The sequence below is a fragment of the Prosopis cineraria genome, unplaced genomic scaffold (genome assembly GCF_029017545.1).
Source record: "Prosopis cineraria cultivar Desert tree isolate PC_DT_omini unplaced genomic scaffold, ASM2901754v1 PC6, whole genome shotgun sequence".
Lineage (NCBI taxonomy): Eukaryota > Viridiplantae > Streptophyta > Magnoliopsida > Fabales > Fabaceae > Prosopis > Prosopis cineraria.
This window is the reverse complement of record NW_026555337.1, coordinates 8582506-8726684: the sequence shown is the minus strand read 5'-3', so window position 1 is coordinate 8726684 and position 144179 is coordinate 8582506. Positions and strand designations below refer to the sequence as shown.

At 31.2% G+C, this 144179-nt stretch overlaps 11 protein-coding genes across 19 annotated transcripts in view; 7 read left to right on the top strand and 4 right to left on the bottom strand.

The window, feature by feature from the left end:
- LOC129313687 (uncharacterized) overlaps positions 1 to 1163 on the top strand; it is a 2556-nt gene extending 1393 nt beyond the window's left edge. Inside the window, 4 exon segments of the mRNA XM_054956996.1 lie at positions 757 to 818; positions 820 to 847; positions 850 to 896; positions 898 to 1163. Coding sequence (XP_054812971.1) covers positions 757 to 818; positions 820 to 847; positions 850 to 896; positions 898 to 1071 — 311 coding nt within the window. The 3' untranslated portion in view covers positions 1072 to 1163.
- Positions 1164 to 9648: 8485 nt separating this feature from the next.
- Positions 9649 to 11974, top strand: LOC129313683 (E3 ubiquitin-protein ligase RMA3). Its single transcript, XM_054956990.1, has 2 exons — positions 9649 to 9789; positions 10755 to 11974. Exon 2 carries the CDS (start codon positions 10786 to 10788, stop codon positions 11557 to 11559), a length of 774 nt encoding a protein of 257 aa, XP_054812965.1. The 5' UTR covers positions 9649 to 9789; positions 10755 to 10785; the 3' UTR covers positions 11560 to 11974.
- Positions 11975 to 37411: 25437 nt separating this feature from the next.
- On the bottom strand, positions 37412 to 39433 carry LOC129313682 (uncharacterized). 3 transcript variants are annotated; one of them, XM_054956987.1, is made up of 2 exons: positions 39192 to 39433; positions 37412 to 38433 (listed from the first exon to the last, which is right to left on the bottom strand). In XM_054956987.1, exons 1-2 carry the CDS (start codon positions 39202 to 39204, stop codon positions 37505 to 37507), a joined length of 942 nt encoding a protein of 313 aa, XP_054812962.1. In that variant the 5' UTR covers positions 39205 to 39433; the 3' UTR covers positions 37412 to 37504. The 3 variants fall into 3 exon arrangements, with proteins under 3 accessions (XP_054812962.1, XP_054812963.1, XP_054812964.1); XM_054956988.1 differs by having other exon boundaries at positions 39235 to 39433; XM_054956989.1 differs by lacking the exon at positions 39192 to 39433 and adding an exon at positions 39031 to 39167.
- Positions 39434 to 47001: 7568 nt separating this feature from the next.
- LOC129313681 (choline transporter protein 1) lies at positions 47002 to 53690 on the top strand. The gene is given in 12 exon segments (XM_054956985.1): positions 47002 to 47053; positions 47056 to 47185; positions 47713 to 48071; positions 48244 to 48389; positions 48791 to 48974; positions 49764 to 49837; positions 49941 to 50054; positions 50678 to 50849; positions 50852 to 51033; positions 51564 to 51824; positions 52528 to 52755; positions 53158 to 53690. Coding segments are annotated over 12 exon segments (2097 nt in total). The 3' UTR covers positions 53353 to 53690.
- A 6736-nt stretch (positions 53691 to 60426) lies between these two features.
- LOC129313177 (uncharacterized) lies at positions 60427 to 65093 on the top strand. 5 transcript variants are annotated; one of them, XR_008593881.1, is made up of 7 exons: positions 60427 to 60586; positions 61525 to 61619; positions 62449 to 62560; positions 63985 to 64133; positions 64234 to 64278; positions 64371 to 64459; positions 64574 to 65093. XR_008593881.1 is itself a non-coding variant. In XM_054956144.1 (4 exons), exons 2-3 carry the CDS (start codon positions 61544 to 61546, stop codon positions 62553 to 62555), a joined length of 183 nt encoding a protein of 60 aa, XP_054812119.1. In that variant the 5' UTR covers positions 60427 to 60586; positions 61525 to 61543; the 3' UTR covers positions 62556 to 62560; positions 63396 to 63745. The 5 variants fall into 5 exon arrangements, 3 of the variants coding, with proteins under 3 accessions (XP_054812119.1, XP_054812120.1, XP_054812118.1); XR_008593880.1 differs by lacking the exons at positions 63985 to 64133; positions 64234 to 64278; XM_054956144.1 differs by lacking the exons at positions 63985 to 64133; positions 64234 to 64278; positions 64371 to 64459; positions 64574 to 65093 and adding an exon at positions 63396 to 63745.
- On the bottom strand, positions 64375 to 71335 carry LOC129313176 (MLO-like protein 14). 2 transcript variants are annotated; one of them, XM_054956141.1, is made up of 16 exons: positions 70660 to 71335; positions 70401 to 70583; positions 69545 to 69602; positions 69212 to 69447; positions 69001 to 69117; positions 68521 to 68581; positions 68354 to 68448; positions 67742 to 67816; positions 67224 to 67309; positions 66854 to 66903; positions 66682 to 66722; positions 66075 to 66245; positions 65937 to 65972; positions 65361 to 65428; positions 65224 to 65284; positions 64375 to 64991 (listed from the first exon to the last, which is right to left on the bottom strand). In XM_054956141.1, exons 2-16 carry the CDS (start codon positions 70521 to 70523, stop codon positions 64566 to 64568), a joined length of 1704 nt encoding a protein of 567 aa, XP_054812116.1. In that variant the 5' UTR covers positions 70524 to 70583; positions 70660 to 71335; the 3' UTR covers positions 64375 to 64565. The 2 variants fall into 2 exon arrangements, with proteins under 2 accessions (XP_054812116.1, XP_054812117.1); XM_054956142.1 differs by having other exon boundaries at positions 70401 to 70595; positions 70786 to 71335.
- Positions 71336 to 74523: 3188 nt separating this feature from the next.
- Positions 74524 to 82241, top strand: LOC129313372 (uncharacterized). Its single transcript, XM_054956400.1, has 7 exons — positions 74524 to 74613; positions 74909 to 75009; positions 75107 to 75230; positions 79665 to 79721; positions 79799 to 79849; positions 81209 to 81260; positions 81904 to 82241. The coding sequence occupies exons 3-7, from the start codon at positions 75114 to 75116 to the stop codon at positions 82089 to 82091; spliced, it is 465 nt and encodes a 154-aa protein (XP_054812375.1). The 5' UTR covers positions 74524 to 74613; positions 74909 to 75009; positions 75107 to 75113; the 3' UTR covers positions 82092 to 82241.
- On the bottom strand, positions 75955 to 77061 carry LOC129313371 (uncharacterized). The gene is made up of 2 exons (XM_054956399.1): positions 76507 to 77061; positions 75955 to 76411 (listed from the first exon to the last, which is right to left on the bottom strand). Exons 1-2 carry the CDS (start codon positions 77006 to 77008, stop codon positions 76194 to 76196), a joined length of 720 nt encoding a protein of 239 aa, XP_054812374.1. The 5' UTR covers positions 77009 to 77061; the 3' UTR covers positions 75955 to 76193.
- A 5645-nt stretch (positions 82242 to 87886) lies between the features above and the next one.
- On the top strand, positions 87887 to 98920 carry LOC129313370 (ultraviolet-B receptor UVR8). 2 transcript variants are annotated; one of them, XM_054956396.1, is made up of 7 exons: positions 87887 to 88314; positions 88531 to 89207; positions 89761 to 89970; positions 96729 to 96839; positions 97246 to 97614; positions 97706 to 97813; positions 98280 to 98920. In XM_054956396.1, exons 2-7 carry the CDS (start codon positions 88869 to 88871, stop codon positions 98622 to 98624), a joined length of 1482 nt encoding a protein of 493 aa, XP_054812371.1. In that variant the 5' UTR covers positions 87887 to 88314; positions 88531 to 88868; the 3' UTR covers positions 98625 to 98920. The 2 variants fall into 2 exon arrangements, with proteins under 2 accessions (XP_054812371.1, XP_054812372.1); XM_054956397.1 differs by having other exon boundaries at positions 88513 to 89207.
- A 5561-nt stretch (positions 98921 to 104481) lies between these two features.
- Positions 104482 to 106825, bottom strand: LOC129313561 (CBS domain-containing protein CBSX5). Its single transcript, XM_054956788.1, has 2 exons — positions 106372 to 106825; positions 104482 to 105575 (listed from the first exon to the last, which is right to left on the bottom strand). The coding sequence occupies exons 1-2, from the start codon at positions 106728 to 106730 to the stop codon at positions 104714 to 104716; spliced, it is 1221 nt and encodes a 406-aa protein (XP_054812763.1). The 5' UTR covers positions 106731 to 106825; the 3' UTR covers positions 104482 to 104713.
- A 35036-nt stretch (positions 106826 to 141861) lies between these two features.
- On the top strand, positions 141862 to 143692 carry LOC129314570 (stem-specific protein TSJT1-like). The gene is made up of 4 exons (XM_054958052.1): positions 141862 to 142235; positions 142439 to 142679; positions 142817 to 142937; positions 143143 to 143692. The coding sequence occupies exons 1-4, from the start codon at positions 142024 to 142026 to the stop codon at positions 143331 to 143333; spliced, it is 765 nt and encodes a 254-aa protein (XP_054814027.1). The 5' UTR covers positions 141862 to 142023; the 3' UTR covers positions 143334 to 143692.
- Positions 143693 to 144179: the final 487 nt, after the last annotated feature.

The window sequence follows — 144179 nt, the reverse complement described above, 5'->3', positions numbered from 1 at the left end:
CAGTTTTCTGCTTACATGGAATTAATGTAATTTGAGAGCTATTACAGTAGTTATCCTTTTTTTTTTTTAAAGACTAATTGGTCGACAATATTCAATGCATGATCTCTTTCTGATGAAGCATTCAGCAGATGGTAATATTTGTGGTTTAAGTTTTATGCCATTATGGGAGTGATTATAATATCAGTATAATTTATGCCTTGTTGATCCAAGCGATTCTAACTCTCCGGACCGTTGAGGACATTCTTTCTTTTGCGTGCGCAACTTCCAATCTTGTGGTGTAAGAAAGATTTAACAATTCCTCCGTTAATAAGGTTTCAGGCCAAAAAAAAAAAAAAGGGCTTCCGATGCTGTCCTAGGATCTTATTCTCATTTAGAACATTATATACTACTACTTGTAAAACTCAATTATCTCAACTACATGATTTTCCATCATGCATGTAAGCTTTAACAGATCCATTTCAATGCTGTGGGGTTTATTGATGGGAATTTGGAGATTGGCATTACCATTTTCTGTTGTTGCCAAGAGTTTGCAGTGTATTCGGACCATGCCTATGATTTATAATAAAACAACGATCTATTCAAGTATTGTACCAAGTCTCTAACCCTGCCTTGTGCTGATGCCTTGCTTTCTTCATGATTCTAGTGATGCCAGTGCACGTAATTCCTTATGATCTCTTTACGCTTCAATGGATTGTCCACTTGTTCTGAAAGAATTTACTAATTGAAGACAACCTTTTTCTATACAAAATATTGCAGTGACTTCTATTACTGATGCAAATTGGCAGTCACTCGTCCTGGAATCTGAATCTCCGGTTTGGTGTTGAATTCTGGGCCCCATGGTGTGGCCCCGCCGCATGATTCACCCTATAATTGATGAACTAGCAAAGCAATATGCTGGGGAAGATGAAGTGCTACAAGCTTAACACTGATGAGAGCCCTTCGGTCGCTACCCAATACGGGATCAGAAGTATCCCAACTGTCATTATCTTCAAAAATGGTGAGAAGAAAGAAACCATTATTGGTGCTGTGCCCAAATCAACATTGACCACTAGCATAGAAAAATTCTTGTGAGATTATTAGCTTGTAAGTTGTCTGTTGGAAGTAAAGCTATTTTACTTTTAGCTTCTTTCATCTCTGAATGCAGATGTCTTAAGTTTGGATAATTTGCTTCTTAGTTACATCAATCTGCATAAGTTTTCTGGCAAGGAAAATTTTACGGTTTATAATCACAAATTTTAAGAATTAAAATTAAATAAATTTGCAGATGAAGATGTCAAAGCTAGCCATTTTGATAGTCACACCTAAGAAAGTTAATGTCAATTATGGGTAAGTGAGGTCTGGAAAATTAAAGTGAACAAGCTGCGCTGCATCTCTTGTATGATAGTCAAAAGTAAAGTCTGCGCCTTCATGGCTTTTCAACAGTGATGCTCATCACGGCAATATGCAATGTAAATGCTCTTCGGACGGAGAAAGAGGCAATTGCACTTTTTTATTTTAAATTTTAATGATAAACTTATTATTTTTATTTTAAAATTTAAGAATTATATTTCTAAGGGAGGTTTGGTAGACAACCAAGTAATAGTAATGATAACTATTCAATAATAATTGACGATTCCAATAAAGAGTATGGAATTTTAGAGTAATTTTTTGATTTTATAATTTTTTTTATTTAAGTTCCTTGCGTGAAACTCTAAAATAATCTTTCCATTAAAATTAATTGAGTTGGTTAATATAGGTGTAAAGTCTTATGTCATAAGCTTATGGATTGAGTTATGGGGAGCTAGCCTCATCTAATGGGAGTTAGAGAAATTAAGGAGAGGTTAACTATCTTATTAGAGATGAAGAAGTCAAAAAAATTTTTCATTTAAAGATTAAAGATAGATTAAAATGTATAGAGTTTTAGATGTGTATAATTAAGTGGTTTAAATTATTTTAATAATGTAAATTATTTTTAACCATATTTAATATAAAGAGTTGATAAGGTTAGCTGAGCACTAGACTGTTGGTTTCATTTCATTTCACTGCTAGCTCTCACAAGTCTTGGAGGGCGTGATCCTAAATTGTCCTCTGCAAGCTACAACTTGGTGGAACATAGAAGAGAGGGTGCTGAAGATAATAGCAAAATTACCTGAGACAAGCCATATGATGATATTCTCCTTTGAACACAGATGTGATTGATCAATGAAATCGTCATTTGAACGACGAGTGTAAAACACTCAACACTGTCATTTTCGCATGTCTCTTTTCTTTTCTTTTCTTTTTTTTTAATGGCATTGGAACTTGACTGATCATGAAGTCACGGACCAAGCCTGTAACATGAAGTGAAACAATGGCCATAATTAAAATGATAACTCAGACTCCACAGGAAGATTCCGCTTGACTTAGTTGGATCAAATGCGAGTTGCCACCTAACTCAATTAGCTTTAATTAAAGCGCACTTTGATTGGTGGAGAAACAATGGAAAGGACTCGCGTCGTTGTAAAATTGATTGTGATTGCTTTTGATATTTCACGATAAATAAATGTCTCAACCAATATCATTAAGTTGTGTATAGTGTATAAGCATGGGATACTAAATTCCAAACTTCATTGTTCGGAACGGTGGATAATAAATTTGTTGATCACAAAAATTATTAAAATCCCTAATTATTTCTCCCTCATAATTTAAATATAAGATTAGTTGAGGAATTTATTTTGATCTTGAAAATAAGACTCTAATCTTTCTTGTCTCCCTCATTCATATTTTTTTGATTGATGTCATAGTTTTTCTCACTCTTTTTTCCCCGTTAAAAGAGGAGTATTTAAGAAAAGACAACACATAGTTCTTAAGTCACCTGTCATGAATCAAGAAAATTAGTTTATCATTAAAATTATCTAAAAAATATTTTGATTTCCATTTTCACCCATAATAAATGCCATAAATTTAAAAAATAAACCTTCTTTATCTCCTCTTTAGAAATTGAGAAATTGAAAATAATATACATTTGAAATAAAGCAATCAATATTACCCACACAAAAAAACAGTTACAAACTCTTAATCAACTAAAGTTGATGTTAGTGCTAAAGACTCAAATCCCAACCCTTGCATAGATAATCTTTGCTTGCGAAATGACTTTTATTTAGCACCACAACTTTTTTAGAATGTGACTTGTATATAAAAGATTAAAGGAAGTATTTTTTACATGAAAATAGCAAATAATCAATTTAATCAATTTTCTTAATCTCTATGGACTAATTAATTATTTAGATCTTAATATCTTATATTAAGGACGGACAGTAAGAAGTACTAGTCATTAGTGGTTGTTAATCAGAAAATCTAATTTAAAGTTTCATAAAATTTCATAATTATCCTGTCCCACACACACACACACACACACACAAAAGGGGCCATTGGGTTGAATGTTGATGGCCTCGCCGTATCTACTAGCCGCCAAACTTTTAATTGTTTCACAATCTTTAATAAATTTACTTTAAAATGCCTGTATCTTTTTTAAAGTATTGGCATACAGTACATATTAAAAAATGCAATTACCATATAAGAATATTAAGTACATTGTTAAATTGATCTCTAAAACTTGATAAACATTGTTTTAAAGATGTTGCAGTTAATAATGAGACAATAAGAAAAATTATAATAAATAGAGCTTTAAAGTTCTAAATTGGTCTATAAAATGAAAAAAAAACTCTAAAAAATACATATTTTTAAATGAAGGAGGGGTAATTTGTTGGTAAAAAAAATGAAGGGGGTAATTTATTTTAATAATTACTATGTTTCAGATTGAATATGTCGAACGAAAATGTACTTGTCATTAATGATTACCTTTGTTTCTCAATGTCATAAAAGATGAGTCCAATTAATAAGATTTGGCTTATAATTTATAAGAAACTATATTTAGAATGTGCTTGTAATTTTAAAAGAATAAAACAGGGAGAGTAAGTTATATCATATTGGGAGTCAGTCTTTATATTTTATTTTATTTTCATCAAATTGATAGGTTATATTTATTAATCCCTTAAGTTTAAAATTTTTGAATTTTTCCTTTAAAAAATATATTAAGAACTTTCATATTTTATAAAAGATCATATAACTTTGTAATTAATCTTATAATTTCGATAACTCAAAATTTATATAATTAAATTATGTCTTCTAATTAATTTTCACAGGTATAAGCTTTTATAAAAAAAATATGGTAAAAGAGTAAATTGATATATAAACTATATGTTCAGTAACATCTGAGACCCTATACTTATTTTTTATGTGATATTTTCCTTTGATTTAAAAAAAAGGTGTAATTTAACCTCTATCATTAATAAAAATTAAATTTGATCGTTAGTTGATCATAAAAATGACAAAAGAGGTTCTAAAAAATTACAAAAAATGACTAGTAAAATTTTCTTGATCATTTTTTGTAATTTTAATATCCTTGTTTGTAATTTTTGACAAAAAAAGGTTCTAAATTACAAAAAACAACTAGTAAAATTTTCTTGATATTTTTTTGTAATTTTAATATCATTTTTTGTAATTTTGGATCATTTTTTTAAATAATTTTTTAGGTTTTTCTATCATTTTCTAGTTAAATAGTGGTCAAAGTTGTAATGACTTCCATCATTAACCTTACCATACCACACTAATTTATACCAAGTACTTTGATTACGCATGATGACCACAGAAGCTAGAATCAACCATAGCTAGTTCAATCTCTAAAAATTATTTAAAAACTAAGTTTAAATAAAATGGAATCCAAAAAACATTCATATTTGAAAACAATAATTAAAAACACTTAAAATCAAAATATAAACAGGTACAAAAGCATAGAAATAAATTTGAGCACAAAACAAGTTAAGCAAGGCCAACAAGTCATTTCAATAAATTAGGCGCTCATCTGTTGTGGCTTATGGCATAGAATCTACTCGCCATTGCCAAAGGCATAATTCACTGTGGCCAAGACAAGCAACCACATCCGCCACAACTAATTGAACATTTCACCATTAACAGCACAAATTTGACAATAAAAATAATCTAACATTCAAAGTACCTAATTTTTAGCTTAGACCTTTGATTAAAGTTCAAACACAAAACAAGTTAAACAAGGGCCAAACAGTCATTTCAATAAATTATGACAAGTCTGTCATGACTAAGCACTCATTTATCTTGTCTTGTGGCATAAAGGCTACTCATCATTGCCAAAGGCATAACTCATCGCAGCCAAGACAAACAACTACATCCGCCATAGCCAATTGAATATTTCATCATGGCGTATATGAATTAACAGCATAGATTTGACAACAAAAAAAAATCTAAGATCCACAGCACTTAATTTTTAACTCAAACCTCCAATTAAAATAATCCAAATGTCCACATGTAAACAATTAAATACTCTAGCTAATTATTTTGGTTACGCCTCAATTCAATACCAATGGGGACTTTAGACACTTAGGACTCTATGCATCCACATATTACCATAACCTCAAATCAACCAAATGTCATCACCAAATTCTCATTGAGATACACAATCAGGTAAAACCACATCCATATATAAGTATGCTAAGACTCCACATGCATTAATGATTCAACCATCAACCATAAACTATACTCTGCATGATTAGCTCCCATTACAAAACCATGAAAAGCCATAATAAGAATTGCACAAGACAATATTTAGGCTTATGCAAATGAAATAGACTTTCTAATAAATACAAACCCCTAATGTTAGTAATAATAAGGATTCAAATACACTAATTAAATAACTAGAGACTTTACTTAAGAAGCTACACGTCTCTAGTCTTTATTGCTTCCCTTTAGCCTTAATGTTAGCGTTTCCTGAAAAAGTATTAACCAATGAGAGTGAGATTATGCAATCTCAATAACTAAGACACATAAATTCAAGTATATAAAAGTATGGCAAATACAAGCACGTAAAGCAAGAAATCACAATTGACAATCTTTTTCAATATTTAACATATATCATAAGACTATTAATCATGAATCACAAGGCATATAATATAATGGTGATAATTATGCATGATCACATGCATTCCATCTTTATTCCTCTTTTTCCATCTTCTAATTAAATCTATGGACTATTAAAACATATAAAACTAACTCGTGTGATTGAACTTGACCCGCTCTTCAATTGTAAGGGTTATCCGGCTGTGGTACCTACTCTCTACTCTTAGATTATGGATTCCTTCTTGAATACCAAGATGTCATAATTACCATGACCCACACCGTCCCTTGTAGCAAACAAGTGATCTTATGTAAGCATGCTTACATATGTCATCCCTGAGAGACAATGGACATAAATGTACTGTAATTAACTATGCCAACCACCATGCACAAATCTCAATAGAGGCTATATCACATGGACTTTTCTATAATGTCTTTACTCACTTGGGTGAGCTCCCACACATCCATGATCATGTAACATGTTCATGTTACTCAATAATATGTCATAATGCAAACTTAATTAATTTATCTCATAATTAAGCACATGCCATCAAGTTAACATAAAAAAACTAATATTTGATCTCATACCAAAACTTTATACTCATGCTTATCATGGCACCAAGTAACTATTTAAACACATAATACAAGTCAATCACACGCATAATTAATCAAATACTTATAGTTATGCTCATTAAAATTACAATGGTTGCAATTCCATCATTACATTATGCTTAATAACCATATTGAAATTTCATGAAATATGCCAACATCTCATGCCCTCATCATATTTTAACATGGTATAATTATACGACTCAAATCAAGTCAAACATCCTATTTCTTCAAGCTGATGACAAAATACCACATAAGTCTTAGCAATTGATACCTACATGCTTGCATATTCTTATAATCAATTTCATCAAAATCAATAACATGCAACTCGTAATTGCAAATAATAATTATTTATAAAAAATTAACTTTTTGTTACCTCCATGCTCAGTTACCACCCCGAATACACTTTTGATTTTAAATGAGCTTTCAAGCAATCAACAAGCTCCAAGAGTAGCCAAATCTACAATTAGAACCATTAAACATCATTAATGACTCATTATCATTTATTAACCATTAATCACAATTAATGCCTAATACCCTTGTTAAGTGTGATTAGCAAAATTAACACCTAAACTCATTTCTAATAACTTATTTAACCTTCATTATACTTAATACACATTGTTAGTTAATTTCATTAGCTTAAACTTAGTTACTTAGTATTATGATTAACTCTAAACCATTATCGTTAGCTTAATCTAATTGAAAACAACTCTAGAGTTTCAGATTTAAGCACCACCTTATGTAAATATAATCAAAATAACATACATAACGTTTATTTAACTTCAAACAACCCATAAAATTTGAATCCCATGGCTAGAGTTGCTTCAGATTTAAACTTTAAACTTGATCAATGCTAAAACTTGATTAGAAAGAAGATTAGAGGGTCGGAGATAAATTAGAAGCATTACCTAAATTTATGATGAGTTAAAATTTGTGCTCTGGTGCTAGAGAAGTCAAAATCCTAATAGAGCTAAAGAAAATTGCCCAAAACCTTCCAAAAACCTCCATCGCATCTGTTTCACAAATAGACCTTTAAGTATGATTTTTAGACATTCACCGTGATGAACAATACTTTTGCTGCAGTAAATGTCTCTTTCACTACAATGAATTGTACATTCAGCAAATTTTCACCAAAATCCAATACTTTGGCTCTAGATCTAGTTTGAAACCTAATTTCCTTTATACATGATTTTAGGCTTAATTTTAATTTAATCATAAATAAATGCCCAAACAATTAATTGATCTCAATCATATATGATTTTCTAATTAACACTTCCAATTCACAAAATTTCTAAATTAAATCCTCAATCAATACACATATCATCTTAATTAAGTTCTTAAACTCACTTAAATACTTAAATACTTTTATTAGCTCAATTAATTTAATTAATCCTTAAATTAAATTTTGGGATGTCACAAAAATTAACTTTTGTTAATAATAAAGGTCAAATTATATCATTTTTAAAAGTTGAAGGGGAGCATCGCACCAAAAATGAACTTAAAATTCCAAACATTCATAGACCTATAATTTAGGAGTAAATTTGCTATTTTGTCCAAAATTTTAATTAAAATAAATATTGTATTAAACCTATTTTTGCCAAAAGTATTAAATCAATTTTTTATAAACTTCAAAAATATTTTTGTCTTAAAAAATTTAATTATTTAATAACAATTTTACTTTTATAAATTAATATATTTAATGGATTAAATTATAGAGGCTTAATTAAAACAAAATAAATAGAGTAACCTGATTCAAAAGGAGCTTGAAAATCCAAAGATATCTAGCTTACATGAGCACGTGATATTGGTCAACTCAAAATTTGCAAGTGGTTTTGGATTGTTCAATGCAACGTTTTTAGCTGTGGGTGTTAAATTTTGATTATTTAACACGTGATATGATCATATTATATAAATATGTTTTAATTTTGTCACGTTCTCATAATTAAATCAAATTATTAATACTATTGATATTGATTATTGTGGCATAAAATGATAAAACCGAGCGGTGGTCCCCCCCGGGGGATGATTTTTAATCAATTTTTTTACTAATTAAAAATTTAACACACTGAATTAAATCTATATAAATAAGTAAATAATATTTTTTAAAAAAATATATAGAAAGTTTGCTTTATACACAAATGATAAATTTCCTTTAAATACAAAAATCATCACCATTCTCGGCTTCAAGTTCTAATAATTAAATCAAATTATTAATACTATTGATATTGATTATTGTGGCATAAAATGATAAAACCGAGCGGTGGTCCCCCCCGGGGGATGATTTTTAATCAATTTTTTTACTCATTAAAAATTTAACATACTGAATTAAATCTATATAAATAAGTAAATAATATTTTTTAAAAAATATATAGAAAGTTTGCTTTATACACAAATGATAAATTTCCTTTAAATACAAAAATCATTAAGCGTAGCAGAAAATCTATATTCTCGGCTTCTCGCCAATATAAATAATTATGAAGTAGTAACTTTTAATTTTAGCTGGCCGAAAAATTTAATTTTGTGACTTCTTGTTCGCGATGTCATGTGATGAGCTGGAGACAGAATATTAAGCGTGGCAAAAAGACGCATACGCCCTTGAATGTGTCGTAAGGATATTGGCCGTTCAACTGAATCGCAAAATGGGACACCAATGGATCAATCCCCATCTAAGGCGACAATATCATTAATATCAATATAAAATATTAAAAAAATAAATTTGACTGAATATGTGAATCATAATATAACTATCCCCAATTCATCACCATCTTCAACTAATTTTGATAACTAAAGAATATTTATAAGTGACTTTTAATTTATTTTATTATAATTTAAAAAAATTTTAAGCTCATTAATTTAATTTAAAAATCTAATGAGTTTTTAATTTTATTCATTAAATATGCATATTTTTTGATGCATACTCTTAAAATACATTTTTTTACCAACATCTAATATCCGAAATTTTAAAATATCAGCATAGCTTGGTAAAATTTTTACAACACACGTGATAGTGAGTAACAAGTTAACAAGATATTGCTGTTGAAGCTTCGTTTTTCCTCCTGTGAGATTAGGGTAATCTCGACCGTAACTAAAAAGGTGTCCCCACTCCTCGTTCCACTTGCATTGCTTCATCTTCCTCTCCTCCTTTCACCCTTCTCCATGCATTTATTCTCATTCCACCCATCTCTCCACCATCCTTCCTCTTTCTCTTCTGTTGTTCTCTTTCTTACATTACAGGTATCTTCTGTTTTCTCTCTCCCTTTCTCACATGCTATTGTCTTCTTTACGAATGAAAGGAGAAATTTTCCTTGTCCTCTTTTTCTGATTTTAATTTTGTCGGCTTCTTATTGGGTTTGGCTTCTGGGTATCTTGTTTTGCTCTTGATTACCGTCGCAGTTGGCTCGTGTTTCTCGGATTTTTATCTGGGCTCAAATTTTAAGCTTTGATTCTTCGTTTGTTTGCTTTAATTTAATTTGCCTTCCACTTGTTGAAGAAATTCCAAATAATTGAATCCAGCTGTATCTTCATTTATCTTTTCACTTGTGAGCCTTTTCTTTCAAACTTTTTTCATATTTTGCCCTTCATCTACACTGAGATAATGATTTCATCTGTGTTTTTCATGATAAATTGGAAATGGGGAAATTTCAAATTTGGATCTCTTTGATATATATTTGATCCAATCTGCTCTGCTGATATGTTCAAGTTTTGAACTCATCATCATTTTGCTTTACCAAAGAGAAATGTTTGGCCTAGAAATCTGGGTCAACCTAACTATTTGAACCAGTAAATGTCTTAACTGGTTTATGACCAATTTGATCATAGATTGATTACTATTTTGATCATTTACTTTTGAACTAGTGCCTTGATCTGTTCAATAATCCATCCAGTTTTCAATACCTCGATATTTGGTGGTATCTTATTAACTACATTTTCAAATGTCTAAGAAATGTTGTATTGAAATGTCATATACATGCCGCTAGAGTTTAGGTAAATAATTAGCATTGGTGACATATGCTTATTCTTTTGCTGTGCCATGCTGCAACACATAAAACTCTTTCCCCCGTTGGAGACAAATAAAGTTACATATTCTTGTTATGTGTTGATGAGGTCTCACTCTCTTGCACTCTCTCAAACCACATGCATCAAATTGGTTTTGCTTCCTTGCCAGTCTGTTTCAAGAAATGTTCAAAAATTTGTTACAGGTCGAATTGCTGTAGAACTGGGGGAAAAAAAATGGAACCGGCGTGCTTTGATTGTAACGGGAATGTCTCAAGCGAGAAAAAATTGAAATCAATTTCTTCAGAGACTAGCATGGCTGATAGTGACAATGGTTGCTTTGAGTGCAACATATGCTTGGAGTCAGCACATGATCCTGTGGTCACTCTTTGTGGTCACCTGTACTGCTGGCCTTGCATATTCAGGTGGCTTCAAACTCAGAGCTCTTCTGATGAATCAGACCATCTGCAACCTTCATGCCCGGTTTGTAAATCCGACCTCTCTCATACTTCATTAGTTCCTCTTTACGGCCGAGGTGCACATAGTTCGGATTCTGAAGTCACGAAAACCCAGATGGATACAGGAATACCTAGTAGACCACCTCCTCACAGCTCGAATGCTATGTTAAATTCTGCTACTGCATCGACTTCTCAAAGTGGTCAACTCCACCCAAGTTATTTACAGTCGCAATCGCAGCCATTTCATTATCATCAATACTGCCCTCACCTTTATGAAGGACATGCTATTATTAATAGATCACCGTATCTTGGAGTTGCAGCTCTGACTAGTTTCTCCTATCCTATTATTGATATGTTCAGAGAAACGGTCTTTGCAAGGATGCTTGGGAATTCTGATTCTAATTCATTGGCATATCGTTATGTCGGTTACTATCCTCATATTACAGGTGGCAGTCATAGAATGAGGAGGCAGGAAATGCTCATTGACAAGTCTCTAAGCAGAGTATCTTTCTTTCTCCTCTGTTGTATCATTCTGTGTCTTCTCTTGTTCTGAAGATATTTTGATGTAGACTATATAGACATATATCATGTGTAGTCCTAGATATTAAGTACTGTTTAGAGATTGGCTGTAGGTTTATGTGACAAGTAAATAGCATGTCTTGGTTTGGTTTTTCCCCCCTCACTGTCTTTAACAGCAGCAAGAAAAAGCATATATGATGCTTTATCCTTCTTTTGTCTGAATAATGTACTATATATTATTATATGTGACTATAAATTAAATTTTATATGCCTGATTTGAAGCCAATTTCTTGTGTTTTTTGAGCCCTGTGGAGAAGACTGTTCAGGGGAAGTTGAAGTTTGTGAATTTTAGATGCTAAGACGTGAGTTCATTCATAATCACGTTCTTTTTCGTCGCTTTCTGTCACTTGTCGCTAAATACATGAATGTAAAGGATCAAATTTGGAAGATTCTTCATTGGCAACACTTGCGATTTACATCCTAGTATCAACGAAGCATGTGTGGATGCAGGAAGTGTTGGACAATTTGACTGATATATTGGCAATTAGGACTTATCTGAGTTGTTCAGAAATTGTGGTTACAGGAACATTAGTTAAAGTGGAAAGCTTGATGAATATGGCAAAGAAAACCAACTCACTCTTATTGGTTGACATGCCTCCTCTGAACAATAACTATTTAAACATGTTTATACTCAGTAAGAAGTCTGAATTATGAATTGGCATGAGAAATTTTCTGCTGAAGTTGAAAACAATGTTGAAGATAAATGAAGAATCAACCAGAGGATTGTCAACTGCAGTATCTTTTTTTTTTTTTTTTGTCCCAGAAAAGTTTGAGTCTTGATTACTACCTACTTTTTTATATAATTTTTTATTGTTTGTAAAAATGACATTGTTTTTAAGTGAACTTTTTCTTTATATAAAATTATTAATAATTACGAGTTCACTAAATACATATTATAATTATTTATTATTGTTTAGTAGCTTATTTTGATTTGGATTTGACATTATGAAAAATTAAAGATTAACAAGTTTGGGTTTAAATATTAAATTGTTTTAAATTTTTTTGTAGTATTTTCTTTTATTTGCAATAATATTTATATATACCATTAGGTATTAATCTTGGTGTAAGAGGCTATATAACTATTTAAACATGAGATCTCGAGTTTTAATCAATAAGAATGCAAAAATGTCATTGGAAGAGTTTCTCTTAACTAGACCCAACAATTTTTAAACTTGGCCTAGTCAAATAACCATATCATATTTAAATATATGGTTAAAGGGTAAATTTGCTTCCAAATTTTTTTGTTAGGTGTAACTAGTACTCTTAACTTTCAATTAATGCATTAGTACTCCAAAAGTTTTAAAAATAATGTAATGTCACCTCATAATAATGTTTGACCAATATTGACCATTATTTTGAATTTTAAAAGGCAATTTTTTTCTAAAAGTTTGTCCAAAGGAATAATTAGTATTTTAGACTTTTAAATGGTGCAATGCTTTTTAGATTATCAACTTTTAAATAAAAAGAAGGATCCAACATAACTTGTTATAATTCAAAATTAGATGAATTTAGGTTGAGGTACATTAAATGCCTCTAAGTCAAAATTTAAGCTAGTCTATATTGTCTTTAAATAAGTCTAAACAAGTTTATATTTAAGCTTATACAAGTTAAGAACTACTCATGGGCATGGGTGGAACTAGAGCCTCAGGTTGGAGGATAATTTTACATGACTAATTATTTTATTTTTTATTTTAAATATTTATTATTAATATATCATTAAATTAATTCCAAGGATAATAAAATTTTTAATTCCTTAAATTTATTTAACTCTATCAATCAAGTACTTCAAATTTTATAACCACACAAAATTGGTCCTTGTGTTCTAAGGGGGGAAACAAAATAAGGAATAATTGTGTATGATTATGAAATCTTAAGTACTTAACCGGTAGAGTTTAAACTTCATGAACCAAATTGGTAACTAGGATAAACATTAAAGGATCAAAAGTTTCATTATACCATAATTTTATGATTGGAGAAATTATTCAAGATTAAAAATATCAAGAAAACACTTTTTAAATAATACATAAAAATATACGTTTTCATGATTTAGGATAATGATAATGATGAAAATTAAAAGAAATTAATAACTTATTCATATTTTTACTTGCTAATACATGTAAATAGATAAAGAGAGGTAAATATAAATAATTAATGCTTTATGCTTTATAAGTACTTATTATTCATAAACCATAAAAAGCTGAAATGTGTAAGCAGAAGAGAAAGGGAAAGAATTGGGAAAGGATCAAAGGAATGCATAGTTAATAGTGAAAAGAGGAAATGTCAAAAGTGAAAATTTGAGGGGCCAAGGTAGTAATTTCACTCTTTGATCTAATCCCTCAAGTCTCATCTCTATGTTTTTTTTTTAAATAAAAAAAGAAGTAGAGAATCCCAAATAAAGCAGGATTACATCAAAACAAGATCAAGAGAGGACTTCCTATCCTCATCCATCACCTTAATACATTAAGATGGGAGTTGATAAAAAATAGTCCAAACATGTAAGTTATCCTAGGATAACTAGCTCACAAGTGGGCACAGAAAGTAGCCTTCTTAAATATAAAACTAATAGTCACAAACTAATCTCTACATAACAGTATATTTATGTCATTTATAATATTATGAAATAGATGCTGAATACTACTACTACAATGGATGAGGTTGAGATCCTCCGCATAGTCCATGAATACTCTGAATTTACGATGCCCCTTCCCTTAACAAAGATGAAGACCAAAATATATACCAAGAAGCTCAGCTAAAATCATTGGATAACTAACAACACAAGCGTTAAAACCTCCAACCCAGTAAGCATTGATGTCTTTAATGACTCCTTCACACCTTCCTATACTGTCACAAACCAATTAGTCAACGTCTAGCATGACCTTACCTTCCTTGGGTTTGAACCAGGTCTCAAGACCTATTCTATCCTGCTCACTCATAGTGTATGACATGCATGAAAGATTAAGATTTGACCTTGCTTTGTGCAAGGAGGCAAGGCTTGATCCCATCAACTCTAAATCATTTTGATCAAAAGTTTTCTTATATCTATCACACCAAACGTCCTAGCATGCATAACCAAATAGCACATCCCATGGAACTTTTTCTGGGCTTCGTGTTTAAGATTTCACAAGATCCATGGCTCTCTATTCAAGTTCTTGAAACAGCTCCAAAATTCTGGTTTTATGAGCCATTTCCAATGATCTTCAACATAAGGATAGTCCCTGAGTAAGTGTAGCACACTTTTCACCTCAAAACATCCAAGAGGGCATCAACTTGTCTCCAATAGGCCTTTCCTAGCTTTCAAGGCAGCAGTGTGAACTCTATCATTTTCCATGAGCCAAAAGAAAACCTGAAACTTCTTAAGACCCTTCCATCTCCATATTTTACTCTACACGCCGCTTGCTAGATTATCCTTACTTGCAAAGAGGAAATTATAGGTAGAACTAATATTAAAAGTTCCATCATTAGACGGTCTCCATATAAAAATGTCATTTCCACTCTCAACTCTCAAAATAGGAGTGTAAGCAATTTTATAGATAACGTGGCTAAGGAGCCAAACTTTCATCCTTCTCACATCACATCTCCCATCTGTCATAACAAAGGCAGCAACATTTTCATTTGCATTATAAGAGCTGTCAAATGAAAAATGAGCCAATGGGTCCCCTACACAAGACTAGTTATCAATCCCATTCCTAACCTGTTTCCCAAATCTCATTATATTTAAAAATAAAATTTGGGCCTAAAAAGTAGGCTCGTGGGCTAAATAAGAGCAAGTTCAGACTTTAAAAGCAAATTTGTGGAGTGTTTGAGGTAGAGTTTTTTGTGTTAAAACACTATTAGGTAAGATCTTTTGTCAAAATCCAAAAAAAAAAAAATCCTTTTTAACAATGATAATGGGTTGTTAATTTTTTTTTATATTTGAACACTAATAACTCAAAAATATTGTGTTAATAAAAAATTTATGACACCAATTACTTCCCCTCCAAAAATTTTTTATAGCAATATTACTATTTAACCATAATCAAAATTTTCAACTGACAATCAAAGTTGGTCAAACATTCCTATAGATTGAAATTGTATCATATTTAAAATTTTTGGGGTAATGTTGCGCCAATCAAAGGTTAAGTATACTAGTTCTAACTGGCAAAAAATTTTTAGGACAAATTTCTAGTTTAACCCTTAAATGTACCAAATTAAATTATATTAATTTATTTCCAATTGGTTTTGGTAAACATCAAATCAAATTAATAAATTTTAAATCCCTGTCTTAATTGGTTTAATAACTAATGTTATATTAAGGCATTCATCCTTATCTTGCTTCAATCCAAATCAAAGGACTCTTCATCATACTACCTCCAACATAACAAGGTCACACATTGAGTTTTTGGATAATTTAAATGTTTTTTCCCCTAAAATGTCTCACTTTGAATCTGGGATTCAATAAAATATATGAGAGATAAGTTTAGGATTCACATATAGAATAGTCCACTATTAATTAAGGGTAACAAAAAAAAAGGGGGGCGATTGCTACAAATTTAATTAGTTTAAATAATTTTAACTAATTTTATTGGCATATATGTAAAGTAGATCTTTGGAGACCAATGATAGCACTCCCTCCGTCTTACCTTCCGTTAATTTATAAGATACATTTAAAAGTAATTTGATAAAATATTCTCCCTTCATTTAAAAATATAAGACATTTTTAATTAAATTTTATTTTTAATAAAATAGTTACCTACTTTCAAACTAACCCTATCTTTTTATTTTTACCTCTATTAAATACCCTATAATAAATATAAAGTCATTGTCAATAAAGATATTTTTTAAAAAAAGGTAATAATTATATTTCGAAAGATTTAAAATGTCTTACATTTTTTAACATTCAACTCTTCAAAAAATATCTTACATTTTTAAATGAAGGAAGTAAGATATTTTAATAAAAATAAGATTTCATTACTTTTGCTTGTTCCAATATTGATCTTCCCTCCTTGCTATATTTTCTCTTTTTATTTAATATTTTACAAATAAAATTATATTAAATGAATGATATTTTAAAAAATAATATTATAAAGTATATTTAATAAATTTGATTGATATATATAATTTTATAAAAAAAATTTAGAAAGTAGGATGGGAGGAGTAATAAATTAATCATGGTAAACATTACCGGTATATATTGTGACACCTAGCAAGGAGTTAATTTAAAGATAATTTCAAACAATTCTAGAAACAAGCCACGAAAACTCCACCTAAGGTAAGCTCAAATCTCAAGAACAAATGTGGGATTTGACATGGATAAAAATCAAAGACTCAAATTCTCTGAATACATCAAAAACAACTATGGAAATTGACATTAAAGTCCTTAAATACATTGCAAATGATTCCATTCATGCATTCAGATGTTGAATCCCCCCATTGATGAGCCATTATATTTTACCTACATCTACCAACATAATTTTTAAATTGCTATCAAATTTTTCAAATTTCTATTAATTTAGTTTCCCTTTTAAACCCCTGTAACACACACGAGAATTTCCCCTACAACCATCAAAATCACAAAGAAAAACAATTTGGATCGTTCTACGTATTTGCTTCTCCAACTAGAGAATGGCCAAGAATATTTCTTCAGCGCATGTTTGACTTTTTGTCCTCATCCTTTCAGGTTCAGTAGCTGACTGATACGATTGATTTCATGTTATCTACATTAGATTACGAGTCCCGTATAACATACAAAATCCGATAAATAAATTGCATTATTTATAATTAATTAGCGACTAAAAATGAAAGTTAATGGAATTTTATATTTGATGATGTTGCAGCTATGACTGTGACGAGAGGAGAGGGAAAATGAACTGTTATGACATAATTGGTGAAGGGAGTGGCAATGAGCAAGACTGTAGCAAGACTGTATGCAAAGGTGTAAACAGAAGCAGGGCAGCTCCAGCCACAGGAGATTGCGTTCCCTTTCACGACACTGTTTATTGTAATTGTGTCGACTTTAATTGTTGACCACTGTATATTCCTATATGTTAGTGCCATCCTAGTATCAACGAAACGTGTGTGGAAGCAGGAAGCTAAGTGTTGGATAATTAGACGGATATTACCTGACTTGTTCAGAAATTGTAGTTACAGGAACATAGTTAAAGTGGAATGTTGGATGACTGGAAAAGAAAACCAACTCACTCTTAATTAATTGGGTGACATACTTCCGTTGAAGAATAAGTATTCAAACATGTTTTTATTCAGTAAGAAGTCTGAAATATGATTTGGCATGACAAATTTTCTGCTGAAGTTGGGGGGAAAATGTTAAATACATGAAGAATCAATAAGATGATTGTCAACTACAAGTAGTATCATTTTTATTTTTTTTGTTATATATCCTAGAGAAGGTTAATGTTGATTACCACCAACCTAGTACTTTTATTTTTAATATAATTTTTATTGGGTTTGAAAAAATGACATTATTTTTTGAGTATTTTTTTCTTTATATAAAATTATTAATAATTGTGGGTTACGTTTGCTTAATACATACTATAATTATTTATTATTGTTAGTACCTTATTTTGATTTGGATTTGTGATTGTGATTATGAAAAATTAAAGTATTGACAATTAAGTTTTGATTTAAATATTAAATTAAGTTATAATTTTTTTTGTTACTTTCTTTTACTTGCAATATATTATTTAAATACACCAACATGTGTTAGTCTTAAAGGCTATGATGTACAAGATCTCAAATTTGAGTATATATGAATACAAAAAATGTTATCGATATAGTTATTCTTGATTGGATTCAATAATATTCTAATATGACACAGTTAGATAATCACATAAAAAATATAATATTTAACTATATCAAATTAATTTATATTAATTTAATTTCAACAGTTTTGGTAACCATCAAATCAAATTAATAAATTTAAATCCCTATCTTAATTAGTTTAATAACTAGTTTAATAATAAGCATTCGTCCTTATCTTGCCTCAATCCAAAAGGGGGAAAAAAAGACAAACCAAAGACTCTTCATCATATACTGCCTCCAATTTAATAAGGTATTTATTAGAGTATTTTGGTAACTGCAAGATATAAGTCACTCATTGATTCTTTGGATCATTACATGTCCCCCCTTTAAAATGTCTCGTGTAACACACCAAATTTTTTTTTAATAATTTAACTCAATCATAGTTGGGTTACAGCCATCCAACACATTTTATATCAATAATTTTAATATAAAATATTTTATAATTAGTTTCAACTTGCACAATACAACATTTCAACTAAATTTTTACCTCCCACATGTCATTAGGCTAAATTACATTTATCCATCCTTATACTCCCAACAAGTAAACTAAATCACATTTATCCATCCTTATACTCCCAACAAGTAAAATAAATAATTTAGTTAATTTTCAAAACAAGTCAGTTATTTGGCCTCATAATCATGCCATTTTAACCAATCCAAAGTAAACCAAATATTAAAATTACAGTCATTCAAAGTGTACCAAAAATAGAAATAGTTTGAAAGGCATGATTACATTTATATATTCATATAATTGTCAATAAACAAAAAGCCCTAATATTGGCAATATAACACATTATAAATTATAAATCAAATACCCAAAAGAGACAGCAGATTTATGCCACTAAGCCTCTGGGACTCCTCCACGTGTCACTCGTGGCTCTTCTCCTGAAAATTGTTAATCACATAATGAGAGTCAAAAGTCCCAGTAACCATAGTCAATTTATGATAGTACATACAAACAGTTAAGTGTGTGCTTATTAAGTGAGAATTAAAAATAATATAATTTCAATAAATATAAAAAATATTACAATACACACAAACAACCATCCTTATATCCCTCTATTAATCTCGAGCCGTAACCCTCACTTGGTGTTAAATTATCCGGCCAAAGGTAGATTAGCCCGAACCCTTACAAGCCACCTATTGAGTTCCAATAGGGGCGTACCACGTGGCACATAAATATAACAATAATAGCAAGTCTCCCAACACCTCCCACAATAATCAAACAAATTCATAATAATATTGCACAATTATATAATATTATAAAAATTCATAATTTTCTCAATAATCACCCAATTAACATGAAATAACACTAATCACAAATTAAAAGCATGGTTACCTCGTGGCTTTTTCAATAAATTATTCCTTACAACTTCTCTCCCACCACAATCTTCACCAATAATACAATCTACAAATAACATATTATTTATAAATATTAGTTTCAATTTTTAAAACTAATAAAATAATTCTAATAATAGAATTAAAAATATAACATAATTTTTAATTTCAAATCTTAATACAAATGTAGAGTTAATACTATTAAGTAAAATGTTTAACTCCTCTTTTACTTATCAATAAATATTAATAATCTAAAAATCAACTTCTAAACTAATTTCTATTATCAAAATTTTCTTTTTATTTCATAAATTCGCACCTAAAATATTTAAAAATTAAAAATTGAGTCTTTGGCTTAGAATCATAATCCTATAGCCATAATAATTTATTTCTCATCCTAAATAATCATTTAAACCTCAATAAATCAACATATATTTTCAGATCTAGTTTAGAATTTGATCCATAAGCCACAAATTCAAAGATCATCAATAAATTTATACTCTAGAACATTTATTATACTACTAATAACCTCAAAAGTCATATTTATTCAACTTAAATTCATCCCTCTTTCAAATTCTAAATTTTCTACCACCACAAACTCAGAAACCAAAGAAGAAGTATCACTAAGAAAAATTTTTAGAACACATACTTAATCTTAAAAAGCTTGAAATTACACCCTAAATATCTTATTAAAAACTCTTACCTTAAATCCCAGCACCGACGAACTTGCGCACCATCGCCCCCTCTGTTCACGCACAAAGAGAAATGAAAAAGGAAGGAGAAATAAAAAAATGAAGAAGGAGGGATGGATTTTTAAAAAAATATTGTGAATCCCACATTTTTTTTATTTACTCTTTCCTCTCTCTTTTTCTTTTTTTTTATTATATAAACATAATCATTGCTGGGAGAGCACCGAAAGTTCACTTCTTCTTTCCCCTTTTTTTTCCATACCTTTTCTCTTTCTTTCTTTTTAAAATAATAATAATAATTAATAATATTTATTTTTTTTATTTTTTAATTAATTAATAATTAATTTTTATTTTTTTATTTTAATTTAGAATTATATCCTAAATTAGATTTAATAATCATTTTCTACTAATTTGCTTACCTCTAAATATTTTTAAAAATTTTTATTAACCTAAATTAACTATTAAAATTTAAATTAGGATGTTACATCTCGCATTGAATTTGGCATTCAATGAAATATGAGAGAAAAATTTGGGATTCACAAATAGAAAAGTCAACTATTAATTACTCCCTCCATTTTTATATATAAGATACATTTTAAAAAAATTAATTAACAATAATAATTGTATTTAAAAATAAAAGAATCAGACTTAAATACACTTGTATTTAATCAAAATAAGGTTGCATTAATTATTTTTCATGAATAAAAATTATGAGTTTATCAAAAAGATAATTTAGAAAAATTATAATAAATACTTAGTGAAATATTCTCTCTATCTTAAATTGTAAGACACTTTTATATAAAATCTCATATATTAATAAATCTCATTAAATACACTTAATAACTTTATTTTTTAAAAAATAAAAATATAAATTTTTAAAAAATATCTTTCATTTGATAACCTTAAATTTATACTTAGTTAGTATTAAATAAAGAAAGAGTAATATAAAAATAAGTTTATTTAATTAAACCTTAATATTCTCAAAATGTCTTATATTTTAAGATTGCAAATCCCCCTCAAAAGTGTCTATAATTTAGAATGGAGGTAGTGTGTGATTTTACTTATAAATAAAAACAAAACAACAAAGGGTAGTTTGTGTGCGCGCACGCGCACGCGCGCGTGTGTGGGGAAATGGGGGGAGTATGGGCTTAAAAAATGTGCTTTGCTACAAATTTAATTAGTTTAAGTAATTTTACTGGCATATTGAAGGTAGGTATTTGTGCCTTACATTTGAGACAAATAATAACAAACTAACCATTGTGAAGTTGATCAATATAACACCTTACCAGAAATTTACAGATAATTTCAAACACCTCTAAAAACAAGCAATCTAAACTCCGTCTAAAATTAGCTCAAATCTCAAAAATGAATGTGGGATGTGATATTAACAAAAGTTTTTGGGAAAAAAAGTAAGATTTATTTTTATTTTTAAACTTTACACAAAAAGTTACAAATAACTCTGAACTTAATTATGGATCAATTTTATCTTTTAACTATAAAGATTTCATTTTTTATCATCACTTCGTTTTCTCATCATTAGTTAACCATTAGTGGACCTCATATTATATTTTTTTATTATAAAATATTTGAGTTAAAGGACAAAAATGACCTTTTGAATAAAAGTTGATGGGTAAAAATGACCCTTAAATTAATAAAAATATTTAAAAAATATTAAAATGTACTAATGACTAATAGATGTTAAGTGTTTTTAATGTTAGGATGATAATGGAAGAAATTTTTAAAGTTACAAGACATAATTGACCCATAATTAAGTTTGAGATTATTTTGTGTACAATAAAAGGATAAAATAACTATTAACTAAAAAAAAGTCAATGATTCAAATTCTTTAATTACTCTTCCTGTTTTAAATTATAAAATATTTTTAAATTTTTAAATAAAATTTTACATGACAATAAATATCATTAAATAAACTTACTAACCTTATTTTTTTTCAAGACAAAAATAGAAATTTTTAAAAATAACCTTCATTTAATAACTTTATAACTTACACTTAATTGTTAAATAGAAAGAGAAAAAAAATATTGAAATAAATTTATTTAATAAAACCTTAATCTTTTTAAAAATGTCTTATATAATTTGGGATGGGCAGAGTATATCAAAAACAGCTATAGAAACTGATATTAAAGTCCTTAAATACATTTCAGATTACTCCATTCATGCATTCAAATGTTTATTTATTTTTGAATCCTCCACTATTTATGAGCCATTAATATATTTTTACCTAAATCTACGAATAATTTTTTAAATTGCTATCTTATCAACCAATTGTTTTTTTCAAATTTCTACTATTAATTTAGTTCCCCATTTAAACGACTATATATATACACACACATACACATGAGAATTTCCCCGACAACCATCAAAATCACAAAGAAAAACAACTTGGATCGTCGTAGTTTTGCCTTCTTTAAAAGTAGAGAATGGTGAAGAATATTTCTTCAGTGCAGGTTTTACTGCTTGTCCTCGTCCTTTCAGGTTCAATAACAGACTCATACAATTGATTTGATTCTATATATTTTTTTTTTAAGATTTTAGATATGATAATGTGAAGAGTTGTATGATGTTGCAGCCATGACAGTGACGAGAGGAGAGGGAAACATCAACTGTTTTGACATAATTGGTGAAGGGAGTTGCAATGAGCAAGACTGTACGCAGAGGTGTAAACAGAAGCATGGCAGCTCAGCCACAGGAGATTGCGTTCCCGTTGACGACAATGTTTATTGTAATTGCGTCGACTTTAATTGCTGACCTCCTTATATATACCTATATATGTCAGTGACCATCTTCTTAAATAAATTGACGCCCTCGTTACGAAATATTTGGTGTGTGTATTTTATATTTTTATTCATATGTTATATATATGCTGTCTTTTTACATGTATCTAAATCCAAAAGTGCTAGCCAAAATAAATAAATAAATAAATCTAAAAGCAATGTAATTCACCTGTTAAAAAATATAAAATATTTTTTTAAGAATTTGACATTCAATTAAAATATACTCCGTCTGATTTTATTTTTAGGGCAGGAAGAGAAGTTTTTTTTTATCCTATTTATTGGTTATCTCATTAAATTTGTATCGCAAATTTTTTCATTTAACTTATATTGAATGTTAGAAAGAAAAAATATATGATTAAAGTATGTATTTTTAATAGCAGTAAAGTTAAAAAATATTAACTTTCTAAATATAGTTAATGAGTTTTAAATTTGTTTTATTTCGATGAAATATATTGAAAGTGACTTATAGATAAAATTAGAGGAGTAAGGCATTTTAAGTATTTGAAGGTGTTATTAATGTGTTTTTTTTTTTTGAGAAAAAAGTATTTATAATAAATAAATTACTTTATATTATTTTAGGATTAATGAGCATTCTAGACCCTAAATTATTGCGTAAATAATATCTTGAACTCTGAATTCTTAAAACATACGAAAACTTCTCTCAACTTCTAAATTCCAAGCACCTGAAACTCCGTCACTAAGTTGGAAAAAACAATTATTATTTTTAATGGTCAATATGAGTGTCACATTAATGTATGACTAAGCCCTAAAACTATAAAAGTAACCATCATTTTTTTTTGACTTAACAATGACGTTTTAGATGTTCAAAATTTAAAAGTTAAGAAAAGTTTTTACACATTTTAAGAGTTAAGGTTTAGGATATTCATTAATCTTTTATTTTAAAGTAAAGCACTCTATTAAATAAGGATAAATATAAAAGAATAGTGTTAGTTTAAAAATAATTAATCACTTCCCCTCTTTCTATATGTAAGAGAAAATAATTGAATCATATAATTTAAAAAAATTAATTAACTATAATAATTGTATCTGAAAATAAAAAAATAGATTAAAATACACTTGTATTTAATCAAAATAAGGTTGCATTAATTGTTTTTTGTGAATGAAAATTATGAGTTAATAAGGGGTAATTTAAGAAAATTATAATAAATATTTATTAAAATATATGATTTGTAAATAAAATAAAATAACAAGTAATAATTTCTCTTATACAGGACTTAAACAAGTGATTTATTGAGGTGAGATTCACTTAAAAAGATATTATATGTTTTAACAGAAAGAACACAAAAATAACTGTAATCTTTTTTGTTAGGGTTGACTTGTGGTGCTGGGCAGCTATATTTATTATTGATGGGGTTTGAGCCCTCCAGCCAGTTCTTCGTTGCCTCTATTTCAAAAAGAGCGGAACCATCGAGCTGGGTTCTTGAACCTTCACTCCCTCTTTCTGCTTTGCTCTTCTACGACTCAAGCTCTCATTAGAACTACTTGCTGCAACTTGCTCCAGAACATGATCATGAGGGGATTGCCTAATGAGCTTTTATTTCTTTTGTAATGCTTTGTCTCTGTCACTAGCTTATGGCTTTGAACTTTGTTATTTTGCATTTGTTTAATGATATTTTTCCCTTTCAGGTAAAGATTAAAAAAAAAAACGAAGTAGTTGGGATTCGAATTGCAACTCTGGTATATATAACAAATTAGTTGAAAGTGATCCATCGTCCACCTTTTCGAGTGAGATAATCTTTATTACCGGCAAATTTGTGCTTGACACCAAATGTTATTTTTTTAAATGGGCCAGGTGAAGGAAGCCCACTTTGGAGGGAATCATCAATTTCATAACAACCTAAATAGTGCGCACCATCCTACCAAAAAAATAAATAGTGTGCACCGTATATGTCAAGAAATACGCAATATTCTTTTCATCTTTTTTATCTACCTCTTTTATCTATGCTAAATATAGCATTAGTGACAAGAAATATTACATTAATTGGTAATTTTTGAGTATTTTTACAGCGTTCTCTGAGTTGCGAGATCTATTTTAACCTTAATAAATATCTGTGACTCATTTAGAAAACAAGTGAGGCTTAATACGCAATTCCTATCCCATACAAATAATTAATTAATTACATGTGATAAAAGAACCAGGCATGGTCGCACGTGTGCAATTTGCAATCCAGCATAGTAATTCAAGTTTATTTGGATATTGTTTAAAATACGCAAACATATAAAAAAATTCATATAGTTAATCCTAATACTTCAAGCTTTCGGGCTCATTTGAATTGATTTAAATATCTAAGTTGTTGAATATTATTTTATTTTTCAGTCAATTTCAATTTTTATCTTAAAAAATAATATTTTTAATTTTTACTTTATTTTTATTTTATTTTATTAATAATGTAAAAAGAATTTCAATCCGGCCAAGTACAATGGAGTTTGGTTGTCTCAAATAAGCTTGAAGAAATGAAAATTTGTTAAACTTTCAAGCTCAACCCTGAAATTTTTTAAGTTTGTTCAAGCTTGGCTTGTTGAGTTTGGGTCTATTTACAATTATATATTATTTCAAATCTAATAGATTCATTGAGCATTTAGATCATTTTTGTACTCTCTCTCAATATTTTTTTTTTCATATCCCATTTCAACCATTCACAATTATTGATTTGGTTTAATGGTATAATATTGCTAATTATGGCATTAAAATAAATATATCACTCATTTAATGGTTATCATTAATAAACATTATGATCTTATTTTTAAAAGTATTTAAGTGAGCATAGTGAATAATATTTTTATTTTAATATCATAATTTGTAATCTCACACCATGAAATCAAAATAATAATTAAATGAATGGTTGAGATTGGGTAAGGAGTAATAATGCATTGAAAGAAAATATGAAGAGAATCCACATCCCACGCACCTAGCTTCCTAATGCAAAATTTTAATTTAATGCTTGATTATGAAAATTAATATTGAAAATTAAAGTGATCATGTTTGTTAACGAATACATTGCACAATGCAAATTAAGAATCCAAGACAAAATTAAGAGACTAAATAAAGTCAAGGAATAAAAAATTAAAATCTGAAAAAGATGTTGAGAGGCTCAAATCAAAGATAAATAAAATTTGAGATTAAATTAATAAATTAAAAGAGTAATTTAACACTGCTATGTGAGATGCGTATGAGCACAAAAGAAATCAGGAGAATTTCAACTAAAAACTATGAATGTAATTTAATTATTAGTAGATTTTAAAAAATTTTAGAATTTTAGCTTAGTTTAAGAAGGCTAAAGTAAAAATAATTTCAATGATGAAGAAAGAAAAGTATCTTTTCTTTGTTAATTTTGTTTGCGATGTAGAATCATTAATTGTTACTTTTTTTACTCTACTTATTAAGTTATTGATATGAATTTTAGATTACATGAATTGATGTATTAATAATAATACAAAACTTGAATATTAGTTATTCAATTACAAGAAGTAACATCAATTGTTAAATAGCAAACTTTACTTATTAATTTACTAACATCAGTTGAAAATTATCGATGTGTTTTATAATTTATAACTGATATTAATAAATTAACAAATAACATTAGTAAATTAACAATTAATATTGCTACTTGTCTGATAAACTAATATAATTTACAATTTATATTAAGAAATTAACAAATGAAATAAAAAGTTAATAATTAATGATTTTGCATCTCAGATGAAATTAACAAGTAAAATGTATTTTAATTTTTTTATCATTAAAATTATTTCCACTTCAATCCTCTTAAACTAAACTAAAGTTATAAATCTTTTTAAAAACTCATTAATAATCCTTAATTGAAATTTTCTGAAAGAAAAAGTTGCAAGAAAAATGATAGTCGGAATCTGGTCATATACAAGTCAGAATGTACCCGTATCCTATGTAATCATACATGACTGCATTTTAACCATTCATTTGTTTATATAAAAAACAATAGGGTTAAACAATTTTAAGCAAAATCCATGGCATCTGAAATTGTCTACAAATATAATTAAGTAGCTAGGCGCCACCTAATACATGTATGATGCATGATGCGTGTGTTAGCCAGATGTTATTATCTTGGTAAGTCCATTCTCTTTACGATCTACTATTTCCGGATAAAGAGAAAAAAAATTTTGTCTTATTTTTAAAAGCATGTAATTGACTCTTTATCACAACTTTTTCACCTTTGTTAAACATATTTCATGTAAAAGTTTAAGGAGTTTTCAATCTTATTTATATTAAATATAAATACTTTAAAAATAAAATACTCTACCAGTTAACAACATTTTTAATATTTAATAAGAATAAAAGGATAAAAAGGGACGGACACGATAATAGTTAAAGTTCCCATAAATAAAAAGACTTCATTTATTTTGAGCAACTTGGAACTTCTTTTTAACTAAAACTTCAACAATGTGTGTGTAAAAGAATGAAGAAAATTTAAGATGCATAGTTTGTAATAATTGATTCCATACCACATAAAAGCGCGAGTTATTTTTAGATTCCATGTAAAAACTTTGTTGATAGATTTTATATTTCTAAGTGCTTTTTAAATTGTGCAATACTCTTGTTTTGTTGGCTAGGTAGGTGAACTCTTTGAAAATCACATATTGATATTATTATTGTTGGAAAAGAATAAAAATTATAACTAGAAAGAATCTAAAGCTGAGGTATTTCAGCACGTAATCTCATCAATAGATATACACATCTCCACCATCCCAAATAAATTCTGAAGAGCAACAGATATCAATACTACATGTGATTTTGGTGCATAAAGATGGGTGCTACGACTTGCTCCTTCACAAACATGGTCGTCCTTGTTCTGATTGTCTCAGGTACATTAATTTTCTTGCTATTTTGTATCTTAGTCAGTTAATAAGTAGACGACTATGGAATTGAAATTGGGTTATTATTAATTAATTAAAGTGATTGGTGGAGTGACGATGATGGCACAGTGGGGCAAAGCATACAAGTGTAAAGACGTGGATCCAGATCCAGGATGCGAAATGATAGTGTGTGAGAATGAATGCCAAGAGAAACATGGTAAAAATGCATTTGGCCTTTGCGATGAAGTCGGACCCTATTTTCACTGTGTCTGCTACTACAATTGTTTTCCTTAATCATCACCTCCATGTTCTTTTCTTTTAAATATTTGCACAAGAGAGGGTGAGGGAATTGAGAGAGACAATGCACACGCACCTCATGTGTGTGTGTAAGTGTTGTACTTCAAAAGCAACCTTTCTATCAAGAAGATTTATTATAATCATTTAGATCACTTCAATATGTATAAGTGATTCAGTGTTATAAGAATTGAAGTAGATTAGTTGGTTCGACTGGTAAAACTGGGTTCCAACCTCAATCCAAACACATAAGAAAACTATTCAATTTGAACTGATTGAAACAATTTTAAACTAGGAGAACAGGTGGGTGAATTGATCATATTAGTTTTTATTGAAAAATTTTAAACCATATTTATAATTTACAATTTATACACATCTATAATAAGTATTGAAAAATGAAAAAAAAATATATATACAATAAATATGTTTGAAATATGTATATATACATATATTTTTTAGTTATAAATTATGAAATAAGTATATATATTTAGGATAAAAATATGGAATATTGAAGGACATTATTTTTTATTATACATTATTATGTTTGAAATTTAAAAATTCAGTTTTATTTTAAATATATAATTTTTAAAATATATCAATATATCCATGACTGGTTGATCACAATTCAATTAAATTATTTGAACTGTTGTTTTGACTAGTTTAATGTTAATTTTTTGAGTATAGACATGCATATGTACCATTGGAGAAATTTTTGTAAGGACTAAGTGCACCGCCACATCATCCATATTATATTCAATAAAAAAAATAAATTTGTATCAGTTCAATTAAATAAAATTTATATGCCATTATTTTCAATAACTTTATTTTTGAAATACTGTGCCTCTTTAATTTCTTATCTTTCTCTCTCTCCATTAGCATTTGTGACCAAATTAATTAATACTTATAATAATCTAACATGCTAAGTTTTTATCAGACAAAATATGAATAATGTTGTGCACAAGATATGAATATCCGTGCAAGAATTTGTGCACCATTAGTCCATTGATCATATTTTCCCCTCGTGAAATGAACCTCAATTTTCTTCTTGCATTTTTTTAAAAAAATAAATATATTTTTTGAGTGAGAAAAAATTGGGAGCACGCAAAAAAAAATACTATTGATTTGTCTTTCTTAAATTAAATTTAATTTTTTTATAATAATTAAATTTAAATTCATTAAACTGAACTGCTGGTTTGTTCGGTCTCTTCCGCATGTTCCTGCCAGCTTTGACATAATTGGGCCTACTATGTTATAAGTTCAGCCCAAAAAAATCAAAGGTCGGCCCAAAACTTAGTTTGCTTGTCATAGTTGTCGTGCTCGTCATTATAATGCGTGTGCTGGACATTTTTTTAAAGACATGGTTAGAACGAGCCCAAGGAATACATTCATTAAAAGACCAAAATATTGAATTAAACTCAAATAAGACTTGGAAGATATGAAAATTTGAAATAACGACTAAAGCTTCTGAAGCGAATTGACTTTAAAGTTTGCTACTCTCATATTATGATTTATGACTTCAAAACAAGAATTTACAAATAAAATTTGCTAATTAGAAAAGAAAAAAACTTGTCCAATACATTATCACTTCTAGTGATTTGCTACTTTCATCTCATTTTTTTAACTTTTAAAAGATTAATTTACAAATGAAATTCGTTAATTATTTAAAATATCAAACTACTAACGTCCCATTTAAAAAAGAAGTTCCATCTTTCATGCCATTAAGCGACTAGGCTACTAGCATAACGGCATATGTTGTACCTAAAATTCAACATTTTCTTTGGCGTCTAATTAATGGAGCTGTTGCAGTAAAAGCAAATTTATTTAGAAGACATTGTGCCAGAGATGCTACCTGTCCTATCTGCGGTGAACATGAGGAGTCTGTTGAGCATATGCTCTTCTTATGTTCTTGGACTAATAAGTGTTGGTTTGGCTGTGTACTTGGTCTGCAACTTCAAGGTATTGGAATGGGTCGGGTTCAACAATGGCTAGAGGAGATGTTGATTGGTAATAACAACATTAATGAATATGGCAAAGCTGTTTTGGTTACCATGTGCTGGTGGATTTGGAAAAGCAGATACAATTGGGTGTTTGGAGGAGAAAAAGTGAGTGCTGATTTTGTTATAAGGATGGTGCAGGTGCAAGTGAAGGACTTCTAGGGTGTTAAACAGAATGATAGCAGTACTTTGAAGGGTTTATCAATTGAAGTTGGGAAAAGATTTGCTAAATGAGTACCTCCTTGGGAAGGACATGTCAAATTTAATGTAGATGGTGCTTTCAAGGCTAATCCTCCTTGTGCTGGTGTAGGCGGGATCTGTAGAGATATGCATGTCATTATGTTATTGCTGAGACTCCCTTTACTGCAGAATGTATGGCCTTGAAGGAAGCCATGGGTTTTCGTGATAAAGTGGCTGATTGGCATGTTTGTTTTGAGATGGATTGTGAGGAATTATATAAGAGAATATTATTTGATCAGGTGGCTGGTTGTGAGTGGCAGAGCAAAGATCTGTTACAGGAGCTTATCTGTCAGAAACATTCTTTGTGGAATATTTCTTTTTCTCTTGTTGCAAGACAGGGGAATGAAGCTGCTGATGCTCTAGCAGCTATGGGTTCAAGGAGGATGTTGCAGCCTGGTTGGCTGGTTGTGGTCCCATCCTCCATTGTTGGTTTGGTTGGCAAAGATGTAGATGACACTAATGCTTCTGGTTTGGTGAAGATCTTGTTTGATTAGTCTCGAATTAGTGAGCTTCATTATTCTTCTCAGATTGCAATGTCTGGTGGTATTTCTATGGCCATTCCGCATGTTCGCGCGGGTATAGGCTGATCTAGGTTAGTTGGGTAGGTTGTATTAGTTTGGTTTTTTTTTTTTCCCTGCTGTTCTTTCTCTTTGTTAGGTTGTACTTCTAGGCCTTATTGCTTTCTTTCTTTGCTTTGTTGATTAGTGTGTGTAATTCTCTTTTTTGATTTTAATAAAATGGACTTATTTTTTAGCCAAAAAAAAAACAATATACATAATAATAGTACAATACAACATAACATATGGATACTGCTGGGTTGTTTGATAAAAATGACAATAATAAATAAGAATAAACCACTTATAACAACAACAAAAATATTTTTTATAAATTTAAAGCCGATATAAAATTTTTTTAAAGAAACTAAAAAAGATTATTTATGTCACCGAGAATTTAAAAAAAGTTATATACAATTTAACAAGAAAGAAACACTAACCAAAAATAAGAATGATTCTAATTAAAGCATAGCATTAATTGCAAGTAGCGCACTGATCTCTCTCTAGTCTCAGCTGTATATATATATCCCTCTCTGATCTCTGGACAAGAAACCTAAAATCTGAGACTACGCAGTACAGGCCGGAGGGTCACACGTGTTAGTTGCTTCCTGGACATGGCTGCTAAGACTATTTCCTTCACCAACATGTTGGTGCTGCTTCTCATTGTCTCAGGTTGGATCGTGATTTTATTTTCTTCTTCATTCCTTTGAATCTCATCAGCGAACATGAATTATTAAACAATGAATGGACTGATTGAATATTAATCGCAGGGACGATAGTGTGGGGATCAAGCGAAACGAAGACAAACTGTAAAGAAGTAGACCCTAACCTGGGATGCGATATCTGGGACTGCGACGATGTTTGCAAAAAGAAACATCCTGGGTACGGCAACTACGGAAATTGCGACCTTATTGCCCAGTATTATCATTGTGTTTGCTATTACTACTGTAACACTGTTGCATAGTTTCATCCAAGGTTAAATAACACTCCCCCTGAGAATTGTTGGTGCTGTTATTAAATAAGATTTGTCACTTTCTTCAATGCCTGTGTGATCCGTCCATCATTCTTTTTTTCTTCATTTATGTGTCATCGGTTCATGCATGCCAAGTTTTCCCTGCATCATTCCAATTTTTTCAGATGTCCTTTATACGTGTAAATTGTAATATCCACACATTTTAAGGCAAACTTTCCACTACAGAAGTTGAACTGAATTACTATCATATATATCTCCCACAATGTACTATATAGTATTCTTTTTTTTTTTCATAAGCAAAATTATCCATTTTAATAAACATTTGTTATACATTTTTTAAATCTCTCCTCATAATTTACATTAACAATAAATAATTAACATATATTTATATTGATTAACATAAAATATTTTAATTTAATTTTTTTATTTTCAGATATAATTATTGTAATTAAATAATTTTTTTTAAATTACATGATATAATTTTTTATCTCTTAGGTGTAAAAATGGGGTGGTTTGTTGAGACCAGATTTTTTTTTTTTTTTGGGCCAAAGTTGAGACCAGACTCACTTTTGCGTATTTGCTGTTTTTTTTTTACTGTACTGCTACACCCCCAGCTTTTTTTCTTTTTTATAACGGAGCGACATGCTAGCTAGTTTTTTTACACGGAAAAGCATTGCTCTTATACTACATATATTCCAACGCAATTAAATGATGAGCAGATTTTATATTTTTGGCTAAACTAAGGAATACTAATAATGCCAATTAAATACAGTGTGTAATCTTAATTTTTCAAAAAAGAAGATATAAATTTTTAAAAATGCCTCTTATTTAAAAAAGGAGAAAGAAAGAAATATATCTAAGAAGTTGAACCATGAAGGGTGATTTTAAAATAGGTTCCACTTAGCATGATAAGTAATATTTTTAGTTAAACTTAAGTCTTAATTAATATTTTTAATGGTTAGCATCAAAATATTTGACATAAAAAACAAACATACTATGTGCGTTTGCATAACATCATAGTTTAAATTGAGATGACTCAAATTTAAGTTGAGATATTAAAAGTTCAAATAATCATATTTGGATGACAAAAAAATATTTAACTAAAGTTAAGATGCAAATGAACGTTTTTCATAAGGTTGGATGGGGTAGCTTTTATGACGAGCATTGACAAGATAATAGACATTGGAGAACATTTAGGCCATGTTTGATATGATGGAAGAGTTTTTAATGGAATTGAAATCGGAATTAGAATAGAATTGGATTTAAAAGTGTGTTTGGTATGATGATGGAATCCTGATATAATTTTAATAAAATATAAGTACTTAAAATAAGAAAAGACTAAAGTGTCCTTTTTAAAATTAAAAAAAATTATATTGGAGGAGAGAGAAGGGGCAAACTGGAGAAAGGGAACCATGGAATTGGATTCCATGATGCATGTGATGGAATTGGATTCTGCCAAATTTCCTTGAATCCTGATTCCAAAGAATCATAATTATTGCATACCAAACACACATGTTAATAGATTTCATGTCTAATTCCATTTCTTTCTCCATGATTCCAAGCTACCAAACGGGGCCTTAATGCTTTTACATGAGGATCCATCTACTTCCTTCCACACTCCTTCCCAATTCCACACAACTCCACCCTTAGGATAATGTAACACCCTCAAAAATACAAACTGATTTTTCGCAAATTATTAAAACCATTATCATGGTAGAAAATTTTTTTATCATGATACATCCAAGACAATATACCACAGGTCTTAAAATATCTCAAAAAAGTAATTAGAACCATGAGGGACAGACATGATCCTCATAACATGTTATTCAAATCAAGTCAAAAATTAAAAGGGACAGACATAATCCTCTTGAATATATAAATGCATTTAATAAAAAGGATTAGAGTTTATATGCTCCACAAAGAAGATATGTCCTAAGTTGGCACAAGATACATTGTATAATTCAAAATAAGAGGCAACGTAAAAGATGGTGTCTCATACATCATAGTTACACCTCTGGTGCTTTCTCGGCCAGACTCGCTTCTATAAAAATATTAACCACGGGAATGAGACTTAAAAGTCCCAGTAACCAAAAATTAATATGTAATGATGCGTGCGGATGTAACTAATCATGCGATTGCTAAGTGGGCACACAAAACATTTAACCGAACAATATTTTCAAATAAACCGAACAAGTATTTAATTTGCATGACTGCACCTTATATCCTCCTTTCGCCATGCTCGGACGCCAAATCATCCGGCCAAAGGTGAGTTGGACCAAGCGACACGCCACTCATTGGGTCCAATGAGGGCTTACCACTTGGTAATAATTAACCGAACAGAAATTCCCATTAACACCATACATTAAAATACCCTGACAAGTCATGCATCATTCAAATATCCAAACAGGAATATATCCGAACAATAATATCTCATCATGATAAACAAAAAATAAATTTTTAACCCACTTGGCAATAATTTCAAACAAGTATATACAGTATTTATTTTTAATAATTCATAATTTTTTCAAACAATAAAGCAACACATAACCATTCACAAACACACCCATCACAACACATTAATAATGTTTACCTTGTGTCTTGAATAACAAGTTCCCCTTCACAACTCCTCTTTCACCACTATCTTTGTCAAAATCTACATAGTTATTTCATAATACTATGTATTAATTTTACATTAAAATACATAACTCTAATTTAAAGAGTTAGAAAGTCTTAGATCTATAATCCATATTAACACTAATTTAAGATTTATGCCTCATTTAACTTCCCAAATTCTTTTCTAAAATTCTCGTACCCTAATAAACTATTTTTAAGCCTCAAATTACTTCTAGTATCACAATTTCATCCTTCTATATTCTAAAAATTTGCTCAAAAATAAATTAAAAATTTTAGAATTATCCTGAAGCCTCAAATCACTTTTCTATAACCTCAAAAATACCTATTCATACTTAAATAAATATTTAATAACCAGAGGTTCATCCCTACATCTCAGATTCCACATAAATTCCACCATATAGATCTAGATTTTTACTCAAAAATTCTTAAACATGAGTTTCAACCTCAAGAAAATATTCTATAATATTTATTATATCTCTAAGAGTTTTAACTTATATTTTTAATACATCATATCATCAGATTAACTATCCTATAGAAAAATTATAATCAGAATATTTACTCTATCTTACAAAATAATCATATCACTAAAAAGCTAATATTATTTAGAAAATAACTATAAAATTAATTTTGTAATTAAATAAATTTTTAAATGCTAATCTAAACAGGAAAGTTAGAACATACCTGAAGAAAAAGAAAATAATCTCCCTTGTGAGAAAACGCTGAGCAACGTGAGAGGAAGAGAGAAAAATAATATAAAAATGGGATTGTAGTCCAAAAATTATATTAAAAAAAACTATAGGTTTGAATTTAATTATTCAAACCTTTGGGCCAAAAGTTGCAATTTCCTCTAAATTGCATCTTAGCCTCTCATGCTTCCTAATGCACACACCCCCTCCTTTTTATACATGAAGGCACCTCTTCTCTTCCCTCATCTAACCAATGTGGGACTTAAAAATAACAACCTTCCACCCCTTTTTTTTTGTTTCTTCTACCTTCTCTTTTTTTTTAACACACATAAAAAAAATTATTTATGTATTATATCTTAACTAAATATTACTTATGTAATTTTAAATTTAAATTTTTAAATTTATAATTAAATACCTAACCATAATATCATTTCTAAATAACCTCAAATAATATAAATTCCTATTATTATCATTTTTTCCTCAAAACCTAAATTTCACAATTTCTTTATTATATAAAAATCAGGATGTTACAGATAACTTTTTGACTTGTACCGCCGTAACAAGTTAACCTTGATCGTGAAAACTCAAGTCTTCCTTTAATGTTAAATTTTTATTTTTAATCATGTTATGATTTTCTTTTTAAAAATTTTGGGACGATTTGATATGTTAAGATGATTATTGATTGAATGAGAGTAAAAAAAAAAAGAATAAGAAGAAAATTAGTTTGGCACTATTAGAATATGGCTTAACCCATGTATATCAATTCATAATTTTTCTTGTTCATTCATGTCAATTCTTGTAGAGCCAATAATTCAAGCAGGCGTGCTGGGCTTATTGGGATCAAGTTTAAAATATCATACATTTTTAAAAACTCATATTGACAAGTTCGGTTATAACTTTTTTTAAGTAGGTACAAGCAAGTACAGGCAAGCCCATTGGGCTTGGCCTAAATTACCAACTCTATATACATATAGAGCTGGTAATTTCAACTGCCAGGCTTAAAGTATCCTATTTTTTTAAAAAAAACTCATACAGTTAAACTTATCTTAACTTTTTTAGGGTAAATTTAAGCTAGCCTGTTGAGATTGGCCTAAATTATTGACTCTAAATTCTTCTCCCTCCAACTTATAGATTATATCAATTGAATATTTTGTAACTTATGAATTTATTTTAGCTTTTTATAATTGAATATTTAAGATTTTTTTACTTATTAATTAGTCAAAAAATATTTACAAAAAAATTTATATTTTTTATCATTAAACATCTCAATTAAATTTTAAATTAAATCATTTAAACAAATTTCAGTTTATCTAACTGACTTAAAAAAAAAAGATATCAATATATAAATCACATTACATTAATTGATTTTCCTCTTACCCTCAATTAAATCATAATCTTAGATATAAATTTTTTAATCCAAATACGCATTAAGTTTTAATTATTTTGAGAGTGAAATTATTATAATAAATAATTTCAGATAATGAATGTCCTTTGAAAAATAGTTTAAAAGTATAAATACACCTTAACCTTAATTTTCTTTTTCATATTTATTGTATTTCTTAATCTGTGTAGAATAACATTAAAAGACCTTTTTTTTGTTTTTTGCGCCAATCATTAAAAGACCTATATAATGAATATGGAGGAGTATTATTTCAGCAAATATACTATACTTAGCATGATTCTGGAGGTAAGGACGACTTCAAACTAATCTAACAAATAACTATAATTTGACTCCAATGACTAGACCAAACTGAACCAATTCAGCTTTTAGACAGAACTCAGAAATCAAACGGAACTCCGGTGTTCATCGTCCCTAATTTCTGCATTAATCATCCCATCCATATTTCTTCAGCCAACCCCAGTTAAGACAATGTATTGATCACAGAGGGTTACACGCAAAAGACAATAGAGCCCTAGGCTTTTCAAGGAATCATTCAAAACCTAATCACTGATGCAGATGAAAAGATATTTCAATTCAGCAGGCCAAAAAGAAGAAAAGGAATTTATTTTGTTAAATTTGCAGTACAATAATTTTAGTGGCATAGAAGAATCTCATAGGGAGTGCTAAAAAAAAAAAATTAACTAGCTATTCAAAGACATGTCGGCGAAGCCTTCAATGACATAATCAAGTGGCCCTTGCTCCAAAACATTCAACTGCTCTGAATTATCAGAAGAAACAAGATAACCAGCTGATCCTTGCCCCGAAACTTTCCACTGCTCTGAATCACCAAGAGATGATGGCGTCATTCGTAAGGAATTTGTTGCCAAAGCTTTGTTCAACTGTTTATCAAATTCGTCTTCCTCTGTTGGAATATTCAAATCCCAGATTTTGAAGATGTCATCAGATGATTGCTCCATGTCATGAGCTAATAAATCCAGATTAAGTGCCGAATCCATGGTTTCATTAACTCTCAGGTCTTCATTGTAAGTTGGCAGAAAAGGATTTCCCTGAAAGGCTAGAGAAGACAGGGTTTCAGTCCTTTCATTGTCCGGAATATCATCAGTATTTGCAGTTGCTACACTGATTGGTAGAGCATTATAAGTTGAAGAAGACACAGAAGAGTGCTCCATGTCAATATGTAGGTTACTTGCTTGCATGGTTCCTTCAGAAACTGGCATTAGATTTTCCTCAAAGGAAGATGATGGCTGTGTGTAATCCATATTGTCGTCCTGAACACTATCAGTACTTCTTTCAGCAGCCTTACTGACACGGGAAAAATCATTACCAATTCTTTCAAACCCTGTATTCTTGCTCTCCTTGGTTGAGGGAAGAATCTCAATATCAGCTCCTCCATCAGTGTTAAAAGATTCTGTTGAAGAACTAATAATCTCAAGTAAAGCATTTTTCAGAGGATTCCATGTACTTTCTAAAGTATCAGTATCTTCAATTAGGCAGGAATCAGCCCAGGCAACATCTTCAGGTGCAAGAACTTCTTTCTCCTGAGAATCAATGGAATTTAGGATGGGAGAAGAAACTGAAACTTCATCCTCCCCATCGTTGATATCCATGGCTGAAAGTTTGCCGGGAAATATGTTAGCAAATGAAGATGGTGCTTTGTATATAGGCAAGTTTTAAACAGCAGACAAGAAATATAGTGATAGATGGTAATGAGTGAAGATATGACCCTACACATACTCAATTCATGGACACCATATATCTATCACGTCCCTCATTTAGTCAAGCTATTAGGATGCAAATCATCAAACAAACTTCAATATTCCATTATTGCCAAACAGCTTTACTAAATGCTAACCACTAACTAGATCCACGTGACAATACTTCTCCCTTGAAATTGATTCTTGTCATAAAGTATAATCACAAATTCTGAAATTAAAATATTTATTGAAACAATTCAATCAATTTTCCACCAGAGTTCATCGGACCATTGCTCAGTTCCATAAGAAATTCTAGATTGACCTTCTCCCAGTAGCTACTAAGGCAATATGACTTGCGCCCATATGCTTGTACAGCTTAGGGAGAAGGCCAACCTAAATTAACGAATCAACAAGAAAAATCATTGAAAGTATAATCATTTAAAATGAAAACTCCAAACGGACAAAACAAAATCTATCACTGGCCGAAAATAATGAATTCAACAAATTCATACAAGAGCATTTAAACTCGGAACTTCAGGTATACACGGAAAGATAGGAAAATTCTTTATCATCAACAGATAGCGACGTCAAAGGAAAAGCGCATCAAAAGTTAGCAAATTAGAGAAACGGTGACTCCGACTTCAAACAAGTAGAAACAAAGCTTCAGCAAAACCTTGTTCAGTCATGTCTGTTCAGCTTAATCCAACAAATCTTGCCTGGATTCTACGGTATCGAATAATCTTTCAGTATGCGAAATATGAAGGAGAAGTGCCTAATTAAGGAATCGTCGAACGGAACAAGGTAAGAATCGGACTTTGGACTTCGGACTCTTTCACACTATAGCACGATTTGGACGGGGACCTCCAAGGATAAATACCCTATTAGAATAAGCCCTGAACACCATTAGCCAAACTAAATCGAAATGGAGTGAATTCCCGATTTCGTGCCAATTTAGAGTCCAAAGTGTATTCTCCTTGATTTTATAATTTTAACATTTTTATTTTACATGAAAACAACGGAGTACAAAAAAAGTCGAGGTGTTATTTTCTGTAAAATTTGATTTTTGTTTACAAAAATTTAAACGCAAAAACAAACTTACTTTTTTTTTCTGCCACATTATCAAAGCCTGAACCATAGACACCCACAGCCAAAAAAAAAAAAAAGGTTTTGAACCATAGACCTCTAATTTGGAGGCTAAATTTTAATTAGTACTGGTAGATAATTATAGTGCTTGATTTGTGTGAGAGTTAAGTAGAGGGACTTGTGGGCTGGACTCTGTTAAGTGTGTCATGTGACTATGCGATTGACTTGGGCATGACAAAGATTGGGGGGCTCAATTGTTGAAACAAATAAACTTTACATTATTGCAATATTTTGGGGTATTTTCCCACAATTTTCCCATATTACAGGAAAAATTAAAGAAAAATGCCGTTGATTATAAATTTGAAATTCGTATGGGTAATAAATTAAATAACATGTACAATACAAGATCTTCAAAATGACAATGTTATAAAAATATTTCACTAAAAAGAAATAATAAATTATCAAGGTTTGAAGGATAGGTGGAATTGATTTACAATTATAAATCATTTTTTGAATTGACATTACAATATCTCCTTAAAAAGTTAACGGGATTGATTCATCGTCAAACTAGATTGATTGATTATTTTATCGGATGACAATTCTTAACTATTGTAAAATTTTGAATTAGTCATGGGCAAGAATCTATCATAAATACAGAAATATAAGATGGATTGATCTTATTGCATTCAGTGTCCCCTTCCATAAGTAATGGGAACAATTATTTTCAAGAGGCACACACCTACTCATGATATTTGACTATTCGTTGACGTTGGACAAGGCCCACTACCGCACAGCCAAACTTGCGTAATCTTGGCTCCAAAATACTTGTGTGGCAAGTGATGAGAAATTGAGGATGATTATATATAAAAGCAATAAAAATTAAATTAATCATTAAATGATCAATATTAAATGTCGGAGCTCAACTAAAGTTGAATCGAGAGTCAAATTAAAGTTTAAAATTAATTGACATGAAAATATTCATTATCAAGTTTGGGTGTAACTTGTTTTTATTTTAATATCAACTACGATAATATTGAAAAATAATGTAAGATAGAGGATTTGATTGGTTAATCTTGCCAATTATTTTTATCCCCTTGAACATATTATCACCTAGGAGGACATGAGAGCCTTAAAGAGAGTTAATTATAGATTTAATAGTGTTAAAGTATAATTTTAAACTTGTCATGAGATATGTTCCTTTGACCTTCACTTGGATGAAGAGAAAAATGGGGAGGAGTGAAAATTAGGGAGAAAAAACTCTTAAAAATATATAATAAACAATTCACTGTTTTTTTTTATAGTTTTTCATCCCATTTTTGTTCTCTCCTTATCTTCCTTCTACTCTTTCCTTTATCCAAAAAAAAGCCTTAAAATTTGAACTACACGTCAAATAATGGAAAAGGATACATACAAGCTTCAAGCATGCAAAACATTTCATGGACCTTGGTCGGATGTGACTTGAATTTTGGAGGAAGAATGGAATTGGAAGATGAATAGATGGTGGACCATTTTGTGGACCCCTCAAGAAAATGATTTATATTCATTAATTTTGTATTATATATAATTTACGAACAGTACATCTAATCTAATATAAATTATATATCTTATATTGATGCATGCGCGAGATATACTTGCAAGTATTACTGAAAAATAAAAATTGTTCACTTATTTTTAATATTTAATTTTAATATTAAGGAAAGGTATTGAGAAATGTTGAAAAAAAAACATTTGACAGAACACAATAAAATGCGAGGACAAAATTAACACTTAAAAACATAAAAAGGAAGCAAATTTGCAATATTTATGGCCTGTTATAACTTAAATTCTTATAAATTTTATATTTTGTTTTTAAATATTAATAAAATATTATCAAATATTGATGCCATATTAAATTTATTTTTTAAAAACCAATAATTAATATAAAAATAATTATTTAAAATTAATGGGGTTAGAGTTATTTAATAGTTTTTTTTGTTTTTTTTGGTCTATGGCTAATACATGCTAGACAAGTGAGAAAGTAAAAGTGACCTTCCATGGGAGGAAATAAAAAGACGAGTACAGCTACAAAACTTGTGCGATCCACCGCCTCAGGAAAATTGCTGTCGTACATAATGCTCATTCATTGCCTCATTGGTCGCTCTCTCCCCCTATCATTTCTGACTCCTTTGACCGTCCGATATGGGGCAATCTATTGCGCTAATCACAGTGCCCAACACCATCCAACGGTCCATGTTAGGTCTTCAAAAGCAGACTGTGCAACGTACTTTATCAGCGTCCTTATCACGTAGCGGCGGAATCCCGGAGTTTAGTTTAAGTAAAATTACTGAATTAGTATTTCTTTAATCACTTTCCATCATGTCGTGTCTCGCCATTCGACTCCTTCCTCTTCGGCTCCCGGCTGGCTCCTTCGCACATTTTACGTGCAACTCGCTTTTCATTTTTTTTTTAACACTTCTGAGTTTTTCTTTTTAAAATAACATTACACTCCTATTTTTAAAATTGAAAAAAATAATAATAATTTTTTTTAATTATATAAATAATAATTTGCTTCATCTGTTAAAAAATATAAGACATTTTTAATCATATCTTTTTATATTTATCTCTATTAAATACCATATAATAAATATAAACCCATTCATTAATAGGAGTACTCAAAAAAAGTAATGATTATATCTCGAAAGATTACAAATACCTTATATTTATAATGAAGGGAATAGTTCATAGAAATGCTATAATTTCACTCAAATCTCAAGAAACTTTTATATCAATAAATTTTAAATAAAAAGATCATTTTATTCTTATTAAGAATAATAAGCTATAATCAAAATTTTTGCTTAAAACATACCCCCTCTGTTAAAAAATATAAAGTATTTTTAATTGAATCTCACTTCCCAATAAAATAGTTATCTACTTTTAAACTAATCCTATCTTTTCATATTTATTCCTATTAAATATCCTACAATAAATATAAAGTCATTATCAATAAGGGTACTTTTGAAAAAAAGGTAATAATTATACCTCAAAAGATTAAAATGTTTGTATGTTTTACATTTTTGAACACAAAACTTCTCAAAAAATGCCTTACATTTTTTAACAGAAAGAGTAACAACTTTTGTACTATGAATCATAAAATTGAAGCAAAAATCACAACTTTATTAAATGTAATTCTATCTCAAAATAACAAGTTCTAATCATATTTTTATTGAGAAATAATAATTTTTATTTTATGAATCGCAAGAGTAAAAAAAGAACTCATATTTTATTAAATTTATTTATCATTGAAATACGAGTTCTCAAATATTAAAAGCCATACATAATTATACTAATAATTTTATTTAAAAATCTTATGATTGAGCAATCAATCACCAATTATCCATAAAAGTAAAAATAAATATTTTTAGTTTAGAATTTATGACATAGAATTTTTAAAAATTTTAATGAATTTTAAGGATATTTTAATAGACTAGATTATCATTTATATAATTTTAAAAAAATTATTGTTTGTTTTCACTCAAAATTTTCTTATCATAATTATCTTAATTAACATTTTTTTACCTCCCGGTTGGCCTTCACGAGGATGACCCGCGCAAAATTATCTTCTATTTTCATAAATACCTTGTAATAAAAAAGAAATTATTTACAAATTTCACATAAAAAATTTAAATATATAAGATCTGTTGAAATTTTCACAACAAAAAATGACAGCATATTAGTTATATTTCTTTTATTCAGTTGTCAATAGCTCTATTAGTATTTAATTTTGTTGGTTGAATCTCAAAGTGTCTCCCTTTATTAAAACACTTATATATTTTGTAAATTTATTGTGTAATTAATGAAAGTGCTAATCTTATATATATATATATATATATATATAACACATAGCTTATGTCTTTTTTGGTGATTGAGTGATTCGGGTATTTTTAATTTAAAAAAAAAACTTGAATAAAACTGAATTAAATCTTATCTTATTCATTATACTTTTTTTAGATATTTGCCTAGGTTTTTTCTTTCCCAAATATAGTTACTTGCAAACCGTTAGTATAGATATGTTACAGTTTGCTAAGTGTTATCACAATTATTTGATAATTTTTTAATTTTATAATCAAGTGTTTTAAATATAATATATTGAATTTTAATAATTAAATATGCTACTTAATTGTTAAAAAATATTCTTATGTACTCAATAGATTGTTTTCATTGAAAATACTAATTAATAGTTAAAACTTATTAGTGAATAGGAGTACATGTTATACATTATGAAGAATATCTCATAACAAATGTTCAAACCTGTTATAGATTCTAAACCAAACCAAATAAAACTGCTTAAAAATTAAACTAAACTGATTAGAAAAAAAAAACAAATAAATCCCCAAAGTATAGTGAACTACTTAGCCTAGTATGGTTCAATTTTTTTCTCAAAATTGAGCTTGTGAACACCTTTAATAGGTCAAATTCTTAAAAATTCAAAAACAATATTATTGGTATAAGAGTGCTCAACTTCAATAAAATTGCAATTTATGGATACCATCTTGGCGTATAGCCAAATGTATATGACTTTTGACAATAATATCTGGATAGTCTTGCAATTTTTTATATATATCTAATGATTAACGTATACTTTTCTTTCAACTACCTTTTCAACTCCTAAAATACTTATCCTATTAAAAATATAAAAAATTTATCAAACATTGTATCTGTAATAAACTAGTTAAATGTTTTTAAATTGTGATTGGGTTATAGCGCTTTGAGGCAAAATCACTACAATATTCATATTTTATAGTGGGTCTAAAATATATTTTTAGGTCTTTTAAATTTATATAAAATTTTATTTTAATCTTTAATTTAAAAAAATATATTTTTAATCTTTTACCTCAAATACCGTTTAGTTTCAAAGAAAAAAATTTACATTAAACTTCTAAATATTGATAAAAATGTTTTTAATTCTTGGCTTATTAAGTTTATTTTTAAAAATTATAATGATCAGTATAAAACAACAATCATTTAAAACTAATAGTATTGTAGTTAAATGATTAAAAATATATTTATAAAATTAAGGAATCAACATAAAATCTTATATTAAAATTAGAGAACTAAAAATATATTTTTAAAAAGCTATGATTTTTTTAAAATAAAAAGATCATTTTACACAAAAAATTATTATGTAACCATTACAATAGATTTTTTTTTTAAGTGTTAAGAGTATTTAAAAAAAAACCTCATTAACTATCTTTTTTCACCTGAATTACTAACTATATGTTGAAAACTAAAAATACTGTATATTTTTAATATGAAAATAAGTCTTAATTTTCACATTCCTTTTTCCTCAATACAAGTCCTCTACATTACATTATTATAGGTATAATTATATTTTTTTGGCAAAAAAAAAGGTATAACTAAATTTGTTGACAAAATAATCACATTTTTTGTCTTATTTATAAGTAATTTTACTATATTTTATTATTGAAACCAAGTAAAATTTAAAACTCATACTTGTCTAAAAATTTACTAACTGTTAACTTTGCTTCTATTTTAATATAAACATTTATTTATAAAAGATCCATATTTTAATAATATAAATTTTATCATTAATATTAATGATGGTTAAACGAAAGAAACTTGTGACAAAAAAATTATAACGACATGTCTAACAAGTTAATGCACCAATTAATTCTTTTTATCTCATAAAACCAGATAGGCGCGCGTACTACAACATTCTATAGGGCATTTGTCCAAAAAAATTATCGGTAAACATAAACAGACAAAATCACTTCTTAATAATCAATAATTTTTGATACCTTATTGATTTATGTTTTTTTAAGATAAGTCTCTTATTTGGGATACATATCTTTTTTGTCCAAAGTGGTTACGTAAGATTTTATTATGGGCAAGAAGAGTAATAAGGAAAGTACTTCTCTCTTAAAAACTATTTATTTTTGTATTTTAAAATATAAAATCTGTTTTTTAACTGCCCCCTAAATAAATTCTTTTATATTTTTTGTGAGTAAAAATGCTCTATTAAATAATAATGAAATGATGCTGTTTGTCTCAAAATTGTTTGTAACTTTTTTGAGATGAGATGAAATTATATTTTACTTAAAAATTTTACTTTTTGCCAATAAATTTAAAATTTTATTTTTATTTACCCATAGTTGTATAAATTCAATAAAATAAAATTTTTTGATGTCATGAATAAAATAATTTTTTATGACCAATTCAAAGTATTTTTGAGAGAATGATAAATAAGGACACTTAAATAATATTAAAAAAATTTTATAATTGAAATTGTAAAATTTTAATACTCAAACTTCAATATTTGCAATAAAGATATCAATTGTCATTATCCTAGTGTTTTTTAAGAATAATTATTTAATATTTGATATTCCTATTACCAATTTTATAAATTTTTAAATTATTTTTTATTTAACACTCCATTTATAAAAAAATTAAAAATAAAGCACATAATAAAAAGGATAATATTAAAAAGTAAAATCTTATTTTAGCCAAAATGTTTTAAAATATCTTATCATTTTGGATTGTTCAATTGAACATGTATTGCTCCTTTAATTTGATAAATTGGCTCATTAGTCAAAAAATCTTGTGCTCATAAAAATATGATTAAATTAATATTTAGTTATTTAATTTTATACAATATTTATTTTAATCATTTAACTTTACAAAGTATATTTTTAATTTTAATACTGTCAGTTTTATCTCAACAAATCTTACATTAAACTTTTAAATATGACAAAATATTTTAAAATGTAACATATTGATTTTAATTTTTTAAAAAACAATGATTTATATAAAAAATAATCATTTAAAATTAAAAATGATAGCAGTAAAGGATTAAAAAATATTTTATAAAATTAAAGGATAAAATTAAATCTTATATAAAATTAAAGAATGAAAAATATTACTTTAATCTAACATGCATAAAATTTTTAAAATTTAAAAATGTGACCTGTTAATATTAATTATAAATATAATAAAATTAATATAATATAAAATATAATAAATATTGAGACATGCCCGCTTCTTTGATTTGGTCCCATTGTCTGTAAAGCCCCTCTTAATTTTTGACCCTGGTTGACAGCACGCTTTCCAGTTTCCACGCGAATTCCAAGCCGAGCCAGCTAAGGTGCCTTTCTCCAGCCGAAAGACATTGAGCCTTAGAAAAAACCACTTAGAATGTCTCTGTCTCAAAAAAGGAATAAAATTTATTTATTGTATTTGTCATTGTAATTCAAATCTAAGAACCCTTCTCTCACTGAGAGCTGTTGGACTTCTCTTGCTTCTACTCTCCTTTGGTTTCCCTCTACTCCCCGTTGTTTCTTCTCCCTCCGCCTTCTCCATTCCTTGGAATGTTGAATTGAAGCTTCATAGATACAGAAGAGCTTGAAATGCGGGGTCCTTTAGGCGCAGTCATTGGAAGATACCCATCAAGTGATGGAAGTACCCAAGTGGTGGAGTCATTAGGCACAACAGAAAATGCCGCGACGTCGCCGCTCTCGTGATCTTCATTGCTTTCTGGATTGCTATGATTGTGAACTCTAGCTTCGGTTTCAATAGAGGGAACCCCTTAAGGTAAAATCTTAAAGCTTGCCACTTTATCTAATTTTGCATTGCATTGATGGAGTTTCAGTATGTTTCTGGGGCATGAGATCTTTTCAGCGACCGTTCTTGTGGCAATTTTTTAATGATGTTTTAACTTTCACTGTACCATCTCTGTTTTGGCGTGACATGCTTTTCTTTCTTAGCTATCTACTATTGGTTTTAACTTCTTTTGAATTTTATGGTAGTTTAAGTCACCTCGTTTGCTTTAAATTGCACCTGTTGTTCAATCTTGTTATTTGGTAGGCTAATGAAGAACTGAAGTAAGAAATGAGAGTTGGTTTGGGGGAAAGGAAGAAAATTAGGTGGAGCGCTTCGTTGTTTGCCATCAAATTTTTCTTAGAATTGCTAGCAAACCTTCTTGATGGCGAGCATTTAAATTGCATTCGCCCAAGTAGTGTCATTTGCTTTTTAGTACTATGAAGCCCATAATTTTATTCGATTCTATTTTTCTTATTGTTGTTTGTAATCATTGGCAATTTGGCATTACTGCATTCCAGGCTCACATATGGGCTGGACTACAAAGGAAATGTATGTGGAGACAAGCATGCGGACCCTGGTCTTCGTCAATTGGAGCTCAAATATTGGTTAAATCCTAACCAAGTTTATCAGAGCGGATTGAAGGATAGCCAATTCAAACTGGCTGATGCTCGCACTATATGCCTGTTGGATTGCCCTGTGCCTTCTGAAGACTCACTTAACTGGGTGTGTGATTATCCTGAAGGAGAAATCCGTCTTTCAACGCAGGACTGGATTGATGGGAACTATGATTATTTTGAATTTCTTACTCCACAAATGAGAAACAGCTCTCTCCAACTTCAGGGTCCCTGTTATCCTGTCATATTTCCAAGTGTAAATGGTAAGCAAACTATGGATTCCATATTTTCGTACTTCTTCTTCGTGGACCTTGGTTGAAGGGTATGCTCCTTGTAAGAAATATGTATTTTTTGTTTGTGGGGGGTGAGGGGTTAGTTTGTCTTTTTAATTGCTAATTCTTTAATGCGGGAGTTCCTGTCATTCTTTTTGTCTAGTTTACTGGAGTTGCCAATTTATTGCTCGAGCATCAAATGTGTCTTTAAAGCACTGGCAGCAGATGGGTGGAGTTAACATCAATGAGGACATTGTTATAGATAAATCTGTTCACAACTCAATCAATTCTCATTCAGTTGTCTTGAAGGTTGAATTCTATTAAGTTTCAACTTTACATGCCTCTATGAATATTATGATTGTAAATTGTGTTTACACTTGGCTCTAACCTTATATACCTCGTTATTGGCTTGTTAGTTCTTCTCTTGATACCATCAGAGCTGTTTGCACTTGATACAGTTAATGATAAACTTTTAAATACTTAGAATGTACTGAGAAGGAGTGACAATGGAAGGAATGGTAGACTAAGACAAGGATATAAAGCTATGGTGCTAGTATTATAGATATGTAGTTTTGTCAAGCATTCTCACATTCTCCCACTTCTAGTTGTAATTTTCAGAGCTGCCTTGTATATATTTCCCTTGAGCATTATGCATCTTATGTGCTGCAATTGAGTAATCTTGTAGTTTCATCATTTACCTGTATTTGCAGAGATACATGGCTGACATAGGAAAGTCATGGCCTGTGCTGATAGTTTGTGGAGGGATTTTGCCTCTGTTTTTGTCAGTTATTTGGCTGCTGATGATTCGACATTTTGTTGTTGCAATGCCTTGGATAACAGTGATGCTCTTTAATATTCTCATAATATCAGTCACAATGTACTACTACCTAAAAGGTTGGAATCTCTATCTGGATTTTGATAAACCAAATATTTGTGTTTTAAAGGGGATATTACTTTATAACTGCATTATGATTTGAGTGTTTGTTTCCTTGTCAACTGCATGGTTTAATTCATTTTTCAGTTTGCATTTGTTATAAAAATTCTACTCTTTCATCCATAGTATGGTAAAATATTATTACTTGCGATATAAAGAAGGGAATATATCAATCAAGGACCGCTGGAGGAAATTTATATTAGTCAAGGATTATATGTTGTCAAAACTCAAATAGATATTTGTCAATTTGGATTTGGTCTTTTATCAACAAATATCTATTTAGGTTTTAACAACCACTTATTTTAAATTAACAATAATCTATTTGGGTTTTTTTCCATTCAAATTTTGATAACAACTAGTCCTTAACTGATATAAATTTTTTCTAGCAGTCCTTCATCTCTATTTTCCCTCTAAAGAAAGTGGTCAAATTAAAATTTAGAGATTTCAATTATGATGCATTTGTATTATGAAATCTTAGAACGCAGTAGATGCTAGTTCACATAGTTTAATTTTCAATGCCTTAGAGCTTGTATACTGATATGGGGGTTACTGGTTGTCGATTAATAAAAATTGTATTATTTTGTAGGATAAATACTTATTATTATGCTTCCTTGGTGATTCACAGTCCTACAATATTTGTTTACATAATTTGTTGCCATAAAATTGTAGAATCTATCTTTTTTTCTAAATGTTGCATGAAGATCAGTCTGACAATGATGCTGATTTTGTTTTGTTTTATTGACTTTCAGCTGGATGGATAGGAAATGATGCTATTTCTCCCATCATTGGTGAGCATGACCCGTACATTCATGTGTTTGGAAGGGTAAGTACCATAAATAAGCAAACCCTTAAGAAGCTCTTCCTGTACGTGTCTATGTATTTTGATGCTTTTATAATATATTTCACATACACGTGTTCATTTTCAGGAGCTTTATCATCTGCGTGGTGTTGCTGTCCTCATGACCTTTATTATGGCTGTTGCCATTCTTACATCAATTGCTATTGTTCGACGAATCCTTATGGCAACATCTGTCCTTAAGGCAAGCACATCCACTATATGAAATGTAGTTAAGAAACTAGGATTAAGTTTCACTTACTTTTGCTAATTGATAGAGCACAATGGCGTCTTGCAATCCATGTAGCCGACCCCACCTAATGGGATAAAGGCTTGTTGTTGTTGTTGTTGTTACTTTTGCTAATTAATTTTAATTAGAAAGAACATAAATTGTTGACTAGGGTTTGGTTTCAAAGATATTGAAGAATGTCCCTATTGTCTGTACGTGTATTTGTTAATATTAACATTGTCAAAATATTTTAGTTGTTTGGATGGCACATGAGAAAAGCACAACGCAAGTGTATTTGTGGAGTTCAAGTACCACACAGAGAGTAGCGTTACATGCAAATCATTTGCGGCATGTTACGTGTATATATCTGTGCTATGAAAAGAATGTCTTAAAACATACTAATTTTTCTAGTTATGCATCTAGCAAGTGTAGTATCCACATTCCACAGCTTAATCTAACTTAGAATCTGAACATTTCATTCCCTCATCGGTACATTTCTGCAATGGTGGGACCATTAGTAAGAGTGAAGTGATGATCCATCTTTCTATCCAATAGATGAGTCAGTCAATCTAACTAATTTGGTTTAAATCTGTCTGCAGGTTGCTGCCAAAGTGATAGGGGAAGTCCAAGCACTCATTATTTTTCCACTCTTGCCATGTGGTATCCTTGCAGTATTCTACATGTTGTGGATATCGGCTGCTCTCCATTTGTTCAGTTCTGGTGAGGTTGTTCAAAATAAATGCGACTCTAACTGCTGTGCATATGATCTCTTGGCAAACGAGTGAACTGCGACAATTGTTGTGGATATAGCATTCGATACACACCACATATTGGAGTTGCCATCCTTTTTCACCTATTTGGTTGTTATTGGGCTACTCAATTTTTCATAGCATGCTCATCAACAGTGATTGCTGGATCTGTTGCTTCCTATTACTGGGGTCGTGGGGAAACATCTGTAAGTTTGCACAGTTCCTTATGCATAATTGAATAATGCAATTTGGAGGATAAATTTGCTTTTGTTGCCAATATTTCTTAAATACCAGATGATGAGCAAAATGTAGTCTTGGTCTTTACGGGTCCACAGTTTACTATTTGGCTCATAAGTGTTTAAACTAAATGATCAATATAAGATGCAGCTTTATCAGTTGTTGAAATGAGTCTGAACTCTTATTCAATTAAATATCATGTCAGTATAATATGATGAGGGATTTGGGCGAAATGAATTGTTTACCCCAAAGTGTCGAGGCAATTTTACAGCTATTTTTCATAAGTTAAATTGTGGATCTTGTGCTTCACAAAGTTTGAGGTGAACCACACTGTTTATGATTTGCAAAAATATTGCAACTTCCTATTAATTTTATATTGATGTAATGGTTTCTTTGGTTTTGCTATTTTTGTTTAGAAGTAAATGTACTATTTGTTTTTGATAATTGCACAATTATCAGTTGTTAATAAAACTAACAACCTAATGTTTACTCAATGCAGCCTGAAATTCCTTTCCTTTCAGTCTTTTCCTCCACAAAGAGGCTTATGCGTTACAGCCTGGGTTCTGTGGCTCTTGGCTCTCTAATTGTATCATTTGTTGAATCAATCCGCTTTCTGCTTGAATCTATTCGCCGGAAGCTAAAAATCTCTAGTCACACACCTGATAGCTGCATAGGCAAGGCTGCATCCCGAACTTCTCAATTTTTTCTCAGCTGTATTGAGTGGATCATAAAATCAGTGAACCGGAATGCTTATATCATGGTAAAGTTTAATATACGAGAAATTAGAATTAGATTTGTATGCATGCAGCATTTGATAGTCATGTTGATCATTTTGATGCAGTAAATATGCAAAAGATAGCAACATATTAATGGCAAATATGGAATAAAATTTCATCCTCCTGTACCTTTTGCTTTCAATCAGCATGCTTCGAGAGACTGAGAGAGCTTGAGACTTTGATGCCATATTTAGAAAAAAAAAAAAAGAGGAGTAATGCTAAGTGGGTTTTGCTGATTTGTTAGCCTGGCACCCTGTATGTCTTTTTGTAAATGTAAATTGGGTCCTATGAGGGTTAGTATTTCCATTGGAAGCCCAAGCACTTGTGTAAACCCTGTTGTCATACTATCTGAATCAATGAATTTCTGCAGATAATAGAGGGTGAAACATTTATGCTGCTGGTGACTTGTTTCTGATAATATAGAGTTTCATGTTTAAATTCAATTCATTCTGTCTTCATTTGATTTTTTTAAAATAAAAATCCAGTTATGTCCTTTTGGGCACTTGAACACGAGAGAAGGTCCTAACCAATTGATATCCAGTTCCCAGACATGTATTAGTTGCACATAGCAAATATTGGTATCATTCAGAAGTCCAGTTCCCCGTTATATACTAGTTGAAGCTTACATACTTGATCTTCACCTATTTCTGCATTTAACTTTTCTTGAATATCTGCTTGCAACTGCAGATTGCTATAACTGGTAAAAGTTTCTTTCACGCTTCAGCGATTGCCACAGAATTGATCATGAATAACATCCTTCGAATTGGGCGTGTGAATGTGATTGGAGATGTCATTTTGTTCCTTGGAAAGCTATGTGTCAGCCTTGCAAGTGCTGTGTTTGCTTTCCTCATGCTGGACGCACACAAATACAGATCTTCTCATAACAAGATATCATCTCCCCTTTTGCCTGTCATGGTATGTTTTCTAGCGGGCAATGAAGATCAATTACCATTTATCAAAAGCATTAACGATGAATCTGGCCCAAAAAGGGGGAAATGCATCAATGATGGTGATTCATCTTTGAATTGATGAAACCTTTCTAAACAGATTGACTCTAGGGTGATGAAGAGTTGGTTTGGATTGCTATTTGTTATGTTAACTTTATAGCTTGCAGTTCCAAAAAATGGTTCATTAGTGTTCCAGAACTTCTTGCATTGATCTCAAACCTTTTTAGAAGAAAAAATTTTAACTATCACTTGCTCAAAAGCATGGCCAAACAGGCTATAAGAGTGGAAAGATACTGCAAATTATTGGAAAAACAGTCCAACAAAGTGTGAATGATAATCACTACCTTTTTTTCAATATTATGTGATGCAGGTCTGCTGGGCTCTGGGGTATATCGTTGCGACTCTTTTCTTTGCTGTCGTAGAGATGTCAATCGATACCATCATTCTGTCATTCTGCCAAGATGCTGAAGAACATGAAGGGACAGCCCAGTATGCTCCTCCTCTTCTCATTGAAACTCTCAATGACCAAAATGAGATGCAGAGGCTTACACAAGGACCTCAATAAAGATAGATCCTTGTGTAACTTTCAACAGTTTCAATATTTGGATGTTCATAAATGGCCTACTTTTGCCACCTGAGCTGTTCATGTTCTTCCCTTGTATATATATGTTTAATGTTTACAATGCTGGACCAAGGCTTCCTGTGTTGGGGAATGGGAATGCCTTTTTAACTAGTCTTTTTTATCTTATTAAACGGATGGTTTATGTAGGATGTATCATGTTTATTTTACTTGGAGCACAGTAAAACCCATTCATTAGGGATTACTCAATAGTCATTATCCTTATCTGGAGAATGTAACTTGGAATTTTTTGGTTGAAGAGAATGTATCTTGTCCTTCCTGCACTGGCATACTGGCATATGGTTTCTTTTATTGGGATAAAGAACTGGCAAACTGGCATATGGGTTTGGTTGTAGAGTTGCTTGAATAGTCAGCTTAGTAAGTGTGGCTTTAACACAATCATTTGGAGATTCCTGGGTGACATTGTTGGGTGCAATAGTTATATTCATGTTTTGGATTGTGCATACCGACGATGGACCATTATTACTGTAGTTGCTATTGAGCTATGGATTCTGAAAGAGCCAATTGTGTATATACATCTTGTTACAATATAAAGCTATGGTGCATGGCTACATGTATTGTCCAATTAAACATTGTAAAAGTCGGTCTCGTCTAATTTATTATTATTATTAATATTATTATTATTTGAAGGAATGGGAATCCGAAAAGGAATTGGAATAAAAAAAATTAATTTTAAAGTGCATTTGATATAATAAAAATGTTCAAATAAAACTCTTGTAAAAAATTTATTTACCCTGGAAGATTTTTTGTGCACTATTTAGTAGGGAACGTTCGGGCATAAAAAAGAAAAGGGTTTGAGAGTAGCCCGATTTTAAATTTGATATAATAATACTGAAGTAAAAAGACCATGATAGTATAAATAATAATACAAATTTTATTCCGTTTCTTACAAAAAAATTATGAATTTTACTATTAGGGTAATTCATTTTATTATTTGAGTAACTAATTTTCCACCAATTCTTATTATTACTTTTGAACTTGCGTTGAAAAAATTGAGTTTAGATATAACTGATTTTTAAAATTAATTTTGGTAAATAAGTAAGTAATAATTGTTTTGACACATACATATTATATACATACATACATACCTACATATATATATATATATATATGAATGTTTGGATTTTTTTTAAAAAAATAATTTTAATTTTATAATGGTTGATTTTCACAGGTACTATTTTCTTCAACAAACAAGCATTCCCTGCTCGTCGAATGCGGTTATTTGTGCTATAAATGGCAGGCATGTCACTTCAAATTACAAGATCTGGGGTTATTTATGGTTAATTGTGCTTCTAAGTGTGAGCATGTTTCTTTTCTGGTGCTTCATTTTGTATGATACTTTCCAGTTGTTTTATGATAGATTGATATTATAAATTTATATTTCTGGACCTTTAATTATTTATTTTTATTCCATCTTGGTATCTTGAAAAAATCTAGGGGTATTACCACCATCAGCTTGAAGTCCCAAATTAATCAGCGTGATACTGTTATTATTAATGGCAACTTTACATATATTTTAAGGATGTTTTTGACATTTTTATTTCACATGACTGTATATTTAAAGATATATATTTAAAATTTTAAAATAAATTGATTCAACTCTTCAACTAATTGAACAGAGCGCTCAAGTTTTAGTTGTGGATTCTACTTCGTGATATTCTTTTTTTTTTCCTTAATAAAAAAGCCATGGACACATCCATGCAACTAAAAAAAAAAACAAAATTAATTCACATCAAAAAAGCGATGGTGATGTTATTTTAGGTATTTTAAAATTAAAAGGCTTTTTGCTCACAGAAAAATAAAGGGCCTTTTTGTCTGAAATGAATTTGGGCCCTGTTTTATGATCTTAAATTCTTTCCCATGTGTTATGATGTGAATTATTCAATTTTATATTTGGGCCATGTTTGCACAAAAAAAAAAAGGCAAAATGTTCTTTTATTTTCTTCTGCTGCTGCTACTACTATTATTATTATTATTATTATTTTGTTTTGGTATCCACAAAGAGTATTCTATTCCTTGCCTATTTCAGGATATCGAGAATTAGGTCCACATTCATTGTTTATTTTTTAAAAAATAAAATTAATTATTTCATCCTTACAATCTGTAAGTCAATCCCTCTAGCTTATAAAAGTTAAAGCAATCTGCAGTTGCAAGCAGATACAAGAAAAGTTAAACGCAGAAATAGGTGAAGATCAAGTGTGTTAGCTTCAACTGGTAACGAAGGATTAATCAGAAGCAGCTCATTAACAAAGGAAGAAGAGAAATGAGAAACCCAATCGAATATTAGCAAAAAAATTTCCGGACTTGATCATCACTCTGTTATTCTTGGCTCAGAAGGTACCAACATTTGCTTCGTGCAACTAATACATGTCTGGGAACTGGACATCAACTGGCTAGGACCTTCTCTCATGTTCAAGTGCCCAAAAGGACATAACTGGATTTCTCTTAAAATCAAATGAATTGAATTTATAGACATGAAGCTCTATTTTGTCATAAACATGTCATCTTCAACGCAAATGTTATACCCTCTATTATCTGCAGAAATTCATCTATTCAGAATCTCAGATAGTGAATATGACAATAGGGATTAAGCAAGTGCCTAGGATTAGTGGGCTTGGGGCAAAACCCACATAGCATTATTCCCTTCTTTCCCAGTATGGCATCAGAGTTTTTCTTTTCTTTTCTTTTTTTTTTTCCTGGGCTTTTGCCCTTTCTCTTTACCCAAAAAAAAATAAAGTCTCAATGTTTTCCCAGTCTCTCTCAAAGCAAGCTGATTACAAGCAAAAACTACAGGAGGATGAAATTTTATTCAATTTTGCCATTAATATGTTAATATCTGTTACATATTTACTGCATCATGATGATCAACATGTCTATCAAAAGCTGCATGCATGCAAATCTAATTCCAATTTATTGTCTATTAAAAACCTTACCATGACATAAGCATTCCGGTTCACTGATTTTATGATCCACTCAATACATCTGAGAAAAAATTGAGAAGTTCGGGATGCAGCCTTGCCTACGCAGCTGTCAGGTGTGTGAGTAGAGATTTTTTAGCTTTCAGTGAATAGATTCAAGCAGAAAGCGGATTGATTCAACAAATGACACAATTAGAGAGCCAAGAGCCACAGACCCCAGGCTGTAACTCATAAGCCTCTTTGTGGAGGAAAAGACTGAAAGGAAGGGAATTTCAGGCTGCATTGAGTAACATTAGGTGCTGTTAGTTTCATTAACAACTGATAATTGCACAATTATAAAAAAAACAAATAGTACATTTGTTTCTAAACAAAGAAGTCAACATATCAATATAAAGTTTATTGGAAGTTGCATTATTTACAAATCATAAACTATGTGTTTCACCTCAGACCCACCATTTAACTAGTGAGAAATAGTTGTGTAATTCGCCTAAATCCTCTCATGACGAGAATTCAGAATCATATTTGACGAGAATTCAGAATCATATTTCAACAACTGATAATTTAGTTTAAACTGTGTCCTGTAAAAAACTAAGGCTACATTTAGTTCATCATAAGGCAAGAGTGAAAAAATAATGAGCGTTTGGACTTCCCCCATACTTTGGCAGCAACCAGCGTACGATACTTGTTTTTGGTTTTCAAAAATTGTTTTTTTTTTAAACAGAAAAATTTAAAAACTTGTTTAGATCAGCATTTTTTATTTAATTAATAATAAATTGATTTTGAGAAAAATAAATGAATTAGATCAATGCCAACTCTACAATCTATGTTATATAAAATAAAATAAAGTACAAATCGCAAAGATAAAATGGATGCATAAATAAATTAAGTTCGACGGCATAAAATAAAACAATAATAAGCCTGTACAAAAGAAAGCTTGACAATGGAAAATTCAAGTAAAGTCTAGCAAAATTAACAATTTGCTATTGCTCCTCATCTGGCTCCACCTTAATCTTCTTCCCTTTGTGCAAGTAGTACACAATATGAGACTCTTCAACATGCTAACCACCAGCTAATGGAGTAAGGGTTGAGCAACTATCTTTGGCAAATTCCTTCAATGAAAACAGCATGGATGTGATAGATCAGAAACCAAAAAAAAAACCATAATATCTATATAGGGTAAAAAGAGAACATATAATTTTCTCAACTGAGGGTGTTTGTAATACACATTTAGGTGACAGTGCTTGCAGAACCCATTTATCTAAAAAGCTCTTCATAGTGTCTTCATTGTCAGTCATTCAATTCACTATAATACCATAAGGGAGGCCCTTCGCATAACCTTTGGAATTCGAACATGGAAAAAGAATCTCACCTTCAAATACATCCGTGGCATCCATCTATAATGCACAACCATGTAAAACATGATGTGTAATGTAACTCTCTCTCTCTCTCTCTCTCTATATATATATATATATATATAAAAGCATCATAAACTAAAAAAACATGACCATTGTAGTTTAATGACTCACCCTTCCTATGCTTTCTTTCAGTTCAGCAGCAAAGCATTTTATGAAGGTAGCAAATTCCTTGTCGAAGATAAGGTCATCAATTAAACTAGATGTATCATAAACATGACACCACACACGAAACCTGAATATAACATAGAAAAAACCAATGAACACACCATCCACAAAAAACACTTTCCACACTAAAACTAATAGAGAGTAGTATAAGTTTCATACCTTGGAGACATATACTTGACAAACTCATTGCACTTGTTATAGAAAAACCATCACCATTAGGAAGAACCTTTTTGCACACTTTTGATAGTCGATATAGTACCATCCAAGCTCAATGTCAACACTAACAACCTTAGCATAGATAATGCAATTAGTATCCTATCATTGACCATAAATTAAGATTTTTAGTTAATGACTTTAAACTTAAATCACATACAACATAAAGGAGAGAAATAAATTACAAGTGGCCTCCACAAAGTTGGTATATATATCTACGATTTGGGTACTGTAAGGTCTCATCCTTAACACTTAATGTAGGTTGATTAGGAAGGTGAATTGACCTTTGCTCAATTTCTACACCAACAACTTTGAGCCTAAAGTCAAAGAAGTAGTCAATAAATTTAAATGAATATTAAATATTATAATATAAGAGATTCTATTTGGAATATTAAAATGTGTAAAATGCACCTTTTAGTAAAGGTGTTGACTTAATCTATGTTAGGATGAATGAATAAATGGGAAGTAAAAAGAGAGTGGGAAACTTTTTTAATACTTGGGAAAAAAAACCACCACAACTATGAATATCCATGATGTGACATGTCTCTAAAGCATTGGTTGAGCAATTAGATGTCAACATGGTCACATGCCTTTGAAATTTGTATCTTGCATCATTGAACAATCATGATAATAGGACAATGTGTGGGACTTCTCATATAACAAAGAACATAATTGGCAAATGCACCCCACAAAGTAACTTTAACATAAATTCTCCTATTTATTCTCACAAAAAAATAGTAAATAATGAAATTTAATTTCTAAACTTGTTGCAAAATACTAAAAACAAACAGAAGTGAGCATATTTATATCCTTATCATCATCAAATTGTATATCAAGCCTTTACTCCTATCATCCATTGATAATAGCTTTTTGAATCTCCTTAATTGCAACAAGTCTCCTGATGATATTTGCATTTATAAAGAATAAACTTTATGTTATATGAAACCGGAAATGAAGAAGAATGTATTAAAAAAGAATGACTCATCAACTAAATATTCCTCCCTCGAACCATGATAGATGATATCACCAAATGGGAGGAAGCAAAACCTGTGAGAATGGATTTTGTTGTTAACCACCACAGGTTGCACAACAGTTGAATATTAGAACATCACCTTAAAAGCATTGCATGTGGTTCTATATGATCCAGTACTATATGATCCAAAATTCTCAATAGTAATAAATTGTGTGAGAACGCAAGTATGACCTTTATGAAGAAACTAAGAATGGTGACGAATAACTCCTTTCTTGATAAAAGTTCTAATTCAATCACCCTGAAAAAAAAATACAAATAGAAAGTAGAATAATTCATTTTTATAAGGAATTAATTAGTATATTAAACAAATCATAGAATATTTAACATATTAGAATGCAATACACATCTTTGTCCTACAAAAGCATCTCAAGTTATGTAGCTAGGCTCGTTTAGAACATCATGAAGAGTAATTGACCACAACCTAAAATTCACTTGTAAAACTTTTAAAAAATACTTGTAAATACACGATAGTTATTTTAAAATTTATTAAAGTCACTTTTAAATATAAAATCAATAACTCTTATAAGTAAATCACTTGAAAAACATATAGGTAAATTACTTGCAAAATCATGAAAATACATTATTGAAATTGCTATCATAGGTTGTAACTATTGCTAATCAGTTAGGAAAATAGGATTCCAAGTATTATGAGCTGGGACTAATGAAATTATTATTATGGGTTTGATCTATTGTTAATCCCATTTCTAACTATGAATCTAGGTTTTCTCGATTGAGTTTAACAATTGTCCCAATTAATAATAATAATAATAATAATAATAATAATAATTTCAATAATGTTTTTTCTTATTTTTTTAAACGAAACTCGATCAGCTATTTTAATACCAAATAAGAATTATGATCCATTACTTGAATTTAATAATTCAAAGTCTCTAACTATAATCACTAATTTTATGGGATCCTTAATTGTCATTTTTTTCAAAAAACTAATATGGATTTTACAATTTGAATTAATTAATTTTATTATGTGAACAATCAATTTTCCATTTATTCTTATTTTTAAATTTGAGTTTCGATAAACTAATTTATAAATTCACCTGTAGATTAATTTTAAAAAATAGATAATAATTAATTTTGACATGAATATAAGTGTTTGAATATATCTAAGAATTTGCCCAAAAAAAATATGTTTAAGAAGAGAATAATTTTAGTTTTATAATTATTTTGACGTCTAATTGGTAAGTGTTATATATACTTTGATTTTGATAAAACCACTTCTAAAATTGATTGATCTGACTATGCAAACAGGGACTAATAAGTAGCGGATCCATTTTTCTCCGTCGAACGAACCGGTATTCCGCACTGCGTCGGACGCTGTCCGCCGTTGTCGGCCCTGTGTGGTTGTTCTCAGGCGAGTGGCGAAGAAGGTTCGAACTTTAGGGCTTTCCCAAAATCTGGTGAGATTGATATGTTCAATCTGGTTTTGAATCTACATTTGAATTTGTTCTCCGCATCATATCTTCCTTGGGGGGTTGTCCTTGCTTTGTTTTAAATTTTTCATTTAAATTTGGCTTTGAATCTGGTCGTGTATTCTTTTGAATATTGACGCTTTTGAATTTTTACTTAGTTTTTGATTACTCGCTGCTTGTATGCTTTGGATTGTGTAGTTTTGCAATGTTGGATTTATTGTGTATTGGCGTTCTGTTTATTAATATCTTTATATTATCGTCAATTTAGAAAATTCTCAAGGTATTTGTGATGTATGATCTTGTAAATGACTGGGCTCGAGTTGTGTCAAAGTATCTGGAACAAAATTTAAAAGGGAATTATATCAACTACGCATATTTCAAAGATTTCAGCGGGGGCAGATGCCCCCACTAAGTGCAATATAGGTCCGCCTATGGCTGCAGTGATGCCTTATTCCTCCTGCACCCTCTTCGTGTTTATTACAATGGCTTTCCATTTTGGTAGCTATTTGGAAACCTTAGAAATATTTTTTACCTGTCCTTCGCACCCCCTTAAAAGCACTATTAGACATATTGCATAGCTATAAAAATTTATAAGGTTTCACAAACTATTCCAGGGCCTGGAGGATACTTGAATCAGGTCTCAAATGCTTTCTCAGCTGTAATTATGTTGTTTGTAAATCATATTAATTGGCGTTTTCCAAAGTAAGCATGAAAATCTGATGTTATGCCTTTCTTCTTTGTCAAATTTTCTTTTATTTGTTGAATAAGCCAAGTGTCCAGTTGAGAGTTCAACAAATTCTGTCTTGCTAATGTGAGCTTGGATGTGGCATATGACCTGTATTTTAAAAGCTTAGGCAGTAACTAAATTTCTACCCTTTACAATCTGAAATGTTTTGGAATCATTTATGCTTAAAGCTGTTTTATAGTTCTCTGTTTCAGCCAGCCATGGGATCCAGAGGAGTAATCAGTGATAAATGGTCGATGAGAGTTCTCTGGGTTTGTGCCATTGGAAGTGCTGTCAGTAAGCATTCTTCACCTTTTTTATATAGGTTCTTCCCACAAATTCTTTTCCCAAATTAACCAGTAATTTATGTGCTGTAATTTCTTTGATCCCCCCCCCCCAAAAACAAAAGCTTTGTTTAGTTGTTATCATATTTTTCTTTATTATAATGATTGCCAAAATCAAAACCCTCCTTATTTAAACTTAGCGTGAAAACTTTCCTTAAAAAAAAAAAAAAATTGCGTGAAAACTGATTGATAATTTATTATAATTTCTGACTTGCTTTCTCATATGAAAGCCCTCTATTTAGATGCGAAGCATGAACAGTGCACCTGGCACTATACCTTGTGCTGAAATTTCATTTATTTATGTACTTTGATGCATGGAAGTGTTAAATGCCAAACTTCAGAGATATTGAATATGACATGATACTACAAACATATATTATTTATTGCCTTAATTGCCTGAAACTATTATTTTCGAAGAAAAGAAAATCTTTGAAATAAAAATATGCTAAACCATATTATTACTCTGATTTCCATTTTCTCGGGGCATGCTGTGTCTAGTTCATGACTGAACTTAAAATTGTAGTTTTTCACACATCCATTTGGGGGCTGGAAGTGTGCCGCAATATTTTGTAGCAGTGTCAGTATCCGATACACCGAAGCAACTGAAATAAGGAGTATTATTAGATTATGAAGAATGAATGGGGCTAAGATTGGATTGTTGATCACTTAGTCATGGAAGCTCCGGTGCCTTGTCAAAAATTGATTTAGAAACTTAGCTTTTTGGTGAACATTCATAAATAAAATTCTTTTAAATTCTAAAAATGATGGCTATACTTAACCAGGCTTATATATGGTTGCGGCGGAAAGAAAATTACAAAATAGGGAGAGGATGCTGGCAGAAGGCTTGAAGGCTATGGAATCAGGAGAAACAAATGACAATGGCACCTAACCATGGTACACTATGATTTTATGAAAAATCTGTGTTGAGCGTATAGCAGAATTTCAGAGTCATCAGAATTAGTCAATTAGGTCTCCTCATGTCGAACGTCCTCCATTTTCTGTCGAATCAATGCTATACTTATATGCTACGTTGTGCGTAGACAGTATTAGCATAGTTGCTACTGTTTCTTGCTGTTGATCACTGAAATAGATAATTGCTTTCAAATATATTGAAAAAACCTGGAATCTTATTTTGAATAGATGTCAGATTGATCTTGTGATTAGCTAATTTTTATTTAGATCCCTTTAGCGTGATAAATTTACTGTGCTGGACCAAGTCAAAGTACAATAATGAATTCAAGATAAACACTTCCTGTCTTCTTGTTTGATTTGGCGCTTCTTCATTTGCAGAACATAAATAAACGAAAAAGTAATATTTAGCAAGACTATGAATCCTCTTATTAAATCTTTATAAGAACATAGACCTGAAAACTATAAATATGCGTGTCAGCGCGTTCACACCAAATCAAAATTTTGGTAGATATGCATCTCATAGAAGTTGTCATTCTATAACTAAGGGACCAGCAGATAGTCCTCCACCTATACTCAATTCAATAGCTATACAAATAATTTGGCAAATTTCTCTTTAGGTGTATCTATGTGTAATTGTGTATTAATTTAAGATTGAGAAAAACTAAAGATATTTTATCTTGTAGACGAAGAGATGTGTACAACTATACAGCTTATTCTCCTTTCATTGACACAATTTCCTCGTCTACCCTTCTTTTGACTCTGCTTTCTACAGTAATGTTGACGAAACAGTTGTATTTAATAAAACTTGATGCACCAGATATCAACAGTGGTAGATGGAAGCTACATCAATTCAGCATATGCTGCATCGCCAGTTGAAGAACATGACCTCATTGAAGCATATGAAAAGCTTGTCCTCAAATACTATTTAGACATGCAGGAACAGTAACACTGCCGTTTCCAACATGCTGATCTGAAATTAAAGCCTTAATTTTTTATAAATACGGCTTATAATAAGCAACAGGAAGTGGCTGAGAATGTGTAAGAAGAAACACACGAGAAAGGATGTCTGTTGCTTTAATGAATTGAAGAAACACATTGATAGACTTGAACTAGTGCGTCATGCCGGCAGCTATACATGTCATTGCTTTAATGAAACGGTTTTCATAAGTTGAGGTATTTAGTAGTGAGATGAACGAATCACATGAACATGGTTGCATGCACGTGGTGGCAAAACGTCATAATTTCAAACATGTTAGAAAGTAAATAATTTGTTACAGGACAATCGTGGTCTCAAGGACTGCCTTAACTAAAAGCCTCCATGACAGTAATTTTGCAAGGAATTTGACCTAACATTCTATCACTAATGGGTGACATGAATTAGTCTTTCTATTTATCTTACGACTCAGCAACAAGCACTGCCCAGTTTGTGGCACTGTCATTATCAGCATCCCACACATTGATGCAACTAAAGACTGCATCCATTCCATGCTTCATGGATCAGGAAGAAAGAACGTGACAAGAATTGAATATTGATCTCTTCGTCATAGAAGCTTTGGTACAGTAAAAAATCACTTTAATTTAGAATCTTAAACTTTTAAGTGAACTTTGAAGTATCATTGTTGTAAACTGTAGCAATGATGGCTATATTTGTCTAGGCCTATATATGGTTGCCGAGAAAAGACAAACGCAAAACAGGGCCAGTATGCTATTGGAAGCCTTTATTTTGATCCCTTTAGCATTATAAATGGAAATTACTAATTTCCTAACCAATATTATAAATATATTTAAACAGGGCAGAGAAGAAGTGGCATGCAGCCCTACTGGTAGCCTCATTTGCAATAGCTAATGGACAGAGTAACTGAATGAATAATGTAGTTTCCTGTAAGTTGTATACAATTTGTTAATGTCTTGATTACTAACCTCCTCACCAGCACTATAACAAATCATACAAAACCCAACTTCATCATTGTGACATCCAATTTCTTTTTCACCTAGACAAAGCAGGCTTCCATCTTCTATTTCTTCCCGTGGGCAAAGAAGAGGACCTTGAAACTGCTCCTATTCTAAAACTATATGATGCTGATGTAGAAACTGAAGCAGAGGGGCGAAGGAGAGGTGTAGCTGCCCTGCTTGAAGTTTCATTTGCAATGGCTGATGGAGAAGATGTAGCTCTAGTTACCGGTAGTAATTCTAAGTCGTTACCAGCGATGGCAGATTTGGGGGCAGCTGGAAGGTCTTCAGCTGATTGGTTGTCGTCTTCCTCGATAGACAACACTGTACTTGTGTCTGTATGTATGGTGGAATCATCAGTCAAGAAACCATGTCTTCTCTTTCTCCTGGCTTGTTTCCCCCATCCATGAATAGTTTCCCTTATTCTATGTGGAATTAATGCAGCCTTATAGTTTGTTCCCATCTGAATCAAACATAGGAAAGCTGTTACCACATGAGACATGAAAGTGGCAAAACATATGAATGATCTATTCTTCAATATAAAGAGTCTCAGTTTAATCTGGTCTCCAAGTTTATCCACTATACTCAGGGTCCATTTTTGAATATGCAAAAGAGAAGGGAAAAAAGAACTTGCTTTTTATTCACCACCTATGTGCAGGAGGGGACAAATTTCAATAATTTGAATATGAAGTTACCTGTGTGGCAAGTGCATAGAGAGGCAAGGTGCTATAGCTGCAGATAAACTGCCCAGCAAACCTAGGAATTAAGAATACTTTATTTTCAGCATCTTAATTTAACGAGATTGAGATGATAAATCAAAATTTCTACATACCCCAAGATCAGCCTTAAATACACAAGCAGATGATTCCTAATAAAGCAGGAATGATATCCAAACTGCCACTGCAATCATAACATTGCAGGCATTTTAGTAGAACACAGAAATTTAAATCAGGAAAACACAAGTCAGTCTCTGTTATCTCTATTATTTCCACAAATGGATCCCCTCATATGTGCAAGGTAGATATTTGATCTTGACAATTCTAGTTTTATTAATTTGATTCTCGTTTCAATCTTTTTTTCTCTTTAGAGTTCAGGCAGTCTAAGTTTAGTTTAAACGATATAGAGTGGATATGTAGCTTCTATATCCCTAAGAATTTGCCAAGGATCCAGGTCTTTCTTTTTCTTTGGAGAGTGATTAGTTATATCTTAAGGCAACTTGAAAAAAGGTAGTAGCCACTATTATTCTTTTTATTAATTTTAAGAATAGACAGGAAGTCTATATAATTTCAGCAAACCTTACAGAAAATTGAAATTTACTCTATTTTTTTAACAATATATCTTTTCTTCAGCTGAAAATAGTGTTCTTCTCTAAGATCCAAGTAACATCTTAAGAAGGGCAAGGAATTACCCAGAACCAAAAGAATGAAGCCAACTCAAATGCATTCTACAACAAGGAACACCAAGATGCATCCATCAGAACATGTTTGAAAATAGCAAATCTCAATAAGAAAATCATTCCATGACATGTAGAGCAAAGGTTCCCAACCTGGAAAAGAATGAAATGGATTAAGGACAACAATAAATCAGGTTTATTAAACCAAAAAAGTTCATCGCGGGGCTTCAACTTTGACTTTGAAAAGAAACCAGTGATTCCTTCATTCTCCAAAGCCAGGGTTGCAATAACATGCTGCAGCTTTGCTCCGACCAACAGCACAAGCTGCATATAGAACACGCATCAATATATAAATAAACATGATAAAATATATAGTAAGTCACACTAGTCACAAACCATGAATAATGTAACTCATTCATTAGACTCCATGAAATGCAGAAAGAACAGGACAAGGGTCTAATATGCATAGCTTAAGACAAAATATGTCCTTTTAAGAAATTCAACATATACATTTCTGTGGAACATGAAAACTATCCAAGAGTTATTATGAACTTAGAAAGTCAGGCAGGTTAAAAAAAAAAAGTTACGTGCCATGTACTCCAAGTAAAGGATGTAAACGTCTTCATGTAATTTCAGTATAAGTTTAAGTAGGGGGATGAGGAGTTGATGTTATACACATGGAAGAGAAAAATGAAAGGATTTTGTGTCAATAAGCTAAAGAAGGATAAGTGCAAGAAGAAATAACAAGGCTAACACTTACAGAGATAGGAATAATAGCTATCCAGAAATAGAGATTGGATCCTGTGATAGAACAGAAAACATATGAAATGTGTAAGTTAGAAGAATATACAAAACCAAGTAATATAATAGGAAATTTTTCATGTTGTTGAAAGACCTATAAAGAGGTAGAAACCTTTCATGATAAGCCATACCTTTGACATCAAAAAGCATGAAAGCAATGACAAATCCCCAAAGTGGAACACTGCATGATTTTGCAAACAGATGTTTTAGCTATGGAATACTTCATGAGTATTAACTTTAGAAAAAAGAAGGAAAAAAAGAAGTAAGATATGCTGTTTTCTAAGAGACTAAAATTAAATTGATACAGATATTTCATCATGATTGTGTAACAGCATTGACGATTTTCATTTAACAGTATAAAAGGTGCCAAAATGCAGAGATGGATACAGCAGATCAAGCATATTTGATAAACAGAAAGTCAGAAATTAAATGCCTACAGTGCTGATCATGATGCTGCAATCATATCATGACAATTAATGAATTACGATCATTGTTACTAACCTCACACCAACTATCTTTTGGAATTCTTCTTCCATAGATCGAATCATGTAACTGTGAAAATCGTATGTTAACATGAGGTTGTGATTCTGCCAAGAATATGGAAAACAAACTGAGTAAACAATTCAAAGTGGTGCATGCCACCAAAGAATTTGAAAACATTCTGATGGGTATGATAAAAAAAGACACTTAAACCCAAGTAACAACATAACAAATAGGAGACCAAATAAATTCAGGTATCAAACAAATTTGTGAAGTTGTTCGAGTCTTGTATAAACACATTTTAAGAACCGTTTGAGGTTAGGATGAGGGGAACATTAAATTTTCTTCAGCTTTTCAAGAAAGATAGGATTGGGTCATACAATTTATTATTCTATCATATGGTGTGGCAGATATTCATATAAACAGAAAAATTATTTGAGCTTAGCAAGTATAAAGATTCACTTGATGCATTAAGAACCGTATAAAGCAGTTTTTGAACAAAAATGTTTAAAACAACCGCAAGTTAGACATTTGCATACCTCAATGAAGCCTTTGCGGAGTGTCAGATAATCAGCACAAACCACAGAACGTCCAAATTGTCGGAAAAAACATGTCTGTAATTTGACTAAACTTAACATAAGATTGATTTACAATTATTCTGGATTAACAAATCAAAGTAGCACCTGGATATATGACCCAGTTGATTCTTAAATCTCCTTGAGACATAAAAGGTGATAAGGAAATGATAAACAGAATCAAGGAGAGTGTAGGGTAACAAGAAAACTATCTTCTAAAGCAAACCTGGCCTCAATAAATACCGACAGATGTAAGTCACTCGTGCAATTAAGGCTACTATGAAGTGAATTTTAATCTCTTCCTCCATTATGAGAAAATCAGTAAGCTTTCTTATCTTATTTTACACTATAGTTGCATAATCCAGAAATGCATTTTGCAATACAACTGATCTCTAGATCATTTCAATGCGCCCCCAAGGGATAATTCCCCCCCCCCCCAAAAAAAAAAAAAAAGAAAGAAAGGACGAGCATGCTATGTATCTGATGAGGTATTAAAAGAAATGCATCATTAAAAATAAACACAAATGAAATCCAACAAGAAGAAAATGAAGAAACAAAGTGAAGTTCCGTAATTACCACCCAGACCAGAAAACTGTTTCTGGCCAACGGAGTTGATGTGTGAAATTTGACAAGTGTTGATTGCCTTCGCAATGTCAACTCTCTTGTCATCTCTGTAGAAACACAAGTGATTAATCACTCATGAATATTATTGACTAAGGCATAAAAATCAATGTTGAGCTCACCAGCTAATGAATCATGGCGTTCCATGCAAGCCTTATCCTCCCATTTTCTCCAACTGTGAATCTGGCATGCATTATCACATTGTTTCCATATCAAATAGAAACCCAAATCATAGCACCTTGATGCTTTACGATCCAAGTGGGTATTTTACCACCCGAGAGAAACTATGAATTTTCTACATGAATTTGTTTCATATTCCTGGAGTGCTGTTTATCTTGGGCCAAAAAGATTTCTGTTTAACGCAGTTAATTCAATTCAATTTGAAGCAGTGAACAGAACATTCAACCCTCATTGACACCAAACATCTCTCTCTGTTTTTTTTTTTAGCTTCACTCTCACAATATTTATCTTAAGAAAAAAACATGGCAAGGCCTTGATCAGAATGAAACAGAACATCAATCTCCCCCTCCCCCCCCCTTCATTTTTGCAATGATCAGTACATGCTAGCAGGTCATGTCTTCCTATTATAAATGATATCTCACCTTTACAATTGCCAATAACATTGTCAAGCAGCTGTAAGATATATGTGTGACCGCCATGACAAAAATGAACCGATGCAACTGTTCTAGACCTTCATATGAAACAAATGGCTCGTGACCCTGTGCGGCAGAACAAATTCCAAATTGGCCTACATTAATCTGCAGAAGGGAAAGCTAATTAATAATCAAGTTTTAAACATTAAGATATACATACCTCTTTGCAGGAGTTTTGACTCATGCCATCCAACATCCTCCTAACCAAGTGTGGATAAGTAGAAGCGATCAACAAAATACGTTCTCGGGGTTCATTCTTTTCCTTTTCTTCATCAACTTCAGATTTAGTGCATGGAGCAAAAGTACTACTATAGAACTTTGATGGAATGCAAATATTAGCTATCGTTGTTGAGGTAGCCGTTAATAGGAGTGATATAAATCCAAGCAGCATCAACTCTGAAGATAGAATCAAAAAATGATTAGAGTTAATTGATTAAGATAATACATAAATTTTGGGCAGTGCAGATTGCCGGTAGAACTTATTGCATTGTACCTTCTTTCATCTTCTCCAAGGCTGAAAGTAAGGGTTTTCGATTAGTTTTCTGCAGCCACTGCAGCCACAAAGAAATGCAACCACGTCAGAATTCATATCAAACCTTTCTTTCTTTCTTTCTTTTTGTCATCCACTTTTTTCCAATGTAGATTATTTCATTTAACAGTGAACAGTTAATATTATGAAAACATGCAACTCACTAGGGATGGCTGTGCGAAAGAAGATAAACTAATCAAGCCTGAAAATCATGACAAAGATTTCTCTTACAAGTTAAAATCCAGGGAATACATGTCATTGTTGAGCATAGTTTGGCTGAACTGCGTTAGAAGTTGGAGCTCTTTCTTTTACCTTTAGCTTGAACAAAGAGTTTAGGCAAAGATGGCACAAAAATGAAACTGACCAAGCACTAGAAGGAATCATACTAGAAAGCTATGGGCCATGAAAACTTCAGAAAACGAGCTATGTCTATGTTCCACACATTTCATACATACAAGAAACAACGCAAGACTTAAAATTACACCTGATAGGCGGGTACATCCGGTTTCACTTTGATGATTTTTAAGGAACCAGAAGGAAGACAGCCACATGACAGGAGATAGTAAAGGAAACTACTAAGGATGTTGTTCACTTCAGAATGTACAAAATATATGAACCAAGTTTCTCGGTTATTGATCCAAAACTTTCTTTTTACCCCTTCCCTTTCTCCCGCCAATCTCATTAACAAGTCTAGTTACATCTCCTTACGTGAAGTTTACTATATGCACATTTTCGATGCAAACCCAAAAATCTTTTGCTACCCTAAGGATTTAAGACTAAAAGCAATCAAAAGATCAATAAAGATTGTAACAATCCTTACCTTGCTTAAGTGGTGAATGGAGCGCTCCACAAGGAAAGAAACAAGAACAAAGACTGTCAACACGGTGGCGACAGACCAAGTTGGAGTCAAGGCAAATGACCTTATTTCTACATTTTCTGCCATTTTGAGGTGTGAAGTACCCTGATAACTCGCCAAACTTCAACCAGGCCAACTTCAATTGACCTAAAATATGGGCTTCATTGAAGACCAAATTTCAGAAATTATAAAAGCATAACTCATATTACAAAGCACAGTCTACCTCTAGTTTACAGAAATGCTGCTACACTCTACGGATGAGAAAAGAAGAATGCATTCCAAAAGGAAGTTTCTAGTCTTTCCAATGTCATTGACTCCCAAGTTTGGGTATGCTGAGTGAGAAACTGACCAGAACTACTTCTGGGGAATCACTGCATGTTTCTTCTCCAACAGAAGAAGATGCTGTTAATGGATCTTCCGAAAGAGTAAACTATCGCCCAAAGGTTTTTCCACTAGAAGGGTTCCTCCAGAAAGCTTTCAGCGAACTTGTACTCTCTGTTTTTAGCGCTTGTAGACTATCAGGGAAACTCTGAAACCAAACCTTTGTACAGATTTATCACATTCACAAAGTAAGGTACGAGCTATAAAACAACTTCAGCTCCAATCGTCATCTACATCAAAAGTGCCTAGCAGAGAGATTCACCAGACATTCTCAAATCGGACAAAAAGATGCAGCTCTTTCCCATATCACACATTGTACCCACCAGTACCCCATCACCTCAAATAGGTAAGTCCTACAGGCAGGAGATTTCAGTGCGAGTAGCTTCAGAACATTAAACCGCAGGAGCATACATTGAATGGTTCATCTAACTGCATTTAGTTTCCCAAGCAAAAGGAGAAGCGCGTCGTTTCCAGCTGCATTGCATTATAGAACTGTCTTTCTTTCCTCACGTTGGCTCTGACTTTTACAAGATTTAAGCAAAGTTTGACTTTAACTGGATTTATATGTAAGATATGCCCCACGTCCACAAACCCACTAATCTGCTTCAATAAAAATATCATAGGTAAAACTGTGAAAGTAATATTTCAACTTATAGAATTGCGAATCTACATAAATTAATGCAGGCATAGTTCATTATTCGTTGTATTTAACAAAATCAGTTTGAAATAATCCTGTGTTTCAATTTGTTTGATAAATGGTCCGATATATACTATAATACTCGTAAAACAAAGTAGTTAATTTTCGTAATTTGTTTACGATGATAGTTAATTTTAATAATCGAACATGAAATTTATAAATCACAAGTATTATAGAGTTTTTAGAAATAAGACTTGGAGGAGTTAAACTAAGGGGAAGTTTCCCATTCACACAAAACCACACCTCAGTTTATGGTCTTCGAAGATGCATCCAAAGATCCCCCCTCGAGTCTTTTTGCCTATTGTCTGATTCGGTGTTTCATATCATTTGCGGAATGCAAAATTATATAATACTCTTAATAATTTTTTTATAAATTATTTCTATCAATTTCATTAATATTGAGATTAAAAAAATAATAAAAATAAAAGTATATAAAATTTTAAATATGTTCTTATATAATAAATTCAAAAAATAATATTATATTACTTTTCTTTCTCGTGAGGAATAATTATGAAAATATTTTTTAAATATTATTTAAAAAGATGTACCATAAATTATAAATGATATCAAGTAAATATTTTAAAACTTGCCTTATAAATGAAATTGGAGGAAATACTCGATTCTGTCCTTGATAATAACATCATTCTAATATATGATTCAATTCCAATAAATTGAATAAAGACAGTTAGATTTCAACAAAGTTGTCATTAATATCAATTCAAATTATTACAAACATAAATTATTATTACTATAGTTTGAAAGTTATGTTTAATACTTAATATTTGGATCTATATTTTCAACTTATTTTTTAAAAAAATTACCAGAGACATAAATTTAACTATTATTCTCCTTTTTTTAAGCCACTACACCACATCTTTAACTACTTCATTAGACCTAGAAAAAAAGTGATTAAGTTTGTTAAAATTAAAAAGAATAATTTTTTAAAGGCATAATTACATTGAAGTCCCATGTAAGAAAATTAATTATTAAAAAATTTATTGACAAATGAATTAAATTACATTGATAACACAATAAGTTGTCAATGCAATTTAGTTTGGATGTTGTAGTTATTATTATTTTTTTTTTTGTGAGACTTGATTGTAATTCTCTCTCTTTAAAATTTTACTCATATTTAAGTAAAAATTTCAAATTTGCATTATATTTTGTTTCATAATTAATAAATTTAAATAAGAATAATATTAAAACTGTAGTTAATACTTCATGGAATGCCTTATATTGAGAATCATCAATCTCAATTCACTAGGTTTTAAGATTACTTTCTATTTAAAATCAATATATCTTAATTACTTTTAATTTCTTTCTTATATACTCTTTTTTTTTACAATATAATTAATAAGGATATCCATGAAAAACAATAATTTAATGCTATTGACTACTCCTTTCGTCTTTACGTGTAAGATATTTTTTAAAAATCTATTTTGTTCCTAAATGCAAAGGATGTTATGATATTTTTAAATGATTAAATAATTTTGTCATTTTTTTGATGAAAAAAAAAAGAGAACAAATCTTAATTGGGTGCTTCACCCACCACCACCATGATATTACTAAACATTATTAAGGGCAAATTTAAAAAATTATTATAATTTAATATAATTTTAACTAAATAATAACTTTTTATTGGTATGTAAAATTTGATTAGAAACACTTTATACAAGGATGGAGGAAGCATTGTGATTTCAAGCTTTTTATTTCATTCAAAATTTTAAGTTAATTTCTCAAATGAATATAATATAAATATAACATATAATTAATTTAACTTTTTTTTTTATAAAATTTTCAGTGTAATTAATACTTTTGTACCTGAAATGCCTTAGAATTACTTATTACTTCATGATATTGATTGGTATAAAAATATTTTTTTTTTAAAATAAAAGACATTAACTAATAATTTTTTTTTCGAGTGGTGATAGATGTTGTAAAAATGATATACTCCCTCTGTCTTTATATAAAGAAAAGTCCTTTTTTTTTATAAAGAAAAAAGTCCATATTTTGAACAGGCTACATTTTATTTTTCTTCAGATTCACTGAATGCTCATTATTACACTCAATGCAAAGGCCAAAGGGTTATGTCACTGTAGCTACCAAAGGCTAGCATTTGGTTAGCGTCCAGCTGCCTTGTAGTCTAGCTTTAAATAGGGGGGCCTACATTACACCTTATTTCTTTTAATTTTATTATAAATTATCATTCACATGTTAATTTTATTTTAATTTTCATCTTTATAATCTAATAAAAATAAAAAAATATTTTTAATAATTTTTTTAATATTTAATAAGAGCAAAAAGGTAAAAGTAAATATAAAAAATAATAAAATACCTAATACATATAATCAAAATTAATCTTCTTTCCACCATATAAGCAAAATCAGAGAAGTACTTATATTGATTCTTGAGTGAGTTCTATAATCTCCTCTTTGCACAATGGATGACCACGAACCTCAACAACCTCGCTAAAAGTCAATCCTGGAGAATCACATTTCGCCCACTCTGTTTGAAATTATGGCAAGTTAGGAGCAGAAAAGCGTTTTTTTTTTTTTTGGCTAATGCATCATCCCAATGAAGTATTAACATTAACGTTACATACTCACAGCAGTGAATGTGACTGTCTCCTTACTTTCTTTTTTCCTCTCATCAGTGATCTTTTTCTCTCTTGTTTACGTGTAATTTTTTATTAAAAATAATTATTTTTAAAATACGATCAAATATTAAATATAAATATTTAAAAATGAAGTATCTTAATTGGTCACGTTGTAAATCCAATCCTTCTTCTTGGTTGGTTGATTTTTTTTGTTCTAACTTGATGCTGCCAGCGGGATTATTTTGGTGCCACGAAATTACTTCACAATACCAAAATAAAAAACAAAGCTGATGAAAATTGGGTTGGGCTTAAAGAGCATTTTGGGCTTAGCTTTCCAGCTGCCATATGGGCCACAGGATAAAACTCGTGTTCGATTTATTTTCGGAATGTTCACTTTTAATCTGGACCTCCTTTTGGCGGGGATTAGCATCCGCGGCAGTCAGCCAGTAAACAAGTTCGCCGGCGAGGCGGCAACCCTGTCTCTCTCTCTCTCTCTCTCTCTCTCTCTCTCTCAGGTGTGAATATAAATTCTGGAATTCTTGTTTCACAGAGATGATAAGTAACAATGGCAGATGAGAAATATTCAGACCGTGATTAATGTAATGCTTAGCAGTTTCTAGGGCAAGTTGAGTTTTTCTAACCTGATTTGGGTTGAAACTCCATTTTCGGATTCAAAACTTGAAATAAAATAAATATTCGAACTTCTTCAGCTTATGAGATTTTCTTCCTTCGAGGAATCGAAATCAGCTCTTGAGCAACTTTCTTTTCTTCTTCTTCTTCTTCTTTTGATTCCGAGGAAGATTAATCAACGCTGTTGCCAGACTAGAAACGGAGTGTTGGCGGAGACTACAAAGACTTTTCTTCCAGAAGCAAGTTACGAAGAGGACTGCAGTTGGAAGGTCAATTCTGTTCTTGCTATTTAATCTCCATTCAAGAACTTTCTTCCTTCTTTATAGTTATCGTGGAATGGTATTCTTTACTTGTAAACTTGTGCAGCAGGAGTATGGACGCAAATGTTACACCTCATGATCACAAGGATCAAGAAGAATATATTTTGCTTGATCTGGATGGTGTTTCTGGGAATCTTGACATTCCTCCAAATGCTAAATATGTTCTAACTGTATGTTGTTTAACATGTTTGCTCTTAATATTTTTATTTACTTAATGATTAAAAGAAAAAATTTCTCTTAATTGAAGTATCATGTCAATATTGTCAATGTTTTAAAACCTGGACCGGACAGCGAACCGGAAATGTCAGTGGGTCACGAGTCTCATGGTTCAACCGGTCGGACCGGCGGTCGAACCGGCTACCTAATAATTAAATAAAAAATAACATATATATATATATATTTAAAATACCACCCAAGTCTTTAATACAACTGGTTAGTAAAAATATACCACCACCTAAGTCTTTCAAAACACCTAAGTCATTAATACAACAAAAACACCATAATATGTTCTGGTCAAGTCATTAACATAATGCAACAAGTTCACAAGTACAACAATCTACAATCCACAAGCCAAACATTATAAGATAAATAATAATTTCATTACTTGCCAAAGATATTGGCAGATCTTTGTCAATCCACTTAATTAATCCAGGCATGGTTAGGCTCGAAAGCATCAGCATCTGAGTTGTAACTATCATCATCTTCCTGACCAAATGATCCTAAATCAATCCCTTCACCCTCTGCCATATTCACTCTTTGTTGATCATCTTCATAAACAAATACATCAAAGTAATCAAACCAGATTAAAGCATTATTAGGAGCAATATAATAAAAGTGATAGCATGTAATAAAGCTCTCAAGAAAATTCAAATTCAAACCTTCCTCTTCCTGCTGCGAAATAATAGCTCTTGGTAGTGTTTGCTCATCATAAAGGAGATCTCCTTCTATCTCATCAGCATGAAGTAAAGAAGGATCATCTTCTTCCATTATCCAATACTCAATTTTATCAATACTTTCAAAATCAACAGGATCAGTTGCTTTTCTCTTGTTAGCAACTCTAAAATACACATGACAATAGCAAATTATAAGAATTCATTCATCCAATCTTTATGAATGCAAATAAACACAAAGCTTTAAATAATATACCTATTCTTTAAGCAAAAATTGTAATGAACATATACAAGATCATTCAACCTTTGATGCTCTAATCTATTCCTTTTCTTGGAGTGTATTCTTTCAAAGACACTCCAATTCCTTTCACAACCTGATGAAGATGCAATTTGACTTAACAATTTAATGGCTAAGTTTTTAATATTTGGACAACTACTTCCAAAATATCGCCACCATTCATCTGCCATATTAAAGATAAAGTTAGTAGAAGAGATTTTACAGATAAAGTTGCAAGATAATAAATATAAAAGATAAATATCTAAATCTTTACTTTACCAGGTCGCATTGATTTTGCAGATTCAATAGCCAATGGATGACTGAAGCTACCACTCTTTTCCTGATATTGTGTGCCTTCTTGCAAGAACTTGGTCTTATTAGAAGAGACTTTCTTATCTATAACAGTAAGATATCCTTGCATAACCTCTGGCTTTTGAGAAAAGTTTTCTTTATCATAAAGAAAGGCAGGATTAAAGATATAAGCAGCTACATGAAGATTTTGTCGGAGCTGAGAATCCCACCTTCTCTTAATAATCCTTGTGTAGGGCTTGTACAAATATTTTTTCTTTAAAAAAGTATTCTTTATAGCTTTCCTTGCCCTATACATACCATCATAGACATACCCAAGTGATGGCCTATCATCAGAATCAACAATTCTCAACAATCGGATGAGTGGTTTTACAATTTCAACAACAATTTTACAGTCATTCCAAAATTTGTTGTCCAACACAATCATTGTGACATCCTTAGCCTTTCGATCCTTAGAGTATCTAGAGTCCATAAATGCCTTACTAGTTATCAAGGCTTGTATATCATGTTTGTGCTCATAGATACTCTTCAAAGCAATGAAAGTAGTGGCAAACCGTGTGGCCCCTGGGCGAATAATTTCTACCCAACTCTCTCTTTTCCTCAACCAAGCTAGCAAAAATGCATGGTTATATATGAATTTTGAAACCACAGATGCACGTGCTGCTAAACTAGTAACAATCTCCATCTTGCCTATGTCTGCCAAAATCAAATTTAAGCAATGGGCAGCACAAGGAGACCAGAAAATAGAAGGGTACTTGTCATTTAATAATCTCCCAGCAGCTTTATAATTAGCTGCATTATCAGTTACTAGATGAACAATATTATTCGCACCAGCAAATGCAACCATGTCCATGAATAAATTGCAAAGATTTTGAGCATCCTTAACTATATCTGAGGCATCTACAGATTTAATAAAAACAATTCCTCTAGGACAATAAATAAGAAAATTAATCAACTGCCTATTTCTTTGATCTTGCCAACCATCCGCCATTATAGTACAACCAGTTTCAGCCCAAAAACTTCTGCATTCATCAACTAGTAACTGAACCTCCTTCTTCATGTCTTGCAATATTTTACTTCTCATGGCATGATAATTTAGGGCTTTATAACCAGGACCAATAGCAGCAATAGCATCTACCATAGGTTGGTAGTAAATGGAATTCACAGCATTTATTGGAATACAACAATCATATAACCACCTACCAATAGCTAAATCAGCTCTATGCAAAGCTTCTTTACCTGTAAATGCACTTCTTATTCCTGGTTGTGCACCCGGGGTTGTCCTTGGGGCAAAGAACTTCTCTAAAGATTCAGATGCCTTCCTTTTTCTTGATTGAGAAGAACTTGGAACATTTGCTTCAATCACCCTTTCTTGAGACTGTGGAGGAGCCATTTCTTCCATATTTGAATCATTCCCTCCAAATAGACTATCATCTGTTTCTGTTGGGTTATCTTGTTTTTTTGTTCTCTTTCCCTCAATCTCTTTCAAATTTTCCTCCAATCGAAAGCGAATATCATGAGGCACATTTTTACAACTAATGGCATCTCCTCTTTTCCCAGCAAGGTGCTGTTTCATTCTATTAATTCCCCCGCCAACAAATTCCTTTGCACAATACAAGCATTTTAAGCGAGGTTTGCCACCTTCCTTTTTGTTTGGTATTTGAGTGCAATGCTCCCATGTAGGATCTGATTTAGCTCTAACAGATTGAGTAGATGCAGCAGTAGATGCATGATCAGATGACGACATTTTCTACACCTAAACAAGTAAATTAACAAATTAAAAGCAGACAAACAATATGAATATAGCCTTCCTATTTTGTCAATAAACAACTCTTGAGTCTCAAATCGATTAGGACAATATGAATATAATTATAACCATATCCATAGATAAATCACAGAGCAGACAACACAGTATAAGAGTCTTGAATAATTCAAAATTCAGAAAATAAACAGCGCAGATAATAAAAAAAATGTTCATCCATCAGCATTCATACATTGCTAATTTGCTATTCAAAAACATGGCATTAGATTAAATTGGGCAGAGAGATAGATGAAGGAGCTCACCAGGACTGAGAGAGAGAAAGAGAGAGCGATCAGCGATCAATGAAGAAGATGAAGAATGAAGGATGTTGAGTGTCTGACTGTCTCGGTGTGAATGCACAGTGAGGGAAAAGTCTGACTGTGAAGAAGACGAAGAAGATGAAGACAGTGAATGCACAGAAATGGCGTGAATGCACAGAGAGGGAAGAGTCCGACTATCTCGGTGTGAATGCACAGAGAGAGAACAGAGAAGAGACCCACAGAAACGGAACCCAGACGGTCGAGATTTGAGGAGGCGATGTGCGATGAGCCGATGACTGACCAGAACGACAGAACCCACCGGCCATCGTGCGAGATAGAGAGAGAACAGAGAAGAGAAGACTGAGACCGAGACCGAGACCGTGAGACGCTGATGCCTGATTTCTTTCTGACTTCTGAGTCTAGCTGCGACGGCGAGCGGGCGAGGTGGCGTGACTGTAGGGAGTGAAATCTGAAGACCGAGACCGTGACTGTACCGGCTGAATTTGAAATCTGAACCTGAAACTCTGAAAGTGAAATCCGAGAGATAATGATCTGATAACTGATAGATAAGGGTTTTTTAAATTTTTTTTAAAATTCCAATTTTGCCCCTCCTTTGACCCCCTTCTGACCCATTCAAACCGTTTCGGGTTCCGGTTCTTTTCCGGGTTTATAAAACCCGTCCGGTTCCAGACGAGCCAACCCGGGTCAATTGCTCATACGGGTTAATTAGTTGACCCAACCCGCTTTCTTCAACGGGCGACGATCCGACCGGTCCGACCATTCGAGTCGGTCCGGGTCTTCAAACCTTGAATATTGTATATCTTTCAAAATGTTTTATAAATAAAAATATTCTACATGCATTTGACCCTTATGGTTATTAAGTTATAAATGAGATCGGTCTATTAGGTAATCTGTTAAATAAGCTTGCCATTTTTTTAAAAAAAATAAATTATTAGAATAATGGTAAGTGATTGACAATATAACGCCTGCTTCATATTATTAGCCCAGTTTTTGTTCACTTGGCCAAATAATCTCATATCCTGTTTTGACAAGTAACTTTGTTTCAGAATTCAAAGGAAATGAATCTTGTTGCTCTCATATATTTTTCTCTGCTTTTTGCAACGGTATATTTGTACTTTTTTTTCTATTGATTCATCTTACCTTAATAAAATGTTCTTATACCATGTATGCTTTTTTGTAGGGCCTAGATACATTAAACCCTGTGTTGATCATTGATGACAAATTGAAGTTGGTAAGCTAGCTGCCTTTAAAACTTAAATACCCTTCCCTATCAAACATTTGCATTGAATTTGGATGTGAATGGATAAAGACATGCTTGTGCATGACACAATACATGTTCAGTCAGTCTTTTTACTTTTCCTGAAAATCATTGCACCATTTATCCGTGAGAGTAGATACTCCATCTGTGACAAGAGAAAAAAAAAATAGGAGGAGCATTTTTGTAGAAGTTGAGAGTATCAGTAACACTCTCACCCTCCCTCTATGCACAGCCTTAATATAGTGCTAGTTACATTTAGCTAATTGCTGCTGCATCCTGGAACTAGCATGCATTGTTTGTCTGTTGTGACCTTTTTTTTTTTTTTAAATGGTTATTCTTTATCAGTCTTTCTGTTTTTCTTTGATACATTTGAATTACAATTTCATGACTGATCTCTTCCAGCTGTTATAAGCTACTTCCTGGCGGATATTTCATAGATTTTCTTTTTTTTCATTCTCATGTGATCTAGTGACACTGTCTAGATAATTTATACTCCTTCCGGTCCTTATTATAAAACACTTTTAATTGTTTCACTCAGCTTAAGAAAGATTAGTTTTTTCCTTGATATCATGGAAAGTGATATGTACTTTTATTTTTATCCTTGTTTTTAAATAATTATATAAGTATGCTATTCTATAAAGGGTAAAATTGAAAAAAGTGGTTTAATTATTACAAGGTATCCTATATTTTGAACCAAAACTTACTTCTAGAAAGTGTCTTATAAATAGGACTGGGGGGAGTACTTTATAATCATTTATTTGGAAGCAACTGTGTTAGATGTTATTTAATGATGGGCTTGTAATTAACAGGCAAGGCTGCAGGGAATGTTGTTGAGGTGGCCGGGTGCTTGTAACTGATGCATGGGTTGTGAGGTGCGTTGCGTGAGAGTAAGAGAGGGATTAAAGTGGTCAGTGGGAAAAATATATTGTGACTTGAGGTATAAGAGACACAGGATAAACCATTTGGCTTGCGTAGAGTCCTTGGTCTCTCGAATATCTTGTTGTCTGTATTTTCCTCTTACTGTAACTATATCTGCCATACGCTGCTATCCCATTGCCCATTTACTGTAATGGACTGGGAAATTGTAGCCTTGTTTCATAAATAATATCAACTTTAGTTTTGGGTTTCCATCAAATGATTAATTCTTTAAATGCTACCTGCTGCTAGAATTTCTTAAAATCAATTGTCATAAGTATAGATGGAGTTATTTGTTCAGTTGCTGCAGTAGAATTTAACTTTGGGTCTGCAACCACTTTTTTATTCATTTTTTCTGTAATCTGAATGTATGATGACTGTTTGTGAATTATGATGGTTCCTCTTTGTCTATTACAGGTTGGGGAGTATGAGGAGACAATTGGAACATGTATTGTCTTTACAGAGGAAGGTGAGTTATGTGTGCTGAAATCTTCTAGGGAAAAGGAAAATAATCTTAGTTGGAAAATTAGAATGTGTTGTCAGATGGCACTACTGGCTTGTTAGTGTTTAAATATTGCTGTAGCTGTTTCCATTTAACTGAGTTTTGAAAGCTGCTTTTTCTGCTTCTGCACGTCCTCCAAGTGAAGTGACACATATCTACTGCCTGGCTCAAAATACGACAAGAGTAGTGGACTATTATTTTTTTTTTGCTAGAATGTTAATGTTGTTCCTTAGAAGGAATTTGCTCAGTTTCAAGATGCAATTGCCAAAGTTTTCTGTTACTCCATCAAGTTTATTTATCTGTAACTGAACTAGTAATTGGTTTCTCAGAGCCTCAAGTTGACAATATATATATATATATATATAACTAGAAATATGAGGAGTGTCCGTGTGTTAGATAGGAGGACTAAACAACTAGTTGCATTGCCTAAAGTATTGCTGAGCTGTACTTAACGATGCCTTTTCTTCCTAATTAGATGAGACAACCGTAGCTATATCTGAAGACATCTTTGTTAGAGACTCTTAATGTTTTGTATATATACATACTTTGTCTTCCCGCAACCAAGAATTTCTATAGTTCAAGTTGTATGATAAAGCTGTCCACTTTGCAGATACTCCTGTTATTCATGAAGAGACAGGACCATCTGAAGTGAATCTTTTCTCTGGAACTAAGATAATTGATTCAAGTCAACCTCCAAAGAAGCAAGTAAAACCTTCGTGTCAACTTCACAAGGTTCTCAAGTTCAGAATATCACCTGATTCTGAAATGGAAGCTGTAACCACCAAGCAAGCTAAATAATTTTACTAGGATATCGTTTCCACAGCATTTTGCTATTCATAGCTATTAATGAGGATTGGTGCTATGCCTTTCCTGGAATGTCGTATCCGACGATATTGAATTGCACGTTTTTCTTGTTGGAATATTACAAATTACAATAGTTTTATGACATCCTTAAATATCCTCGGGATAACAACGGTTGAGTTTCAAAAAAAATTGAATTAACAATGATTAGATCCTGATGGAATTTTCTAAAAGAAAAAGATAAATATTGATTAAAACAATTAGTTCCAGATACAATCTTAAAGTAATACAAGATGCGCGGGAGAGGTACATTAGAGAGATAACGAAACCCACAAATGGAGGTGACAAATTTCACTCTTCAAGATTTTTTTTGGCCCTAAACCCCGGTGGAATGAAGAAAAAACGAAGCATTTTAGTTTGGAGGGAACACTTGACTTCAACAACAACAACAACAACAACAAGCCTTTATCCCACTAGGTGGGGTCGTCTATATGGATTGCAAGACGCCATTGTGCTCTATCATTTATCAAGCTTTTAGGAATATTATTAATTAAGAGATCACGTTCAACAACTTCCAAGAGTGTTCTCTTAGGCCTTCCTCTACCTCTCTTAATCGGACTCAAAGTTATATGTTCCACTCTTCTCACTGGTGTTTCCCTTGGTCTTCTTTGTACATGCCCAAACCATCTCAACCGATTTTCTACCATTTTTTCCTCAATAGGTGCCACCCTCACTTTTTCGCGTATGTGTTCATTTCGAATTTTATCTTTACGTGTATGTCCGCACATCCATCGTAACATTCTCATCTCTGCTACTCCAACTTTATGCTCTGGCTATCCCGTTAGAGCCCAGCATTCACTACTATATAACATTGCCGGTCTGATAGCAGTGCGATAAAACTTTCCTTTAAGTTTATTAGGCACCTTACAGTCACAAATAACTCATTTAGCTTTTCTCCAATTAAACCACCCAGCTTGAATTCTATGTGAAATATCTCCACTGATTTCGCCATCATTTTGAATAATGGCTCCCAAATATCTAAACTTTTCCACTTGAGGTATAATTTGATCTCCCAATTTCACTTCCAAATTATTTTCGAATAGTCCTTTACCAAATTTACAATATAAATATTCTGTCTTACTTCTACTCAGACGAAAACCTTTCAACTCCAATGTCCTCCTCCATAACTCAAGTTTGCAATTAACCTCTTCTCTTGTCTCTGCTATAAGAACTATATCATCCGCGAAGAGCATACATTTCGGGATTTCCTCTTGAATATGTTCCGTCAAAACATTTAAAATCAAGTTAAACAAATAAGGACTCAGAGATGATCCCTGATGTAGTCCAATCTTTATAGGAAAATCCTTTGTTTGACCACTAGGTGTTCTTATACTAGTTTTTACCCCCTCATACATATCTTGTATGGCTTTAATATAAGCAATCCGTACTCCCTTTTTTTCCAACGCTTTCCAAAGCACTTCTCTTGGTATACGGTCATAAGCTTTTTCCAAATCAATAAAAACCATGTGTAGATCTTTATCTTTACAATGATACTTTTCCATTAATCCCCTTAGTAGATAAATCACCTCTGTAGTTGATCTACCTGGCATAAAACCAAATTGATTTTCAGAAATACTTGTCTCCAATCTCAACCTGTACTCAATTACTTTCTCCCACAATTTCATTGTGTGGCTCATGAGTTTAATCCTTCTATAATTAGTACAATTCTGAATATCTCCTTTATTTTTATAAATAGGAATTAATGTACTTCTCCTCCACTCATCAGGCATTTTCTTGGACCGTAAAATCACATTAAATAACTTAGTTAACCATCTCACCCCTTCTTCACCTAAACATTTCCACGCTTCGATAGATATACAATCAGGTCCGTTGGCTCTACCATTTGTCATTTTCTTAAGAGCTTCCTTTACCTCCTTATCACGTATTATTCGATAGAATGACAAATTTTGTTCTCCTTCACCAGTTACTAAATCCTCCAAGTTACTAGATGAATCCTCTCCATCATTGAAAAGTTTAGAAAAATAAGTCTCCCATCTATTTTTAATTTCATCATCTGTAACTAAAATTCTTTCCTCTTCATCCTTAATACACCTTACCTGTTCTAGATCTCTTGATTTTCTTTCCCTACTCTTGGCAATCTTATAAATATTTTGCTCTCCTTCCTTCGTCTCAAGGTTCTTATAAAATTCTTCAAAAGCTTTAGAACGAGCTTCACCCACAGCTCTCTTAGTTTCCTTCTTAGCCATATGGTACCTCTCCCAATTTTCTTCATTGTTACACAAATGTATGGCTTTAAAACAATTCTTCTTATACTTGATTTTGTCCTATATACTATTATTCCACCACCAAGACTCCTTATCTCTCGGACCAGAACCTTTCGATTCTCCCAAAACTACTTTTGCAACCTCCCGTATCTTTTTAGCCATATCCTCCCATATGATGTTAGTACTTCCCTGAGAATCCCAAATTCCTTTATCCAAAAGATTTCGCTTGAAAATATCCTGCTTCTCACCTTTTAATTGCCACCACCTAATCCTTGGTGTTACTACTTGTCGACGTTTTTGGATTTTACTCATAATACACACATCAAGGACTAGGGCCCTATGTTGTGTCGTTACAGCATCTCCAGGGATCACCTTACAATTTTTACAAAGTTTTCTATCTGTGTTCCTAACCAAAAGAAAATCAATCTGTGACCTTGAGGCTCCACTTTTGTAAGTGATGAGATGCTCATCTCTCTTCTTGAAACAAGTGTTGGCAATCTTAAAATCATACGCCAATGAGAAATCAAGAAGAGTTTGTCCTTCATTGTTTAGCTATTCAAAACCAAAACCACCATGCACCCTCGCATACTGACCAGCTTCCCTCCCGATATGCCCATTAAAGTCTCCTCCAATAAAAATCTTTTCACTCTGTGGTATGTGTCGAATCAACCCCTCCAGATCCTCCCAAAATAATTTCTTAAGACTGGCTTCTGTCCCGACTTGCGGCGCATAAGCACTAACAATATTAACAGTCTCACGTCCAATTATCATTTTTAAAGAAATAATTCTGTCTCCAATTCTGCTAACTTCTACAACGTTCTTCTTCCACTCCTTATCTATAATGATGCCTACTCCATTGCGTGCACTTACTTTTCCTGTATACCAAAGTTTGAAACCTTGAATATCCTTAGCTTCTTCTCCACGCCATTTTGTTTCTTGCAAGCAAAGGATATTGATTTTCCTTTGAGTCATAACCCCTACAACCTCTACAGATTTACAATTTAATGTCCCAACATTCCAAGTACCAAATCTAATTTTGCTCTTATGGACTAACTTCTTTAGCCGCGTGCGTCCAGAATGACGCGGTAGCCCTTGCTCATTTAACACTATATCCGGGCGCCGATGCAGTGGCTCTAACTCACTTATCACTGTACTCGAGCCATGCAGCGCGTTACTTACGGGCAACGACCTAGCATAACATTATAACGTCTATTGTCCATGTTCATGATAGATTCAACAAATTTTTACATTGGCTGTTGATGGCCTAACACAACCCTCCTCCTTTACCCGGGCTTGGGACCGGCTATAAACATAGGTGGAGTTGGAGGGAACACTTGACTTCAATTAAATTTATTTTGCCTCTAAATCACTATATATATATATATATATATGAGTGTGTATGTATTCTGACACATTTCTCTTTATAACACCGTTCTTCTATATATGTTAGCAATAAGATACTACAGGAACCTAACGTTTTAGCTTTATAAAAGGGGGGATTGTTCCTTTGAAAAATTTAAAACTAAGGGATGATCTATTGCAAGCAAGTGCAACATTAGATGAAAAAAGCAGATTCCACTAGGATTAATGATGGTTTTTTATAGTACCGAACAAAAGCCTGGACTAACAAAAATCACCCGAAGATTATAGGCCAATCAATCTAGTCTTGTGAACTAGGATGAAGTAGGTTCTTGAAGATCTATTTGCTTCGAGTCACAGTGGCTTTCTGAAATGAATTCATTTCAGACAACATTATAGGGGTACAGTTTAAGATAAACTAACAGAAGTGGGGTTGGGGAGTAAAATTTTCTAATAAAGCCTTTGATAATGTGCCTTCGGAATGGCCAACGAATTTCTCATAAGAAGTCAAATGATTATGTCTCTTATTACATAGTATTAGCCAATGGATCCCTCACAAGAATGCTGCAACTAACCCATGCCATATTGTAAGAGAACCTCTATTTCCTTAGCTTCTTAACATTTGTGCTAATATCTTACATGCATCTATAAGCAATGAATAATGAAGTGGCATCATTGTGTGCAAAGACTAGGAAGGAGCTCCTTATATTTGGCATCCATTTATCAATATGGTATAGTTTACCTTAAAATTTTAATACAAAGAATAATGGGGAGATAGTTTTTATCTTTAATTTGCTCGTACTCCATTCAATCTTAATAATAGAGTAATGTTATCCGATCTTACAATTTTTAAAAAGTAATGGTTGAAACCTTAAGCATGTAAAGATATGATATTTTCAAAATTTACCCTTTACTAAAATTAATAATCATAATAAAATAATATATAGAAATTAAAACCATGCTATTGCCAACAACTGATTATAATTGAAAAGGAGTAAAGTTAGGGGGGAAAAAATTGCTACTTCTTTACCTTACACTCCTCCTATGCTCATTTATATAGTTTGTAATATTAATTTTTTTAGACTTTTAAAAATAAAATTTATTAATAAAAGAAAGGTAAAGAAATTTATTTAAAGAGTGAAATAATAATAAGATTATTAGAATAATTATCATTAATAAATTTTTTTCACCAAAAAAAAGTTTTATTTGTTTAAAATACCTTATATTTTAAAATACCAAATAGGATGCACAGATACTTATATAGATATCGAATACGATCCGTCGATACTTTTATTTTTAAAAATATAGGATGTGATACATTTTTTATACATACATACATACATACATACATATTTATATATATTTATAAAAAATTATAAAAATGTTAAAAATATAATTTTAATTCAAAAACTATTCAAACTAGCATATATATAATCCTTTATAGTAATGCTAAGAAAAATATAATTATGAATTATATTGTTATTCAATTTATATCTAATTGTCTACCACCTAATCCCTACAAGTAGATATAGTATCAATACCCTTTTTCCCTCGACCTTCATATTTAAAAATGATAGCTTTTATATTTGGTTCATCAAAAGATAAGTTTGTCATTTCTAAAATTTCAGCACCATCAAGCTCATCCGATTCATCTCCCTTAATGTCTCACATGTTAGACTTGCCTTGTTTGTATTCTTCATTTTTTTCTAGCCAAAAGTCACAAATTAATATGGGATATAAATCAATTTTTTTACTCTTTTAAAATTCAACTTGTTTCTTTTCATTGAATGAATGAGTAGGTATTTCAAATTTTTTCCAGTATGATGAAAAGCTAAGCAAGTTTTTGAAATAGAAGGGTTGAAGAATCATGTTACTCATCAAAAAATGACATCTAATATTCACCTATCTTTAATAGGGTTAAAAGAAATTGAAATTTTAAAATATTGACTTGCAATTTTAAAATATTGGATATGTAATGAAAACTAATTTTTTTAATTAAAAAATAATATTTTAATATTTTATGAATATATATAAAAGAAGTACGTAAGACAGTTTAAAGCATCGATATATCATAATCACCTGTAAAATCTTATAAAACAAGACGGGGCTGGAGACATAATTTTTGCGGACGTGGTGACATAGTTGGTGTCCACGTGGAAGATGCTCGGCGACAAAAACAGATGACAGAACCGGCAGAGGGAGAGATGCTTTTTTCCAGGCTTCGAGAAGCCATGAAATTCCACGCTCTGAGATTCATCCGTTCCTGCCCTAACCTTCTGTAGAGAGAGAAAGATTCGCAAGCAAGACTTCTTTAGAGAGAGAAAGGAAGCATGACGGCAAGGAAATGTCATGAACAGGACCTATCCAAACCCTAGCGTAGCTTTTTGTGCCTTCATTGTGGAAACTGAAGCCCCACCAAACCATCACTGTCTCGATTCGTTTCTCAGTTAATCACTTTTGTGTTTTGCTGCAAATATTCATTGAGCAGCCTGGACCTCGAATTCGGCAATTTTCGGCAGAGAAAAAGAGCCACCGATTGGCACCGTAAAGCCAGTTCGTTTCACTTTTGTTCCTCGGTAAGGTTTCGCCAATGGTTTGCTTTTCTTTAACAACTAGTTGCATTAAACTAGTGGTAACATTTTTGGCTGAAAGATCCTTCTCTGTTTCTCCTGCCCAGACTGAACTTCTATCACATTTTCCCCATCCTATCAGTATTCAATCTAATTTGCTGTTCTCCTTGTGTTCTTCCCTTTTTGTCATTTCTTCATGACAAGGGTCTTATTGATTTGCAGGGAAAGTTCCAAGTTATCTTCAATTTTACGGTAATTGTGGGGGTTGTGATTAGTTCCCTTCTGATGTTGTGTTTCCAATCACTGTTTCTATCACCCTCTAATTATCCATTCTGGTACTCAATTTCCCATCTTTTTCTTCCCTCTGATGTGTTCTTCATATGCTGCTTCAATTGCCTGAGATTTCGTCTCAAAATTTGAAACTCTGCTCCAGAATTGAGTTTGTACTTGATGTCACTGTGAAATTCAACCCCCGTGATTGTTAAGATTTCGTCTCAATCTCCAATTTGTTTCAATCGCAAAAATTTTTCTTTGGTGGGATTGAAGAGAAGCTGTTAAAGATGGGAGATCGCTTTAGACCTCTTTCCATTGAGGAATTGCCGTCACATTTGATTCTAGAGATCCTATGCTCGGGCAGGCTTAGTGCAGTCGACCTTGTTTATTTAGAGCTGACTTCGAAGACTTTTGGTGGGAAGCACAACTGGTACCCTTTCAAATTTCAGTCATTAGTGGACTTTGCAGCATATCAGCTATCTGCCTCCCATCTTATCTATTCAAGGATGAGTTTGAATTCTCAGAGAGAGTTATGCGAACGATGTGGTGGAAACTGGAAGCGAGCTCTGAGATTTTTGCAGTCATTGGAACAATCTTCTGGGATGGCTGAGACATCATCAGGCAATGTACTGTTTTCTTTTGGGAGGAATCATTATATTCATATCTGGGATTATGTATGGAGAAGTGGAACTAAATTTGTGCAATGAACTGATATATTTCTTGAAAAGCTGCAAAGCCATTTATTTTTTGTGAACAAGTTTTAATTGGGATAGCTCTATTCATTTTATCTAATACTCTTTATTGTCCTGCATGAAACGGTTATTAATTTTTCTTAAAAAGATGATCTTGGAGGGACGGATTAAATTTGCAACTTCAAGTTGTTTGAACATAAAACATGGCATAACTCCATTTATCTCAGTTTCCATCTACGTAATGTTTGTACTTTAATTAGAGGTATAGTAATACATCTGTAAATAATAGGTAAACCAAGAAAATGATGCTGGAGTTCTTTATGTTTTAGTGTTGACAAAGATGTATAAATTACTGGCCCTTTGAAAACATATTTCAATTTGGAAATTAGTTACCATTGTTGCTAACTTAATTTTCTTGTAGTTTTCTGCCTGTTCTTTCTAGAGAAATGTTAGTTATGTATTTATGTGGAAAGTATTTTATTTGCAGATGCAAGTTACAACTGGGAAGTATCACACCTTTTTTATCGCCAATTTTTCTGTCTACTCTTGTGGTTCAGGATTGTGTGGTGTACTTGGTCATGGTCCTGAAACAACACAATGTGTAGAATTTACCAGGCTTGATTTCCCACCTTTGGCACGAGTGGTTCATGTTTCAGCCTCATATAATCATGCAGCTTTTGTCATGCAATCTGGAGAGGTTTGTAACTGCTTATTCTTTATTGAGTCAACCCTGATGAAGTCACTAGTTATGTGTTTGCTCTCAGTAAAGAATAGCCTGGAGCATAACCATGCATTTTTATTGAGGGTTCAATTATGCAGCATGCTTAACTTTAACAATGTTACTTATGATTCCATTACCGGGTTTGCACCTAACATCTGAATCTGAAGCTTTTTCTTTGTTTCTTGACATTGAATGAAACCTTTTTTATCAAATTGTCGAGACCCGATTCTTCCTAGCCCTCCTACCATATTAAATTTAGCAAAGTTTGGGGTGGACCTATGCTTTGGTTCAAACTGCTTTTGCATGAAGGGGCAGGCTAGAGATATAAATAAAGACGTTTTTGGGTTTGAACCTGATAAAAACAGCCCAAACAAGAAGAATAGTGGAAAATGTTCTGTGATTCTCTATTATCAAGGGAAAATTATAGAGAATACACCCACTAATATCAGTTTACTTCCTAATGGAACAGTAACACAAATATCACCCACACTCTACCTCGTTTTCGAGAGACCAGGACCTCTCCACTCTCAAAATAAATCTTCCTTACCTATTCCTACTAGCCTCACCCTCACATACGCACTACCACTACTCTAACACTGTCAGAGTAATTGTTACCCTGTACTATGACCATTCTACCCTTTCTCAACTCGCTGGTTGTCTTGGACTTTACTTCCTCTGGACTTTCTCTTGTACACCCGACCCTATCTCCTAGCTTCAGGCCCATCATTTCCCCTATCTGCAAGTGGCACCTTGTCCTCAAGGTGAAATTGAGGAAATTGAGGAAATTGAGTGCGAAGAACATCCTCATCTTCCCAAGTATTTTCACAATCCGGTTGATCTTTCCACTTGAGTAAATATTGCAGCTTCCTATCCTCTCCTCGACGGACGGCTTGGACTAATTCTGGCTGCACTTGTGACTCTAAATCTTTAGTTAATCCTTGAGGCAGAGGCTGCGCTTCCACTGTAACTTTGATGGCCCTCTTGAGTTTGGAAACATGGAAGACATTATGGATTCTGGCTGTTGCAAGTAGTTCCAGCCGGTAGGCAACCCTTCCTATCTTCTCCAATATCTTATAAGGACCATAGTATCTTGGAGAAAGCTTTTCGTCTGGTTTCTTTGCTAATGACTGGTAGCGGTATGGCTTCAACTTAAGGTATACAGCCTCTCCTACTTCATACTGCACCTCCCTCTTGTGCTTGTCAGCTTGATTACGCATTTGTGCTTGTGCTCGCTCAAGCTGGCTCTTAAGGTCATCCAAGATCAAATTCCTTTCTTGGATCTGCTGGTCAACCTCATGTACTCTTGAAGATTGGTCTGCCCACTTCAATAGAGGTGGGGGTTCTTGCCCGTACAATGCCTTGAAAGGAGTCATACCAATGGCACTATGATAAGTGATATTATACCAATACTCAGCCCACGGCAGCATTCTAACCCACTTCTTAAGTGTATTTCCAGCACGCAAATAAGTCTCTAAAGTTTTGTTCACTACCTCTGTTTGGCCATCGGTTTCCGGGTGATAAGACGAGCTGTACTTGAGGGTGGTTCCAGCCATGCTGAAAGGTTCCTTCTAGAATTGGCTCATGAAGACCCGATCTCTATCCAAGACAATTGAGCTAGGAAACCCGGGCAACTTGATTACTTCTTTGATGAATACCTTGGCGACATCTCTAGCACTATAAGGATGAGAAAGAGGAATAAAATGCCCATATTTGGTCAATCGATCCACCATGACCAGCACTGTATCACAGCGATTGCTTTTGGGTAATCCTCCTATGAAGTCCATACTCACATCATCCCAAGAAGCAATAGGTATGGGCAGAGGTTGCAACAGCCCAGCGGGGCTCAAAGCCTCATATTTGTTCCTTTGACAAGTCTCACATTGAGCTACATACTCCTGAATATCTTTCCTCATTCCTGTCCAGTGCACAACTGCAGCTAACCGCTTGTAAGTCCTTAGGTATCTTGAGTGGCCCCCCATTGGTGAATCATGAAACTCCTTAATGAGTTCTTTTGTTTTGCTCGAGTGCTTAGGTAGGACCAATTTTCCTTCATAGAAAAGAATTCCATTCTTCAAATTATACCCTTTAGGTTCCTCCCCCTTGATTATTTTCTGTTTAAGATCCCTTAAGTATGAGTCTTGACCAATCTCTGTTTCTAACTCTTTAATCCCCTCATATTGCTACATTGAGATTGCTCTCATCTCCAATTCTGCATCACGACGCGAAAGCGCATTTGCCACCCTATTCTCCTTTCCCGGTTTATAATGGATCTGAAATTTGTAACCCATGAGCTTGGAGACCCATTTTTGTTGATTAGGTGCTATGATTCGCTGCTCCAAGAGGTATTTCAAAGCCCTCTGATATGTTTTAACAACAAATGGTTGACTGGACAAATAATGCTGCCACTTTTTGTCAGCAAGAACAATTGCCATGAGTTCCCGTTCGTATACCAAACTTTGTTGATGTTTGTCAGATAGCTTTTGGCTAAAATAGGTGATGGGCTGCCCCTTTTGCATCAAGACTGCTCCTACTCCTTTTCATGAGGCATTGGCTTCTATCTCAAAAGGTTGACTAAAATTAGGCATCGCTAATACTGGCATTGTGGTCATTGTGTGTTTGAGCTCCTTAAATGCTTTTGTGTCCCTTCATTCCATTGGAATGTATCTTTCTTAAGTAATTGGGTCAATAGTGCTGCTATCTTGCTGTACCCCTTAACAAATTTGCAGTAATACCCAGTAAGGCCAAAGAATCCTCTTAATGGCTTCAAGTAATGAGGTTGCGGCCACTGCACCATTGCAGAGATTTTGGTCGGATCAACCCTCACTCCTTCAGCTGAAATTATGTGGCCCAAGTATTCTATTTGAGCTTGGCCAAAAACACATTTCTTAGGGTTGATTATGAGCTGGTGCTGCTTCAACAATTCTAGGGTGGCTGTCGAATGATCTTTGTGTATCTCCCTGTCTTTACTATACACAAGAATATCATAAAAAAAATCAAGAATAAATTTTCTTAAATGCTCACGAAATATATCATTCATGAGAGATTGAAATGTAAAAAGAGCATTTATTAATCCAAAAGGCATAACCTTAAATTCATAGTGGCCATTATGAGTCCGAAATGCTATTTTGGCTTCATCTCCTTTGATTCGTATCTGATGGTACCCAGACTTGAGGTCCAATTTAGTGAACACAGTTGCTCCTCCCAATTCATCTAAGAGCTCATCGATCGCAAGTATTGGGTATTTGTCGAGCACTGTGATGTTAAGTGCACGGTAGTCTACGCAAAACCTCAAGCTTCTGTCCTCTTTTTGACTAGCAATATAGGACTAGAATAGGGACTAGTACTGGGTTGTATGACCCCCGCGAGCATCATGTCTTTTACTTGCCTCTCTATTTCTGTCTTTTGAGCAAAGCCATATCTATATGGACGAGTGTTCGCTAGTTGCACCCCAGGTTTGATGGTGATTGCATGATCATGGGTCCTCTTGGGTGGTAGCCTAGAAATCGGTGCACTAACCTCAAGGTATTTATTGAGTATTTTTGTGTATTCTCCTCCATCGGCCTGCTACGTGTCATCATCTTCTTACTGGGTTTCAGCCAATTCTACCAAATATCCCAGTCCTTCCTCTTTGATTGCCTTTATAATTGACCGTAAAGAGACTTGGGTGTTAGTAAGTGTCGGATCTCTACCCAGGCATACCCAGCTTTTCCCTTCTCTTACCTTCATGTATAGCTGTTGCCAGTTCATGTGAGTCTCCCCCAAGGAAGCTAGCTACTCAACTCCTAATACCACATCCACATTGCCAAGGCTGAATGGATAGAAAGGTTGCTCAATGGTCATTCCTTGTATCTCGAGTCGGACACTTGGGCACTTTCGGTTTGAGTATGTTCGTCGCCCATCACCTACCATCATCGAATACCGCCTGACCTCTTGCATCGGTAGTTGCAACTCTTCCACTAGGTCTGTCGCAATGAAATTGTGAGTTGCTCCACAATCAATAAGGGCTACTACTCCTCGGCTGTTGACCGCCCCCTTCAATTTTAGAGTCTTTTTTCCCATGATCCTGATTTTGTCGTGATTGCCAGCTCCATAGATGTCATCTCCCTGTCTTCTAGGCCTTCTTCATTTTTGGGCTCACTAATTTTCTCCTCTGGGCCGCTATCCCCTTCTTAAAGCACAATAAGCCCGTATTGCCTGTTTTTACACTTGTGATTTAGGCCAAACTTCTCCTCACACTTAAAGCAAAGGCCCAATTCTCGACGTCTGTTGATCTCTACCTTAGATAGTCTTTTCTGTGGAACTACACTGCCCAAGCTACTCACTGTGGACTGCGTCTATCCCGTCGCAGTCATAGGTGCCAAATTTAGCTTCCTCTTAGCTCTTACTCATGGGAATCCTTGTTCCAAACGTCGTGCTTCCAGCCTTAGGGGTCTCTGCGATGCTAAACTTAGGTAAGGCTGGCTTATATTCGATCCAGCATCCCCCCAATATTGCTCTGGTCGTTCGGTTCCTCTTTTCCTCGAATATCCTCTCTTTTACCCTGTTTCGATCTTCAACCTGACCTGTGAAATCCATAAGCTCCCTCAATCCCCTTGGATGCATCAATCGGACATCTGCACGAATCTCTTCCTGTAGCCCACTCAGAAATGCTCCGACTAACATCTCGTCAGGTACATCTCTTAATGGTGCAGAAAGCAACTTGAACTTCTCTCTGTATTCCATTACCGTCCTTCTTGTTTTAATGCTAGCAGTCGCTCATGTTCATCCCTAAGTTGGCGACAGTGGAAATGCTTATCATCTCCGTTTTAAATTCGAGCCATGTTCGCACAGGATGTTGGGTGTCCAACCATTGAAACTAGGCTAATGCCCTTCCCTCCAAACTCACTATGACAGCATCCAACTTCTCGTGCTCTCCAACTCCATTAACATTGAAATATTGTTCGACTCTGAAAATCCAACCCAGCGGGTCCTCCCCTTCGAAAAGAGGTAATTCTAACCGACGGTGTTTTAGCCCATCGTATTTTCTACATTGTGTGCTTCCCCTGTGTTGTGTCCCCCTAGTGGGCCCTTGGGAGGTGGGGGTGGAGGTGGCGGCGGCGGCGGCGGCGGGGGGTTAGCAACAGCAAGGGTAGCCTAAATCGCTTCAAGTTGCCGCTTGATGGTAGCTACCGTATTGTCTACCCTAGTGAGTTTTTCATTTGTTTCCCCTTGTTGTCTCTGCATTTCTTTGACTGCTTGCTCCAAATATTTGACTCTGTTCTCCATTCTAGCGCTGACCATTCCCCAGAAACCACCGCTCTGATACCAACGTGATAGAAACAGCCCAAACAAGAAGAAATGATAGTGAAAAATGTTCTGCGATTCTCTATTATCAAGGGAAAACTATAGAGAATATACCCACTAATATCAGTTTACTTCCTAATGGAACAGTAACACAAATATCACCCACACTCTACCTGGTTTTCAAGAGACCGGGACCTCTCCACTCTCAAAATAAATCTTCCTTACCTATTCCTACTAGCCTCACCCTCACATACGCACTACCACTACTCTAACACTGTCAGAGTAATTGTTACCCTGTACTATGACCATTCTACCCTTGCTCAACTCGCTGGTTGTCTTGGACTTTACTTCCTCTGGACTTTCTCTTGTACACCCAACCCCATCTCCTAACTTCAAGCCCATCAGAACCTAATAGCTTTTGCTTGTTGGACAAGTTGCTCATTGACAAAGAACAATGGAAGCATAATGCTTTTGGGGTTGAGGGAATGGAAGGTGAGAGATCAGCATCTAATCTCATTATATTTGAAGTTTGATTGTCTAAAATACTCCTCTACAGCAGATTTCATAGCACCTACCATACAGGAGCTTGTGAAAAGCCAAAGCATTTCAATTGGGATTTGAGTCCTTGGATCTTCTTTTACAAATAAACTATGGCTGGACTGCAGCTAGACTCAATATCAAATCAACCATTCTTGTGATGCATTGATTTAATTTTGACAAGTGGACAATGGAATGTGGTTTGACTTCGAAGTTCAAATGTAGCCAAAATTGTTATGAATGGAAGAGGTTTTGATGGAGATCTTAAAAGATGTAATTGACTGTTTTATTGTTATATTTTCATTATTTTTCTTTAGGATATTTGATAAAAATAAGATATCTAGGGTTATTAAATTAGATTATCTCCTCCTCAAATTAGAGTTAGGGTTAGATATTATATTTTATTTTTGTCTTATATTATTCTAAATTAGGGCTTTATTTATAGCCTTAGAGTTTTTCTTTTGTTAGACTTTTGGATGTTTTGACTTTTGAGTAATAGTTGAATATTTTCTCCCTGCTTATGTTGTTCTCCCTCCTTTATTCTTTCTCTTCCCCTTCCCTGCCCCTGTTTTGCATCAGGTTTGACATTTTAAAGTGCTGCAACGTGCCAAACCTATCAAAGTTCATGCAGAATTGAGTTGTCTTGATGGTTCAACTTATCTGCAGACTTAATATAGCGCTTGGAAAAGCTTTCTCTCTCTCTCTCTCTATATATATATATATATTGTTAGGTCTATAGACTTTTCTGTAAATTACATACTGATAAGTTCGAATCTCATGATTCAAGCAGAAAAGTTTGAATTCCATATTTGCTGTGTCTGGCCTTGAAAAAGATGGCTTTATTTAAATTGTGAATTGATTGATTACTACTTGCTTCCGTCATTAACCTGAGTTGTTATGTTTGACTGATGTAGGTATTCACATGTGGAGATAATTCTTCATCTTGCTGTGGGCACAGAGATACAAGCCGTCCGATTTTTAGGCCAAGGCTGGTTGAAGCCCTGAAGGGGATACATTGCACAGAGGTAAACTATATATAATCCATCGTCTCCATAAGATGATTACTGTTGACCGGTTTGAAAAAATAATGATAGTTAGAAGATTATATGTTCATATCAAATTTGTGGTTATAGAATATCTTTTCTTAGCTGATATTGACAGTAAAGCTTTTGGATCTGTATGATGTCTAATCATGTTTTATATAATGCATGATTTCCTCATACCAAAGATCACTTTGATTTTAATAACTATGACCTCGTCTGTCTTCCAAATCACATGCTAATATGCTACAATCTTATGGCCAGTTCTACTGATTGTCATTTCATATAGATTCCTCCTTGTCTCTTCAATCCTCAGTATTTTCTTATTCCATCAAGGCTGTTATGCTAAGGCTTTTACTATAGCTGCTAAATTAAGGTTGACTTCTCTCAGGTTGCAACAGGGCTTAACTTCACAGTCTTCCTCACTAGACAAGGTCATGTGTACACGTGTGGGACTAACACTTATGGCCAACTCGGTCATGGTGACACTCAGGATATACCAACCCCCAAACTTGTTGAAATGCTTGGCGGGGCTTGTTCTGTTGTTCAGATTGCTACTGGACCAAGCTATGTTTTAGCTGTCATGGATAATGGAACAGTATACTCCTTTGGATCAGGCTCTAATTTCTGTCTTGGCCATGGTGAGCAACATAATGAGTTTCAGCCACGTGCAATTCAGACATTTAGAAGAAAAGGTGTTCATGTGGTCCATGTTTCTGCTGGTGATGAGCATGCAGTGGCACTTGATTCAAATGGATTTGTAAGTTCGATCAATCAAGATTTTGTTTTAATTCTGCTGGTTATACTTGATTTTGTGCTGGTATTCGTAGTTGATGTTATTGCTGCTCCAGGTATATACATGGGGCAAGGGTTACTGTGGTGCTTTAGGCCATGGGGATGAAATTGACAAGACAACTCCAGAGATCTTAACCAGCCTCAAGAGTCACTTGGCTGTTCAGGTATTGTCTAAGTTTTGATAATGTGTTGTAGGGATAAAATGGTTTACACAAAAAAAAAAAAAAAGAAGCCAAATTGCAATTTGAACTTCTGGCAAATCACTGCCTCTAGTTTTAATTCTGGCAGCTTGCCCACTTATTCATGTCTGTCGTTTTCTTGACTTGTTAAGTTGAAGGAATTATTTTATCACATAAGTTCAAGTGGTTAGTTTCAAAATCAAAACCACTAGGTATCATTTGCCAAAGGATCTTTCTTTCTTTCTTTTTTATAGCCTATATTGCTGTTAGTTAAAACTGAATTTATGTAAGCCAACATCACTTGGTGGGAAGAGGTTGCTTCTTCTTCTTGTTGTATTATAGCCTATAAAAATCCAACCTTTGCGAGAGAGCTGTGAAATTCAAGCATCCTTTGACTTTGAGACTGCTTATCCATGTCAGAGTCGTGGTGACAGCTTATTGTTATCTGTAGGTCTGTGCGAGAAAGAGGAAAACTTTTGTTCTGGTTGATTCTGGTTCAGTCTTTGGCTTCGGGTGGATGGGATTTGGAAGCCTTGGATTTTTGGACAGAAGGGTCTCAGATAAAGTCATGAAGCCTCGAATTCTCGATACTCTTCGGACCCATCATGTTTCTCAAATCAGCACTGGTCTGTACCACACTGTTGTAATCACTAACCGTGGACACATCTTTGGTTTCGGAGACAACGAGAGAGCTCAACTCGGACATGACACATTAAGAGGATGTCTTGAGCCAACAGAAATTTTCATTAAAGATACAGATGACAAAGATATAGATGCTATTTCAGAAAGAGACTGACATTCCACGAGAAATCACTTCTTTTGTGGAGGTTTGTTTCATTCCATATCAGACACACACCATATTCTTTTTAGCATCTGTCTCTATTAAGATTGCTACTTTATGTTGTATTATAGTGACAAAAAATGGAAACATAACCCTAGAGATTGTCATTTTTCTCTTCATGTTCATGTTGTGACGGAACTCATAAATCCGTTGTGTTGGACACTACGGTGATGGACAGGGTAGGGACCTTCTCAAAAGGAAAAATGAAGTGGATGATAATCGATTCATCTACTATGTTGGATCAGACTTCATTACTTTCTCGTTTCTTTTAACCTGTTTTTCTATGTACGGTTTAATTTCCATTCAGGTTTCTTCTAATCTCTTAATCTTAGCTCTAGCATTTTTTTCAGACAATGATGTGAATCAAAATCAATATGTTCATTCCAACAACCAAAAAAAGGAAAAAATCAATATGTTAAATATTGATCAATTAAATTATAAAATAAAAAATACTATGTAATAAATTTTACCATTTGATAAAACGTGAAGAATGTCTCATTTTGCAGATTGTGCAGCATAGAAGATTCATCCCGTTGCAATATGAAATTGAAAATACATTTTCTAATTAGAGCAGGTAATTCAAATGAGACTCAATTTGAGCTAGCTTGAATAGTCAAACCAACCTGAACCTCTTTAGATTTATTAGAGCAGAGCTCGTGTGAATATTTGAATTGTTAGTTTTTATATAGAAAATTTAATAACAAATTCCAATTGTAGTTTAAAATTAATTATATTTATATTATAAAAAATGTAAACCATATTTTTGGGATACCTGTAATAAACTGTAGAACACTCAAATCTTTTAAAAAAAATTGTGGGTCTTAAAGTTTAAAAAATAAAATACATTTTAAATATTTTTTAGATAATTTACAGATTAAAAATAATTAAAATATACCAATATGAATATTTTTAATTTTTTAAAAAATATCTATAATATTGTACTCAAATATATAGCCTCTTATTATAAAATGAACTAAAATTTAAAATATTAACTAATATTTTATATACCACGTATATTTTGTAAAAAAATATTTATTTAAATATTCAAGCTTATTCATGCTGGCTTAAATAGGTCCTAACATTGAAAAAATTATGATTTTGCTAAACCTCGTTCTAATATTTTTGAATTTACCTGGATTATCGGCTCTTTTTCTGATACTGACATTCTTGATCATAATGCACATGAACATTTCTCATTTCCAAACATCATGTCTGTGGAGTCTCAATTCTCAATAGGAAAATCATTATTTCTTCAAAAATAATTAATTAAATGTCATCTGCCGGCATTCAAGGTTTCCCTGGAACAACTCTAAGTTAAAAATAAAATATTCATTAAAATGGTTACAGAGTAAATGACGAAATAAGAAACTACTAATTGTTAATGTCAAATCTAAATTTTAAAAATTTGAATGAATAAATTTATAAGCACGATTAATTCTAACAGAATCTGAAATTTACAAAAGTTGCCGCAATATGTATTATATCTAGTCGTAATTCGATGCCCTAATCAATAAACACAAAGTTAAACCCTAATCGTGAGGGTATCTCTTAAATTTATCTAGGGTTTACAACCTATCATTTTTTTTTAACAAAATTTCACCTCTAACATTAATATACCCCTTTCTTATAAAAAAAAGAAGACACACGTTCACATGCACAAACATATTAACATGGGAGGTGATGCTACTTCTAGGAAGTTACTGTTGACAATTTACAATCTATCATTAAAATCCCAAATCCTAGCTCCATGATTACTATTTATATAATTATATTATATTCATAATGCTAAGTCCTTCGCTTCTTCCTATTTGACATCCAAATGCCTTAACCAAAGTCAGAATAAAAATAATAATAAGGGTGAATATCAGTCTAAATCCACTAAATTATGGCCTAAAGAGTTGTCAGTTTGTATCAAAGTATGCGACAAGATTCACACAATTACTTGTAATCATAAACAATAGATTTTGACAGCTCAGGGGGGAGACAATTACTAATGGATGATAAAAAAAAGCCAGCACACAACAAAAATAAAAGTTTAAATAAACCAAAAACTTGGAAAGATACAGGTTTCAACAACCCTTGCCCTCAGCATTAAAAGCAAAAACAAAAAATAAACAGTGTGAAATAATTATGATATATTATATTACTTGTTGTCTTATTCATGAACACAATCTTTAATTTTTATAATTTCATTCTTTTCATTTTTATTCTTTATAATTTTTTTAATGTTTTTAATCCTTATAGTTTTCAAAAAGATTAGGTGAAATTTATTTTTTAAGTCTCTATAATTTTTATTTTTTAGTGATTTTGGTCCTTAAAAGATTTGGAAATATTAAAAAAAACTGTAGTGATTAATAACAAAACCTGATAAAATTATAAGAATAAATATTATGTTTTTCCTATTTATAATAAACAAATTATAGTTGGATTTCAACTATTATTTGTTTCTTGTAAATACATCTAGACGGAATATATTATTAAAAAAATGGTCAATTTGTTTGATTAACGAAAAACGTGTTATCCCAAATTTGGCAACCTTTATTGATGTGATTATTAGATTTAGAGGGTTCACTACAAGAGGAGTTCATATTACTAAATGATTGTACGGTGTGTTTGAATTAATAAAGACTTAGATTTTAATTTAAAATAAATTCTTTATTTAGATACACAAAAATTTATAAATTTAATTTTAATACAAATCAAAATTCATTTTAAATTATAATTTTTTGTGATTTTCAATTTTCTCTACATCCTAATTATTTAAAATTTTAATTCGTTTAAACATTTTATTCTCTTTACATTTTTACTATTGATACTTTGTGACTCTCATATCTTTTTTATTTCTTATTGATTAAAAAATAAAAATAAAATTATCATTTTGAATTTTTTTTCTTGTTTCAAATCTCAGTCCATCTCTTTTCTACATTTAAAATTTTTTAAATTATCCAAACAAATTAGTTTATATACATAGATATCAAATGTGAGATTCAAAATGTAAAATTTCTAATCTAAAATTTGAATCTATTAATTCAGACACTATCATAACATAAATTGTTTGTCATTAGCTTTATTTATTTCATCAATTGTTGTCCCGCTTGCTCCTTAGTTTTAAATAAGGATTAATATGTAATTTAAACTTTAAACTATAGTAGATTCAGAAGCATTTTAAACTCCAAACTTTTATTTGATACATCGTAAATCTTCAATAATTAAAGTTGAGGTAATTTCATTACTACCGTTAAATTTAAACAAACATTTAAAATAGTAAAATTTAATAAAACTCGCACATTAGACCCCGTTTGTTTAAAAAAAAACAAATAGGTGTTTGTTTAAATTTCATGGTAGGACAAAATTATCCTACCTTTAATTGTTTAAGATTTAAAATGTATCAAATAAAAGTTTAAAATTTAAATTGTTCCTAAATCTATAATTTAGAGTTCAAATTTCTTATTAACTCTTTAATTAATTTATCATCATATCACATCCACACGGTGAGCAAGAACAACTTTTTTATGTTATAGCAACTTCCCTTGTAATTTTCAACCACACGGTTTAATTATCTGCATCAGAATCCTAAAGAATGGCTCATTAATATATTTCTCACATGAAATCATGGTGTATATAGAAGTAAATAATAATATATGTTTGCTTAGATGTAGTTTAGTGGTTTTTAATTCGAGATTAGCACAGAGGTAGAAGACATACCTTCAGACTCTGGGCAACAAGGAAAAACTTCTGAGAAGATGGCGTGGATGGTATCTCCAGTGTGAAAAAAATAAAGCACGCAAGATCCATCCCATCACAGTCCAAATCGATTTCTTCCTGAACCAAAAGTTTGTACAAGAGATGTGACCACTTCCAAATTTGGCAGAAGAAATTAAAGTGTACGACAGGGTTTGAAATTGGTAAGATGTTTCAGCATCGAAAACAATCTTGAGGAGGATGCCATTACAGTGGCGCTTGTTGATGGTAAACTTCATCAGAGCTCAGCTGCAGAGTTCAACAATCTTAGCTCAAGACATTAATGCATTGCTATCTGAAATCTGATTCCCCTAACGTACGCGAGCTTGGTTGTTGCAACTTGAAAGCTTGGACAAAGGAACCGACAATGATGGATTCCTAATTCGCAAAATTATGTATGCTTAAACCTATGTCTTTGAACTTTTATATTAATAAAAAATTGATCCTTTCATCCAAAAAAAGAAAATAGGGATTAGCGCAAAATTGGAATTATACAGTTTTATCGCATGGGGTTGATGGACAATGATATGACAAGGGGAATCAAAAAATAACAGAGTTCCAGAATGTTCCAGTCAAGCTATATATACGTCATTTTCAAGGAAAAAAAAAATTTATAATCATTCTTATAAGTCATTCTGTATGAAAAATTAGACCAAAAATTACTTCATTCTAATTTTATTTTTTTCATAATTTTTTATGAGTAAGATAAAAAATTATTTATGAGAAAGAACATGCATTTAATAAAAGTAAATTTTTAAAAATAGATAATATCAATAATTTAATTACTTTTTATTATTTTTGGTGAAATAATTAAAAACAATTTATATATAGGATTGATAGTACTCCTTATGTTCAAAAATATAATGTATTTTTAATTAAATCTTACCTTTTAATAAAGTAATTATCTACTTTTAAACTAATCATATTTTGTCATATTCACCCCTATTAAACATCCTACAATAAATATAAATTCATTATTAATAGAGACACTTTAAAAAAAATAATGATTATACCTTGAAAGATTAAAAATATTTTATATTTTTAAATATTTAACTTTTAAAAAAATATTTTATATTTTTAAATGGAGGAAGTAGCAGTTAGCCAATTAAATTATAATTTTAATCATTAATTTTTAAATTAATATGTTAATCGATTCAATGATACATCCAATTTTTTGGCCATTGATTAAAGTACTGTGAACACAGCTGGCTGGCTGCACACCGATATATTTCTACATATAAATGAGTTTCTATTTATTTATTTTACCACAGGATTCTGCAGCTGGACTTGCCTCTTATATTATGGTTTATTAGGTTTTTAAAATTATTTTCCTTTTTACAAATTCGTTGTAAGCAGGAAATTTTTTAAAGGGAGCAAATAATGTAATTTTAGCTGTAAGAATTGCATTTAACCAAATAACTCTCTAAAAATTGGTTGTGTAGTAAGTTTATTAAAAAAAAGTTTGGGAAATGTACTTGAACAATTTTACAAGTCTTGACTTTTGCTCATGGCACCTCTACACAATTCATTTCTCTAGTTATTTTAAAGTAAGTAATTAAAGTGAGATGTGTTTATTCAGGTCAGGTTTAATTCATATCAAATTTAAAATATTTTATCTCTAAAAAAACTCATATAATCAAATTTGGTTTAGTCAAAATTATTAACTATACATTATATAAAGTCAGTAACTTCAACAGACAAGTTTATTTGGATCGACCTTAAACTATTCATGCTGGCCCGTCGAGTTTGACTTAAATTACCGACTCTAAGTTATTTTCTAAATAAAAACTTATATAACAAATCAAAACCATTAAAAGCAAGTTAACTAAACTACTAATGAATAAATAATATAGGTTTGTTGTTGTTAGCCCTAGGAGAAAAACATTTGACCAAAGAAACATACATACAAACACAATAGACACGCTAACATGTATTATGATATTATCTATCGTTTTTTTTCCCCGTATAACTATTTAACTCAACCCTCATGCACATGATCATAATTCATAAATATGCATAAAGCATTGTACTTTAATGGTAAGGAAAGTCGTAGGATCGTAGCATTCGAATATTCATGGCAGAACAAGTGCTTGATTTGAACAAATCCAATTGTTATCGACAAAGAAAGCATGGGAACTCAAAAGGAGGAAACGAAATACATTAATTGAAGTAAAGCGAAACAAACAACTGACATCGCCACTCACAAGCTCAACATTTCAGAACAGAGAAGGTCCATTATTCATAGTCACTCTTTCTCACTCACACTCTCTTCCCTATTGCTTCTCAATGTCGCCCCTAATCATCTAAGCAAGTGGCTCCAAGTGTTCTCTAAACACCTTAAGCATGTTAGAAAAAGTGACGATGCCAACTAAGCTAAAGTCATCCTCGATGACCCACAAATAGTTCACTCTGTGAGCAATGGCCTGAATCATCGCAGCAACTAGAGAGCTCTTGGGATGGCATACTATGGCCTCTGCTTTTCTCACCATTCTGGCTGAGTAGCTGAAGGACCTACTGTACCTGCCTGACCTTGGCAATGACCTCCTTGGGGACAACACAGACTCTTCATCTGACGAAGAAGATGCTGAGTCAGTGACTACAGAAGACAGGATTGTGAATTCTTCTAGCATCTTCTCCAACTTCTTCTCCTTTAACCTTGCCTTAACTTCTCTCACTAGATCTTCTGGGGGGCCACCACAATCAATGTAGGCCATTAGATCCCCAGCAGAGAGGGTTGTGATAGCAGCAGAAACAGTCTCATCACAGCAAGCAAGGGTGAAGGGAGAGATCTCACCAATGAAGATCCCTTCACTGTCAACAATGGCCACTGAAGTTTGTGTCGTGAGGGAGTGAGAGATGGCTCCTATGGCAGAAGATGCCGGGGCGTAGTAGTTAATGGCCGAGACCTCGGAGCTGATAATGCCAAGAGTGTCTATGGAGAGAGCAGGGAGTGGAGAGAAGAGGCCAATGGAACCCAGAAGGAAACGGATCACATCCTCTTGGGTTAGCCAGCAGAACTCACGACCAATGTGGCTTGTGCAAATTGCAGAGCTGCTTGAGGGTTTCTGATGCTGTTTTCTCCTGGAAAAGCTGCCCTTTTTTGCTGGCAATGGCACTACGAGGTTCTGTGCTCCTTGAAGGATCAAATCAATAGCTTCCGATAGGCTGAAAGATCAAAATAAATGGCGGGTTAATAGGTGACTATCTGAGCTATATGTAAATTAGAAGCAGAGCTTCAAAGAGTCAAAAGAGAATGATTGAACAGTAAACTCCCTCTTGGTGGGAAGCTATTTCTCCCAAAAGGCACAAAACAAAGATAATTTCCAAGTACAGTGCGTTTGGGTTTATATCTTCATCAATCAGACAATCACCCAGCGGTAACCTAAATTCAATACCCCACTTTTTGGAAGAAGAAAGTGCTGGCACTAGCCATTTTGGCTGACATGAAATGATTTCTACAATTTCTGTATAATCCATCAGAAATTTCTTGTCCCAACGTGAGCTTCATACGTTATTGTATAGTTAGAAACTCAAATATGAAGAATTAATGAAAGATATCACAACCAGAGATCATTTATTATTTATTCACCTAAATGACCGACAGTAAAAAGATGGATGATACAAAAATATAAGAAAAATTGACTTAGCAAGTAAAAATCCAGTGTGCAACTTTGTTCAATTTCAGATGCAATTGAACTTGTCTACTTAACGCGCAATTAAATGGCGACATTGTTCCAGCTGGACCGAGTCAATAATTGGAATTGGAAAAATTGCAAAGAAGCAGAACAGCTTGCTTTTCAAGTTTCAACCAAGCAATTAAAATTCCCCAGAAGTCTCACGTGATAAACAGTAAACAAACTGAAAATTAAAATAAAGAAAACCACCAAACTCCTGAAGAATCAGAAAGAAGGAAGGGGGGGGGGACAGTTCCAATACAAATCATATGGTATGCGTGAAGTACCTAGAAGATGGGTCAATATGCATCACGAGACCTGGACCCTTAGGCAGAATCGCAGAGACAGGCGCCTTCAGAGCAGCCGATGGAGACAAAAGATTCTCCTCTCTGCACAGGAAGCAAATAACATCGACCATGCACAATTTGCCGACGCATCGGCAGCCCAGGTCGTCGTTTTCCTCAGCAAAGCCGATTCTATCGACGATGGAGTGATCGCTGCAGTTCCAGACGCTGATGAAGTTGTCGTCGGAGGTCTTGAGGGCGGCCAAGGCGTCGGCGACGGTGGCTGACAGAGGAAGCGGCTTCAGCGCCGGCTTGCCGAGGCAGAGGTCAGATACCTCATGTGCCAGTAAGCTCACTGCCATACAAGATTGGAACTCCGGTCTGGGACTAAATGCGACGGCTCCAGTTGTGGCTGCGGCGGCGCTAGGAGGTGTGGTGGTAGTCCGTGACAAGCAGAGAGGTCTATTTATAACAAACGCGTCATGCGGACAAACAGCCTGGGACGGGGTACGGTAAAGGGCTAGAGGCGGGTGAGAAAGACAGATACATGTGGGGTCCACTTGTCCTCCACGAAATAATTATGATATTCAGACTTCCATCTTCTCGTTGGTACACTTTACGGAAAAACAGAAAAAGAAAATACTACAAAATGTAGCACTTAAATGCTGAAATTAAATTTTTATGACAAAAAACAAATGCAAAAATTAAGTTTTTTTTTCAACCGATAAATGAAAAAAAGGGAAAATATTTCAGGGGACCAAATTCAAAATTTAAAAATTATTTACTCTCGAAGACCCAGATTTAACTTGACACCACTTTTAACAGGATGGCAAAAACCCATAAATAGAGAGAGTACCCCAAACAATAAAAAGTAAGAGTCACCTCACATGTTAATTCAAAACTCAAATACTTGGGTTCATGGGCCTTCAACTTCTTTATATATTACTCCATGACGAAATAAGTTATAGTTAATTACTTTATAATTTATAAATAATATTAGTTAAAATTTTCAAATTTATATTTTTTATTTATATCTTTATTAAATATTATATATAAGGACTTTAATAGTAGTAATTATAATCTTAATGTATGATTTTTTTTAAAAAAAATAAATCAAGTATGGATATAATTAAAAAAATAAATATAAAAGTTATTCAATATTTTATATTTTAATTAGGTAAAATTTTTAAAATATGCTTTATATCATAATCATAGAGAAATACTAACTAGGCTTAACTTTATCCGTGAACTTTCTGTATAAACTCAAGTCCATCGACACTATGGTATCCTAGCAAGACTTGGGACGGGGATGTGAGCAAATCGTATCTAGTTGCCATAAATTTCTAAACATTCCGACCAAAAAAAAAATTCTAAACATATTCAAGTTTTTGGCTTTTTCAAAATTGATTTAGATACGTTGAATGATAAATATTGTTCTGTCTAGATGCTATGAATAGCTGTATAAAATTTTAATTGTAACCTAAATTCTAAAGATTGTCTACATTTACTTAATGAACAGTTCAAGTCATATTTGGACAAACAATATGGGTCAAATATTAAGATAGAGGAGCCATTTGAACATTGACAGGGCTCAAGTCCATTGACACTTGTACATCTTGATAATAAGACTTGAGAGGGGATGAAAACAAATCATATCAAATTTCACTGCTATAAATTACTAAAGATCTTTGTAATTTTTTTTGCCTTTTAAACATTGATTCAAATGTGTTAAATAACAAATATTGTTATCTCTAAGTGTTTTGAATAAGCGTGTAGAATTTCACTTATAAACTAAATTTCAAATATTATTTGCATTTCACATATGAACAAAGGATATGGGTGAAATATTAAGATAAAGAAGCCATTTGAACAAAGGGCATGGCTCAAGAACATTGACGCTCAGACATCCTGATAATAAAACGTGAGAGGGGATGTAAACAAATCGTACACAAAACCATTGCTATAAATTATTAAAAATCTTCAAGTTTTTTACCTTTTCAACATTGATTTAGATGCATTGAATAACAAATATTACTCTCTCTAGGTGCTATGAATACACGCGCAAAACTTCAATTATACCCAAATTTCACGTATGACCTAAATTTCAAAAATTATCTACGTTTACTTAATGAACAGTTCAAATCCCATATAAACAAAGGATATGGATCAAATATTAAGACAAATGAGCCATTTGATCAAAAGGCGTGGCTCAAGTCTATTTACACCTGAACATTCTAATAATAAAATGTCAAGGGATGTAACCAAATCATATCTAAATCCATTGATATAAATCAATAAACATCTTCAAGTCTTCTGCCTTTTCAACGTTGATTCAGATGCGTTGAATAACAAATATTGTTCCCTCTAAGTACCATGAATAAATCGTAAAATTTCAACTATACCCAAATTTCAAAGATTATAGGCATTTTTTAATGAACAGTTCAAATCACATTTGATCGAAGAGCATGAGTCAAATATTAAGATAGAGAAGCCACACTCATGTTTTTGTGTCTATCTTTTAATTCAAGTGGATTTAAATGTTATCAAGCGTGTTTGGGATGAGAATTATAAATCTTACCTCACAACATATTTTGATCAACAAGCAGATTGATTTTGGGTCAAAATAAGACTCATATTTGGAATCAACACGAATAAGGTTGATTGGAAAATGTGAGTATGAAAATTGGTGAATGTTACCATACCCAATTAAAACTATTTTAGTAAATATGATTCTAACCACTTCTTTTTTAACGATGGACAACCATTGTTACTTTATTACTACTCCATACACAAGTATACCTGCTTTAATCAAAAAATAAAAAATAAAAGAAAGAAATTAATCATTTAACTCATATAATTTTGACTTAACTATACCTTTCTCCATGAAACTCAAATCAGTGGAACAATTCAATTCTCGATGTTTTTTACTCTCTTTCTTAGTTGGTTCTTACTTTGTTAGGACTCACTTGCAAGCAGCCATTGGCGTATTAGATAATTTTTTTAAATTACAGGGACCATCAAATTAAACAACTGAAGTTTGAGGGGCTGAGTTAGATAATTAAATTTTAGAAAATGAGTTATAAGTGGATGCAAATTGCAGAGACTGAATAAATAATATTTTTTTAAAAAAATAAAATATTATTGTCAAAGTGTAATTTACAGCTTGGAGGAGATATTTGATGAAATGTGGAGCGTCGATCTGGAGTTTTGTGGTGGCCGTGAAAGAAGGATAAAGCGGACTATATGGTACAGTTGGATGTGCATGAACCCGCCAGCCAAAATTGTCCATATATTCATTGATGTAACAATTACTTACACTAATAATATAATAATAATATTATTATCACCATAATCATTTTTATTGTTATTTCCAGAGGAGCTTGGCAATTTTTATTTTTCAACCCAACGGCGTCACTTTCAGTACTTGACTCAACATTTTGTAGTTTTTGCAGTCCGGCTCAGCGATCGAGGTCGTTTTTTCCCAGATTACTTACACTTTTCATATTTGACACCGGGTGATATGACAAAAATGTTCCAAAAATTTTTCGTGAGAGATAACTGGTATTTTAATTTTTTTTGGGATCATATTGTCCTGAATTTAAAAAAAAAAAGGTAATTTCACACTATCATTAATTTTTAAAAACGTTGACCGTTAAGTTTGACTATGAAAGTACACGCATGGTAGGTGTAAGCTATCAGTTTCCGTTGCTTCTCTTATTCTCTGTTCGAAATTCATTCGTGATCATCCAAGATTTACTTGCTTTGTGATCTATCTTAAAACGTGAGAAGTCTATCCGGCTTCTCTATTCTTCGTGATTCTCCATGAAATGCTTCTAAATTACAAGCGAAAAAAGAAAAGAAAAGAAATGCGTTAAGGGGATTTCATCCAATGGCCAAGATTCGGGCAAGTAGAGCCGTATAAAAGTCCTTCAATCCAGTGCAATTCAGTCCAACTCGAGACAAACCCAATCTTATTTGGTCTAAATAAAAATTGATCTTTAAGTACCAAAAAGATCAAACTCTTTTCGGGTTGAATTGAACAAGAAATCAAGCATCTGAACTATTTAGTCCGATCTGATCCTATAAATTTATTTAATATAATTATAATTAATCTATTAATTATTATTACAATAAGTTAATTATAATAATAATTAATATTTTTTGTGTTTTATACTTGTCAAATCATGAATATTGAGCAAAATTTTAGCATTAACCAATCTCAATCTTTTCCTTTTATTGGTGATATTTATTGTTAACTTGATGTGATGGACTTTAAACATGTTGAAAATTGTTTAATTTCGTTAAAAGTTGTTTAATTTGAATAGTTTATATTGTAAATGAAATACTTTTTTTGTTGTTGGAGATTGTTGTGAACTTATAATTGTTATTATTGTGATAAATTTTATATAATTGTAAGTAATTTTATTATGTTAATTGAGTTTATTATGTTGAAATAAATTACTACATTTCATAAATGAAAACGAGGAAAAAAGTGAAAAGTTAAATAAGATTGGGATCAGTCTCCTAGTCCTACTGGACTAGTCTGGTCCTGTTCAGCTTCAGGTTATATTAGGATCAGACTAGACTATGAGTTGCTTAACTCAATCCTTTCATGAAAATGACAAGACTTTAAGTTAGGCCGAATCTTGTTGAGTCAAATTTTTGTGCAGCCTTATAGGCAAGGTAGAGACTAGAACTCTAGTTTGAGTAACATTAGAATTGGTAGTAATAAAGGAAGAGGCCAATCGAAACAAAGCAGCGGAGGCAAGGACGAATAAAATCTTAAGGGTCAAAAAATGACAAAATGAATAGGAAGAACTAAAAGGAAGGAGAAGAGGGAATTTATATTTTCAAGAAGGCATAGAGAAACAAATCAATTGATCAACTGTGCTAGATGGCTTATAATTACCAGCCGTTTGCATGTGAGGGGCATTATTTGGGCTAAAACAAAAGTGATGCCTAATCAAAAGGGCACAATGACCATAGCAAGAGTTAGGCTAAGGTAATTAAGCATCAAGCCCAGTAAGAGATCTAGTAATGATAAGGTTAGTCCACATCATGCTGAAATGACTCGACCAAGTCAGCTTGGGTCTTTAAATCTCTTAAGACTCGAAACCACTATCTAAAGCGTTGCCTCACACAAGACGATGATTTCAATGGGCCATGAATTTCACAAAATCTTGACCTTCATTAGCAAATATTTTGAAAATAGGGGTTGGCAATTATAAACAACTAATAACGGCTAGCGCATACTATAAATACTAGAACAACAACAAAGAAAAGGACTAACATCACAAAAAATCACACAACACCACCTCAATACTCTTAGGAGTTTTTTCAATTATTAACTTTTAGCTTTAATTTATCTTCTAGTCTAATATACCTTTTTCAATTCAATTTACCGCTTGTAATTCAGGCACACACATACTATTTTAATTGAAATTGTTTTATTTTATCTTAACTTACATCTTTACATCTGAGTGAATCGAGGTAAGAGAGTCTAGAAATTCAATGTATTTGAGATTTTGAGTCTCTCGCAAGCTTGGTGTATTTTGTTGTTTACAGAAAACAGTATTATTAATAAATTTATAATTTCGTATACATGTTTTGATTTTAAATGTATGACTCGTTCACTAATAATTGGAAACCGATAATTAAAACGTCGCCATAAAAATGGATTTGAAATTTTAAATAGAGTTGAAATTGACAATTTTATACCAACACGTGAATATTGCATCCGATAGTTGTTGGAATTTGGGGCAATTTGTTACGTTGAACACAAAAAATGCATCATAAAATCAACTTATCTTTTATTTTTTTAAAAACAAAATATCTTTCAAATAAATTTGATTTAAAATATTTCTTTCGAATTTATTGATCAGGTCGACATGATTAAATATATAAAAATTGTTCTGCTAAACTTCTCAGTTACATTTCCGGCAAATAAAGCTACTGTTGTGTAGTGACACATTGTACTTATTTCTCAGTTATTTTGTTAAATTCTTCGAATATTTGGTAAAATATTCAAGAATTTTAAAAAAAAAATTTAAACTTTATGTCCTATTCTAAAAACTTATGTCATATGAGACAAATATCTATATATATATATATATGTTTTCTTAATTTTTTTCTAAAATTATTTTCATATTCTTTTCATGCTTATCATGAAAAGTGTAATTTAGTCTTATCACACTTAAACCTAATATTCTTTTAATTTTTTTTATAAATCATTTCTATCAATCTTATCAATATCAATATAAAAAAAATAAATGTGCGTAAAATTTTAAATATACCCTTATATAATAAATTTAAAAAATGATGTTATATTATTTGTTTCTTTTATAAAGAGCAATTTTAAAAATATCTTTTACATATTATCTACAAAATTATACTATGACTTATAAATAAAATCAAATATATATTTTAAAATATATCTAATAAATTGAATAGGAAGGAATGTCTATTAAAGACCACAGTTTCCTCATAGTGTTTAATTGAATCACTGGTCCTTTTACCCACATTTTTTGGTCCTTTAATCCTTTTCATCCATTTTTCCTTGCTGTAATGATACATAGTACTTTTTTTTTTTTTTTGTATTCAGAGTTTATACATGAGAGAAGAAAATTATAGTTTTAGTTGAGTATTTTGTACTCCATCTATTAAAAAATTTTATATTTTTCACTAAATTTTACCTTTTTATAAAGTAATTAATTATCTTTAAATTAATCCTAACTTTTTATATTTACTCCTATTTAATAAGATATTTCACCCTAAAATAAATATAAAGTAATTTATTTAATAGAGATAGTTTTTTAAAAAAATAATGATTATATCTTAAAAGATTAAAAACACTTTATATTTTTTAATGAGGAGTATAAATTATGAAACTCGCCTTAAAAAAAAAACACGAGGCAAGTAATTGTTTAGAGTAGCTAATCGCCTAGTCAGATTTGGATTGAACTTGTAATACTAATCAGTACAACCAAAGTGACTTCATACTACTAAGCCACATGATTATGGGAAAAAAAATTACTTTAAATACATGCATGAATTTTTAACTAGGCTAATTTAGTATTTTAAATACATACAGCATTTTGATATTTAAAATATCTTTTAAATATGACAACATATGAATGCAATTATTATACACATATAAGTCAATTAATTATAAAAAATGCAAAGCGGGCAAACATCAATGACATATAATAGTATTCACATCCTATAAAATAGTATTCACATCCTATAACATATTTTTTACCAATTATCATAGTTACAATATTATTAACCATGTGTCAACAATAAATGAAATGCATGATCAATAACCTTCCGATACCTTTGATTGAAGCCGTGAGTTATTAATCCGAATAAGGCTGTGTCTATATACTAATCCAAGCTCACTAATGAGAAGCGACCTAGGCAAAGATCATTACCCTTACTCTCAGACCATGGTTTTCTTCATTCTCAAATCCCTAAATTATCATTACTTAACTCTTAAGTTAGTCTTCTCAGGGAATAAGTGGACATAAGTTAAGTTTGAGTCCCTTGATAAATAATAAAACAATCTCTTAATAGTGGGATAAATGTTAGCCTTCAATTACAAAAAGGCAGCCATACTATGTGGATATATGCTATTCCTCTCCCTAATGAACTCTCGCTAATCATGATCATGCAATAACACATGTTTACACATATAGCAATTAGCATGTCAATATTCATCTTGCTCAAATTCATTTTAGCACATTTCATGTCATAATCAACATACTCATAATCTTAAATGGCATGAAATCAAACATCTCATCTTATGATATCTCATAATCACAAATAAAAACTTCCTCTTAAGTGAACCACATTATCAATTCATGACATTAAGCACCAATTCTTGCTATAAAATCCCATTTAACTTCACTTTCTAAGGTCATAACAATTATCAATCTCAAAGCCACTTGCATTTATCATTTCTAAAACATCATTCATAGCATGATAAATATGAAAATAAGTTCTTGTACTAAAAAATTGTGTCTATAAAATTTTATAACCAATCAATAAAAAAATGCACAAATGAGATTCTCTCAGTTATCTTAAACCTTTGAGAAATTAAAGATTTATCCCCTTAATTATAATGTTACCCAATCAAGAACCAATCTCAAAAGATGCTTCAAGTAGTTAATCTACAATTTACAACACTTTTTATCACTAATAACAATAAGTACACCCTTCCAACATCTAATCTCAACACTTTAACTGTCAAAACTCTCAACCTCTGTATTAATCACACCTATTAGGTGTATTAACTTCTATTAGCTCTATTTAGTTTCATTATACTCACCCACCACTATTAATGGCTTCCAACAACACCAAACTACCATTATAAATGCCAATTTTTATCCATTAATGAGGACCCATTTATAAGAGAGTGTTAAATTATCAAGCCTAGCGATAGATAACTTATTAACTGCCATTAGTTTTATTTAAACCAATGGGTTCAAACCCAAAGATCTCAAGGTTCAAAAATCACACTCCAATAGAAAACCCTAACTTAAAGTCTAACTAAAGAGGAAGAGGACAAAAGGATGAAGCGGCTACACAATCAAGCCCTAGTAAAGTAGACACAAGCTCATTCATTCTTCTCCAAGTTCCTTGCTATTTTTTAGCCTCGCATGAAGCCTCATTTATAAAAAAAATTGATCATTTGTTATGGCGCATGGGCCATCTGCCACGAAGGATGGTGCAAAGAAGGCCATGTTGAATTTGTTCTTTAATTGGGCCCAAGTGGCCTAATACAATGCCATATAATCTAAAGGCTATAGATGAAGCCTAATAAATTTGTTAACCTTCTCTAAACATCCTTAAACCTATTCATCATTAAATTTTCTAAATTACGCTTTATTAACTTAATTAATTTGAAAATAAATTTTTAAGATGTTACATGAAAGTCATCTTAATTTCCCATTAGAAAATAGAATGGCTTTCTACTCCAGTTACACACCCACAATACCTCTAATCATTAAACTTACCAAGGTAAAGTAGGATATGAGAGAATTCCTCCAATCACAATTTAAAGCATTTCTCATTTGTACTTAACTTATATGAAAGTTTCATAGCTTTATAAAAAACAGGGCATGTAGCGTCATCTTTAGTCCTAATCTCAAGTACTGATATGGATATAGGCAAATTCATAATGTTGCTCCATTCTACTTGATAAAGGCCTACAACCTTATCTCTACCATTCTTGAGTCCTAGTCATCTTGATTTTACTAGGAAGTCCAAGAATTGAAAAGGCCTTTGAGTTTGTAGAAACATCACCACAAGGCTTGTGGAGGCTTATGTGTTGGATAACACACAAGGTGAAAAATTGGCTCCATAAAACACAAGCACTAAAACTGTAAACTTAATTGCAAAGTGGATGACCAAAGGGAACATCATATTAACAATAATGTGGTGTGGGTGAGGCTGCGACAAGGCCCGCTCAAGTAGTTCTCAAAGTAAAGTGGTGACTTTTGAAGAACATGGGAATCAAATCTATGGATAGAACAAATTAGAGATTCTTGCATTTGTAGGCCAACCATTTTTCTAAAGGCAAGGGATTGTTAACTGCTAATGTTGTAGGTTGGCTTCTTGTTGTTAGTGTTGGTGTTTCATGAAAGCTCTTTGAGATTTGATGTGTTGAGGTGTTTCAAGGAGGAACTCTGACAAGTGGGTGTGTTTGTTCTCACCTTCCTAAACCATCGCTTCTAGGGTGAACGAAGAGAAGAAGAGGAAAAAGAACGGACTATAAGAGGAAGAAGGGATGAGAGAAATTGATAAGCTTTGGCCACATGTACACTCTTTGTCAAATTTTAATTTTTAATAGCCAAATGTTATTCAAAGTCAATGATAGGGCAATATTGCATCCTTTTTAAAAGTTCTAGAATAATATTTCTCTAACACAAACTTTAAGATACTAGGCGCCTCTCATAAAAAAATTCTTAAATATTTTTTCCTTTTAACCCATTACAAAATACATTAGGAATAGTATAGAACTATAGATCCCTTGTTGTAAAAGGATGTTCACAGGACGGGACAAAGTTGGGACACTCTTGTCTTGTGTTCCATCTTGAGAAATGACTAGCACTGAATTTTTGCCCCGTGTATCATGTCACCTTGAAAGTTGTCTCATTCCTTTAGGAATTGAGACAATATTGGAATAAGATTGGAACATCCTGGAAAGCACACAATTTAAGAAAAAGACATGGATAGCATTCATTAAAATATTAAATTATATAACTTATTAAATTTAAAACTAAAACAATATAAATACATAAGTTATAAAATTTTAAAGTCAATTATTGAATAACGTCAATCACAGTTACAAGTATACAACTTAAAAACAAGGCGAGACATAACACATCGTGACAATAATTATAAGTGACCTTCAATTATAAAAGCAATAGCATTAGATAAGCTAGGTACAATATTAGGTCATTATTTTTTTTAGTTGAGATATTTAAAACTATTGACTCTTTCAAAAATAAAATAAGAAATACAATATAAATGAAAATTATTAAATAGATAGATATAAAAATAAATTATATTACTACATTTTTTTTAAAAAAATCACCTTATATTGCTTTCTCTGTGTCATTAAAATTATCAGTACAAAAAATTTTTAATTTTGAATGGGAATTACAGATGTTGAAATTATAATTAATATAATTTATTATTAATATAAATAATATGAAAATAAATTATATTAATATATTTAACATATATTTAAAAAATAATATATATATATATATACACATACTCCCCCCAATTTAAAAATATAAGGCATTTTTTAAAAAATTATATATTAAAAAAATAAAAAGCATTTTTAATTTTTTGAGATGTAATCATTACTTTATTTTCAAAAGCATCCCTATTAAATAAATTATTTTATATTTATTATAGGGTGTTTAATAAAAGTAAATATAAAAAATAAAATTAATTTAAAAGTAAATAATTATTTTATTGAGAGGTATAATTTAATTAAAAATATTTTACTCCCTCCATTTAAAAATATAATATATTTTTTAAAAAGTTAGATATTAAAAAATGTAAGGCATTTTTAAATTTTTAGTTGTAATTATTGTTTTTTTAAAGTATTCCAATTGATAATAATTTTATATTTATTATAGAGTTTTTAATAAAAATAAATATAAAAATAGGATTAATTTAAAAGTAAGTAATTATTTTATTAAAAAATATAATTTAATTAAAAATATTTTATATTTTTAAATAATGAGAGTAAATTTTTAAACGGAGGGAGTGATATTTAGGAAGGATTCCTAACGTGAGTGCTTTTTCATTCTGTTTCATAGAGTCTCATCGTGCCAACTTTGGAGTCGTACAAGATTAGTCCTGGTATGACTGGACTAACGGGAATTTTTTGTCTGACACAAAAGAAAACACATGATTTGAGGAATAAAAAGCCGTTTGCTTCGTGGTAAACTTTTCAGATTCCAGACAGCAACAAGGTATCCTAGGAAGCGAAGCAAAGATTGCCGTTCGAATTGTTGCCCCTTGCAGCCAGTGGCAAACCAAAATCCTAAGTGAGGGGAGCGAATTAATTTAATAAAAAATTAATATTTTCTAAAAGTAATGATCATATTATGAATAAAATTATAATAATATAAATAATTTTATCATCATTTTTTATTTAAAAATTATATCAAACAAATTGATACAATCTTTTATTATAAATATGTTTTTCATATTTTATCTAGATTATTAAAATATTATATATCTAATAAATTTTGTGCTTAAATATTTTTTATTTAATTAAAAGAGTGTAAAATATCAAAAGTAAAGGGTGTAAAATTATAAATTTTATACATCCAACTTGTAATTTTTTTCCAAAATGCAAGCCCTCAAATCAATGTGGCTGCGCCTCTGCTTGTAGCAGTTAAAAACGGACCAGAATTTCGCATTGAACAAATACTGAAATTTTTGCATGAGAATGGAAAAATTCCATAGTACTAGAAACCCCAAAACACAAGTTTCACATAGTATCCAAATATAGGCTGGGTTCAAATGGTTACGGAATTCAGATTCTTTCTCATTAATTGTTATCTCAAATTTGTCCTCCTATAACTTTCCTAGTTCTTTACCATTAAATCAATTTCATTAAAAAAAAAAGGGTTGCCCCCTTTTGAAAAATGATGCTCCCTCCATTTAAAAATATAAGATATTTTTTAAAAAGTTAAATGTTAAAAAATATAAGATTTTTTTAATTTTTAAGATATAATCATTGTATTTTTTTTAAAGTGCCCTACTAATAATGACTTTATATTTATTATAGAGTTTTTAATAAGAATAAATATAAAAAATAAAATTAATTAAAAAATAAATAAATATTTTATTAAAGAATAAGATTAAATTAAAAATATGTTATATTTTTTAATCAAGGGAGTATATTAATTGAGCACCAATCGCGTTTCAGCTTTTCCACACGGTAGAGGCAAAGCTATTCATTTCCACGAGTTGCAATTGAATTAATATTTTATTTCATCATTTTTTAATTACTTTTGCATAAAACTCTGTCCCATTGCAAGATTTCATTGTTTTACTTTACAGGTCAGATTTGCCACCTACACATCAGATTTCATTCATGATTCTGTACTGTAATACATCACTACCTTAAGTTCTCTCCATTACTCCCCGTGTACTATTTACATGATAGAACAAAATATTAAGTTTAATCTTTTTTATAAGATATTTTTTTTATTTTAAATTATAAAATATTTTTAAATAAAATTTTATATATTAATAAAGTTCATCAAATACACTTTACAACTTTACTTTTTTAAAATAAAAATATAAATTTTTAAAAATACTTTTCATTTAATACTACATCAATAAAAAAATATTAAAAAAAAAGAATATATGAGAATAATAATATTAAAAAAATATTATTAATAAAATTTATTTTTATTAAAGTATCTTATATTTTGAGATATTAAATTTTTTAAAAAATATTTTATAATTTAAAATAGAGAGAGTATTTCATAGTTATATGTATATTTTTTTATTTTTATTAAATACTATAAAAATATTAAAAATAATTTTTTATTTATAAAATTTTAAAATAGAGTTAATAAAATTTAATATTTTTTTTAATTTAAAAAAATATTTTAAATAATTTATAAAGAAAATCAGAGGGAGTAACTTTTTTCATCCACAATATCCCAGAATTCAAGGACACGATCAATTACATTCTGTCCTTTCGTGACATATTTTACAAAAAAAATAGTGTCGCTTGATGATTTGTTGATCTTTTTTTTTTTTTTACCTGAATGATGATTTGTTGATTTACACCTTTCTTATTTCTGTACACCCTTACTTTACCAAATACTTGCGCCCAAGTCCAAGTTGATGTATTGTTAAACTTTTGACCTTGAACAGAGATGAATTATAACACAAAAGGATAAACATTAAGTATTTTTCTTAGAACATTAAAAGAAAACAGCATTGTTTGTTTTAAATTAAACCAAAAAAATCTTATGAAATTATTTCATACACAAAAAATATATAAATTTCATAGCAATTTGTCTCATACCCTGGAAAATGAAAGGAAAACTATGTCGATGAAAAAGATTAAAATTCATTAATTACCACATGAGATTAGCTCCGGAAATAAGAGTGAATTGTTGGTAGATATTAAATGTTCAGATATGCTAAAATATATTTTTAATCTTTTAACTTCATACAATATTTTATTTTCATCCTTTAATTTTTTGAAATATATTTTTCAGTCATTTAACCTTAACATAGTTAATTTTGCTAACAAAAAAAATCACATTAAACTTTTAGATATTATCAAAATATTTTCACAAGAAGTAATCACCCTTAACTGATAGTATTAGGATTTGGGGATTGAAAAGATATACTCCATCTGTTAAAAAATATAAAGTATTTTTAATCGAATCTTGACTCCAATAAAGTGGTTACCTACTTTAAAACTAATCTTATCTTTTCATATTTATCTCTATTAAATATTCTATAATAAATATAAAGTCACTATCAATAGGGGCATTTTTTTAAAAAAATAATGATTATATTTAGAAAGACTTATATTTTTTAACATCCAACTCCTCATAAAATACTTTATATTTTTTAACGGAGAAAGTATACTTTATAAAATTTAAAAATTAAATTAAAATTTTATATAAAATTAGATGATCAAAAATATACTCCACCTTTCAAAAAAGTGTAAAAAATCACTAGTTAATTAATATCAAATGAACATGTGTTATGTAACTCAATAACTAATACCAGTAAATTTTAATATTGAATCCAATGGATGGGCACTTGTTAACTAGGGTGTGAAATATATATAAATATATTGTGTGAGTGGGGGAGTGAGGAGTACTTTTCAAAAAGAAATTTTAAAATATATAGAAGAAATCATATTAGTAGAAGTTTCTATAAATATAAAAACTACAAGTTGTTGTGGTATGTTAAAAAAGTGACAACTCAATCAATTATAATCTGATCTTCTTTCAAACGCAACCGTCAAATTGTCACTGTCAATGGATATAAAATGTAACACTAAAAGAGCAAGTATGGTAGGTCCTTCAATCAAATTGGGCAGGCCAGCCAATGCTTTTCATTTGTTAATTAAATCAACCTCTTTATTTATACAATTATTGACGTGGCACTTTTAATTTTAAATATAAATAACCCTTGTCTTTCACTTTATTTCCAGCGTTCAAACCAGTAAACCTTATCCGGAGGCGAAACTGTACGATGATCATCAACGTGATTAGGGGTGTTTATTCTCGACTTATTTTAATTGATCCAATATCATCCCGAACATATTGAGACAGGTCTTGTCCTAGTTTAAAAATAATCGAGATAAGACTTTACGAGACGGGACAGGAAAGCGATTCATGATGGGACGGGACACAGGATTACCATCGGGACGTCCCGTCCCATCCTGAATATTATATATATTATTTTTTATTTTAAATATATTAATTATATTAATATAATTTATACTTATATCAATTATAATTTTAATACTTGCAATTCTTGTTTAAAACTAAAGTTTTTTTATATTGATAATTTTAATGGCATAGAATAAACATGAAGATATCTTTTTGTATAATATATTAATTATATTAATATAATTTATTCTTATATCTATCTATTTAATAATTTTTATTTATAACACATTTCTTGCTTTATTTTTAGAAGAGTAATTAGTTTAGTACATCTTCACTAAAGTAGAAGAACAATGATTTGATGTTGTGTTTGACTTACATGTTGTTGCTAGTCTTATAACATAAAGATCACTTATATGTGTTATTATAATGTGTAGTTGTGATTAATATAATTCAATAATTAATTTTAAATTATTGTTATTTATGTACTTGTGTTGTTTTGATTTTAAACTTAATAAATTATATGATTTAAAATTTTAATGAACATTATTATCTAGATTTCTTTTCAATATTATTTCATTTATTGAGATGACGGAACGTCCTGATCTTGTCCTGACCCCGTCCCAACTCTAAACGGGACGGGATGACTTTCGAGATGGGACGAAATACGGGACTAAAATTCAGTCCCGATCTTTTTTCAGGACGGGATATGTGATGGTCCCATCCCGTGATACAGATCATTCTTCCTTTTGAAGTGTTTTTTTTTTGGCCCCCGACAACTAGATTCATCAACATTTTGTACACAATCTTATCAATAAATTGTAAATTTTATAAACTTGTTTGTTTTTATTTTATCATATCGTACAAACTAATGGATAAAGAGACTAATAGATTATAATTATGGATAAAAGGGAGTAAAGGAATGATGAAAATGGAAGTGGAGGAAGACAAATTAAAATGAAAAGTGTCGTGGATTTAATCGTGAAAATGATGATGAATGATCAAATCAGTGTCTAATCCCATGGAACATGGCAATGTCTTTGCCCCAACCAAGTGTTGATAAAAGTTAAATTTAACTAAGTTTGTGTTTATTGAAAAATTATAGCTACTCTTTTTATTTATTAATATTACAAGACACTTTTAATCTAATTATATCTCACATGAGTTAGTTGATTTTTTTTAAAGTATACACAATTTTTATATTTTTTTACTTAATAAAGTGTTTTGATTAGGAAATCTTATTAATTAAAAATATTTTTAAAAAATATTATTAATTGTACAGATCCAAAATATGAATGATTATGCGTGAGTTACGGATTACAATTATATATGAATAGTATATTTAGGGGGGAAATCAAAAAATCCTCAGTAGATTTTGTTAAAATTTTGCATACTAAATAGCAAAGACTATTTAAAAAAAACAGTAAAGACAGTGAAAAAGATTTTAGAAAAAGAGGTTTATGAGAAGAATCGGTCAAAAATTAATAAAACATTTAATTGAATTGTATTCCTGATCTGATCCCCATAATTATCATGTTATCCTAGTCCCGTACGGAATTTTTTTTGGGGTCACATATCCAAAATAGATTGCCAAGTAATTAATTAAAAGTTGGCGAAAAAAACTAAGTAAATTAGAGGGCATGGCATATGATGATAACCTTCAAATCAAAACAACTGGATGAAATCATTTGAGTATTTTGGATTAAAAGTTCACTTGTGGCATTAACAACTTTTATTTTCAAAAATCATTGCTTCTTTTTTTTTTGGGAAAAAAAAATCACTGCTCATGCTTTGGATAGACCGTAAATTTAAAGTTTCCATCCAGTACAAAATGTAATGCAACATGTAATATTTTACATTTTTTTTTTTATCCCTATACCATTATTTCATTTATTTATTGTTGGTTTCATAATACTCCATAAGAACTTTGGACATTTATCATAATGAAAGATTAAATTGAAAACTCAACATTTCTATAAGGTTAAGGATATGAAGAAATTGACATTTGTTAATATGCCTGCACCGATTAGAAACAAAACAGGTATTTTGCAATTCAAAAGCCTAAATTGTAATTTTTTATTTAAAAAATTATTAGTAATTTGAAAATTCTGGGCAACGCTACTTCTATCCCAATCGTAATTTAAAAGACATTTTTGAAGAAAATTGATATATCAAAATATGAGATATCTTGATGGAAATAAAATTTTATTGATGATATTTTTCTATTATTACCATCTTCATTATATTCTTTTGTTTAATATTCTTTTACTTTAAATGAAACACATTTATGAAAATTTAGATTTTTTTAAATAAAATTATAAAATATATTTAAAAAGTTTTATTGGCATGTATGATTTTAAGTGTTTTTATGAGGGATGGAGAGAGTAATTTTAATCTTAGGTTAAGGTGTTGTGTTATCCCTAAACTACTCTTAAAAGAGCAATATTGCTTATAAACTAATTAAATAAGAGTAATGTTATACCCATTTTTTAAACATTTATCATTATAGTTAGTGAGATTCACTTTTTATGAATCAAGGTGTAATTTTATCTTTAAATTATTATTAGAGAAGCAATGTTACCTTCATCGTTTAAAAATTATAAATGTCCGTTAATTGTATGCAGCGAGTGAGACTCATTTTTTATTATCTCTTTCTAGTTAATATTGAATCAAGTTAGAATTTCAACTAAACTGTGGCATTTTAATTGATGTATTGATTTTTGGATAACAACTTTATGATGGTTTATGAATAGGTTTTTTTGTTTATAATGCAAACGAGAAAGTATATTTATTTATGATAATCAATTTTGTAAGCTGGTTCACTCAAGATGATAAGAAGTGACCTTTTTACTTGAGAAATATTATTTATATGCCTTTTGTTGGATTAAGAGCTCATTTTGTAATGTTGTCGGTGTGAATTTATATTTTAACTACTGTCATATTTAATTTGTCATTGAAGAAATTTAGTACAAAAATTAAGTTTCTTCTCAACGTATAGTTCATGACTCATTGAAATGTTAATGAAAAATATCATGACACTGATGAATGTTTTCACATGAATATTGAATGTTAGAAAGGATTTGAATGAAATAACTATAGTACAAAAAGTACTTTTCATTATCTCTCTTTCATAATGGACATTTATAATTTTTAAACAGTAAAAGCAACATTGCTCAGATTTAATTAATTTAGAGAAAACATTAATCACCTAAAAATAATTTAAAGGCAAAATTACATTTTAATTTATAAAAGGTGAGCCTCACTAATTATAGTACGGACATTTAAACAACAATAGTATTATTCATTTGATGTAATTAGTTTAAGGATAAAATTATATCTCATCCCTTCAATCTTTTATAAAAAAAAATTATTAGTAATTTTCATCTTTAAATGTTTTTACTGTCCGCTCTATTTTTTGTGGCCATTAATGTTTACGGAAGGGAGCTCACACGTTGTAGGGTCCACCACGTGTCGTGTGTTCAGCTCCCCCTGTACCGCCGTACTCGCATTTCTTGTACAGTTGTGCCTTGTGCGTCTTGTCCCCATCCCTTCCAAGCCCACGTCTTCTTTGATGCCTTCCACATCGAAACATACCATGTTTTCCCGCTCTCATTAATATAATAAAAACATGACACAGTTAATTACTCCTACTCTTCTTTGAATTCTTTTTTTTTTTTATGAAAGTGGAAGAGATTATATTCCAACAAAAAATTTATATTAAAAAGGCAACTCATATTTTTTTATTTAAATCCTTTAAATCTGGTATTAATAAATTTATGCGAATTTTTTTAAGAAAGAGAGAAGATTTTATATTTTATAAAAATAATAAAATAATTAAAAATATTAAATAATTAAAACTTCACTCAACTTTATTAATTTCAATTTATGAGGATTTGAATTTCTCTGTTTTATTTCTTTATTATTATTATTATTATTGGAGAATTACAATCAGCTTCTTTCAAGAGAATTAATCATAAATAAAGACCAATACAAAATAAATTATTATTAAAATACAAAACTTAATTTTTTTTTAATGAGACTTGTTGCTGATCTTTATTTATGATTAATTTTTTTTGAAAGGGGGTTGATTGTAATTCTCCCTATTATTATTATTATTATTATTATTATTATTATTATTATTATTATTGGACTTTTGAGGAGAATTCTTGGAGGCTATGACTATGAGGATGGTTGGATCTACACGGCGATCCGCTAAACAAGGGAGGCTATCAGGTTGAAGTTGAACGAAACTTGACCAAATTTGGTGTGTATTTGACTCTAACGTCGCTTTATGGGGTGTCTTGAATGAGCAAAGTTTAATTTCTCGGAGTTTTAAAATGCAACTACACCCTTATATATAGACTAATTTAAAATAAAAGATTAACATGCTTGATAGTTTATAGGATTTTTTGAACCATGTAAGTTTCTGTGCAGATACGAAAGGTCTATCTTTGTTACGAAGTTAAATTGTTGCTAATTACAATCCACGTGATGATATTTATGAGTCGAAGCCATGCCTTGTGTGCGTACGTGTGAAATATTACTAGTTTACAGTGAGTTAAAATTTAGCTTTCAACTTTACTGATAACTTTGATTATTATTATACCATGTGTAAAAGGCTAGTTGTAGTTCGAAATATATAAGGTTGGTTAGAGTAGCGATGAAATACATGTATGAACGTACACACACGTGAAGATTTCGAATCATGATCTAACAAAGACTAAGCCACGTTGTTGGGCAACGACGTCGCAACTGTTAGTTAATTAAATTGGAGATCTGTACTTAGAATATGTATGTATGTATGTATGTATCGATAGATATTTTATATATTATCAGTCATATTAACATTACATGCACAGGCACATAAATAACTGAGAATATTCCATCAAGAAATACTATTAATTTATTAATGCAAATGTATGCATTGTTATCAAACTTTTGAGTTGACTCTCTGAATTTATCATTTTTATATTTTTAATTTATAAAATTATATTAATTTATTCATAAACTCTCAGATTAGATAAAACTCAGTTCAACTCATAAGTTAAATTTTTGAGTTTATCATTTTTACACTTTCAGCTTATAAAATTGTGCAAATTCACTCATAAACTTGTTGAGCAAAATAGGTATATATTATATAGAACTTGATTCATAGAAACAATATAACTTGATTCAATGAAAAATAAAATAAAATAAACTAATATTAATAAAAAAGAAAACAAAAAATGTCAAAAATAAGTTGCCTTATTTTGAAATTCATGGGTTGACCTATAGATGTATTTAATTTCAATGATATATATTTTAAATATATTTAAATTAAATTATGATCATATATTCAATTATTTAATCATATACTTTTTATTTATTAACAAAAATAAATTTTTATGAGTTTACGATCCGAGTATATATTTTTATTACAAATTTACTTAACTCTTTGAGTTTAACAATCTTGTATATGCGTGTGTCTATGTATATATTTAAGAAGCAAACTAATTAATCAAAGCCATCCGAATCATGTTATTGGGCCGAGTTAATTGTTCTCAACAACGTTGACAATTAAGCATTGAGTTTTTAATTGATCATGCTCGTGTCGTGCCAGAAGTGTTAGGACAACAAGCAGAATACTCCAAATTTACGTCAGAGGAAATTGAAATTGCTGTCTAAATTAAAACATAGATCAATCTATATATACCGTGTGCACACGCGCGCGTTTCCAACTATAGCTGATCTTATTTATATCACAGTTCATAATTAAGAATATGTGCAGAATATCCACCTCTTTCGTCTCAATAATTTGTACCCAACACACACACACACACACACGAACACTTTAATAAACAAATTAAGGTACGGTTCTAATATAAGATTGGAATATCATAAACTAACTAGGTATGTATATAGATATAGTCAAAGGGTTGGTAATCAAGAAATATATAATCCACCTAATAATTAATATTGTAAGACGCCAGCTGGCCATGTTTATTTTTGTCATTTATTAATTTCACCTGTTGAAATCTCCCTGCAAGTTGATGGCCCAAAAAAAAAAAAAACCTGCAAGTTGAACTAGAGAGTATAGATGCAGAAAAGGGGCTGGTTCCGCACATATACTCGGTTTATAATAAAATGGGTGTTTTTTTTTTTTGGGCTAACAAAAATACTTCAATAATACTCAAAGAAAATATCAAAGGTCAAAAAATTAACAAAAAGCAAAGAACGAAAATGAAAGAAAAAAAAATAAAAAGAACAAAAGTAGGTCAAATTCCCAAATGCGTCACAAGGATGATCAATGAGAGGAATCAGTGGAGATGGGAGCTTGAAAGTCCAATTCAAAGAGCACATCTCAACAACACAATGTGCAGCCTGGTAAAAACTTCTTGAAAATCGAAAGTAACAGATACTTAACGATTGAGTAGTTAAGATTAATTATTAAATCCACAATGGTTAAGTTCTCCCATTCAGGGCCAAGATCCTCACAATTAACACAGCTTCAACCAAGGGGGAAAAATCTGACCGCATGTAAATAGAAAATACCATTGTTACAGCTACTGAATTGAAATTGAAACAAGAAAATAAACAACCAATTTGGTAACCCACTTATTGACTTCACGAAGACATTCCAGCCAGGCAAAATTCCAGAATACAGGATCAATAATTAAATGAGTGTGCTTGATTATTCCAAACAATACAAAACACCACAGTTTTCTCTCACTTTTGTAATAACGAGAAAGAATAAGGGGGAGTACTGTTTCTGTTTGGTGTTATGTGATTTTCATTGACGTCAACAAAAAATTTTAAAAATATAGTATTTAATACAAATTATGAATATCACGGTTATTTAGAGTATTATTTTTTTCCTTAAAAAATATAAAGTATTTTTAATTGGATCTCATTTTCAATAAAATAATTACTTATTTTTAAATTAATATTATTTTTTTATATTTACCTTCATTTAATAATGTATTTCACTTTAAAATAAATATAAAGTGATTTATTTATTATTGATACTTTCAATAAAAAAACACATTAAATATATCTTAAAACATTAAAAATATCTCATATTTTTTAATATTTAATTTTTTTAAAAATGTTTTATTCTCTTCGTTTAAAAATGTAAGGCATTTTTTGAGAAGTTAAATGTTTAAAAATATAAGATATTTTTAGTCTTTTGAGGTGTAATCATTATTTTTTTTAAGTGTATCTATTAATAATAATTTTATATTTATTGTAAGATGTTTAATATAAATAAATATAAAAAGATATGATTAATTTAAAAATAAATAATAATTTTATTAAAAATAAAATTTAATTAAAAATATTTTATATTTTTAAATGGAGGTTGTATATATTTGAAAAAAGGGAGCATATAAATTGACGGAGCGCATTCTAAATCAAACGCATTCTAAATTTACGAAAGGATGTTTGCTTTCAATCATCACTGAGTCTCTTCCCTCTACCGAATCTTACCATATCTTGTTTAAGTCAACAAATGCGACCGTATTAAATGTTTTAGAGAGAGGGAGAGAGGGAGAGATAAGATTCTACGGCACATGAAGGAAGCAGAGAAATGGCTATCGGCTGTCATAATAATCCGTACGTTTCACGTGTGTGATGGATAAGTGGAGAAGGTAGAAAGAAATCAAAGAGGCTTGCCAACCCCTGGGCTGCGTCACCACCACGTAATACTGCTAATCACGCATGTGGTTTTGATCCAAACTCTGATTTTTTTTTTTTTTATCCTCAAGTCTGTACAGATTCATGCACATGCATGCCGCGACAAATCACTCAAAACGACACTGTCGCACACACTCACGCACAGTAGCTAATTAATTAATATATTTAATCTTGAAATATATAGTTGCGTGCTGATCCATGTGAAAGGAGGAATGGCTTATCTTATGATCTTATCTATCTGTATGCCTTCCTTTCTCATCGCCTCTCACATGATCTCGGCTATAATATTACCTTCATCTCACTTCTCGAGGTTTCATTCTCTGCATATTCCCTTTCTTTAATTTCTTCCTTCTTCTTTTTCCTATTGTATTTCAAATTATTGTGAATGTTTTCGTGGTCCATATTCATTTGCATCACTTGGTCTTAAATTAAAGCTGCGAGAGTCTTCGCCTCTCACTCTCACCCAGGTGAACTCAATTGAGGTGGGGTCCATTATCGGTCATTATTTTTGGCTTAGGTAACATGGGCAAATAATTACCATATCCCTCAAATGGTATTGGAGGTAATAATTGATGGCATGTGGCAGGTATGGATTTAATTACTACTATCGATCTGCTGGCAGTCAGAACATTATTTATAAATAATAAGTTAAACGTGATTAACAATTACAGTATCTTACACAGTAAAATTAAAGTATTTTTCACTAAAAAAATGAAAATAAAGGAAGGATTTTGCCCACCAATTCCTCGTAAAACTTGTGGTTTTTGTATATCTCTCTTGTAGTTTTTGATGTTACGATAATTGATTATTGATTCCCTGCTATTCAACAATATACTACGCACTTGCGTTCTTTTTTATGTAAGACCAAATTACTTAACTTACGTAGTTAACATGTTGGAGAAGGTGTGGTATTTTGATTCCCTTCCTGACAACTTTTTTTTTTCAAGATAAAAATATATATTTTCAAACTTTAAAAGAGAGAATATAATAAAGAAGGAAGGAAAATATTGAAAAATATATGTAATGACATCTTATTTTTTGTTAAATTATCTTATGCTCTCGTTTCGTTATTAGAAATGAATGGAATAAATGAATTGAAAAAATAAAGATAAAAATAAGATAACTAAAAAGGATGGTGAATCACATTCATAAAAGAGAGGTATAATTTAATTCATGAGGTTGAGAATAATAACTTATAAAATTTTTAGAGCGTGTGATGATTCTTACATTTATAGCACATATTAATGAGTTTTATTATGCTTATCATAAATAAAAAAGGTGATTTAATTAGTTCATTTTTATATTGATTGTTCAATCCATTTCACCACGTTCTTTTCTAATAACCAAACAAGACCTATGTCTTGGGATCTTGAACGACTTCTAAAATTGTCTTATAATTAGGACAAAAGGACTACCAAAGGTCAAGGATAAGAAGATGCAAAATATTAAAATTCAAAGGTAGATGGTTCAAATATAAGAAATTTAAATACAGAATACCAAAATTTATAACAGATATATGTAATATTTTTCGAAATATGAGGGGTATAATTTAACCCCTTACAACAATGTGGCTTCACCGCTCCTCCACGGACGTATTGTTATATTGTTTATGAAAATATTTATAAATTAATATTAATTGACAAAGTGCTCAAATATACTCCTATGGAATAATTTGAATTTGATCATGCTCCATTTTTTAAAACTTTTTTTGGTGCAACGAATCCGGGGAGTTGATTGCAGTTGCGAAACGAATTTTGAATGATTGTGTAATAAACATGAGTGATGATAAGGGTATGGCACGAGCAGAGGAATGGGCAAGAAATCGAATTAACTGGAATAAATGCAATCCAAGTTTCTTTCGTTCGTCATGAATAATGGCCAGATAATAATACTCCATTAAAAGTAAAACAAAACGACAAATAGTAGACTTCATTCCTCCCACACCTTAAATACCAATAAATAGAAATTCGCCTTTAATTTCAGACAAAAAACTCACATAAGAATTTGTATGTGAAATAATTCTCCTCTAATTTTATTTATAAATTATTTTTAACATCTTTTATTATAATTACAAAAATATTAAAATTCATTAACCCTATCTAAAATTTTAATAAATTTTTAATTTTACTCATATTAAATTTACATGCATAAAAAGTATTTTTTTACTAACATTTAACAAAAGAGTAAAAAACATTGTGATAAGCATTTAATAATGTGACTTTTAACTATAATCAAGAAAAAATTTCACACTTTGTCTTTTATAAATAGGACCCAAAAGGAGTATGTGGTATTGGTGTTGTAGAAAAATATCTCTGCACTCTTGACAAGTCATACCTACCACATTCATACAAGTTGGGATCTAGCTCTTGTGGATCAAAAATATCTCAGAAATTATTGTACTTACTCCCGTCAATTGAAACTGCCCTTGCACGACATACCCACGGCTTAAAAGATAATACAGCCTGGATGAGTGCAGAAATTATTCTTTGTACTTCACTTTATTAGTTTTTGGTTTCCACTCCAATTAGTTCAACGTTTTTTGGTTTCGTTTTGGATACGTGGTTCAAATAACTATATTTCAGTTGTAACACGGGAAAAATCTACTCTTTGTTCTTAATATTTTGAGCGAGATGATCTCTGTTGTTAGTAAAGCCTATTCTTTATGCTCAAAAAAAAAATTAAAGAAACAACAATTTAATTTGGTTTTCAAAATTCAATATATATTTCTGTGATAATGCAAGATTTTGACATGAGTATTATGGATTTTAATTAATTTATTCTTAAATAAGTAGCTAGAAATTTAATTTTAATTTCATGTATGGAGAAATATTAATAGGAAAAAAAATTATGACATTATATATGACATTATATGTTTTTTGTACCCAAGGTATATTAGTCTACTCCCTCTGATCCCATTTATAAGATAAAGACTAAAAAGAGATGAATTTTTTTTTGGTCCAAATTATGATGCATGCTATTAACTTTTTAACAAAATTTATGTGTTTAACCTTATATATTTAATATATTTCTATCAAATCACGTTAAAACAAGTGAATTTAAATATAATGTATTGATAATATTAATAACAAGTGTTTGGTTGGAATACATAATTTATAAAAGATTTACATATCTTAATTTGACTGAAATCAAGCATCTTAAATATATAAAGCTAAATATATAAGTTTTTTATTTAATTCTTTTTATCACAAATTTATCCTTTTACCTCATCATAAATTTAGATGTACATTATTGAAAATTCTCTTATAGGGTTCTCACTCATTCTTTCGCAAGTAAAGGAAAAAAGTTAAAGACACAGTATTAAATTTTTAAATAAAATTAATGTGTTTTAAATTTTTTTAATTACAGCAAAACATGATGAAAATGAATTATAAAGAAGATCAAAAGAAATAGGTTACCAGTCACGAGGCTGTCCATGATCAGAAAAATGAAACCTCCTCGTTACCGCGCGCAATGATTTCAAATAATGCGAAATGGGCACCACTGGATTCGGTATAAATGTTGGCTCAATCGTGCAAATGCAAGCATGTTTGTGAATTATGAATCATCCTGACAATATTTTACAACTTGAATGCACATATTACTTATTTCTTCATAACATATATTTCATCCGTTAAAAAATATAATATATTTTTAATTAAATTTTATTCATTTAATAAAATAATTACTTACTTTCAAACTAATCATATTTTTTTATATTTACACATATTAAACACTTACAATAAATATGAAGTCATCCATTAATAGTGATACTTTTAAAAAAAAGAGACAATGATTATACTTTAAAAAATTAAAAATATCTTATATTTTTAAACATTTAATTTCTCAAAAAATATTTTATATTTTTGAATGGAGGGAGTATTTAATATTAATATACTTTTGAGTTGACAATAATGTTTGGTTTTTGAAAAATCAAAATTGATATTTTGTTCTTTTACCCCCCCCTCCCCGGCTTTAAAACCAAAAAAAAAAAAAGAAAGAAAGAAAGTCTATTTAACGTTACTCTATTTAGAGTATTAAAATGATATTATATATTTTTTGGAAGAACGCATTAGTCATGAAATTTTTTTAAAAACGATACTCTTGATTAGTTAATAGAATCATAGTGGTGGTCCAGCTCTAGCACCATGCCAACAAAGCGTTTAACACGAAAATTTTGTTAATCTCGTGTGTTCAACTTGTGAAAGAGCAAGTTTGGAGTGATTAGGTATGTTTTTTTTTTTTTTCAGCTTTGAAAATCGAATCAAACTAACCGAGTTATCTTATTTGGAATGGAAACCGATAACCCGGAGAGATGGAGAGAAAATAAATGGGCAATAACAGTAGAAGGATGTTGTGTTTTTAATTTAAAATTTTAAAGTTTAAATTTATGAGTTTCTTATTTTATTATATATTAATTATTATGCTCAATTTTATTTAATGCAAGACTTCTCACATCCACTCAAGTACAGTTAAATATCCTAACAGGTCTAACCAATAGACTGGCCAATGGTGAATATCATTTTAATTGCACACTTGGTCTTACAATGTCACAAATCCTGCAAAATATTTTTCAACGTTTCCCACTAGTTGGTTGCATGATAACTTCAGCCAACATATTCTATATATTTTAAATTTTTTGGTACAATCATATTCTACTTTTCATATATGAAAGTTGAAGTGTGTTGCGTTCCATGTCACATTCTTTCTAAAAGCAATTCCAGCACCATTATGTTATTTTGTTGTTCAAAATATATTATATAAGTAAATGTTTGGATAAAAGAATATGCCCCAGCCGTTCTAATTCAAAAGTCACTTAATGAACATAATTTTTTAGTTCCTATAATTGCGGTGAATTTTGGTAAAAATCGTTGCTGTTACCAAATATTATTGTCATTAGCACCATAGTCTCTTCATGGACCTTGACCATAAATTCAAAGACAAAATTTTCAATGGAAAACTGTACATACTTTTACTCAAGCAGTCCATAACTCTAGGAACCAAAAACTATATTTCCCATTACAATATTCATGAAGTAATTAATATAATTTTTCTCTACCAGGGTCCTTTGTGTGGATATTGTTGAATAATTAAAGTGAAAGGGAGGATTCTAAGAAATGGGTAAGGTTATGCTAGTATTTATTACATTTAATCAAGTGTATTCTTGAAAAAATGGAGTGATTACAATAAGAGTAAATGAGCAAAATATCTCTTGAACTTTAGATCTAGTACTATCATAGGCTCTAAACTTGTTTGATTATGCAAAATATTCTCTTAACTTTTGAAAATGATATAATCTGACTTTTGTTATTGATAAAAGTGAACTTTGACTACAAGTTGATTAGAAAATGACCTCAATAATTATAAAAAATAACCAACTTGTTTGAAATTTTAGAATTTTTTAAGTTAACTAATGATTGAAATAGGGGCTATTTGTATCATTTTCAAAAATTAAGAAAACAAGTTGCACAATAAAAGAGTTTAGTCTCTATAGTTTTACTTAATCTAAAGTTCGGGGATGTTATTTGTTAATTTATCCTTATAACCAATTCACTTGATTTATGCGAATTAGTTGAAAGGGAGGAAGTATTTAATTTTCTCTAATTTGACTCTAATTTAACCCTAGTTTAACCATAATCTAATGTATACAAGCATTCTCACTTGGTCATAGGTTATTCCACTCAGAAATTGCTTTTCTTTCAAAAGCTATTGTGCTTTCACTCTTTTGTCAGGCCCACATTTTCGGTACGGAAAGAAATATCACATTCTTTTTTTAAACTGTCTTAAAAGCAACACTCACACATGCAAGGTCAAACGGAAGAAGGTAAGAAATGGTGGGCCGTAAGAAAATCGGCCCAGTTTTCAGAAGGGGTATTTATGGGAGTGAGTTATCAATGAGACGAAAAGAAGTAGGTTTGTATAATAGATCCTGTCCATGATCAAAATATGAAACCCCAACCAACAGGTACGGAGTATAGGAAAATGAGTTAATTCCTCACAATATGATAAATTAATATTTAAATTTTTGCTAGGAGAAATACGTACATTTGATGCTTGATAATACTTTAAATGTGATCAATTCCAATAAGAGGATACTTGTGGATTAGAAAAAAGAAAAATGAAACCTCTTTTTCACTGCGTGATGATTTCAAATAATGTGAAATGGACGGTACTTTTGATTAGTTTGTAGTTATCTAAAATCATAGTGGTGGTCTAGCTCTAGCACCTCACAACCAAACGGTTTGACATGAAATTTTTACTAATATTGTGCTCAACTTGTGAAAGAACAAGTTAGGTGTAATCAGGGAAGTAAGTTCCCCTCTTCAATTTGGAAAATCGAATCAAACCAACCAAGTGATCTTGCTGAGAATTGGAAGTGAGCACTTGAAAATGGAAGAGAAAATAAATGGATAAAAATAACATAAAAATCGCCATAAAATTACCATTTTCAACGTTTCCCACTAGTTAAGCTGTATGATAACTTCAAACAACATATTCTATATATTTTAATTTTTTTGTCACAACCAAATTCTACATTTCGTATATCATATATGAAAGTTGAAGCGTGTTCTATGCCACTATCATATAAGAAAGTTGATGCATGCCCTATGCCACTTTCTTTCTAAAACCAATTCCAGCACCGTTATTTTATTTTGTTGTTCGAAATATCTTATATATGTAAATTTTTCGATAAAAGAATATGCCTTATCCATTCTGAACTTCTGATTTAGAAGTCACTTTCAAGAAACATAATTTTTTAGTTCATATAATCGTATTTGACTACTAAAGTTCGTGCAATTACCAAATAATATTGCCATATCAACACCCTATCATCTCCAGGGACCTTGACATAATTTTAAAGGCTAGTGTCCTAATGAAAAACTGCACATACTTTCAGTCAGGTTGTCCATAACTCTAGCAACCAAAAACTATATTCTTCCATACAACATTTATGAAGTAATTAATACAATCTTTCTCTGACAGTGTCCTTAGCATGGACATTGTTGAGTGATTACAGTGAAAAGGAGGTTTTAAGAAATGGTTAATACACGTTAGAATTTATTACATTTAATTGAATGTATTCCTGAAAAGATGGGTAGTTATGTGAATACAGACTAGTTTTAACCAATTTACTTGATTTACGTGAATTAGTTAAAGATGAGGAAGTATTTAATTTCTCTAGTTTAACCCCAGTTTAACCATAATCTAATGTGAACAAGCATTCTCGCTCTGTTACAGGTTTTTTTTTTTTTTTTAATACAAGAGAAAACATAGTCATAGGCCATTCCACTAGGTAATATGTTCATTAGTTTTCAAAAATTGATTTCTTTTTCTTAATTATATAGTTATCTTTTTATTAGAGATAATATTGTCCGAGATACCATTAGTTATTAAATGTTAGTACTTTTCTCAATAAGAAATCAAAATTAGGTTTGCCAAGGCCTTTTTGTTTTTTTAATCTTTTTACAGCTCTTGTTCATGACTGGACGCTGTCTTCCACGTTGGGCTTCAATTAATGCCCCTCTTTGGCCCAAAGGTGGCCCACTGTCCACCTTGTGCTCACTCTCACAATCACTTGCCACATTGAGGTAATTCGGAGTGGAATACTAAGGGCTTGTTTGTTTCTGTTTTTGAAAATAAAAAATTTAAAAATTTGTTTAGATAAACATTTTTTATTTAGTTGTTTTTAAAATTTGTTTAGATAAAAATTTTAAGTTATTTTCGTTTTATTTTTTGTTATTAAAATATATTACATTAGATTATTAAAAATTATAATTATTTTGATCAATTTCTATTATTAATCACCATCATTAATTATCCATAATGATCACTATTAATATTTTTTAATTTTAAAAATATTTTTTAGTTGACATAACCAAATATATCTTCATTTCGTTTTGTTTTAAAAACAATTTTAAAAAGTATATTTCAAAACAATTTTTAAAAATAAAAAATAAAAACAGAAACCAAACAAGCCGTAAGGCGTGAATCCTCAATTGAGGAGATTAGTAGAACTTTGTTTGTCTTGAAATAAAATACAAGACAAACGTCTTCCTCAAAATTTTAACACTATACAAATATGTTTTTTTAAGTCATGTGCTGGCTCTATACACCTCATCAAGTTTTGTTTTTATTTATTGTTCAAACCTTCTAAAAGTAATTACTTACAAATATCTTCTTATCATAGATAATTTCATAAAGTATTGTTGAGTATTAAACATGAGCACATCTTTTGATAAGGTTTAAATTTTAATTTATGACGTTGTAAGTGGTTAGCTCCTTTCACTAAATTTAATCATTGTTAGTAATCTTATGAGAGTTGCGGAAATTGTATTTTGGTTTTATATAGCAGATGATAAAACTAGACTTCTACATCGGGAGAATCTTATACAAAAACTTTCTGATAAAAACTAACAATAAATCACTATTCATGAAAAAAACCAAGTTGCTATTACCATTTTAATAATAAATAATTTCATATTATATTTATTTATGAATAATTATTTTGGGAAGTCCTTGCACGTAATTCTCCCTATTTCATGAAAGATCATAATCTTTTTGTGTGTTTTTTATTTTTTGAAGAGGATGGTCATGTTTTGTGAGCTTGATTTTCTTCATCAGACCCTTGGGTCCCCCTCTATCAATTCATTAGGCCTTGCGAGCCCCATTACTTTTGGCCAACTTGTACAATGGTGTATATGTAACTAACCCTCCTTTGCAAAATAAAAATATAGAAGTTGGTGTCGCAGGATAAGTTTTAAGGATTTGATTTGTAACTTATAAAATTATTAATTTAACTTTTAATACTAAAATGAGGACTTTTTTGACAGATGATTTATAAGTATTTTTATAAGTGCTCTTTAAGTCTAGAAATATATTCTAATTCTAATAAGCTCTTGAGACTTAATTTACCTAATTTTTTTATAAAAAAATCTAATTTTGATTGGAGGGTTCTAGAGGAGAGTGAGTTTCTAATAAATTTATTTTAAAAATTAGATAAGATAGTTATGGAATTTTAATAAAAAATCTATAAGTTATAAGATGAAGGTAAATTGATTAAATTTTTTTAACATAGCTTTTCTTTTCTTTTTTAAATCTAAGTAATTATAATCCCTTCTTCCCTTTCCTCTCCAGCTTCCAACCAAACACATTAAGTGTGTGGTTGGTTTTCGGTTGGATACAAATTAATTTGTTAAATATTCATTTGATAAAGTTAATTTAGTGAAATTTATTTATCATAATAAAATTTATGTTTGGATAAATTATTTAAAAGGTAGTTTCATAAATTGAAAGTTGTTTGTATTAAGGATGATTTTTATTTTTGAATATACAATGATTAAAAATAATATTGATTTATAATAATTTGTAAATTTTATTATATAAATATAATATATTAGAAATATTAAAAAAAGGGTAATATGGTCAATTATAAAAATAAGTACTTATTTATTCTTCTTGTCAAATGCTCCCAACCTTTATTTGTATTTGAAATCTAACTTGGAATTGCTTTTGAAAATCCACTTTCAAGTAACATTAGTAACTACTTTTTAAAGTATATTTTTCTATTCATTTGGTATCCAAATAACTATGTGCATTTCAAATGCTAGAATATTTTTTCCAAGTGCCAGATGTGGATTGCCCAAATAGGCACTGAGAATTTTGCATTCAACAAAGCAAAAATCCTTTTAAAATGTGATTTAAACTAAAAGGTTGTTTGAATTTAAATTTTCCTCAAAAAATCTATTTAAAAAGTCCATCCTAAATCCACATAAATGTCCTTTTTCTCAATTCTCATCAGAGTTGCTTTTGCCATTTGCAAATGGACGTTTAAAAATTTGATTCCCATATTACCATCAAAATAATTTAGCGGTAACTGAGCTTTGTCTCTAATTTTGTGTCAGAGTGATAAATTGGCAAGGGCAATCATTCAATTTGTAGTTAAAAAAAAAAAAAACAATGGTTACTTAAAATGCACTTTAAGTACTAAGGATAATCATTATAATAATTTTTTCTGGTAAAATTTTTTAATATTCATACAGATGCAAGTTATGTATACATATATAATTTATATTTTATATATTTTTAATATTTCAAAATTTATATTATTTACACATTTTTATTATATAAATTATTCATCATATCAAATTATAAATTATTTTTATTTTTTCAAAAACAAGTTTTAAATAAAAAATTGCATATCATAAAACTATGTTCTTTTTAATAATTATACTTTTCAATATGCTTTTTATTATATAGCATCCAAACAATTTTTAATTTACTAAATTAATTTTTAAAAACATATATCCAAATACAAATATGACTTTTAATAAATAGACTTTCAACAAATGATCCTTTACCAAATCAAAAACCATACGCATAAATTTATGATTAGCTAATGTCAATTGAGTGCATCGATGTTTTTAGAATCAGATAGAATACTGAATCAAAAAGGTTAGCAGTTCATGATTTGCATAATTTCATAGAGATGGACCAATGATTAAACCGGTGATGTAACAATTAAATTAAAAATTATATACATATATAATAATTTAAATATAAAAAATAAATATGAAATTACTACTTAACTTAAAAATAAAATTAAATATTTTAAATTTAATATGACTTAATAAATTATATGATATGATATAATATTAAATAATTAAAAAAATTGGTCATTTTTTAAAAAAATTTGATAAATTTTTTTTTAAAATCAGATACAATTATCTACTTGATCTGATTTTCAATTTGATTGATGGTTCAAAATGGCCTAGCTTTCAAAATAATTTTTACACGTTGACCAAATTGATTGGGTCTGGTCCGATATTTTAATCACCGGAGCCCACATTTCTCCCATAATTAGAATATGGATGGTTCATATCCAACGAGGCTTGTAATCATGAGACGTGGCGCCCACCCATCACAAAAGCAATAAGAAAAAAAAGTTAAAGGCAAGCAAAACTTGCCCGAGATATTTTTCTGTAAAAGAGGTATAGCACCCATACAATAAGAGTGGCTTCAGACTCATGATACGAGGGCCTAGTTTTTCCAAAGAGAAAGTGCAATTATGAACTCCCACTCCAATTCTATTAAGCTCTTTTGTTTGGATTTATTATTTATGAGTGTGTAACAATTATGTTATTGGACTCATGAAACTGGAAGAAAAATAGCATCTTTCTAATGAGCAAAAATGAAGATGCGATGATAAATAAAAAACCAAAATAAAGGTTTGAAATTTTATTCCGAAATTAATTTAGAAATCAAAACACAGCATGATTGCAGGACCCACAGTTTGTGAGATAAAACAATGGGATGAACAGGTTGATTTGTAACTGTGTGAGGAGGAATCTTTATCTCCATTGGATAAGTCTAAAGTCACATTTTTTTTAATATTCCTCGTGAAAATTCATGATTGTTGATATTTTTGACTTTTGCATCCCCTTGGCCCAAACCTCGGGTTCTATACCTAATTCATTAAGGATTTTAATATAATATGTTACGTGTCGCTTTCAAGTGCTAAATACGTCTCTCTTAGCAAGTCTCAACGCGAAAGATGATATGTAGCCCCTTCACCCATATGTGGTCCAATTCTATTTAAAGCAAGAGCACAAAAAAAAAGGCATGAAATGAATATTCATGGGTTGACGGAGAGAATTTATTTTTTAAAAGATATTTATCGGATAAAAGTCATGTAAATTTAAAATCCCCACATATGCAAATTTATAATATAGTATCTAATATCGCATTTTTTTTTTTGATAAACACATTATAGCAAAGCCACGTTATTTACGATTCATGAACAATGCAATTCAGCGAGAGAAAAAGAAAGCTTAGAGTATATAAAAAGTTTAGGTTGAAGTCTACCTTTAGTATTTTAATTTTAGGAGAGATTTTATTTTAATCTTTTAATTTTATATAATATTTTTTAACCCTTTAATCATAATATCATTAGTTTGATGAACAAAAAGTTCTTACATAAAAATTTTAAATATTAATAAAATATTATTAAATATTGACATATTCAGTTTAATTTTATAAAATAAAAATGATTAGAATAAAAATAATTATTTAAAATTAATTACATAGTAAACTTATATAAAGTTAAGGATTTTATAAAATTAAGGGATCAAATCAAAATTTTATATAAAATTAAAAGATTAAGGGTACATTTTAACTAAAAGTTAAATTAAAAACCAACGAGCAAGTTACTTACAATACAGTAAATTTAAATTTAAATTCAAATTTTCGTTGAAAGGATTGCCTATAACGCTCGATCATGCTTCAAGCACGATTATCTTCAATTAAAAAAAAAAAAAACTCATACACAAAAATAAGAAGTTTAATTAAACCCAGACTATCATCAGAACAATTCAAGCACTGTGCTTGCCCTTGCAAGGAAAGAATCTCTATCCACCTTTTGTTTTGATTAAGTTCTCTGGCAATGATCGAACAAATCTCTTTTCTTCCAGAAAATTTGACCAAGTAAAAATCCATCGCGGACAAGCACTTCAGCACGTAACTAATATTTAACACAATGGATGACCAATGAATACACCTCAAAATCATACTATTTAAAACTAAAATAAATATTAAATTAATAGTAAGAGAATATTAAGTTCGATGACTGGTGCGATTTAGAAATTTCTAGTCCTTGTCATATTTCAGTCACTCGGGACTCGGCTTACTTGAATCCAACACTTTGGCCTCCAAACTTGGGAAGTTCAACTCAACCTGGTATCGCCTGCCTCCCATGGTAATCACGAAAGAGAGTGGAATCGAGGAGCTAATGACAGTGACAATGTGGGACACACAACCTCATTAGCTCCGAGAAACAAACAAACGAAACAGTCTCTGAATCTCATCTGATAAAAAGATAAAGTTCACACCAACTCGTTGGAATTTGAGAAATCTTATCCATCCACTCCAAGCCCACAATAATATGAACCAACCCAGAGTCAGCCATGGATTAGCGCAAGATCATTCCATTATAAATACCCACTTCAACCCTCCATGAAAATTCCTGTATTCCCTATCTCATTTCTTTCTTTCTTTAATTATTTGGAGAGTTTGAAAGGATCAGAGATTCAGAATGTTGGCTATTTTTCACAAGGCGTTTGCTCATCCACCGGAGGAGCTTCACAGTCCTGCATCGTACAAAGGGTCTAAGAAGCCTAAGCTTCCTGAGGAGACTCTCACAGAGTTTCTTTCTCGCCATCCTCACAACACTTGTTCTATGAGCTTTGGTGAAGCTGCCGTCCTTGCCTATGTCCGTCCTGATCGACCATTCTCCGTTCATCAGAGGTAAATTCTTCGTCATTTTTAACAAACAAACAAACCCATTTGGTCTCTTCTGATCTTCTTCTATCAAGCAAAGATCGTTGCTTTCCTGTTCCTTGTTTTTTAATCAGCTAGGTTGCAGAAAACAGAAAACCCACTTTGTGTTTTGCTTGTGGTTCTGTGTTTTTGAACGAAGAAACCCCACCTTGGAATTTTCCCTTTCGCAGGTTGTTCTGCGGGCATGAAGACATATACTGTCTCTTCCTGGGGAGCTTGAACAATTTAAACGTTCTGAACAAGCAATATGGGTTGACAAAGGGCACCAACGAGGCCATGTTTGTGATTGAAGCTTACAAGACTCTTAGAGACAGGGGACCTTACCCTGCAGATCAAGTGGTGAAGGATCTTGATGGCAGCTTTGCCTTTGTTGTCTATGACAGCAAGGTTGGAAGCGTTTTCGCTGCACTGGTATGTCTGGCATACACAATATTTTCCAGAGCAAAACCTGTTAATTCAATTTGTGACCACATCCATACTGGTCTGTGGTAATCCCTGATGAAAACATATTGGGTATATGAAATTGAAGAGGTAAAGCTTGGTTTCAGGGTTCAGATGGTGGGGTGAAGCTGTACTGGGGAATTGCAGCAGATGGGTCCGTGGTCATTTCTGATGATCTTGAAGTCATAAAAGAGGGATGTGCCAAATCCTTTGCTCCCTTCCCAACAGGTACTATTTCAGCCATTTATGATTTATGATGTGCCTGGTTATAGTTATATGTTTGTTCTTACTTCATTTGATCTGATATATGCACTCAAGTTGATCACCTTAAGTAGTCTTCCTCTCAAATCAGATACTTTTCGTTTTAATTTGTTTAAGAGAAGTAACAGAGAGTGGATAGAGCTGATGGTGGTGGTTTTCAATTTCATTGCAGGGTGCATGTTTCACAGTGAAGGAGGACTGATGAGCTTTGAGCATCCAATGAATAAGGTGAAGGCAATGCCAAGGATTGACAGTGAAGGTGTCATGTGTGGGGCCAACTTCAAGGTTGATAAGTTAACCAGACTCAACAGCATTCCTCGAGTTGGGAGTGAGACTAATTGGATGGAGTGGGACCATCATTAGGCTTAGGTTTAATAATATTACATTGCGTTTTCACTAGGGACAAAGAGCTAGGTCCCACTTCACTATGATAGGGCCTCTACTTCTCTTTCCTTGTTTCTTGTCTCTTTGGACTGTACTGTAGAATAGTGAGAGACAATAATGGAATGTAAATTAAATAAAAAAGGTTGGTGCTTGCTGGCTACAACGATCATACAATCATGCCTGTGACAATCTGAAGCTTATCCTTACCTGGCAAAAAAAAAAAAAAATGTAATATTGCTGGTTTTTGAACTTGTTTTTGGGTTTGTGTAGTTCTCACAATAATGTCATGTTCCCTCCAGAATATAAAATGTTGGGTTGTTTCCCCCCTTCTTGGTAAAGGCTAGTGTTGTAAATCCACATAAAAGGGTCACAGGCACGGTGTTATTGTATAATATATTGATTAAAAAAAAAAAAAAAAAGCCCATTGCGAGGATACGATCGAGCTTTGGAGCTTGCTCTGTTTGGAATCCAGCTTATAAGTCAGAAGGCATTTTGAAAAATGGATTTTGGCACTTATTATTATATGCCTACTATTAGGTTTAGTTTGCATGGCAGAAAAATACATAAAAAAAGTCTGTTTTGTAAAGGTAAATGAAATTAGTTTTAGGCAAATTTCAATTCATTTCGACCAACTTCCGTTTTGCGTACTTTTTAAGTAAATGGTGGCATGAAAGGGGTAGGAAAACATGGGATGATTTGGGAGAAGAAAATCAAGCAAAGGATGAAGTTAAGGCTGTACGAACTAGACATGGAAAAACTTCTCTAGGAGATTCAGAAGAGGCATTATAAAGAGAGCTAAGAGGAGATTCTTAAAGGGTCATTTAG

Excerpts from the sequence above, each read along its gene's own strand:
- LOC129313683 (XM_054956990.1), top strand. The coding sequence starts at position 10,786 with ATGGAACCGGCGTGCTTTGATTGTAACGGGAATGTCTCAAGCGAGAAA.
- LOC129313177 (XM_054956144.1), top strand. The coding sequence starts at position 61,544 with ATGGGATCCAGAGGAGTAATCAGTGATAAATGGTCGATGAGAGTTCTC. Across the intron at positions 61,620-62,448 it reads TGCCATTGGAAGTGCTGTCA|GCTTATATATGGTTGCGGCG; the intron begins GTAAGCATTCTT and ends ATACTTAACCAG.
- LOC129313176 (XM_054956141.1), bottom strand. The coding sequence starts at position 70,523 with ATGGCAGAAAATGTAGAAATAAGGTCATTTGCCTTGACTCCAACTTGG. Across the intron at positions 66,246-66,681 it reads TAGCTATTATTCCTATCTCT|CTTGTGCTGTTGGTCGGAGC; the intron begins GTAAGTGTTAGC and ends TTCTATATGCAG. Across the intron at positions 65,285-65,360 it reads TATTTAAGGCTGATCTTGGG|GTTTGCTGGGCAGTTTATCT; the intron begins GTATGTAGAAAT and ends CTTAATTCCTAG.
- LOC129313372 (XM_054956400.1), top strand. The coding sequence starts at position 75,114 with ATGGACGCAAATGTTACACCTCATGATCACAAGGATCAAGAAGAATAT. Across the intron at positions 79,722-79,798 it reads TTTCTCTGCTTTTTGCAACG|GGCCTAGATACATTAAACCC; the intron begins GTATATTTGTAC and ends GCTTTTTTGTAG. Across the intron at positions 81,261-81,903 it reads TATTGTCTTTACAGAGGAAG|ATACTCCTGTTATTCATGAA; the intron begins GTGAGTTATGTG and ends TCCACTTTGCAG.
- LOC129313371 (XM_054956399.1), bottom strand. The coding sequence starts at position 77,008 with ATGGACTCTAGATACTCTAAGGATCGAAAGGCTAAGGATGTCACAATG. Across the intron at positions 76,412-76,506 it reads TGCAAAATCAATGCGACCTG|ATGAATGGTGGCGATATTTT; the intron begins GTAAAGTAAAGA and ends TTAATATGGCAG.
- LOC129313370 (XM_054956396.1), top strand. The coding sequence starts at position 88,869 with ATGGGAGATCGCTTTAGACCTCTTTCCATTGAGGAATTGCCGTCACAT. Across the intron at positions 89,971-96,728 it reads TTGTCATGCAATCTGGAGAG|GTATTCACATGTGGAGATAA; the intron begins GTTTGTAACTGC and ends TGACTGATGTAG. Across the intron at positions 96,840-97,245 it reads AGGGGATACATTGCACAGAG|GTTGCAACAGGGCTTAACTT; the intron begins GTAAACTATATA and ends GACTTCTCTCAG.
- LOC129313561 (XM_054956788.1), bottom strand. The coding sequence starts at position 106,730 with ATGGCAGTGAGCTTACTGGCACATGAGGTATCTGACCTCTGCCTCGGC. Across the intron at positions 105,576-106,371 it reads CATATTGACCCATCTTCTAG|CCTATCGGAAGCTATTGATT; the intron begins GTACTTCACGCA and ends TTGATCTTTCAG.
- LOC129314570 (XM_054958052.1), top strand. The coding sequence starts at position 142,024 with ATGTTGGCTATTTTTCACAAGGCGTTTGCTCATCCACCGGAGGAGCTT. Across the intron at positions 142,236-142,438 it reads CCATTCTCCGTTCATCAGAG|GTTGTTCTGCGGGCATGAAG; the intron begins GTAAATTCTTCG and ends TCCCTTTCGCAG. Across the intron at positions 142,938-143,142 it reads CTTTGCTCCCTTCCCAACAG|GGTGCATGTTTCACAGTGAA; the intron begins GTACTATTTCAG and ends ATTTCATTGCAG.